General features: G+C 31.4%; 4 protein-coding genes across 10 annotated transcripts in view; 2 read left to right on the top strand and 2 right to left on the bottom strand.

The window, feature by feature from the left end:
• Positions 1-2,912: 2,912 nt before the first annotated feature.
• Positions 2,913-18,971, top strand: LOC134721397 (ras-related protein Rab-35-like). Of its 4 annotated transcripts, none has more exons than XM_063584370.1 (3): positions 2,913-3,256; positions 9,865-10,048; positions 15,831-18,971. In XM_063584370.1, exons 1-3 carry the CDS (start codon positions 3,198-3,200, stop codon positions 16,284-16,286), a joined length of 699 nt encoding a protein of 232 aa, XP_063440440.1. In that variant the 5' UTR covers positions 2,913-3,197; the 3' UTR covers positions 16,287-18,971. The 4 variants fall into 4 exon arrangements, with proteins under 4 accessions (XP_063440440.1, XP_063440443.1, XP_063440444.1 ...); XM_063584373.1 differs by lacking the exon at positions 2,913-3,256 and adding an exon at positions 5,970-6,136; XM_063584374.1 differs by lacking the exon at positions 2,913-3,256 and adding an exon at positions 6,434-6,555.
• A 14,501-nt stretch (positions 18,972-33,472) lies between these two features.
• LOC134721398 (cytoplasmic dynein 1 light intermediate chain 2-like) lies at positions 33,473-62,636 on the bottom strand. 3 transcript variants are annotated; one of them, XM_063584375.1, is made up of 13 exons: positions 62,540-62,636; positions 60,550-60,623; positions 58,754-58,870; positions 57,963-58,193; positions 54,213-54,400; positions 52,570-52,663; positions 51,708-51,843; positions 51,019-51,130; positions 50,090-50,191; positions 49,517-49,609; positions 44,879-44,999; positions 44,033-44,104; positions 33,473-35,223 (listed from the first exon to the last, which is right to left on the bottom strand). In XM_063584375.1, exons 1-13 carry the CDS (start codon positions 62,617-62,619, stop codon positions 35,114-35,116), a joined length of 1,530 nt encoding a protein of 509 aa, XP_063440445.1. In that variant the 5' UTR covers positions 62,620-62,636; the 3' UTR covers positions 33,473-35,113. The 3 variants fall into 3 exon arrangements, with proteins under 3 accessions (XP_063440445.1, XP_063440446.1, XP_063440447.1); XM_063584376.1 differs by lacking the exon at positions 44,033-44,104 and adding an exon at positions 44,381-44,401; XM_063584377.1 differs by lacking the exon at positions 44,033-44,104.
• A 37-nt stretch (positions 62,637-62,673) lies between these two features.
• On the top strand, positions 62,674-76,925 carry LOC134721399 (ankyrin repeat and SOCS box protein 13-like). Of its 2 annotated transcripts, XM_063584378.1 has the most exons (9): positions 62,674-62,834; positions 67,167-67,237; positions 69,213-69,464; positions 69,966-70,391; positions 70,810-70,888; positions 71,699-71,830; positions 72,511-72,649; positions 74,340-74,456; positions 74,850-76,925. In XM_063584378.1, exons 2-9 carry the CDS (start codon positions 67,202-67,204, stop codon positions 75,118-75,120), a joined length of 1,452 nt encoding a protein of 483 aa, XP_063440448.1. In that variant the 5' UTR covers positions 62,674-62,834; positions 67,167-67,201; the 3' UTR covers positions 75,121-76,925. The 2 variants fall into 2 exon arrangements, with proteins under 2 accessions (XP_063440448.1, XP_063440449.1); XM_063584379.1 differs by lacking the exon at positions 67,167-67,237.
• Positions 76,926-97,776: 20,851 nt separating this feature from the next.
• LOC134721400 (TPR repeat-containing protein DDB_G0287407-like) overlaps positions 97,777-144,179 on the bottom strand; it is a 58,191-nt gene continuing 11,788 nt past the window's right edge. The window contains exons 11-27 of the mRNA XM_063584380.1: positions 142,611-142,695; positions 140,545-140,684; positions 139,833-139,895; positions 138,428-138,476; positions 137,418-137,560; positions 135,870-136,029; positions 135,470-135,568; positions 131,984-132,129; positions 131,008-131,107; positions 124,635-124,793; positions 118,918-119,036; positions 118,024-118,168; positions 115,007-115,121; positions 106,181-106,424; positions 101,896-102,121; positions 100,424-100,642; positions 97,777-98,504 (exon numbers count right to left, since the gene is read on the bottom strand). Coding sequence (XP_063440450.1) covers positions 98,310-98,504; positions 100,424-100,642; positions 101,896-102,121; positions 106,181-106,424; positions 115,007-115,121; positions 118,024-118,168; positions 118,918-119,036; positions 124,635-124,793; positions 131,008-131,107; positions 131,984-132,129; positions 135,470-135,568; positions 135,870-136,029; positions 137,418-137,560; positions 138,428-138,476; positions 139,833-139,895; positions 140,545-140,684; positions 142,611-142,695 — 2,407 coding nt within the window. The 3' untranslated portion in view covers positions 97,777-98,309. The remainder of the gene's footprint in view (positions 98,505-100,423; positions 100,643-101,895; positions 102,122-106,180; positions 106,425-115,006; positions 115,122-118,023; positions 118,169-118,917; positions 119,037-124,634; positions 124,794-131,007; positions 131,108-131,983; positions 132,130-135,469; positions 135,569-135,869; positions 136,030-137,417; positions 137,561-138,427; positions 138,477-139,832; positions 139,896-140,544; positions 140,685-142,610; positions 142,696-144,179) is intronic.

The following is a 144,179-nucleotide window of genomic DNA, read 5'->3' on the forward strand; positions in this document are numbered from 1 at the left end:
CGAAAGGCATATTGTTATAATAAAAGGATTTTATCCTTTCCTCTTTCGAATGTTATATGAGTGTTAATCAGATAAATTAAATTAAAAAAAAATGCCTTCAGTCACCGCGCTATAAATCATTTATAATTTTAAAACTGTGTTTATAATTTATTCAGATTGAGTTATTTCCCTTTGAACGGAAAATAATATGGATAAAATTAACTGTGTTTCATTTCAACATAATAATTTAATTAATATGTGTAAGGTTCTTTCAAATATGCTATATGTATAAACCTGCATTTTTCAAAAGATTAGATTGTTGGACCCAGTTTTCAATTTTTATTTCAACAAAAATTGAATTTAATATGGGGTTCTACCATATATTCATATAGAGATTTTGGATTGTTCACTCCTTCATCAAATTGATCCACATTTAGGTCCAAAGGGTCCTAAATTTAACTTTGTTTGATTTCATTAAATATTAATTCTTGGAGTTCCTTGATATGCTGATTCTTACAATAAATGTCATTTTTTTTCTCTCAAATTCTTTGACTTATGCTGTGTCAAATACAAAAATGTTTTCATTCACAATCAAAATTGAGAGCTGTTTTAATCTAAAATGTAGTGTCTATACTTGTTTAACTGTTCATGGTTCGACCTCTGCAGGAAATCCGGTTTGCTGTCACTCTGATAGCAGACGCAACGTCAGAAATTGCTACCATTTATTGTAACAGAAAAATAACGTTAAATTAGAAACGCGCACTATCAAGTTTTTCCTGCTTTCCGTGTTGGGTAAATGCAAAGTATAACACACAAGTAGAAATGCCGAGAGATTCCAATCCAATATGATTTTACAATTTACCTAGGATATTTAATTTTACTCCTAGTAACTATGTGTTTTTTTAGGGGGAATTTTGCTGCATTATATAAACAACCCGAATATGATTTTATTCAAGCAATGGAACAAGAGAAAAAACTAAATGGCTTATAGTTATGTATAATGACACTGAAGTTGTTAACTGTTTGATCGTCTTATAGGTGTGTATTTTTGTAGTAGGTGCATCATTTCGTTTTGTTGAAAGTAGGACATTTACATTAGGTGAAGGAAGGAACCCATGGCGTCCCTATCGTATTACGCTTGTTTTATACCAGTTTATCCTTCTGAGGGATGAGATAAGATATTTTTATTCCAATTAAAGGGCCCATGAAGAGCAAAGTAATTTATTTCAATGATTTTTATAATTTTTACAATAATGTCGACATAAATCATTAATATGAATTTAACTATTTCAATTCTTAGATGTTAAACCACAACCAGATCAGAGCCATACACATAAAAAAGGCATAACAACATATCTATTAACAGGCAACTATTCTCAACGTCTTAAATAAAACAATATCTATACTATATTGATAGTTTTCTCATTTCCAAACAATTATTGATATAAATAGCAATATTTTTCAATACCTCTAGGTTTTCTTAAATACAAAGCCAATTTAATTTGTCATTTGTGCTTAGATTTTCAAAATTTTTACAACCTATTAAAATATTATCATAAAGTTCTTTTTTTTTAAAGTTATAAAGGGGACACTGACACGTAAAATGTTCTTCGTCTTCGACTTTATCTAAGGTGCATTTGTTTTACATGTATGTATATATACAGGATACATACACTTTTTTACCAGGTATGTCTGTTGTGATGAATCACAATACTAAGTCAACTGTGTACTTTATTTGGTCTATAAAACTTTCGAGATTCGAGCGTCACATTTGAAGATGGACGCGGTTCTGTCGTACAAAAAATCCGAATGGTTTCTAAGATGAGAATATTCAAATCACAGCGATCAGAATTAGAAAGTCGAACACAGATACTTGGTTCAGGGAAAGTACCTTATGATAGTTTTAGAGGATATGAAAGTTGTCTGTCTATGACAAAACTACTGCCTCTATCCAACATGTCCCAAATGTCTTTAAATAAGTTTGGTTGTTTCACCCCTAATCTTTCACCCCGAATAACCCGCTTGCAAGAAACCACATATTAGAGTTATTGCCATTTTTAACTCTTCTTGCATATGATTGAAATATTTGCCACTGGACGTTTAGCAACCTACAATGAACAAGTCAGTCAACGTAGAAAATTTACTTTACTCTCTTAATTCCCATACGCTATTATCTATATATCAATTATAAAATAGTAGATCGTGTTGTGTGCGTTATGCATATCTCTGAAGGTAGAAATGTTTCAGCTGTCTTTTTTTTTTTGTGTAGAAGAGAACTGTTTTAGCTAGAAATATTTCTATAGTAAAAATTAATACGAGTTCTAGAGATCTATGCAGATGTTATAAAAAGCACATATTGACAACATATAAACAGAAACATGCACTGAAGGCCGCGTACGGTGACCTATAGCTCATTTCTGTGTCATTTAGTCTCTTGTGGAGAGTTGTCTCATTGGCAATCATACCACGTCTTCTTTTTTATATTATGGTTATGCAATATACTTTTTTCATTTTAATTCTTATCAAAGCAATAAATGGAAAGTATATGAAAGATTCAGCTTTTTATCCTGTACTGTTCTATTTCTTTGTCTAGACCAATGATGTAAAATTATTAGGAAAGAATCAGTTTACGCATATTTTTTTTTATTGATTTTAAAGACAAAAAGGCTGACAAAATATCTAATAAAATTAATGAAGTTTTTTTCCCCTGGCATCTGTCGAACAAAGGCACACGTGCACTAAGGAGTAATGGTTACAAAATTATTGAGAAAAAAAACCGAACTCGCTCAGAGCATAATTTGTGATTACACAACTGAGGAAACGGCCTGTGTGAAAATACATTAAACTTTTCACAGTGAAAGTAATTAGACATGCATTTGTTTATTTGCGTTTAGGCTTGGGAAATCTTTATATTACATAATTTCTTACCAGTTTAACCGGTGTAAAATTTCAAGTACAAGTGATTAATATTTCCTGATTCTCAAAAGCCAAACAGCTTTTACTTTAAGATGGCAACAACATAAGTATCCAATTAATACAGATCTTTGTTTTACCGCGGTTAACCCAACTGAGAGGGGTCAAATTTCAAATCACTTTCAATCCGGCTTCTGTGTATAGATCACAAATACACACATTTTACAATTAGAGAAATTGTAACATTTCAAAAGTTGTGTCTTTGTTTATAGATTTCATGTTAGAAGTGCTGTATTTGTTAAACAATGGCTGGACGTGCTTTAATGGCATATGGATTAAATTTTATGGATAACAATAACACAATGTAAGTATATTTTGAGATGATATATAGATGTGATTAATTGGAGATAATCTGCTTAATCATGGACATATCTGAGACATATATATCCTTTGTTTTATATATATTATTTGTTGTTTACGTCAGTTTGGATATTGTTATTTACTTCATAATTTAAACTGAAAGTTGTGTTGTAATGTTTTAAGTTAAGTTTCATTGTTCGATTAGTAATTTATTTGAGTCTGAATCATTACTGACTTTTGACACTTGCTTTAGGAAAACTGTTATCAACTTTTGAGACACAAGGCAAATCGTTACAAGCTAAAATATCATCGTTGTTAATAACACTGTTTGGTCATATGTGTATTGTTTTGTTTGCTTGTTTTTTTTGTTTTTTTTTTTTTATCGAAAACAACCAAACTTCTTAATGTTATATTTTTTTGTTTCGACTGTTCCTTGCGAAATTCGCGAAGGCTAGACAGAGAAACTCTAAATAATGTTTAGACTGAGGTTAAGTATATACTGTTTTTGTTAATGAGACAGAAGCACATGGTTTTTTTTTGAAGCGCTTTTAACGTTTTGTTTTTGTTATGACTGTAAAAAGAGAATGTGGAAAAATCTACACAAAAAGACATCATCACCGGATTTTATTTCAGTAGCTGCATGGGAATAAATATTTGCCAACTAAGAAAAACAAAACAGGCTACTGTTACACTGACTCCGACATTAATCATGTTAATCTCAGATAATTTAGGAGGCTATTCCCAGACTTTGGTTGTAAATAAATTCAATTCTAAACTGACAACGTTATCGTTTTAACAGTAATGGATACAGATGTTTATCGAGAAATGATTTAACAGATGGTGCACTTCCCTTGTTTGATCTATTAAAACAAGTGTAAGTTCTGGTGTAAGCTCTGGGGGAATCTGCTGAATTCAGGTGTTTCATTTTTATGTTGGACTTGGCGCTGTGATATTTTGTGGTTGATTCGCCATTTGTTTCGTATGTCTTCTATTTATACCATTGATCGAGATGTTGGCTGTTGCATTTTTCATTCAAGTTAAACTTGAATTATTTTTTAGACTGATAAATTTATCTAATACGGTCACTTTTAAGGAGTTTATTGATGTATAATTTTAGCGAGTCAGTGACAAACTGCTAATGTTTTTCGACAATGCTAATCACCAGATAATACAGATTGAATTTTGATGGTGTCATTTTTACTGTTCAAGAGTAATGCCCCTTTACAAATAAAACAAAATGCTGAATTTTTCGTTTCCATTCTCTTACCTTTTGGTTTCTTAACCATATGTAAAGAAATTTAAACACAATGCTTATTACAAAATAAAACAGATTAAGTTGGAAGTTTGGACGGTGGCATCAATTCAAACTTTCTATTAATTGAAAAATTGCTGAAGTTATGTTTCCGTTCTCTCAACCAAATGTTTTGAAACTATGTATACACAGTGCTTACTAGTATTACAACAAAACTCAAATCAGGAACACACTTGGGTAGCGTCACTTTAACTTTCCTTGATTTGTGTTCCTTAATCAGTAACATTTCATGTAAGCGGGGGCATCATCTGTGTCCCAAAGACACGTTCCCAATAAAACTATTTTGTCATTGTATGATTTCAGGCAGGGAATTTCCATCTAAGATGGAAAACAGAAGAGGTCAAATCTCTCCTCCCTCAACCCACAACCCTATAAAAAACCAAACTCCCTAAAAAACACACAAAACACAACTCAGAAACTGAATAGCTCCTTGATTGTTTGCTAATATCAATTATTAAAAAAAAAACTAAAAAAAACCCCAACATCTTAGTAATCAACTAGTGTCATTCAAAATTCACTCTAAATATACCACAAAAAATGGTTTATTTTTTTTACCAATGAAAATCGTTTTCATCGGTTTGTAATGCTTCGTGTTTCGGTAATGACTATTGTCATAATTAACACAGATGTATGTTATCTGTTTAATTATCTGTATAATTGGCAAGTGTGGCATGTCAGTCAGCAGATGCTTTAAAGACAATGATTCCTGTACTCAATCATCGCAACAGGTTCTCTTCATTTACAATCGCTTTAGAACTTTTTCGTCTTGTTTTAAACAAATAATATAATCGAGTTGAGAAAAAGCACATGTATACGCTAATACAGAATATTGAAAGAAAAGGAAATATGTGGAGATAAATGCAGAATACAATAGATATACAGAAGCAATTGAGGGATTCAGGTGTCCTTTGTATGTTCTAAAAGGCACAATTAACCACGACTTTAAATATATATGTATGAATTTTTTTTAATTTTGTTTGTGTCCAGTTAGTGTTGCAGGAAACATATATGTCATGTATGTTGTGCATGTTTACCATAGAAAGATTAGTATATTCTGTTGAGACCTTTTTGATTTGATGCTCTCACATTTTATATCTCCAGTCTCTTTCTGACATTTGGTCATGAACACACATGATAAAGTTTATACCAGAAACATCAGTTTGTATTCACAGAAGTCAACATTAACATACTTTTCTTTTTTCGTTCTCAGTATTAAATTCGATTTAAATTTATGCTTGCCTTCTACTGATAATTCTACTTTTCACAATTGTAGGTAAAACTTGTTTTATCTTGTATTTTTTTAGTTGTTGTTCGTACGAAATCAGAACTCAATTTGTGTCCTTTTTGTCCTTTTTCTATACTTAATCTATTTTTCACAAATCGTCCATTCGACCACTCCATAATTTACAGTATGCCTTTAAGGATAAATACACACAAAGGCCTAGATATTGACATTGCGTCGTAACGTAAATAAAAACTAAAAATATGGAATGATTCATGCAACTGAAAGTGAAAATATGATAATATTTAGTGATTCTATGTAGTAAAGATTGGTGTAAATTATGTCTAAAGGTAAGTTTGTTATACTATCTGTTTTACTCGTTAATTATTAAATTATGTAATATAGTCGAGTGTTTCATAGCAGCTTTTAGACAGGACATTAATAGGGAATTTGTTGGAATAACCGTAAATAGACATGACATCTTTGAAAATACATCCAAATCTTGCTTCATTCGTCTTATTATTATGCAGTTGTACCCAGTTGTACGTTAATTTATACTGTAGTGGATACACACACACGTACATATACATAATTTACTCTACACTCACTACAGTAAACACCTTTTATTGATTTCAGTGATTTCAAGCTGTTACTGTCTTTGTCAATATACATTTTAAAAGAAGGAGGACAAATTAGTATCATTTCTTCTAAGGTCTAAATTTTATCCTACATGTACACTCTGCTATTACAACAAAAACTAGGCCTACAGGTAAATAAATCCAAACACTATAACAGATTTAAATAAAAACTAAATAAGTAGGTTAGAATAAAAGTCCTTTCAGTTTTATCCACCTTAAACTTAACAATGCACATCGAATATTTCCCTATTCGAGTAATATTTACAACATTTGGATACTTTGTATTTGAGTTTAAATTTGGTTCAATTAAGAAGATTAGACAAGTGCAAATATTACTGAAATAAAAGTTAGGATTTTTTTTGTGCAAGTTGCGTGATTGGGATGGAGAAGAGAGAAATAGAAGAAAAATGCACTTTTGCATTAACATCAGGGACAGATCCAGCCATTTTTAAAAGTGTTGTGTTTCAACCCAGGTTAAAAAGGGATGCATATTTCTCTATTCAAACGCATTGCTGGCTAAAAGAGGGGTTCCAACTTCAGACCCCCTCCTGGATCCGCCACTCGGAACATAATTATGTTTTGTATATAAACCCTTTTAAGGAGATCCATATAGACACATTTGCAAGGAGCAACCAATAAAATTGTTAGAAAGAAATCGAGAATTTTACTATTATAATTTTGATATTACTTTATAGAACTTTCCTATTATTCCAGTCTGTTTGCATGTCTGTTGTTGTGTTTAGTTGAGTTGCTGTCTCATTGACAACGCAATGCATTAACCACCTTAAATTAATGATTTATTCGAATGATTGTTATACATTCGTTTGATGTGTTTGAGCTTTTAGTTTTGTCTTTTGATTACGGACTCTCCGTATTATACTCGGATTTCATTATTCAGTTTGGAATTAAACTTTTCACATGTCAGTCAAGACAGGTCTGGTCCTATATATGGTAATAAACTTATGTATGAACCTTAATTTTCTCTTACAATATTACCTAACTAGACGTTAAGCAACCAATAATCAATCAATCAATATAACCCTTGCCTTGACCTTGTCCATTCCATATACTTGAAACTAAACCGTACAAGAACTTTCCTCAATTCTAACGGTACAAGAAAGCCATACCCTTGTTTATTTTAACAGCATTCAAAACACATAATGAATGATTGAAATACCGGTATTTAACCGTCGACCACATTTGTGAGTAATCATGCAATGGATTGTAGGTTTTGCTGGTTTGCCATGCACTATTTTATATAATTACCCGCAATTTCTAGTAATAAAATCCATATGACATTTGTTAAACGTTCAACATATCCTTTCAGAAGAATGTTAATTGCAGCGAATGCACACGTTTATTTCTTGTCGTGTACTTTTTGTGATATTAAATTTCATAAAAAAAAAGTGTTACGCTGTTGAAAAGTTTTAAGTCAACGTTTAAAAAAGTCTACTGTTTACCAGTGGCGGATCCAGGACCTTTCCTAAGGGGGCCCGCTCCAGTCACGCTTCAATGATTCCCTATATAATCAACCAAATTTTCCCCACGAAAAGGGGGGGGGGCGGCCCTGCAGGCCCCGCAGGCCCCTTAGATCCGCCTATGTTTACGCATGTATACCATTTCTCGATTTTCATATCCTGAACATGCTGAATATATATATGTTTAAACAGCTGTTTGAAATTTGAAAATTGAGTTGTGATTTTATAAACATAGAAAAGGCTATCTCCCTTTTTGATAAATCTTCTAACGTTCAAAATGTTGTTGCAAATCAATCGATGTACACTATGACCTTTTTATTCCAAAAAGATAGTTGTACACTGTACCGACCGTGAGAGGACTGTTTAGCCATCCAAGGTCGTTATAAACGTCCATCATCCATCATACACTAAACGTTTATTTGTTTTCTTTAAAATTTGTACTATACATAATATTAAGCTCTAGGTATCCTTCTGGAAAATTAATCCATGCATTAAGAAATGAATTTTCGATTACTTCTCCTCTAAAGATGAACGAATTCAATTATTCCAGAGTTAGAAAACAAAATGAATATGAATGACGACACTCATATGTAATGATGTATATCAGAACTGGCGATGACTGTTAAAAGTACTTCTTGTGTGGGGGCTGCTGAAATATTAAAACATGCATCATTCTGTTGTCACTTCTGAGTTCAGCATACAGTCACACCCGATCGCGCGCGAGTAAAGGATAATCCTTTCGCTGAGTACTGTACATGAATTATAAGTTCACTGTACACCCAATTACCAAAATTCCTCGTTAAGATTAACCTGTATCACGCAAAGAATTTTACCTTCATTAAATGTAACAATTTTGACCTACAAATGACACGGATTTCTTTTTATTATAGATATATAAGTATGTATACTTTAACAATAAAGGCCAGGGACATACCTTTCATTTAATAAGAAAAATATGTAGGTTTACCCATCCTTTTAAATGCAATTGTGTTATGGATATTTAATACCATTTATAAATTTAGACATTCATATCTTGTGTACAAATAACCTTATTTGAAATCAACAAACGTGCAAATATTTATGGTTATGGTAAAGTGAACTTACAATTTCTACAAAATGGAAGACTATAACTACCCATTTCTTTCGGAAAACAGGTAGGATTTTTAACATTTCAAAGCAAGGCTATATAGGCAGTGTTAGTAATACTATTTAAAGAAATTTCAGGGTATATTGGTGAACTACAAGAATTTGGATATGAAGGTAATATTTATTACTTCCATGGTTTAATGTAAACTTCTTGGATATTTTGTTGCTAGTATATGTATTTGTAATTGTTATTTTGCCTTTGTTCTCGAGGTGCTTTTAATAAAGTATGATATATTGTTAGGGTACATCAAGTGAGATAAAATCTTCTAACTTGTTCCCAACATTTTCAACTACCCATGGAACAAGGGCTGGAATTCTAAGCCGTATTTAAATCCTCGTTGTTTGCCTATCTTCGTTTGAAATTTAGCCCGACAGTGTTAGATCTGCAAACTATTTTGCCTCAGCAGGATGTGAACCCATGCTTCTGTTATATCGTTGCAACACCTTCTGCGTTGCAACCAGCGTTTAAAACAATCGGTCAACTAGGCTATGAAAACATAGCTTTCGTTATCTAATATTGTTGTTGCCTTTTCGAGATTGTTTCGTGTTGATTTAAAGTATTTCAGGCACGTGGTAAAAGAATTTCAAAAGGGGACATCAAAATATGACATCGGTTATATTTTTTTTATAGAAACCATCTGAAAAAATATGTAATAGCAATATATGTTCAATATTTGAAACCCTTATATAATTGTAGATTGTCAGTTATTTAGTAATTATAATACTGTCGTCAATGTTGTAAAATTTATACTGATCACTTTTTAAGTATATATGAATCTCGACATCTCACGCTCTCATGATATAATTTATTTACAGAGACACAATGGCAACAGGCACGCCGACGTATAAGATAATTCTGTTAGGAGAATACGGTGTTGGGAAAAGTTCTATATTTAGAAGATTTCTCAATGGGACTTTTATTGAAGAACCGGGCAAGAAATCGACCATTGGATTGGACCAATGTTCACAGACTTTTGGTGTCCATGGAATGGACGTAAAAGTAAGTGTAATCAGCGACTAAATTTCAATAGTACTATTGATGTCTGGAAATAAGGTATGTGAACTGAAAACATAAAGTGAAAGGAACAAAATAAGTTGTGAAGAAGTGTAGAGTTGCTGTAACGTCCAACATTTACACACCACACTGTGACATCCTTGCAAATTTACTACACTCAACATGGGTCTAATTAAGGAATAACAGTACTGTAGTTGAAGAGTTGCCACCGTCAATTGTAGATTTGACGGTCGCAAATGCAGTTTTAATGGCGACGCGGAGCGGAGACAGTAAAACGGAGATTTGCGACCGTCAAATCAAAATTGACGGTGGCAACTCTTCAACTACAGTACTGTTATTCCGATTCTAATGCATTACAAAAAAAAAAAAATACGATAAAACTTGAAAAAATGTCTAAATTTGTCAAATAAAAAAAAATCCGCGAAACTTTATGAATAATTTTGACACAAAGACGTCATGCTAAACGTGACGTCATACAAACGAAAACTTACAAACTGAAGGTTATTTCGTTACCTGTACGCTTCAAATTTGGATAAAATTACATTAAAACGGCAAATTCGAGGTAGGTGTTGTTTTATTTTTGATTATATAGTAGTAATCGAACATTTGTTGATTCATCAATTCAAAATGGCTGGTCTCTCCTTAGTTACGCCTGGTCAACTGTGGATTTGACGGCAACTGTTAGCCAATGAAAAAAATTGTTACATCCAAATTGCATTAGAATTGCCGTTCTATATATATGGGAGTCAGAGACATCATTTTATGGGTACACAATCAATGATAACCGTCATATTTATATTAGGAAGAGATCAAGATTACGTAGCATTTTGAATGTGAGTCAAATATAGGTGACTGGAAAAAGGGATAGTCTTTAGATAATATTGATTGCTACTTAGAAAAGAAAAAAAATTTGTTACGAATGTATTCCGCTGAATACTGTGTTGTTCATGTAAAGAATGTCTTAATCCCTGTAAAATAATTGAAACATGACATATATCCAATTGGTTCTCTCCGAAACCAGCTGCAAGGCTGACCTTGACCTTTGTCCTTTTGACCTGACAATCAATATGATTCTCCCCCTTCTTTATTTCTTTACCAAGGGTAAGGGCCGATTTTGGCCTCAAATTCCAGGTTGATCTAACAAACGATTTTGGAAATTTTTTAAACACTTAAGTGTCTATTTCAATTGATTCAATTAGTTTATGTGAAATATTTTAACTGATTTAGTAATTAGAAATGCTCCGATTCAAGCTTAAATATGAAAAATTTATTAAAAATGCCAAAAAACGTAATTTTTCAGATAGGTTTTGTCAAAATCGAAAGTGGCCGCATTCGTGTTCATCCTCAACCTTTATATAATATGTTATGTAATATCATCAAATACAACTTTCATTTCAATATTATGAATCAACACGCATTTAAGACGAAAACAGTCTAAAATTTAACAAAAATGCTAAAATTGTGAAGATTTCAGTAATTAAGCATGACTCAAAAACAGCCCATACTTATGTAGCAGAAGCATTCTACTATCCAGTAAATAGCTAAAAGATTACATTTTCACAATTTTGTAAAACTGCTGTATTTTGGGGCCAAAAAGGGGTCTTTCTGAACCTACTCCTTTCATAATAAGAAAAAGGGGGAAACTAAATTTACAATTCCGAAACCAACGTTAGTTTTTGAAATTAAATTTTGTGAAAGTGATCTTGACCGTAGACATTGACCCAAAATCATTCGGATATATTCCGTCTGTGTAAGTTTCAATCTTATCAAGTAAGTTATCATCTGGAAACCATGTGTTTCGAACAAAGACTCAACATACGGACGGACGAAAAAAGCCTGCAATTATATTATATGCATCTGAAATGATTTGGAGACACATATTACGGAATCACAGGTCAAAGCACTAAAATCTAGTAATAGTATGAGCATTAGGGTCAAAATTTTGACAAATGTCGATTTAACTTCACAATTAGCATTCCCGATCATATTTTTTAAAATTTTAAACTCTTCTTTTGAATTAGAAATTTCTGTCATTATGTTACATATTCAAACTTTGAGACTTTTAAAAAGTTATGAAGGAAATTTTAAGTAAATAGATTACGGAAATGTAGAGTGAATCCTAGTTAAAAACGGAAATGCAGATTATGTATGATGTTTATTTAAAGTGTTTACTCAAGATGCTCGTAGATAATGTAGATAATCTACTCCTTATCTGTACATTATATATATATATAGACTTATATCTGATTACTGACAACACGAATCAGATTAAATGTGGCGGCTTTAGAAATGTTCGTAAGTAGGGGCCCACTGACTGCCTAAGAAAGGCCCGATCCGGTCATGCTTCAGTGATTCCCTATATAATCAACCATTTTTTTTATCAGGAAAGGGGGGCCCGGAATTGGACCCCTTGTTCTACCTTTAAATCCGCCTGTGATATCTAAAGTTATGATCAGAATAAGTGATAAAAGCGCAAAAATGCAAGGCTTAAACTTTATGCATGTTCATAACCAACTACGAGATATGCATAACTACTTTAGTTTGATTGCAGTAAACAATTCAATTCAATTCTTTATTTACATTTAGACACTCAATATGTGTTACATGAGGACAAATTACAAATCAAATGCAATAAATGACAAAATAGACAGGAAACTAATAACAAAAGTGTACTTTCTAAAGATCATAAAACTTGTAAGATACATGCATCTTTCTAAATGAAGGTAAATAGTTTCTTGATTATGAAATAACTGACAGTGACACAAACAATTTCAATATTTAGTGTGTGCTAAGATGAGGTATTGTCATTTTTAAGAGGAAAATAGAATAATTATCTTAATTTCCGTATATAAATTTAACTTGAATAACATCAAAGGCTGAGTAAATAATATCATTTAAATGGTGCATGGTATTAAATGTTATAAACTATTTGTGTTTGATATTAAGGTCAAGTACTGTCAAAGTATTTTAAAGTTAATATAGTACTTATTAAGTTGTGTTGTTCCATGTGGACGACATAATTGTTGGTTTTGTTATTGAACGACCGCATTTTTCTATCCGGACTTGGGACAGGCACATACATACAGAATGTGGCGGGGTTAAACATGTAAGAGGGATCCCGAACCCTCTCTCTAACATCAGGCAGTGGTGCAACAGTACAACATTAAAACGAACTATAAAAATCAGTTGAAAAAGGTTTAACTCATGAGATGAATACAAATAGAAGTACATCTATCAAAAACACAGAGTGGACGTGGCTGGGTACTTGTACATCCCAACAACAAAAGTGTTTGGGCATAAACACCTTCAACTAATATAATATTATTTCAAATCTTTAGTATGTACAAAAAATATATTTCATACCGTTGAGACATGGTTTAGAAGCCAAACAGTCTGTATTGAAGATAAGCGCGTTATGATATCGGGAGATATAATTTACTATCGAACAATGTTACCCGTGTAATAATTCAGCCTAATATTATTCAATAAATCATCAATTATAGGATAAGAAGTAGAAATATGAATATGATAAACATTGATAAAGTATCTGTACTCTGGAGAGTACCGTAAGGCCTAACGGTAATTGTGGAGCGTATTTCAGCATTTTGCTATAATTGCTGCTTCATTTTACAGAAATTCGTTTTGATTGTTATTGATTCGTAATTGACATGTGTTGATAACTATCCTTCTGAAGCAACGAGTGACATGGCTTGATTGCGCATTTTAGCTGCTGCCATTTAGAAGTAGACATCTTTAAGTCAGAAGTGACAAAACACAGCATAAAAATAACCTATCTCAGAGATCTTTTAGCATATTTACAACACAATTTAACTTCTTATGTGCAAGTAAAAAATGAAAATCTGGCTTCAAATACATTATCATTTTGCCAGGTGTCCATATTGCATGATCAATCTTGTTTTAATCCGGAGTGCTGCTACATTAATATCAGGCGGTGCTCATGACGGTTATTCCGGAACCGGTTATTCCGGAGACAAGTTTTGTGGCTCTGCAATCTTAAGGATAAGTTTATTTTCTCCATAGCTGATATGTATTTGTCAGCTCTTTTTATTTTTGAAAAGTATATATTAAACACATTATCATATATAGTCGTTATGCAACTTATGATATAACGGTTTGCAAAGTGAGAACTGCTATATAACATCCGTCTCGCGTCTATTTCCATAAAATTCAAATAGGAAATACAAGCTGTTAATTTTGTGATGGATGCTTTGAAATGGTTTGCAATATCAGAACAATATCTAGTGCACTGTGAAAATGTGATTGCCGAACTGCATTCTGTATACGTTTTATACCCAATGAAAAGACCACGATTGTTATTTTTGTTGTCAGTAGTTGTTGTAGTTTGGTGTTTTGAACATGTTTCTTTGTAAATGCTATTCTTAAACTAATCGTAACTATTATTCAAGTTCTCTGCCTAGGCATCAACTATCCAACTGTCGTATGGGCATGGCATGCATATGCCTACACTATAAAGTCTAGATTTAGATAAGTCTTATGTCTCTGTAATTATGCACATAATTCGAATTGTTGTTTTAGTAATTTTCCTGCTAGTTTACTCATTGTTTAATACATATTCAAAACCAGTGAAATTGTTAACTGTCATAATGAATAAACAATTTTAAAAGACAAAGACAGGGCTTTTATAAAATACTAAATATGGATCTGGGTTTTTTATTTACACATTTCAACACACACTTTTACACAACTGCTGACCAAAAGAGTACAAGTATTATATCAGAAATGATAGATCTACACATCATACATTATTCTGTAAATTATACCTAAAAGATGAATGATTACGCATTAATAAGGGTTTTTTTTCTTTCAAAGAAACCGACATGAATTAATCTTGTCCTATACGTACACCTTTTTTCAACAGTACACGTAAAGCAACGATCAAGTCAAGTTGCTTACCGCGAGTGAATGTATAATTGATGCTTTGATATCCAGTATTTGTGACTTGAAGCAAATAGTATTTCCAAGACGTGCAACTTTTATTAATTGTTTTTACAGCATACGTGTGAAACAAGCCCCAAATAAATGAAACAAAAAGGTAATGCATATAAGCACCCTAGTATGGGGGTCCGTTATTTACGTATCCAATCCTTTCAATTGTTAAAGATATTGACCCTGTGGTGTGGTTCAAGTAGGTTTTTTTTTGTCTCTGCCGTGGGTTGGTGGACATTAAATTTTACCCTTGTCCGTCCTTCCGTACGTTTGCTCGTCCCCAAAATTAGTTTCCGTACTCTAACTTTAGTTTGCTTTAACCAAATGTTATGAAACTTATACACAATACTTATTTCCGTCAAACACAAATCAAGTGTGAAATTGGTTGACGTCACTTACAACATCTTTAAGTTATGCCTCTTTATAATTGAAAAATTGCTAAATTTGCCATCTATGCATTCTGAACTTAAGTTTGCCTCACACTAAAGGTATAAAATGTAGACAAAATGCTCATCACCACCAAACACAGATCAAGTGTGAATTTGGGTGTCGCCACTTTCACCGTTCTCGAGTTATGTCCCTTTATAAATTGCTTGAATGCTCGCAAATGCTTACATGACATCACTTATGAACAACAACATATGATTCTTCTAAACATGCTTTCATAACGGAATTATTTGATACATGAATAGCTTTATTAACTGACTTAAGTCTTGACAATGACAGAAAGGCATGAAAGTAATCAACCACCAATTACTGTAGTCATGGATCATAATCGAATGTACCTTCTTTTTTTCAGGTAACGTTATGGGATACCGGTGGAATGGAGAGAATGAGTTTCATTGGTTCCAGCTTTTACAGAGGTGCACATGCTGCATTGTTGTGTTATAGTGTGAAAAACAAAGAAACATTCACAGTTCTGTCTCAATATATCCTTGACATTGTGATAAACGCTGAAGGCGCGAAAATATTTTTGTGTGGCAATATGGCGGACGGTGAAGGAGAGGACCAAGTCGATAAAGCAGACATTGAAAATTTTGAGAGAGAATGTGGGAACGTTTTATCAGGTGTTTATCAAATTTCATGTAAAGACAATATGGGCATTTATGAAATGTTCAAAGACATTGCCCGTGTGCTTCACCAAGAATCAGTGGGAAGAATGACACTAAGGCGGGAAATAGGAAATGTTATACGACCAGGTATTTCACCGGAAGGTGAAGAACCATCTAAAAAACGGTGCTGCAGTAGTAGTTAGTCATTTTCATTTTCATTTTTGAAAATCCTATACTTTAAAATGTACAATCTTAGACTGCATGTTCGTTCATTCATGCTTATCGTGATTACACACCTTAAGACTTTATCATTGTAGAAATAGAATGACTGAGTTTTCTTGACGAGACTTATAATCAATCTAAATACATATATTTAAATGTTTTAATTTACATATTTTTGAAATGCTTTCACCAAATATTGCACGAACCAAGAACACAGTATACCGTTGCTTTAAATTTTCATCTGGCTTTAAGTTTAATATGTTAAATTATGTGGCAGCGTTCTGTCAAACAAACGATCTTTTTACTCTCCCAGGCATCACATACTGAGAGAAACGTGCAAATTATGATTATCATGAAAATGATAACAATTGTTATACAACTGTATTGTATATTTTACGAATGATGTTATTGAATTTTTAGAAAGTTCTGATTTAAATGCTTTTAATTCCAAAGAAGTTATTTTTAACAAATTGGTCTAAAGGACATCGTAGAATTTTTTAAGGAATTCACAGATGATACACTCATATATGTCATCGGTATACTGTTGTTTAGCCTTTTTTTTCCTTCTCTCTCTCCATTATATATTCAGACGTAGCATTTTTTATATTGAATTTACATTCAGATATAAAATAAAATACATGTTGCATATTTCAGTGCACATGGCAGTATTTATGAATTCCCACTTATCAGGTGCGATAAAAACCGTAACAAAAACGAAAACATATAAAGTAAAGATGTATCAAATCTTTAAGAGAACAAACTGAACAGCCTATACTACCTCTATTCAATTTGCCTGAGGAAGTTGCAAACTTAGTTTTAGAACACTATGATATAGACGATTAATGCAATATGATTATCAGATTGATATAGTTGATGCTAACGTGACGGTACCTTAATTGCACCTATTTTGACAGTTTTTTCACCTACGTTTTTTTATGATCAGGACAGAAATAACCATTCTGTGTTTATTTTGTAGCCGTATTCTTTTCTTTTTATTATATAGGTACACCAATTTGATTTTTAATCAATATTGCCGAGTCATAGAAAAATGGGTTTGAATCAACTTCCAAACTATCCATGATTCCGTAATGAGGTGTTCCCAACTTGCATCCATGCTTAAATCCACATCATTAAAAATCGAATAAAAGATGTTTGTTTTAGATTTACAAATGTTAAGAACAATCTGACATTAGTTCACGCTCACTTTTATTTTTTTTTAATTGGATTTTTGTAACATTTTTTTGTGTTCATCTTTAAAAGATGACTTTTTGTGAACGTCGCATGGCGGCGTTTTCGTACATTTTTCTTTCCAGTGAAGGCTTCATCTGTTGATTATTGTGAACATTTAGTGTATATTTGAATATATTAATTCACCTATTTTGTAAGAGTGTACAATGTCAAATAATCCAAATACGAATTGTATAGTCTCAAAGAAAACTTTTAAGAATTTCTCAGCTGTTTATGTTGAATAGGTGCAATTTGGGTGGGTACTCGATGCAATTTGGGTACCGTGAGACTTAAGATCTTAAAAAAGTTATGATGTCTACAAAAAACAATAGAGAAAAAAACAACAACATGAAAAATTTTAAAAAAAGATGATCATTTGCAAAAGGCCAGAAAACTTTACTCTGAAAACATACGATGTTGTGATCTTAGCTCGGTCCTAACTTAGTAGCGCTAAATCGGCAAATAGACCAGTTTCAGTGGTGGCAAATACATAAATCGTGGTTACGACATGTTTTTCTCGATGTGTATCTGTATCCTATGTGAAGTCGAAATATATATCTTTATTAAAGAAAATGGAGGATTTTTCATGGAGTGTAATATGCTAGCGAGTAGTTGCTCCTCTTTGATTGCATTGTTTTGGTGTATTACTGTCTTACCTATATTTGCCTTTAAATCTTGTTATTGATATGTTTACCTCGTAATGAAAGTTTCTAGATCATTATATACCTATATGGAGTTTTTTCTTTCAGAACCGTACGTCGTTCTTTCTTAAAATCAACCCGGAAGATACCATGTTTCAATAAACTATGCTCCAAAGTCCAAGGCATACATAATGACCTGTGTAAGGTCATTATTTTCCTTGATGGAAATGCATAAATCTATATATAATTTACTTCAAAGTCATATTCGTCTGAATACGGTCGGTCTTTCATTTGATCAATCCTGACACCCCTCGGTGTATTCTACGACAAGAAAAACCTTAAAATATGCATTATCTATAACACCATTCTATTAATTATTTTAGTGTCACCGACGAGTTATATTTAATTGATAGCCTTGTATATTTGGTGACTTTTTAGTGTAAATACATTTATCTGTTATTTTTTTATTTTATTAAGACTTTAATTAATAAAACATGTCTTCCGTCATCCTATTTCTTTTTTATTTTGAAATGTGTATACTAGTGTGACAGTATTTTTGAAACAGTTTTACTTGTATATTATTAATTATTGTACCATTGATACGTAGTTCAATGCATTTCACATTCATTTTAAATCATGTATGCACATGTGTTATGCATCACTTTTACAATCATATGACAATAGTGAGTTAAGCTATCATATTACATGTTTTAAACGTTGGTATAATCTGTTTATTTACATTTTACAAATATTGAAATTTATATTATGAAAACAAATAAATTGTATTTGTAAACTTAATTATGTTTTTGTTGTATTGTTTGCTCCATCAGTTTGTGATATAACTTTTAATTGTAAGCATGCTTCATATCTGTCTTTATCTAGAAAATGACCATGAGGGTCGATTGAAAACGACACAAGAGATGATTTCAGTTTCCCAATTGTGAACTGTCCATTTCTATGTAGCAACATTCCAACTGCGCCTGAATACTGAGTATATATTTCCCAATTGATATGAGATAACCAGGCTTGTATTTCTTATCATGATTTCCTTGATAGAGGGCTGTTGCTCTAAAATAAAGCTCAAGTTTTCTGTTAGTTGTTGGGAAGGTACTCAATTCTTTCCAATATCTTTAAAAAAAATGTATTGAGTCGAGAGAGAATATCTGATTCGATTTATATACTCAAATCTAATTAAAATAGGTCTTTGTTGGATTTCAAGGCCTCTGTAATTAACCATATTTTGTATTCTTTAATCCACCGAAAAAAAAAATATCTAGGAAAGAAATCAACTCAAAGCGTTTCTTAGTGTCATCTTGAACCTAAAACGAGGCAAATGCTATACTTCGTGTTCAGAAGACGGCTACCCTGTCGACACACTCGGTTTTGCTCCTCTTGGAGTTCAAGCGATTCATGTAGTTTTGTTTGTAACTTTGATTGTTCTAATCGATTAACGAGACTTGAACAGTTTTAAACCACTGTCGTCATTATTCAAGAAGTCATTACACATACCCATGCATTGTATAACGAATTGATAAGGCATATATTTTTTACTATCACAATAGCATTCCCCCGCAGAACCCAGTTGATTCGATTCTCCAGAGCTTGAATATTTTATTATGATTTCCTTGATAGATGATTGCTGCTCACAAGGAAGCTATTATTAACTAGATTTCCAAGTGATGAAGTTGAAATCATCCCTTCGTAAATTTTATGGATGCCATCACTAGTTGGTTGACAAGTTATTGAATACCAGCTCGCAGTTGGAATCGAATATGTTTCTTATTTCATAACTACTGAATGTGACCTACCATCTAAGACTTATCAGATTTGCGCTAACATTAGAAACACAATGGGTGCCACATGTGGAGCAGGATCTGATCTAGCACCTGAGATTACCCCTTTTTTGGTGGGATTCGTGTTGTTCATTCTTCAGTTTTTAATGTTGTGTTTTGTTAACTGTTGTTTGTCGTTTTCTTTTTCGGCCATGACGTTATCAGTTTATTTTCGCCCTATGTGTTTCCATGTCTCTTTGTTACCTTTCTTTTGTAATTTATGTCCATTAAATTTAGGGGCATAAGTGCAATGCATATAACATACGTCAGTTATACATTTCTAAATCTAAATTTACTGTTGATGAATTAAGAAATGCCTAAGGAATTAACTCTTTCCTCCGTGGATTTATTTTTTACATACTTGATTTGCATAGGATTTTTTTAATATAAAAAAAATCCTCAAGATTAAAGTTTTAATGCATTGCGAAAACGAATATTTCATCAATGAAATTGCGGTCAGATATTCTCATGAATATCCTTTTTATAAGAAATACAAATTTTATTAAGTCTGAAACAGATTTTTCGTAGGCAAGCCTGTTCAACTGAGGCACTACATAGGCGCCAAAAGGCGTCATTATGGAGTAAAGGGGGTGGCGTCAAAGGGCGACATTATGGAGGAAAGGGTTAAGGACCCAACCCTCTCGGATAAGGTTAACCATAGACGAATTTGGCTATTTAATTTCGGTCAATTTCAGACATATAGCTCCACAATGTTTTTACGTATTAATTTATCCCCGTCTTTCAAATGTTTGGGTTTGAGCGATGTACTGTAATACAAGAATGCACTTTGATCGTACGAAATATATATTAAAAAATAATCAACAGTAACTAATGTATAATAACTTGCATTTTTATACAAAAACAAATTTTACTTGCAGCTGACATTTTAGATTAGATATGCTAACAATATTTCTGTTTTAAACAAAACATTTTGTAGAACATGCATTTACACGCCCCTTTAGACCCCTTTGTGCTTAACGAATATCGTATCTAAACAATACCAAATACTAGTAATCGGCCCCTATCTAATACGTTTCCAGCAATATCAAATGCTTCCCCAGTGCTAGTTGTAGTAGTTATTAATATCCACTCACTTCCCTCCTTTGTCATCACTTGTCCATTAGCTGTCGCTGATAACACTAACGATGATCTAAATCTACATGTTTCGCTAGAATTAGCAGGAAGAATACCATCTAAAGGCTCTAGGAGAACACAATTCTACTCTTGTGTTGCTTCAAAAGTTGTTGGGAACGGTAGACATGGATTAGCGGACTCAGTTCAGTCTATGTGAAATGTTCCTGTCTTCTGCTGCTTGGAATCTGTTTCGGAGAATATCGTTAGTTTATGATATCCTGTAAAAGGCAATCTCAAAGTTACATTGAGTGAGTGATTATCACTGTCAGCAAGTATGCATTTCGCTCCGTCTGGCATACTATCTTCAGAAGTTAATTTCACGGACCGCTTATGAATTTGGTATGTTGGGAAGCAAAGTGTTACTTCACCCTTTACTTTATACATTACCGGAACCAAATCAGCACCATTGTTTTTAAATCCATAATTGTTGGCGTCGAAAACAAATCCCAATAAACCATCGTTTTTTTGGAAATGGTTTAATATCGCCGATGCAATCTGACTTTATAGTGTACTGCAGTAAAAAAGGGAGATCTTTTGCCTTGATATTGGCATGTCCGTATATCTTCAAGTGGTAGAGACCTGAAGGAGGTGGACTAATTGTAACTATTATTTCTTCTGTCTTTTTTTTTTTGCGAATACAAATATATTCGAATCCATTATCTGTTCTATTTGAAAGCCTGTTCAGTGTAGCTTTACAGCTGACAATAAAATTCTTCATGTTTGAAATCTTGATATCAATAAATTAATGCACGATGACACCTCTTCTTTATGGGATAGAGGCTGTATCCCTAGTTGTTTTGCAATTTCTGTTATCGGGACCTCGATTTGTTGATAATTGCACACTAAATCCCATTCTTTGCTTTCCTGGATGATATTTGAAATATATCACATCAATCCGTTTGCCGCTTTCAGCTACAATTTCGCATTGGTATACAGCCCAATATTTGTCATCATCCTCTGTTTTTTTATTATACGAAATTCTCCACCTGGACATGGTGTAGTTACAATAGCAATGTATTCACCGTTCATTCTCTCCATCTTTTCACCAGCCAGTTGAAATGTTTTCACACTGGATGATTTAATTTTAAAAGTTATAGTTGATTGTGCTGGTAAAAATCTCGAAGTAGGCTCAGTTAAGCTTCATGGCAATGTTTGAGTGGATTCAACTGTCATAGGAAGTGGCATGCATGGTTCTTGGTTCACGACAGTCTGTTAGAAAACTAGCTATTTTGGTATACCGACTATCACCAGTTTCCTTCGTATGGCTTTTAAACCACAAATAGATATAGGAAGATGTGGTGTGAGTGCCAATGAGACAACTCTCCATCCAAATAACAATTTAAAAATTAAACCATTATAGGTTAAAGTACGGCCTTCAACACGGAGCCTTGGCTCACACCGAACAACAAGCTATAAAGGGCCCAAAAATTACTAGTGTAAAACCATTCAAACGGGAAAACCAACGGTCTAATCTATATAAACAAAACGAGAAACGAGAAACAGTATGTTTGTAGAAGTCTTCAAAGGGAAATTTTATTTTCACTTTCAAATAGTCTTCTGTGCTTTCAAAAATAGTATAGTCTTGTTCAAGAGTAAATGCTTCAGGCAGTATACCCCATAATCCATTGTGAGAGGGATATGGATTTACCACAAGTCCCCCTTTCATTGAAGATACAATGGTGTAATCTAGTAAAAGTTCGTGTGTTTTACTCTGTTTGTCAATTTGCCCAAATAGTTGCATTATATATCTTCCAGTTGACGGTGGACGAATTATTACTTTAACTTCATTAGGATGTTCTTTTCGTAGAAAGATATATTCGTTCATTTTAATAAATTCACTTGATTCAAGAAAAAACCGAAAGTGTTAACTAAACTCTCCTTACTTTCAACTGCTACGATTTCAACTTGGTCCTCTATCCTTGTCTTTAAACATGTGTGTGATTTTGGTAATAAGCCCCATTTTCTAGCTTATTTTGTACTTGGATTATTACATTTGGTGTTTCTGTTGTAAATTCACTTCTCTCTAATAAATGGTTATTGTTTAAATTATTTAAATCTTCCGTTTGTTCGATGAATTGCTCAATCGAATTTTTCATGTTTTCATCAGGTATAATGAAAAGACCTAGCATACTTTTCATTATTTCATTCGAGCTTTCCACGGTTTCATATTCAAACAAGCGCCACCAATTTTCGTCTTGAGAATCATTTCCATTGATTTTTACCGCTTCACCTGCAACAGGAAAGGTTATGTCTACAATCCATTCATCGCCTTCTTTTTTCATCCTTTATCCAGAAACATTGGCAATTTGCAGTAAGTTAGATTTTATCCTAAATCTGATTTTTGTACAAGTGGGTATTTGTCTGTACATAGGTTCGATTAGGGTACAGTTAGATTCATTAATATTCGAAAATGTCGTTGGAAAAGGAATGCACGGTACTGCAGGTTCGGTGCAATCTAGCATAAAAATAGCAATGGACTGTTACTTATCATTTGCATTCACTGCTGGCTTCAGATATAGTGTAAGTTAGTAATAGTCATTAAAGGGAAAGCGAACCTTAATAATCAAAACACCTCCTTCGTTTTCTGAAAATACATAGCCTTCGTCGCAATTTAAATTACTTTGAGCAGAATGGAGTTGCACTAATGCGGGATATCTTTTTGTAGTCTGTAAACGAATTTCCGTTTCCCTTTTAACACTTTGCATAACTGGAACATTATTATCCTTACATAATACGCAGTCATAGGCCTCTGGTTTAATACCTCATAACCCAATTTCTTGTGGAAATGGTCTTAGGTCAAGAATATACAAGCACTTTATTATATATTCATCAACATAATAACCGTGTTTGAATTTTTATCAGTTTGGCCATACAGCTGTAGTAAATATTTCCCGTACGACTTGGGTAGTACATTGATTTTTAATTCTGATGTGGTTTCTTTGCGAACGAAAACGCATCCGTTTTCTTCATGGTTTCTGTCATTCATATTTAGAAGAACATTTTTTTTTCTGTATCCAGCAATATTATATCCAGTGGGTCTTTCATGTCAATAACTCCAAGTGTATGAGATTTCGGTTATATTTTCCATTTAATTGCTTTATCTGTTAGTTTTATATTCTTACTAAAATCATCTACAGATACAGTTGTTGAGAGCAGTTGTAGTTAACTGCTCTTTTCTAGATTATCATTCATATATGGAAAGTGTGTGTTTATCAGATGGTGCGGGTCTGTAAGGTAATAAAAATCGTTTTGCCTTTCTTGGCCATGCATCATTCCTTTAGCTCCCCATGTACAGTCAATAAGAAACCATTTTTCATTTATTTTTACGACACGCGTGATGTATTTTCTTGTCCAATGTTAATGGTATCTCGGCTGAATATTTGTGATTTTTTGAAAATCCGTGTAAATATTTTACTTTCTACACGTGCATAATTGAGAGTGGAAGATACATTTTAAGTTATATTTGAACAAACTTACATATTATATGTGTTATGGAGTGAATTGTCATTTTTTTATCTAATCAATTTGTTCATTCTTATTAATTAGTTATCAAAGGTACCAGGATTATAATTAAATACGCCAGACGCGCGCTTCGTCTACATAAGACTCATCAGTGACGCTAAGATCAAAATAGTGATAAAGCCATATAACAAAGTTGAAGAGCTGTGAGGACCGAATATTTCTAAAGGTTGTGTGAAGATGTCTGATTACCTAAGCATACAGTCTCGAACCTTTTTACTTTTAGTATAATTTTGTAAGAAATGATTTTCGTTATGCTTTCAATGAAATATCATTTCAAGCAATATACTTCCACAGCTATTATTGAATATAAGTTTATAGTCGTATCGAAATTTAGAATATATTTACGATTTAACGTAGGAAAACTAGGTGTGTTCAAAATAGTAAAATATATATTATTTTCTTATTTGAACTAGACGTGTCCGTTTCGAGTTATAAATTCGGTTGATGATTTGTTCCTAATATTATATTATTTCCAATAGACTTAATGGAAGCTAGTAGTCAACATGTTTTTATTTTGCAATTTTCCAACTAAGCAAATGCCTTTTTTCGTGTGCCTTCTTACATACCTGCATATTGCTTTAAACAGCTTGGCATATCCTGCACACACAAACACAAGTTCTGATCTTAAGAACTACTTGTGGATCCGAAGTTCCTTTATTGTCATCTTCTAATTCATCATTACCAGACCTATTTAGTACACCTGATCCGTATTTCAACAATTCATGTCACTTCAGTGATGTAAGGGATCGAAACAGTATATGGAAGGCTATATAATTTACTTCAATTTATGATAGACTCTTGAAATTTGAAAAATAGAAATATGATGAACGGGTCATAAAAACCCAAAGGCAAATTTAATACAAGCACAAACGAAAAAAAAGAGACTTCTCTCTGTTACCTTTCTATTTCTTTTCATATTTTACAGCATCTTTATCAATGCTTGAATTTTTTTCCTGATTCATAGTAAACGGTTCTCCATTAGAATGCAATCTTGTACTCTACGGGATGACAGTTGAACTGTCGGTCGATGCTTTTCCATTTTCCTCTCGTGCGTTGGATTTTCTTCAAAATTGCCCATCTACACATAACTATTTCTGTGTCTTGATTCTCCGCTAATTCCTTTTTTCTGTTCTTTTCATTAGCTCTGTATTCTTTTACGCATTGTTTGAAAGACTCACCATCATCCATTATGTCTTTACACGACTTCGGAACTACAACAGGCTCCACACGTCCACTAAATAAACATCCGATGTTTTTTTTATTCTACTAGAAAGATTGAACTAAGAACATAATTATATATTTCCTTTTCCTTTTATTTAATTACTGTCTGCATTAACAGTATATCAGAGTTATACACCAAATGTTAGATCAACATAAATTTATATACTCATTTCAATTTGAAAATCTAAAAAAGGAAGAAACTTTTTCCATAGAATTATCAGTTAACCATCTACTATCAAATTAAAATAAAGATGCATATATATATATATATATATAACAAAGCTTTAATTAAATTTTAGGCCTCTGACCATCTTTTCAGTTTAACATGTGTTCACTTTAATTATTCATTTCTACGCAGAAACATTTTTAGTCTTCAGGAATTGTACCCAAAGTATATCTGAAATGATGTCCACGGATGATGGCGGTTTGGATCAATATTTTTGGACTCCGACATTTGCATTGTTTCGCAATGATTTATCATGATTTTGCCATATTTATGTTACTGAAGTCACAGAAGAGATATAAGCGCTGAAGGTTTTCGTCGGATATAAATTGCCGATTTTATTTTAATTTGCAGCGTTTTGGAATGAAGCTGGATATGCTTGGCAAAGACATAGGAGGGGATTTGAGGTGGTACAGGTGTGTCCCCTAAAATTAGAAAATTTTAAGGGTATTGCCAAGAGACCTAGCAATGGATGTGGTTGTTGAATTTGATCGATACTTTTTGTGCTTCTTTGTTTAAATATTGTTTTTTGTTTGTTTTTTGTTTTGTTTTAGATGACTGCTGTGCCCCTTTTTGGCAATTTTACCTATTATTTTTGTTTTGTACACCCATCGTTGTAAATATAATAGAATTTGATGCGACTGTCATACAAGTGAGAGGGTTAGTGCTATTAAACAAGGTTTAATTCACCACTTTCTACATTTGAAAATACCTGTACTAAATCAGGAATATGGCAGTTGTTGTCCATTCGTTTGATGTGATTTATCATTTTATTTTGCCATTTGATTAGGGACTTTCAGTTTGGAATTTTCCTCAGAGTTCAGTAATTATGTGATTTTTTTTTTAATGAAGGGTCAATTCTTTTAATCTTAAAATACCAGGAAATCTAACTTCGGTAACTGAAATATAAATATTTTAAGATTTTTTTGTTAAGCGATAAATTGATGAAAATATAACTTTAATAAGCACTGACGTACTACAGCAGAGATTATAACATAATTTCACAGGTATACTTGAGGATAGGACCATTTTTTCCCCTATTTATTCCTTGAAGTCCCGTATTTTTGTGTGTTCTTTTGACATCAAGTTTTATAGTGTTTATGCGTTAAGACTTACATGTATATATATAGATTCTTACATTGATACCAATATCCGAGCCGACTCTGCGAGGACTTTAAAATTGATAATTTAACTATCGAAATTGGATTACTCCGATAATTCACGAGCAACTATGTAAGAATCTGTTTCTCTAATGATTAAAAGACATTTTCTTTTTTTTTACCGAAAATCCCCTTCGAGTGCCTTTGACATTGCACGAAGTTGTCAATTTCATTAACATCTGTTATCAAATTTTGATTCATCAAGTTAGCTAAAAAAGTCATGACCCTTAAAATCATCCAATGATCTTTTGAGATCACCAGCAACCACACGTTGATTAAAAATTTTTATACAATGGGTTCGAAAAGGGATAAATTTCCATAAAATTAGAGAAATATCTATATTGAAAAAAAATGAGATTTTTTTACTATTTACTATCAATTACTAGTTTTAAACTTATCCCCGGAGTCACTGATACTATCTCTTTATATAAATGTATATATAATCATTGACTGCTTTGGATAGTTTGAAGCTAATAATTGATAGTAAATATTCAACGAATGTTTTTTTCTTTTTTTAAATTTATGCAAGATTAACACCGAATTACATGAAAATAAGTAATAACAAAAAAAGTGTAATGTTTGGGGGTTATAAGGAGGGAAACAAACACTGTCCCTTTCCCCACGTACTTGTGCATAACTTTCAACGATGAAACTGAATTTTTTAAACTTATTTTCTACTAAATGTTTACATTTCATATTTTTCAGAAGACTTTGCATTGGCCATCATGTGTATCTGACCCGCAGCATCGTTTTGTAATGATGATATTTTGGTCGGAGGATGTGGCAACAGTTTTAAGAAGGTTTTAATCCTTTTAAATTGCAGTTAAAGACGGAAAAATGTACTGGTAAAATATCATTCCTTCAGAAGTTGTAAAACTTGTTGAGACAAACTGTAGACGGAAAAACGAAGAAAATATGCAGATATAAGATAGCAAATTATGGTTATAGGTCGATGCCACTGCTGGTGGACGTTTCGTCCCCGAGGGTATCACCAGCCCAGTAGTCAGCACTTCGGTGTTGACATGAATATCAATTATATGGTCATTTTTATAAATTTTCTGTTTACAAAACTATGAATTATTCGAAAAACTAAGGATTTTCTTACCCCAGGAGTAGATTACCTTAGCCGTATTTGGCACAAATTTTTGGAATTTTGGGTCCTCAATGCTCTTCAACTTTGTATTTGTTTTGCTTTTTAACTATTTTGATCTGAGCTTCACTGATGAGTCTTATGTAGACGAAACGCGCGTCTGGCGTATAAAATTATAATCCTGGTACTTTTGATAACTAATTATAGATATGATATAACGAAGTCCGATTTTGGGGCATAATTAAATGTCAGGTTCAATTTATCATTTTTTACATTTGAAAACGCTTGTACCAAATCAGGAATATGAGTTGTTGTCCATTCGTTTGATGTGTTATATCATTTTTTGGTTTTGTCATTTGATAAGGGATTTTCCGTTTTGAATTTTCCTAGGAATTCAGTATTTTTGTGATTTTACTTTTTGCAACAGGTCACCTGAAGACTTATCAAATAATTGTTCATGAATTCCGTATCACTGCATCAACATTTGTCTTCTGGGACATTGGGAGCTCAGTTACTTTAACTTCCATATTCAATATGCAGAAATTATTGTCTGCTGGCCACTTGTGTGTAAAAGTCTGTAGGCATAATTAATAAGAAGGCTTAGATCAAAAGTTATGATTTTGACATGGAAATATGTATCCTTTGTTCTGTGGTCATATGTTTACCTTTACAGTAACATACCAATTTTAGATCCTCAAATACAACAAAATAGCGTATAATAGTATACACTAATTATTCATATGATATTTCATACATATCGAATCCTGATGAAATTGGCATTTCAGAAAATGGATGATTATAAAATAAACTTAGCAAAGATAGGTAGGCAACATCATACAAATATTTCTTTGTGGGTGGCCTTATATTTCATTTAAGTGTCATCATGAATTCATATTGCGCCACATTTTGAAATATTCCAAAACTTTACCTTGAGAACCAGAATAATGCTGAAGCTACATATCATCACAAGAAACTGAATCACCAGCTTTTTTTTATGAACAACGAGATCAAGCTGACATCACATTTACTTTTACATCAAAATACCACATTAACAATGACCACTGAACAAAGAAATTTGCGGACTACATGTACATCCTATGGAAATATAATTTACTTGTATGGAGCACTACTTACTGCAAACTTAACCTAGAATGCTGAATGGAGAAAATCAGACAAAAGCTACAGGAGAGACAAAAGATATCAAAGGAATATTCAAATGCATAAGTCAAACACAAACTTACAATGCCTCGCCAAAAAAAACAAAAAACAATACACAAAACACTACATAATAAACTAAAATATTGGGCAACACAAACTCCTACAAAAACCAGGGGTAAACTCTAGTGCTCCAGAAGAGTGAGCAGATCCTGCTCTACATGTGGCACCTGTTGTTGTGCTTATATTAAAATTAAAATATGCCAGTGACAAGTCTGATAAGGTACGTCACATTTGAGGAAAAGAGGACAGGATTAAGGTTACGAAAATAGGAATATGACTGTTTAATATCAGAAAAAAATGTATTTCATAACAGTCAACAAATTTGTGATGGCTTTTGTAAAATATTTGAGAGGATAAATTCAACTTTACGACATGGAACTCTTGGTTCAATAGCTTCCTTGTAAGATGCAACCCATTATCAAGAATATCATGATAGGAAATACAAGTTCTGAAATGAGAGATATATACTCCACACTTATTACTGCTGCTTGATCAAGAACCGTTAAAAATATCTAGATGAAAAACAAATACAAAACAAAACACATTTAATGGTCTTTGAAACATTTATTCTTTAAAGTAACATTTACAATGTCCTTGACCCAATTATCTGCACCTATAGAAACATAAGCAATTATTTGATTCATAGACTATAATAGGCACATTTTAGAAAGGAGTATTTCAATCATAGTGAGATTTCTTCTCAAGCTGTGCAATATCTGTTTCCTATATCACAATGATACATAAGAAGTTATAAGATTTTATTATAGTTTGTTCATTTACAACCAGTTACAGTTTTTTACCATATATAAAGCACTAAGCACTTAACAACAGTTCATACAACCATATCCTATTATAGAATTCCTTTTTTATATAGAAATATATTTAATAAGAATTACTTCTATTTAATCTTCTTATGCACTGAATTTCCTGGTGTAAATAATTTATTCATTAGATCATATTTTTCCTTAGTATATAAAAAATATCTGATCAAACTTCTGAATAACATGATTTAAAAAATCTGAAAAAAATTCAAGAATATCTTTCGAAAGATTGCTTGCAGGAAGCAAATTAAATTTACTGCTTAGGATATTTTCCTTCTTTGCCTATACCTTTAAAAGAAGATTTTCAATCTATGTAACAGAATACCTTCCATATATCACAGAAAATATCACCATAGTCGAAGAAATCGTTTTTCATTTTAGGTATTAGACACGAAATGTTCTAGAAGACTTTTGACAGCTGCTACAGTAGAGTCATACAATTTGTCTCTTAAACTTCAAACCAAGCTGGAAATGTAAATGCTATTCATAAATAGAGTACAAACATCCTTTTTCAATGCTTTGAATTATACAATAATAAATTCCTAAGCAAGACAAAAACAGATATGAGTCAACAATGAAAAATAAAAATTTGAATAGTATATGAATACATCTATTGCTCACTATCAAGCAGATGAAAAAATAAAGGGTTTCAGGCAGGAAGGGGAATTGAAGGAAGATATTTGCACTAAATTAATACTGGCAAGATATAACAGTTTAATAAGGTTGTTAGACATACAATAAAATCAGGGGCAATTCTGGTAATGTCCTTGCTCAGTGCACTACCCTCTGTTTAATTTATCTTTTTAGAAGTCAATACCTTGGTTATGAAGAAATTATTAATTGCGCTGACAGTAAAAAGTAATGAATTCATATGCTGCAATTTTGTGAATCAGAATGATGAAAAAAATAGGCATATAATTTGACATTGCTGCAAATATACAACTAAGCAGAATGTGTACAACATGTGTACCTTATTTGAAGGAAAGCCATGGATCACAACCAAATATATTATTGTTAAAAAAATGAATTTTATTAACTTTACCTACAGTGGTTGAAACTTTAATTTCAAAAACTATATTTTGTACTAATTAATTGTTTTTTCACCAAGGTGAGTACTCAGTTATACTGTAGAGCAATTATCTGACCAAATTAACAGAAGTGACCCTGATCTTACAGTAAATGTAACAACATTCAATAAAACATTCCTGTATTAGATGATAATGACATGGTGATGCTTCGGTATATAGTATTGAAAAAAATATAAAAATTTGACAAAAACCTCTTACCATAGTACAAAATAATAAATTATGCTGTGAAAATACACTAATCTACAAACATCATTTTATCTTATGTGAATTAATAGACTTACTTTCCAAACTTTCTCTTATCTAAGGCCTTTCATATATACATATCTTTTTCATTTATTGTTTATTTGTAATTTTATCTTTTGAAAGATTTTTTTAATAAATTTATAAATTTTGTAGTAGGTTTTTTTCCATTTTAGTCTATACATATATATTCCTTGATATTCATTTTGTGGAAGATATACGTAGATTCATAAATCTTAATAATTCTGTCTTAAAATGAACAACTCTTTTCATATAATTAGTTATTCTGCAATAAAAATTTAATATATAATATATATATATTGGTTTTGTGGGTGAACCTGGGTGTCATTTTGTTTTCAATGACATGAACGTTATTATCTTAATGGTGTTTGAGTGATGTTTTGAAAAAATTGAATATACTGCCCAGTGGAAATTTTGTAAGACCTTCATGTTATATCATTCTGTGATGTTAGTATAAATATCAATATTGCTTTGTGTATTGGTTAAACGTTTGCTTTAAACAAAACTCAGTTTTCAACAATAAATTCATTATCATACATAAATGCACTCTCTGGAATTCAGCCAGCACCATACAAACATTTTTTCTGCCGTTCAATATTTCACATAAACCTTAAAATCCAAACCCTGTAACCAACTTCTAAATTCTACAAGATTAAACCCTTACATAAAACATCTGTATAAATCTTTCATTTTAGCAGTTCCATAACAGCATTAACAATCTGTTTCAATCTATCAAATTAATTGTTCAGTAACAACATGAAGAATTTGTATAATCTGTCCTATTACCTGTTTACTGACCACAGTAATGAGATATTAAATTTTGAACTCTTTTGACAATGATCTTACTGTGAAATATGAAAAAAGAATGCCAGTGGTGTATCCAGAAATTTTCATAAGGGTGTGGGTGTGGCACACTGATCGCCTAAAGGAGGCTTGTTCCAGTGATTCCCTAAATAATCAACCAAATTTTTCCATATAAAATGTTGGAGGGAGGACTTTCCTCCTGGGACACCTAAATCTGACTCTGAATGCCTTAAGCATATTTAGTCATGGGAGTTACCTTAAGGGTATTGCGTAATAGCACAAATTTAATGCAAACTTTAAGGACTAAGTTAAATGCTATGACAATCATAACAAAGCACTAATTTAGGGACTAAACATACATCTTTTTTTAAATACAGACTGTTGAGTTTATACTTAGAAATCATAAACAGTCTAAATCTATAATACTTTCAATTTTAAAGCATCATGGCAACTTATGGTTAGTTACTTGCCAAGTTATTTACAATGGCACTCTTCATATAGTCTCACAAAAAATACACTTTATAAGCAAGGAAAACAAATTGCATATACTAGTACTTTAAACACACCCTCTTACTTATAATGATAAAGTTTAGCTTTCATGATTTACATAAAATTTTTACATAAAATAAATAACAATCATTTACAAATTGGTTTTTATGTACAAATACTAAACAAAATTTTGAATAAACATCAAAAGAATGATTCAATTGTATTTTTGCTCTACATAACAAAATGCACCAAATAATTTAAAAAAAAAAGTTACCAGTAAGCTTTAACAAAATCAAAGAATTAAAATCCAAAGATATATGAATAATTGGGAAGCAGATTTCAAATTTTGCAAAAATGCAATACGTTCTTCCTTTAAACAGAATGACTATTGACATATTTTTAAAGTAAGTTTTAAAATAACAATCTTGCAAGAATAATAAAATAATAAAAGGCAAATTCTGTCATCCTATTAAACAAAATTACCGTAAGCTCATTCCAAAGTGATACTCGTTCAAGATTTTGAATAATTTTTATTCTATCACACCAAACCAATAGTTTGGTATTGATTAATGACCTACAATAACGTCAAGCAGCCTCTACAAGTACTTTGTACAGGAACTATTCACAGCAACTTATACATATAATATACAATAACATACATAAACAATTTAAAAATATTTCCTTGTAACTGGAATATTTCATCAGGGTTGGATAGGAATTTCATGATTAAGAGTGGACATTCAATAAGAAAATGCCTCTTATTCATAATAAAACTTTCCCATTGTATCTTTGTTAAAGAATATTTAAATAAATGGAGGTACAAAATAACATAAATTCTAAGACTTGCACATCCTATATTTCAGCTTATATTTTGAATTTGATCACAAGATGATTTCTTTCTGTTGCATAAAAGCATATAGTTGGAACAATTTGACAATTAAGAATTTTACAGGGGTTTTTTTCATTTGAAATTTTACTACATGTACCTAAAAATGCCATTAAATTTCTATTAAAAAATAAGCCAAAAAGTTACCTCACAGAGGTAAAAAACAAATACAATTCTTAAAAAAGCAATTACAACTTTAAAGAAGTTCTTTGAAAATTGCAAAAATCTTAAAATGAAATTTATTCAATTGCTTGTCTTTCAACTTGAGTGATAGTACAGATTAACAAATAGATACAATGGGAAAGTTTTAATTCAGCACTAAACTCTATTGCACAATTATTTTATGTGAGCAAACTAACATTTCAGTGGTCAATGCCCAAGAAGGTGCATATGAAAGTATAATTCTACAGGAGGTTTAACTTTACACATTGTGTAGAATCTAATATATAATCTGAACCTCTGTTTTTTTTTCTATAAATATTATATGAATTTCTAAATGCAAAAATATGATTTGTACCATTTATACATTTTTTTATTTGGTCTATACAAATTTTTTCACAAATAATAAAAAATGTACATCCTTACAAAGTAATTGAATCAGATAGTCCTTAATTTTTTTTTTTGATATGAGATGCTTTTTTTATAATGAAAAATTGTTTGAATTTCAATTGGTTATATTATAAAAGGTGCACTTTAAACTAATGATGGAATGTGAACACACAAACAGTAAAATTTATGAGACTTAAAAAAGGTAATTGCCCAGGAAATTTGTGTAAAGAAATTTAGTACAAAGCGTAACTTGTAAACATATTATGACAATGTGTAATGCCAAGCAGACTGACTAGATTCTACGTCCATGAAAACAAAAGATGTAACAAGAATATAACTTTGCACTTAAGCCTTTGACCTCTGAAGCATGTTCCCCAATGGCTACCCTGATGTCAAAGGGACATAACTCTCCTTGCCACTCACACAACCATGTTAATTTTTTTCAGGCTCATGAAATTTACATTTTCCCAGCTGTTATTTGTTTTCTTTGGGCATGATAGGAAATGGTAAACTTCATCAATGATCCCTTTGGCATTTTAACAACCGCTGGACCAGGCTACTGACCATCACAGATATATGTTTTTTAAGGGCCAGTGCTGTAGATTTTTATAATTGTCAAGAGTAACTAGAATTAAAGTGAGATCATGTGGCCGTGCTGTCAGGTCCATTAGGTTTGACTTCAGGTATAGCCTTCTTTGTTCTCCTCATTCTCTCTAATTCAGCAGCAGCATCTTGAGAAACGGCAGCTTTATCTGTCAAAACATAATATAATGGTATCAAAATCAAGATAAAATTACAGATAAAATTTTACAGCAGTTTCAAGTCATTTATTTCATTTCAAGGTTTTATTGATTGCAAACAAGGAGATTTCTTATATTTATTTCAATCATTTTTTTTCTAAATGTTTACACATTATGTATTGAAATATTGTCAAATGAAAAAATAGAAAAGCTCCTTATCCTAAGACAACTCACCTGATGCTTTACAAAAATAAAAGAAGGATTTAACACTCAATTATAGCAGAGGTTTGAGAAAGAATTGACAATAGAGAACACAAAATACAAAAAATATCTTGATTATGAAAATACTGCACTATTGTGGAACACTTGATTTCATGGTTCACTTTTAACCACAAAATCCATAAAAATTAGTACACCACAAATAATTATGAATCCCTGCAATTAAATTTTCTAGGCAATATTTCCATTGAAGCTACACCTGAAACTAGCTAAAAAGTCTAAAATAATGTCAGCCTGAACAAAAAGAATGGTAAAGAAAACAGAATCCCAACCACCTAAAAATAACTTGATTGGTAAATCAAACCATTTAGAAAATGGAAAATATCTAAAAATAGACTACAAAATTCAATTGAAGTTGTAGGGAAACAATCATTGTGGTAAAAATCAATCAAAGGATAGAACAGAAGCTGGTAATTTTCTAAATTATCAAGGGAAATAAGTAGTAATAAGCAAAAAATGCTATAAGGAACCTGCATTCAATATATCCTAACACTTGTTTGAATTTTAAATCTGAAACAACAAAATTGACTTTATTAAGAGATTTCACCAATGATAAAGGGAGAGAACACAGGAACTTTGAAGGTCAATTTCAATGATCTGGAAAAGGCTGACATGAGATATTGAAGGAAATTTAACATTTGGTTACCCCTAATTGACTGGACAAGAACACTGAATATGTAAAGATAAAAAATAAGTATCTGTATTTTTACAATAATTAGGAAAAGACTAACTAACAACATTGAAGAGATGTGAAAACAAGACTGGCAGAAGAAGACAAACAAGATCACAACTTATTGCCCTGTTGCTTTTTGACAAGGGGTGGAGAGTGGGGGTGGGGGCATAAAAACTTCAAAGGTGTCTACATTTAAAGCACACAAATACACACCTGCTACTCAAACATAGAAGTCAAAACCCTATTGTTTTCTAATAAGAGCATATTTAAACGAATGTCTGTCCTTATGACACCATTGGTCACTCACACAATCACATTTTGGCGTTCAGTAAACTGTGAAATCTATATTAAAATCCTATATTGGTATAAGTTTTAAAAATTTCACATGTGGAAAAGATTGTGTACTAGGTTTTAAATAGGTATGACTCAACTATGTGGTAAACTATTTAAAGTGAAACTTTATCTGGATATATATGGTATAGGCCACCAGACAATGGCACAGATCAGAAAACATATTATTCCTTAATCTTTTTCTCCATAATGACATCTTTTGACGCCTGTGTATTGCCTCAGTTGAAACGCCTTGCATACGAAAATCTATTTTAGACTTTATAAAATTTGTATCCAAAATAAAAAGGATATTCATGAGAATATCTTACTAAAATATCATTGATGAAATATTTGCTTTGGCAATGCATTAAATATAAAATACCTTAAACCTAACGTTTTTTTTAATGAAAAAAACCTATTTGAATCAAGTATGGATAAATTCCATGGAGGAAAGGGTCATAATAAGCGGTCCAACGATTTACAGAAAAGAGCGACGAATTACAGAAAAGAACCGAAAAGAACCGAAAAGGACCAAAAAGAACCGAAAAGGACCGAAAAGAACCGAAAAGAGGATACATATATATTTATTGAATAAAGTTAAAACAATGTATTATATTTTTTTTATATTGTTAACAATGCTTCGTAATAATAAAATTAAATGCATAATTAAAAATTTAGATTGTGCATTTATAAGAATATGTGAATTTACAAAAAAGAAACAATTTAACATGTTTTTCTAGTTAAATTTTGTTTATTACATGTATGCTTAATTATTTATTTTTTCATCAAGGATTTTAATCACATCAACAAACGACAACAATGCACTGAACATCAGGTTCATAAATTAGGACAGCATTTTAAATGTTTATACTAATACGCAGTAAAAATAAATGAAAAGCAAATATTATCGTACTATAAATGTTTATCCTTACATTTAATAAAAAATATTTCGTTTGTTTATATTAAGATGTCAACATATTGCCCGGTGGCATTGGGTATGGTAATATAAAAAATATACATGTCAGCATCACCATTTCCTCTCGGATGTTAGATGTCAAATATATTTGTTGCACGTGATTTAAACACGATAATCGTCACTTTAAAAAAAAATAAAAAGGCTTGTTTCCTCACTTTTTTTCAAAATTACAAAAAATGGTGAGAGCACGTAGTTGTAAATCTCGATATCGAAAACAGTACCCTTGCTGTATCTGTAGTAAGGATTGTGAATGCACAGAATCCGTCCTCTGCTTTGGGTGTGGAAAATGGGTGCACAGTGGCTGTGTCGGCAAAGGAATGTCATCAGAATTAACAAAACAATGGGCAACGAGAGGACTAAAATTTTACTGCAAATTTTGCTGTTTTGATCAGGAAAGTTTTGACTGCCAGCAGTCCTTGTTAAGGTAAATATTTAGAAAATAGAATTATAAAAATATTGGACGAAAATTTCAAGTCCTGCTACATGTTAAACTTGCCAAACTTTACGAGATTCTTGTTTAGTTTCAATTTCTTAATTCGTAAAAACAAAGGGTTACATGGGAATAAAAGAAGATTTTTTGATAAAAAAAAAATGACATCATTATTAGATCGGATTATGATACTAAATTAGTATAGAAGTCCCAATTATTAGTATTTTATAGTCTGTTCGTTTCGTCTTTCATAGGAAATATAGATAAATGAAAAGCGCACCCGCTCTCGGTATAATTAATAATTGTTTACCTTATAATTAGCGTATAGATAAAGGGTGTGAAAAAATTAATGGCCTGTTGATTTCTATTTATTTTATCTAATAAACCACTTATATATGTAGATTAGCGAAACGATGTCCGATGGTGATAAATATTTGCCTGCGCTACATGTATCTATTATAGATAAGCTTGTTCATGGAGATAACGGGACTTTTTTTAACGATTTCAAACCATAGACAAGGTTAACGTGTCAAAGTCATAATTAATGTGTATTAATTTAACATGTAACACACTCACACACACACAACACAAACAAAGGCAAACAAATAGAACAAAGTACTCAAACTTATTAGTATTTATTCAATAATTCCTGTTAAATTTCCTTCATGTTTTATATGATATTTTCTATTTTACGTGATATGCATATAATATATATACTCATTCGAAAAACTTTATAAGGAATTGTTGAAATGTTCCAACTAATTAAATTAGCGACCGAGATTGAACAAAACAGTGCATGTATTATAATTTATAAAATTTAATTCATGTAGAACAATTGTTTGACAGTCATAAATTAATATTTCTTATTCACTTGTATATCGACAATGACAATTTTATCTTGCTATATTATAAGGTAATACATGTACATTTAACAGAACCATATAATATGTCACTGATGAAGGTATGTCTTTTTGATAAAAAAAAAAAAAAAAGAGAACAAAATGAATGATATTACCGCATTTCGTTCTACATGAATTATATATGAATAAATTATAAAACAAGTATAAAATGTCCTGAATTTGCAAAAAATATTTGCCACTGGACGTTAAGCAACCAACAATCAATCATATTACCGCATTTCGAGACCGTTAATTATCTCACTTTTCAAGTTCAAGTATATATAAAAAGGACGAGAAAATTGATACTAATTTGTGCTGATGTTAATTTTTTTGCATATTTCAGGTTAGAATCTACATTGAAAGATGGAAACACCTCACAAATAACCAATACTGCTACATCTGAATCACTTTTATTGAAGACGTACGATATCAAACTACCGGAACAATCCAATCAAATTTGTCTGGAAAATGTCGATGAAGTCTCTGCAAATATTTTACGCGGTTTTGCGCCAGCGGTATTGGAAACCAGAACACCAATAGAAACTATAGGCGACGGCAACTGTCTTTATCGCTCTGTATCAACTGGACTTTTTGGAACGCAAATTTACCATCATCACCTCAGACTCCTGACTGCATTGGAAATCATAAACAATAAACAGCAATACGATACCTCATCTAAAGGGTACACCGACAGGATTAGGGATAACCGTGTAGTAACCAGTCCATATGAACAGCTTGTCAGGAATGCCATAGTCATAGGAGCATATTCCGACATGCAACATATGTATGGGTTGAGTGCTGTTATAAACAAGCCACTTCAATCATATTATCCACCTTTGGTATCTTCAAACTACCATACAGAGCCATATCACAGAAAAATAGTTGGGAGAACTGTTAATGAATGTGAAGAGGCTGCAGTAACAATAATGTGGACTATGAAAGTAAGACCACAACCATTCGCAGTGTTTGATCCAAACCACTTTGTACCTCTTTTGAGATTACATACTCCGACTTCACAGTTCGTGGATCTGGACGACAGTAGTGATCAGGACCATACAAGCAACCAAAGGAATGCCAAAAACAACAAATGCAACAAAGAAGGCACTAACCAAGACTACGAGACAAGCATAGACCCCCACAACAGAGACAACAGCAGCCAACAGCACAACAAAGACAGTGATACTGTCGACAGTACTGATGCTACATACAACAATGAAAGGTATGATATAAATACTTATTCAATGTGACAAATGACATTGCAATATCAAAGGGTATCACTCAGTAAAATTCAACATTCATTACATCACATGATCTTGTTTCTCACGACAACGTCACACACTGCATGCACATAGTAAAACGATTTAATTTGTGATAACTAGTAATTTCAAGGTTGCATTATAAAAAATAAATAATTATAAGATTCGTTTGTATGGCTCTCCGTAGCGAAAGGGCCATTAAATTTTTACCCTTGTCGGTTTGTACGTCCGTGTTATGAAATTTATGTATTCAATACTCATTACCACATAAAACAGCCTTTGATTTATGTGGCGTTACCTTTACCGTTTAAGGGTGATGCCGCTTTTACACCATAATAAAATACAATTTCTAGCTATTTAGTTGTTCATCAAGTGAATATATTGTTCAATTTTAAATACTAGTAGTATACTTGTTCGTGATGTGTCATCTGTGTTTTATGATACCATATGGCGCGTTGGTTCATTCTTATTCTATTAAGACATGTATTGTTTTTTACAGCATAAAACCAAAGACTGAAGACGAAACTGGTGAATCTGCAGAAAGAACTGTTACGGATATATTTGGTGAAAGTGATCCAGATGAAAGCAGTAGCAATACGCACAACAGTTCCCTTGATCAATCAGTTTTGTCAGACAATTTTAGTTTCTTTCATAACCAAAGGAGCAATGGGTCAGATGAGGCAAAAGAAAACCTGGAGAATGAAGACAATGACAGTTCAGATGACGCCGAAAAAGACGATTCTCTCGATGAAGTATCAAATTCTTGTATGTTTCAAACAGAAGAACAATTAAGATACGGAGAGTTTTTAAATTTAGAGGAACTTTTAAATAAACTGAAATCAAAAGATGTTAGACATGGTATCCCAGAAGGAAAGAAAGACAACGTATGTTTTACAATTGACAACTCCAGAAACATTGCAAGACGAGTTAATAACTTACGTAGTGAATTTTCCGATGACTGTGGGGTCTGGATTAGTTCATCTGGGTCAACACCTAAGACATATTATGTTGTTCAAGATGATGGTAAGCTAAAAGCTGTTGTATGTAGACAGGGTATATTTTGTACTGAAAAGCAAATAAACAAGAAGAAAGAATTCATTCCAGTGGATCCTCAGCCCGCCGATGAAAAAATCGTGGAAATCAGTCGTAGCTACTCCACTCTTAAGCAACAGTCATACAAGAAAAGAGTAACATGGGTCGGAAAAGCACCTCCTTCATTTGATATCAACTTCAATGCGGCTGTCGTGGAATATAAAGGCAAACACCCTGGTTTTTCTGCTCATGGCAATTCAAAGAAAGGAAGTGAATTCGTTCGAACTCCAGCACTGTTATTTGAAGAAATGGGAGAACTTGTGAAGACCATGCGTCCAAAAAATGCATATAATAAATTGTTAATCAACTGTAGTGATGAAGCAACCGGGCCTTCGGCACCAAGACAGATTCGTGACAAAAAATACCGCGATAAGAAGAAAGAAATTCGGAATATAACTGGCGTAACAGGAAACCGTGGAAATATGGCAGATAACATACAAACTATAGAAAATATGATGCAGAAAGGACACAGTTTAATTAAGCATGTGGCTCATTCTCCAGGTAAAACACCGTGCGTTATCCTGTATACGGAAGAAATGATGAAGGACGTTGTGAACTTGTGCTGCAGTGGACAAACTCTTTTGGGTTTCGACAAAACATTTAACATTTGTGACATTCATGTGACACCATCTGTTTTCAAACAACTTTCTGTCACAAAGATTGAAACAGGAGAACCGCCTTTATTTGTCGGACCCATGTTTTTACACGACTGTTCGCATTTTGATACGTATAGTATATTTTTCTCGCATCTTAAGACCAAACTCGCGGATGTGGACACCTCGGAATTGGTCATTGGTTCCGATCAAGAAGGATCTTTAGTTAAAGCCATTGTCAAAAGTTTTCCAGAAGCAACTCATGTATTATGTACACGGCATTTGAAACTAAACCTTTCAGAAAAGATGAAAAATGGAGTTGGGATGCACAGAAAGGACAGATTAGATATCGAGCAACGCATTTTTGGAAGAAATGGCATATCTAATGCAGACGATAGTGCCGTTTTTGAAGAAAAGTGTGAAGAAGTCGAAGAATTCTGTAAGGAGAAATTTCCATCATTGAAAGGCTACTTTTCAACGGTTTTGAAGCCAGTCCTTAAAGGGAAAATATATGAGCCACAAAATGCGGGAAGAATTGAAAGAGAGTGGACTAACAATAATAGTGAATCGTACAATCATGTTCTGAAGATAGCTGTTGATTGGAAGCCTCAGTCATTAGTTGACTTTGTGATAAAGATGACAGACATGGTAGAGGCAAACTATAAAGATTTACGGAGAGCAGTGATAGGAAGAGGACCTTATACGCTTGCGAGCACACACGAACATTTTAAGATTGACAGGCATGTTTGGGCAAACAAAACTTTAATGGAAAGGTACAAATACTTTGCCAGGTTCCGCCGATACCGTATGAAGACCAAATTGGTTAAGTCAACAGATGGCAGACGAGTGGTTAATGAAGCTAGGTCGAAAGGAAAGAAGAAAGGTCAGAGGAAAAGGAAACTGGCTGATAGGACAACTACGCTAAAACGGCAACGCGTGCAGTAAATTTATTAAAAAAAAAAACTGTGTGTAATTTAATGTATTTATATGTGTATATATATTTCTCAGCACTACCTACTTATACTTCTTGTTTTTCTTTTTATAGGTAAAATACACTAATAAACCTGCAGCACATAAGTCAATGTCAACACTGGTATTAATTGAATTATAATAGTACTAGTATATTGCTATTATTTTGTTTCGTGTTTCCTGTAGTATTTTTTTATTACTCATATTAAATATCTATTGTCTGTGTATTGCATATGTTATTGTTTGTATGCTATATGCCCTCCTAGGGGCCCTTATTTGGTGAATAAAAAAATATTTTCTATTTTTCTATTCTATAAGTTAGGCATCCTACCCTACCAGTAATTTCCACATACATGTGAGTTAAAATTATTCTGTCACAGTATAAGGTTTCAATGATTAAATGCAATTTGCTTATTTCCTTCTATTACAAAAAAATCGATATCCTTTTCGGTTCTTTTCGGTCCTTTTCGGTTCTTTTTGGTCCTTTTCGGTCCTTTTCGGTTCTTTTCTGTAAATCGTCGCTCTTTTCTGTAAGTCGTCGAACCCATAATAAGGGCGTAAAAATTTCAAAAAATGTCTGAACTGTTATATTTTCAAAATAAAAACTATTCATAAATCAACGCTTCAAACTGCTTTCATGTCTTAATGTGTTATTGTGACTAAGCTACATTTTCCCCAAATTACTAAGAAATGATTGGATAGAATAGTGAGTCCAATTATGAAACAAGTTTTCAAATGTTTTGTTTTTCCATTAGATAGTTAAGTATTAGTGTTAAATAACACAGCACCTATTAACAGTAGAATTGTTAAAAATAAATTAATAAAAAAGATATTAACAGTAGAATTGTTAAAAATAAATTAATAAAAAAGATATCTATGCATTTGTATTGTACATTTGCCTGTCTCAAGTCAGGAGGAACCTAGTATTAGTTATTTTTTCGTGATATTTAAATTTTTGTGAGAATTTTACAGATTATAAAGTGTTTGTGTGTGATCTTAGAAAGTCTTTGTAAAAGGTGTTTATGTACCTTTTCTAAACACTTTGCAAAATTTTTGACAAATTGTATAGAGACTATTTTTCAAGACTGTATGTTAACCTCAAGAGTTTTTTTCCCCAGGTCATTCATCAAAATGCAGTCTGGTTGATATATACTCCCCATTTTCTCTTATTTATACATTTTTATTCAAATCACACACATAAAAATGGTTATTCAGTACAAGAACTATCACACAGAAAGAAATTCATCATCTATCTAAGTAGCCTAGTTCCATGCTGATTAAGCAGAACACAAGCACATACTTAAAGCCTACACTTCTATTTTACCTCGGGTCCGTAATTTTACGTCCCCATCCAAGGCTGCATGCAGACTAATTCTGGTAGGATTTCCACCTAAACCTAAAACCATGCCAAGCACACATGAAACAAAGCCAAACTGCTTGAGTATTTGCTCTGTAGATTTCTAGTCATTGTTTGAAATAAATATATCTCTGTTTGGACCGGAGGAGCTACAAGCAAAAGCTTTTTTTATTCACCGTTCTGTTTTGCTTAAAAGATAGTTTGAAATGTCAGCAGAATTTAAAAAAAAATCTTTCACCACCAAAAACATTCAAAAAACCCAAATAAATCAAAAGAAAAAAAATCTGGGATTTAATTTAAAATTTTAAATGTTACCTGGAGTTGGAGGTGAATTTGCTAGTATATAAGAAAACAGATTTATAACTTAAGACCAGCATAAATGTTTTGATTAACAAAACATATGACAACAATTAAACATGCATATAAGAACTATTCAACATTCATGAAGAAGTTGACCCACTTTATCTTATTAACCTATAGTACTATAAATTAAGGTACACATGAACTTAATGATAGACATAAGTAGCAGAATATCAGATGGGAATTCTCTGAGAAAACACACTGATGGTGATTTTTGTGAATTCTGCATTTAGAACAGCAATCCTTTATATTATTCTTAGTCTTTTCTAACAATGAGGTGACATAAGGAGATTAAATTGTAACAAGATCTATGGTGTCAACTGGGATTAGAAAGAAAACTAAGACTGTTCTAAAATGTAATGAGTTGTATTCAATCTTAATGCACCTTGAGATCACAAATTCAGCTTTATATATTCTAGATTTCTAAATCACCTATCCTATCCTTTAACTTACCTGCTTTATTTCCAGCTACTGGTGTGCCGCCTCCTTTAGGATTTTTATTGAGTAGACTGTTGAAGAAATTAGCCAGCATTCCTTCACTTCCAGGTGCTGTACCAGGTTTGGCTCCCTCCATCTGAAAATACAATTCATTATCAAAAAGTACAGAGAATAAAAACCATTGAAAAAAATAGTTTAGTGTAAACATATTTTATTGTTCAAAATGACAAATGGTTTCGCCACAAGTTTTACAATTATGTAACGTCTTCTCCAATAGTTTGATTTTTTTAGAAAACACACCATTACATATATATTCATTCTGAAACAAAAGTGTGATCATAATTAAAGGATTCCGAAGGATCGGCATATATTTTCTAAATCATAAAACTATCATTTCTTGGAAGCCTTTTTTTAAATACCAATACCTGTCAGAGAAAAACTACTGTAAATGCAGAAATGGATAAATTTATCTATTAACTAGAGGCTCTCAAGAGCCTGTGTCGCTCACCTGTTACTGTATTTACTGATGTCGGTCATCTTGGTTGGTAGGTGGGGTCATTAGACACTTTTTTTAAATAGATACCATAGTGATGATTGTGGTCACGTTTAGTTTAATATGGCCCATAGTTTTAGAAAAGAAGATTGTTGTACAAGTTACAAAAATGACGAAAATTTGTTCAAAATTGACTATAAAGGGCAATAACTCCTTAAGGGGTACTCTTACAATTTTTATCATGTTGACTTATTTGTAGATCCTACTTAGCTGAACAAAATTGCTGTTTACAGTTTATCTCTATCTATAATAGTATTCAAGATAATAACCAAAAACTGCAAAATTTCCTTAAAATTACCAATTTTAGGACAGCAACCCAATCACCAGTTGTCAGATTCATTTGAAAATTTGCGAGGGGATAGATATTATTCTGATGGACATTTAAATCTTGAAAGATTTGCCCTAAATGTCTTACTTTTAAAGATATAAATCAAAAACTGCATTTTACCACTATGTTCTAATTTTAGCCATGTCGGCCATTTTGTTTGATAGGCGGTGTCATCGGACACATTTTTCAAACTATATACCACAAAGATAATTATCGCCAAGTTTGGTTTAATTTGGCCATGTAGTTTCAGAGAAGAAGATTTTTATACAAGTTACAAAAACTGACGAAAATTTGTTAAAAATTGACTATAAAGGGCAATAACTCCTAAAGGGGTTGACTGACAAATTTGAGCATGTTGACTTATTTGTAGGTTTTACTTTGCTGAACATTATTGCTGTTTACAGTTTATCTCTATCTATAATAGTATTCAAGATAATAACCAAAAACTGCAAAATTTCCTTAAAATAACCAATTCAGGGGCAGCAACCTAACAACGGATTGTCCGATTCATCTGAAAATTCTAGGGCAGATAGATCTTGACCTGATTAACAATTTTACCCCATGTCAGATTTGCTCTAAATGTTTTGGTTTCAAAGATATAAGCCAAAATATACATTTTACCCCTGTGTTCTATTTTTAGCCATGGCGGCCATCTTGGTTGGATGGCCAGGTCACCGGACACATTTTTTAAACTAGATACCCCAAGGATGATTGTGGCCAAGTTTGGTAAAATTTGGCCCAGTAGTTTCAGAGGAGAAGATTTTTGTAAAAGTTTACGGACGACGGACGCCAAGTGATGAGAAAAGCTCACTTGACCTTTCAGGTCAGGTGAGCTAAAAATGGAACAGGATTACTACAAGAAATAGAATTCTTTTTTTCCCTGTAATATTCTCTTCCAATATGTATAGGAATCACTTTAAATCGTCTGGCAAAATTGATAATTGTAATTAAAAAAATGTATTCATAGCATTATTATTTTTAATAGTTATTTAAAAGTATTCATAAGTTTTTATAACTGCAAATGAAATGATAAAGTTTAATATCCAATAAAATGTAACTGTCCTATTGGTCTTTCATATTCGAGTTCTGAACCTTTGAAACATGAGAAACCAAAGATATTGACTTCTAATAAATTTTATCCAGGTAATAATAAAATACTATATTATTTTCTATTTTAGACTCACTAATTATTTACAAATCAGGCAGATAAGTTCTTGCAAAATCAAACTAGCCACTGCAATATTATATTTTACTACAATAATACAACAAACCATGGCAAAAAAACCAAACCTGACTAGATTTTATTTTCAAATCGTATTTCATTCATTTTGCAATAGGGTTCTATATATATGATATGGTTAACATTATAGTAATTAAATGCTGGTTTAAATCTATTAAAAGTTTTAAAAACTTGTTATAGTACACCAAATTCCAAATATAAACCATACAAAACCTAATAAGTTTTAGTGTTATATTGTATTAAAATTAATACTTTTAAAATCCACATTTTCACCAATAATAAACACAACTCTGTAGTTTTGTTAATTGAATCTCTGTTTTATACAGGATTTATGAACAACTCCACATTTATACAAAACACACATTTTAATAGTAACATCTTTTAAGCACACATTTAAACTAACCTTTCTCTATATAAAATACAAAATGAAAATTTGGTAGGAAGACTTCTTCTCTGATGTGTATGATTTTTTCATACAAATAAATGCAGAATAGTTTTTTGTCAAAAAAAACAACCAAAAGACGCTCTGTATATGCCTGTCCCAAGTCAGGAGCATTGTTATCTGTTGCAGTACATCATATTTGTGTTTCATTCATTGTCAATAATATCACCTCTTCTTATTTTCATATGTAAGTTTGGAACTTTTGAATACCTAATGTCACTGATAGTCTAAACTAAGTAATAACAGAAAAAAACATTGATTATAAATTTCACAGTAACTATGCAGTGATGCAAAAATGTGTATTATCTTTTATACGTATCAATGGCTGAATTCTACAGACTATACTGTAGATACATAATGTAGTAGCATTCTACAATTTCTACCTAAAAAGAATATACAAAGTTAACAGCAAGAGGAGAGTTCTATGCTTGTACATTCTAAGATGGAGATGCAGTGGCAAACCATTCAAATAATCAGACTATAAATCTTTTTCTAATTTAAAGTTAGTTTTTCACCATTAACACTATTTGTTTTGTAAATAAATGGACAGATATTACTTAATTTCTTCAGGATGTAACATAGTCAATACAATTGAAAAGAGAAGTATGATAAGAAAGAGTGAAATTTTATTTGTACAATTAAAGGCTTTTCTTAGTGGTATGGTATACATAAAAGATAAGTTATAAGTTGAAGATATAAAATATAAAAGGCAGAAGAAATATGTTTGTTCTCTTGTGCCAGCCATAATATAAAATATTCAATATTTTTTTATGTGGCAGGAAATTCATCTTAGGTCAGATGCAAGATGTGTTATTTAAAGATTTAACTTAAAGTTAAACAGAGGTGGTATTTCAAATATTTTCTTGTAACTTAATTGAAACATAGTACATTTTAAATACTTTTTTTGGTGTTAATTCATGCATGTTGAAAGTTGAACAGTTGTGATAAGGAAATATACAAAAAGTTCAAGTACCTGACTGTTAAAAAGGTTAATAGTTTGACATTATACATTATAAAATACTGAACGTCTTTGGAAAGTGTTTAAAAATTCAACTTCTATCCAGACGGGGAGGGCAAATTATTTATGTAGGCTAAGAAGTGGAACAGTTATCACAAGATAACATGCCAGCGGTGATATACATGCTGTATATATATATACAGGCTACAGAATTAGTAGAGACACACTATGTTGTTTAGTACACAGACTTACCAGGCGCTACAGGAAATAAACATAAAATACTAATGTCAACAAAAATATACGAAAAACAAATCATAACAAAGTAAACAAAACAATACAAACAATTACTCTTGACTAAGATACCATCATTTTCTGCTTAATTTTGGTGTTTCAAATTACTGTTGAAAAATTTATCAAAACATTTGTTTAGAAAATTCCAAATTCTAAAGATTTTGCATACTTATGATGATAACTTAGAGTAAAGTTTTATTCACAGGTATTAATACAAAAAACAAATACAATGCATGTAAGATACAAATAAATAAAATACTGGTTTTACAAAAAAATAAAGATTATTTTTCTTTTTTTTTGAGTGAAAGAAAATATCACTTCTTAATCATGGTTGAAATTTATTGTCAAAATTATGATTACAAAAGTAAACCAGTCATTTTCCAACATGAATATCTTTCATTTAATTGCAAATAAAAAGTGCTTCCAGTGAATTACAAAATGCTGATGATAGCCAATGCATGCTCTCATTTTTAAATGGTCCTTTTAAGACTATTTTACTGAGGTTTAATGACTATCTTGATGTAAACTGACTTTAATACAGAACTTAACGAAATTTATTTGAACTTCTCATTTCATTCTGGTCTAACAATTATAAAGGTGAATTGTTTCACAGCATTCAATTTATTATGGAACTTTGGAACAATGGCTCAACTTTACAAATAAAAAAATGCTAGAAAAAACCCAGTAATAATTAGAAGATTTCACTCTTAAATATTCACTTTTATTAGAAGTCTTAAGCTAAAACTGAAAACTTATCTACCATCTGCATTTGTAATATACTGATACATTCAAATAAACACATGTGATTTGTGCCTGACCATGATATAACTATAATACTAACCTTTTTAGGTGATGCTGTAGACTGTGGTGTCGTCTGTTGTTGTCTTGGCGGAGTGGTTGTAGACGTACCTGCTGGGGGCCGCTGAGGAGATTCCTGTAATTTTTTGTTATTGTTAGTTTTACTACCTATTGAGCCTATTACAAAAGCTTCTATTTAAAAAGAGCCAGTTTTCATTGATTTTAAAATATTAAAAATTAAACTCCATAACAGTACAACTGAATTATTTTAATCCAAAAATTTAGGCAACTCTCAGGCAAGCCATCTTATCAAAGATAGAGTGCTAAATTGAAGCTAGAATGTAGCAGTTTTCAAATAGAAGCATATTGGTAACCGAATATGATTTTCTTAATTCCTCTATCTTGATTAAAATATAGTATTCTGAATAAATGCAATTTTAAGTAACTGGTTAAAAAGTATGAATATTTTGCAGTCTGATTATTTTACAGAACCTGCGTCCAGACATTTCATACAGATGTAAGCCAAGCTCAGACAAATAAATCTGTTTTTTAATCGGATTGAAAACTTTGATTCTTTTATGCAGTTCAAGCAAAATGTGTTCTTAAGAGTACCCACCCCTCCTGGGCCTGGTGCTGGTGTTTTATTTAATGTTGTTTGTTGTTTCAGTAAGAATACTTGTTCATCTTCTACTGCTACTTCTGCATCTCTCTGGATTTGCTGTAAAAAAAAAAGAATTTTTCATGTTTTTACTTTTTAAATTTTATCTAAAAGGACAATCAATTTCATATCAAGGAAAATAGTCCTTTCCAGTTTTCAACATTATGCAACTCCCGACACATTTTCCTTAAGAGCAGGAACCATAATACAAGAATATTGACAAATTCCATATTGTTTATGACTTTTGTTATTAACCATTAAATCTATATTTAAAGTAAAACATAGTACTTGAATTTCCAGATGAATATTATAACCATTTCCAACTCTGTTCAAATCTCATTATTTGTATAAAAATATTGCTTGTGCGATTACTCCTAGTGTGTAGAATGAGGTTTCACTTAAATATACTGGGAATGAGTTTTCTTTCAATGAAACTTTTTGACAGAAATGGATTTTTGTGTGCGAAAAATGAAAAAAAAATTTATATATGTTTGTCACTATTTGTAAAATATGCATTTGTTTTTTCGTTCATTTTTTGTACATAAATTAGACCATTAATTTTCACATTTGAATTGTTTTACATTGTTATTTCAGTGTTTTATAGCTGACTATGGAGTATGGGCTTTGCTCATTGTTGAAGGCTGTTCAGTGACCTATAGTTGTTAATTTCTGTGTCATTTGGTCTCTTGTGGAGAGTCGTCTCATTGGTAATCATACCATATCTTCTTTTTTTATACATAGCACTCAATTTCTTTCTTAATTTTCAATACTTGACCTGTTTAGTTTGCCTGCTGAATGTGGGATCATACAGAACACTATCAAACAAGTTACTAACCACAACAACAATATTGTATATGATAATTCCCTGTATAAACTGACTGACATACCTTTCCTACTTTTGGTTTGGCTATTTTATCTTCATATGCATCATCTGGTTTCATATTGTGTAAATTTTCAAATAATATACTAATTTTTTTCTCATTGTCCCAGCCTGCTGGACTGTAAAAGATAAGCATCATTTAAGTATAATTGCAGATTATGAAAATTAGTTGGCAAACAAAGTTGGCTAATCACACATTAAGACTTACTAAAACTGAATGCTTTTTAATTTTATGTATATCTTATGTTTATTTAGAGAGCACTTGAAAAATGTAAGCAAACAAAATCTAAAAATGTTCAAAAGGCTTTAAACTCAGCTTTTATCACAAGGCAACATCCTGACTTGAAAGCATTTATGTATCATGCATTAATTGGTTATAAAAATACATTTCATTTCAAAGAACACACAAATCATATCCAAAATCAGATAAAGATAAGATCACATTTGTTTTTCTTTTATTGTTTTGTACATAAATCAGTCTTTGGTTTCCTCATTCAAATTGTTTTACATTTCTTCATGACAGGGTCTTTTACACTTGACTATTAGTATTGGGTTTAGCTCATTTGCTTAATTCTACATCTTTGATTTTATTGTGGATTTTTGTCTCATTTGGTAATCATACCACATCTTTTTGCCTCTATATTTCTAAAGTAAGACAAGTTTATTATATATAGAGCCAAATTAAAACTAACTTACACAAATACACTATCTTTTTCTACAACATACGCAGGCATATCAAATGGGAAACCATAAATTCTATGTACTAAATATCTATATAATAAATCACAATTCTTTTCTTCTTTCACTGATGTGTACACCAAAGAAGCACCATCTAAGTTACTGGTCAAGGAAAATTGAAATATATTAAATTCAAATGAAATTTAGAGTAAACTTCTATAATTTTACAGATATAATATAGAAACAATCCAAAAACTTTAAACACACACCTGCACAAACAATGACAGGTTTCAAGGCCATACATTACATATCAGAGAACCTTTTACTCCTCAAAACTATCCCTGTAAACTTAATTGATGTACATGAAGTGACTCAACCCATTTCTATGCAGTATGGATTTTCTCATTGTTGAAGGCCATACGATTTCCAATAAATAATTAGAACTATGATGGATAGTTGTCTCATTGGCAACCATACCCCAATTCCTTATTATTATAAGGAATACAATGTTAAAATGTGTTGCCTATTATGAAGGATCCCACAGTTGCCTAACTATGAAGAATTGAAGCTTTTTGAAAGTATTCATGTGTTACAAATAGCAAATCATAAAAAAGTTTAATCGTGCATGACACCATCAATCAAAACTTCAAGATTAATTATTTTATGAGTAACTCTATTTTTCTCAGGCAAGCATTAAAAAAAAAATCTGTTAGGTGGAAACTCCTTAAATTAGAAACTATAGATTTTATACATAGGAATTATTTAAAAAAAAAAAGACAATCAAGTAATAAGTCACTTTTTCTTTTGACCCCATTTATACCATATTTGAAGGTATTATGAATGAGTAAAATGCCACAATGAACAAATAATAAAAGGATACATTTTAAACAAAATTTCCTAACATGCTGTTGAATAAAATCAAAATGCTCTTCTCTGTAGTCATGCTCTTTTTCTAACTTTGAGATTGCATCACTCTGAAAAATAACACACAAAATTAACAAAATTTGTAAGGGTTCCGCGGAACCCAGTGTCTCGCCTATTGTTACTAAGTCCATTTAAAAGTAAATTACAGAAAAAAACGGAGTAATCTTTTTACAAACTTTACTTCTGGATACAATCTTATGATCATAAATAAGCTTCTGTCCAAGTTTGGTACAAACCCAGGATAGTTTAAGAAAGTTATTGAAATTTTAAAAACTTTAACCACAGAGTGAATGTAATGGTTCCCCGCAGAAAAACTAAGTCCATTTATAAGTAAAATACAGAAAAATGGAATTTTATTTTTATAAAATTTACTTCTGGATATTATCTTATGATCATAAACAAGCTTCTGTCCAAGTTTGGTACAAACCCAGGATAGTTTGAGAAAGTTATTAAAATTCTAAAAACTTTAACCACAGAGTGAATGATTTGTTTCCCCGCAGAAAAAACTAAGTCCATTTATAGTAAAATACAGAAAAAATGGAATTTTATTTTTACAAAATTTACTTCTGGATACTATCTTATGATCATAAACAAGCTTCTGTCCAAGTTTGGTACAAACCCAGGATAGTTGGAGAAAGTTATTAAAATTCTAAAAACTTTAACCACAGAGTGAATGTTTTGTTTCCCTGCAGAAAAAACTAAGTCCATTTATAGTAAAATACGGAAAAAATGGAATTTTATTTTTACAAAATTTACTTCTGGATACTATCTTATGATCATAAACAAGCTTCTGTCAAAGTTTGGTAGAAATCCAGTATAGTTTAAGAAAGTTATTAAAATTTCAAAAACTTTAACCACAGAGTGAATATTTGTTGACGCCGCCGACGAAGACGGAATGTAGGATCGCTTAGTCTCGCTTTTTCGACTAAAGTCGAAGGCTCGACAAAAATGATTATTTTATATAAGATTTTGCGGAACAATTATATAAAATACCATAATCAAATGAGTGCATGAATGTCTGCAGCTCTAAATTAACAATATCAAATTCCTTCCCTTTAGTTTCTTCTGATGTTTTGTTTCAATCAACCAAAAAATTGTGATCTCTTTTTCATGTCAACATTTTAATAAAAAAAAAATCATAAGACAATAAAATAATTAAAGTATGTACAAACAAAAAATATTTCCATTAATAAAGGGACATAACTCAACAGTGAAAGAAATGCCACCCGAATTCCAACTTGATCAGTGTTTGGAGGTAATAAGCCTAGTGCATAAGTTTCATAACATTTGGTTTAGGCAAGATCAAGTAGAGTTAGCAAGCTGCAAATTTCAATGATCTGACATGAGAATGGTAAAAGTGACACTTCAATTTGATCTGTGTTTTCTGGTATTAAGCATTGAGTAAAAGTTTCCTAACATTTAGGAGAGGCAAACTAGAGTTAAGAGAACAGAATCAATTTCCAAACATGAAAACAAAAGTAAACTGAAATGCCACTTCCTCTAGCTACAGGGCATAACAATATTAAATAATCCAACTGCTATGGAAAGTTTGCCCAGAGCCCGAAAACAGATTTGAATCCACTTTAAACTTTAACTTACCTGTGTTAAAACTACTACAATTGGAATACCTAGGTTGTGTGTTAGTGAATTTTCACCAAGTGGTAACTGTACTTTGTCACTATCGCTATGTACTGCTGGTGGATGTAGAGGATTGTGATCTCTACGTGGAGCAGACTGTGTTGTCTGTCCCTCCACGGGTTCTACATATTCTTGGAAGTATCGTACCACTACAAAATAGAATTTACAAAATTCATGTTTGAAACTGGTATTTTATTGTGCCTACTTTTTTAATATAGAGGTTAAGTTTGAAAAAAATGTTTGGTAAATTGTTCACAGTTCAAATGTTCATGTAGTTAGAATGTATGTTTTTATGTATGCTAGTCAACAAGAAAATTAATGAAAAAGAGAGACAGACTTTATAAAAAGATGAAAAAGTCTGGAAATGACAACATGAGAAACAAGTATAAGCAAATTAAACATCAGGTACAAAAACAACTCAGACAATCATACTGGCAATACATTGAAAATATTGTAACACCAAAACCAGATGAAAACAAATTTTCCAACATGAAAAAATGTTGGTCCTATATTAAAAGCAAAAAAAACTGACTACAGTGGCATAACATCACTTAAGCAGGCAGTTTCAATCAGTTTTCTCAGAACCAAACAAAATCACTGCTACTGAATTTGAAAACAATGAATACATGCAACAGAAAACAGCGTACCCTACATGCTTGACATAAATATCACCATCCAAGGTATCTCAAAATTACTTCTAAATTTAAATCCATCCAAGGCAAGTGGACCAGACGAACTTAGGCCACGTCTCCTTAGGGAGTTAGCACATGAAATTTCACCAATACTATGCCTTATATACCAAAAATCATTAGACACTGGCGAAGTCCCTACTGACTGGCGTACTGCACATGTTTCACCCATCTATAAGAAAGGTTCCAAATATAATCCAGAGAATTATAGACCTATTTCTTTGACATGTATATGTTGTAAACTTATGGAACATGTTAACGTTGTAGTTAGCGCAATCATGACACACGCAGACAAACATAACATCCTGTATCCCCTACAACACGGCTTTCGAAAAAACAGATCTTGTGAAACTCAACTTTTGGAATTTGTAGATGATGTCACTAAAAATATGGAAAACTCAAAACAAACAGATGTACTTATAATGGATTTCTCCAAAGCTTTTGAAAAAGTCAGTCATAACTTGTTAACACACAAATTAAATTATTATGGGATACAGGGGAAAACAAATGCATGGATACAGGGCTTCTTATCATGTCGTGCCCAAGCAGTCATTCTAGAGGGTGAGACTTCAGGCTATGTCCCTGTAAAGTCCGGAGTGCCTCAAGGATCTGTTCTGGGCCCAAGTCTTTTTATTTTATATTAACGACATACCAGTTGGGCTAAATTCCACCATACACCTATTTGCAGATGACACCATTGCATATCTGGTAATAAAATCAAACAGTGATTGCGAAACCCTTCAAAAAGACCTCAACACACTAGGCATTTGGGAAAATACATGGAAAATTGCTTTTCATCCTGACAAGTGTAATGTCATGTCCATCAGCCGAAACAAAAATCCATTCGTTTATAATTACACTTTACATGGCCACATTCTTGAACATGTCGATAAGGCGAAATACCTAGGTGTGACAATTCAATCAGACCTCAAATGGCAAAGTCACATCAACAACATCTGCAATAAAGCCAACAGCACACTAGGTTTTCTTCGAAGGAATCTTAACATCAGTTCCACCTCAGTAAAGGAACAGGCATATAAATCTTTAGTCAGACCATCACTAGAATATGCCTGTTCAGTTTGGGACCCTTACTTTACTGAGGATATTAACAAAATAGAAAAGGTACAAAGAAGGGCTGCTAGATGTCACTAACCGACACAGAAACACCTCAAGCGTTAGTGACATGCTAGATCATTTGAAATGGAGAGACCTTGCTAACAGAAGAACAGATGCACGCCTGGTCATGTTCTATAAAATCACATATCATCTCATTGCAATCACAAAAACAGACAGATTAATTCAACCGCTCAGACAGTCCAGGAACGTGCACACTCTCATACCAAATTCCATCCTGCAGAACACAAATAAGACAACAATCATTTTTCCCACGCACAATTAAAATCTGGAACAGCCCTCTCCTGAGTATTGTTATGAGCGACTCTATAGAGTCGTTCAAAGTAGCCGTCTCAAACTACACCTACAGCCCATAAATTCATCATGTGTAAATAGTTTTATCTTAATATTTTAAAAATAATAAATTAAAAATATGCACTTCCACTATGTAAAAAAATTTTGTTTTGTTAATTATCACAAATTTGTATATTTCACTGTATATATGTCTTCACAAAGCAATGCGCAGTACAAGTGACGTAAACTTCAATGTGTTGAAGGCGGTCATTACTTAGTAGAAGTAGAAGAAGTAGAAGTCAAACATTTGTCAAATACAATGATTCATAAAAGTTTCGATAACTCTTTTTTTTTCTGTACTAAAGGACACATCCATGTAACTGTTCCATAACAATCAAACAAATACTTTAACTCTATGTCACACAAAAGAATGCTCAGCTGGATATTAAAGATTTTTTTCCCTCACCAGCTGTTTCATCGCTAGAGACATTTTATCTGCAATTCACATTTGAAAGCGTGAAGGTTACTTTTTCAAATCAAAATATAAGGGGCAAAACAATCTGTTTAAGCTTGTAATTGAACTATCAGGAATTTACCAATTCAAGAAACAGATTTTAACACAAAATACAACAAACATGTTGACAAAACTTACTGACCTAAATTAATTTCTAAATATAGCATAAGAATATTTTCCAGTTAAGACCATAACAAATATGTAATCAATTTGAAGGCTACAGATGGTACATACCATTGATTCCAGGTCCCACATAGTTATACAGTGTGTAATAATGAACTGTGTAAACTTATCTTACCTACTATTGACTTTAACTAAATGATATTGTACTTTTGAATAGATACAAAGCAGGTGCTGTGAGTCATCAATTTTTATTAAATTCATAAATTAAAGATTTTTGTCAGTTTCTTTTATTTGTAGTATGATATACATTGTATTTTGTAACATATTTTAGAGGAGTTTTTAAAACTTGTTCAAATAGAAAATTTACACATGATTTAGATTGTATACTATGGATTTTTTAATGCAATTAATTTTGATGTATTAAATAATTGCAAGTTTTCCCAATAATATTTTTTTTGTATAAATTTATAAGATACAAATGTGCACAACTTGATAATCTTGATTACTAGTTTAACTTTACCAAGTTTTTCATGATATTACACTGACACACATGTCTTTGAATCAACAATAGAACTTTTTTCACATGAAGAATTTTTATTTGAAAAAAAATCAATATGTTGGATACAAAATTTTTGGATTGTATGGGTACAGGGGAACCACAAATTTTAATATTTTATGGGTACAGGGGAACCACAAATTTTAATATTTTATGGGTACAGGGGAACCACAAATTCAAATATTTCATGGGTACAGGGAAACCACAAATTAAATTGTTAAACAAATTGAAAATTGTCTTTGTGAATGTATGAATACTTAGGCAACACTACAAAATTGAAAAATTCAAGAAATTGGTACCCATGAAAATAAATGAATCCACAGTTATACATCCAGAATCAACAGCATTCAAAGTGAATATCATCATCATGAGTAATCTGTACTGATGAAGAGGTCAGAGTACAAGGGAAACAAAGAACTTACAACTTTCTTCATATTCCCTCCTATCTTCTGGTGGAAGTTTCATCCTATCTATATGGTGTTGTAAGACATTTGCCCATTTATCTAAAGATTCTAATATTGACCAAGGTTGTGACATGGATGCCATTAATAGGACTAGACTATGTTCAAAGTTCTCTTCTGTTATACAATATTTAAGTAAACTAGTGTGTGTTGTATCTCCATCTAATACCCATACTCCTAATCTAGTTTGATCTGAAACATAGCAAAATAATTGTTATATAACTTTTACTTCACCTGACAACAGTTATGTTCCAATAGCCAAATACTTAGTGTTATATCTGTGCAACGATTTATGTATCATTGCTTGGTCTCAATTTTATGTCAGGAGGAATGCAGTTTAAAAAAAATAACCATTTTTTATTTTTATTTTTTAACTGCATATGCTATAAACTGTTGATTCCAATGGGTTTTAGCGCTCTGAGGTGGAGAATCAGAAATCCCCTTTTTTACTCCTAAGGACTTCGATGACTTTGAAAGACATGTGGTGAATGTTGTGCCCTGTCTGGTTGAAATGTTTACCAGTGGGTTCCGTTCCATTCTCTATGACAATGACACTTTCTTTTTCTTGTTTCTCTCACCAGTTAAATTTAAATTATTTAAAAACTCGACAAGCCTCACGCTTTAAATATTCAAATTTAACTGCCTTGAGTGGAAAAATATCGTAATACACTTGTTGCAGTGATGGAATCTTTATTTCAACAACAGACAGTGCATTAAAATGTTTCTTGCAAAGCTACGATGAAAATACCTACCATCTCTATATTCATCTTTGACATCTATATAATAATATTCTAAACCGGTGCCTTTCTTTGGCTCCTCAGTAGCCTGTAGTTTGGCTATTAATGTGGTCTTACCACATTCTGTGTCTCCTAAAACAAATATATATACTCCACTTAACAAATTGTCAACAAACAAGTAACAATTATGTTTTCTCTATCAAACAGATATCATATTAAAAAACAAGAATGTGTCCATAGAATATGGATAACAAACTCAAACTATAAGTTTTTATGTTCAGTGGACCATCAAATTGGGGTCAAAACGTTAATTTGATTCTAAAATTAGACAGTTTATAACACGGGTAACATGTGTATTAATTTCAAGCTTAGTGGACTTCCAACTACATCAAAAACTTTAAACTGAAGCTGGATAGATGGACTTTCTGACGCAGACTGAAAAACATAATGCAAATAAGTTTAATAACATTTGGTTGAGGGGCAGGGACATCATACAGTAAAAAATTGTAAATTGATGACAATGGCAGTCTAGTTTGGTCTTTTTAATTTCTGTTGAGAGACATTTTGATATTTTTATTTTTTTCTTCTTCTGCCAAACCTTTTTCTTGCAGAATAAGGTTGTTTCACATGATGTCGCTTAGATATTTGGATATCATATCCAACGGTTATTGCATTTTGAAAACTCATCTTGTTAAGCTGAAGACTTTTTTTGTGAGAGTTATCTTCCCAAACTCTATTTTTACTTGTTGGTATCTCCTCCTTATCCAATAAAGATAATAACAAAATTTTTATTTCCTTACATCCTCAGGAATTTTTGGCTGATTTAGATCTAAGTGATTTGGTGAAATCTTATAGCAGTTATCTACCTTTATCAAAAAAATTTTGTCCCACAATTTATCTAATTTTTTTAAGAAATTGGTGAAACTGTGCAAAATAGTTTTTGGACCTTCATTGTAAATACACTATTAAATATGACGTATGGCAATACTGAAAACACTAGCCACTCAATCTATATTTGTGCATTTTTTGTATGCAAAAATGCAGATTATCTGTTGACACAAAACATGTCTTGCTTTTATGTAACTTTTAAACAGACCTAAACTCAAGCCTTTAAACTATGCAAAGTTCTAAGTCAATAAGCCATCATGAGGGGGCATGTTATATAATCTCCATTAAAATTAGATGTGAAAATGCTAATACATTTCTTTGTATATCATCACTTTACATGAGTTGTTCCCTTTTAACTGACCTTATCAAAAACTTTAACATGGAAACTATGCAAATTTTAAAGGTATATGTAATAGACAATGATTTAGTGGGTTGGGACAAGTAATGTGCAAATGCAAATACAACTGCAAACCAAACATTATTAAATTTGTCATGGCAAATTAAACTTAAAGTTCATGTACATGTATTAAACCTGAAGGCATACCAAATATTTATTAGGTACCAATTAACTAAAATATGAGGCCACAGATCCGTAGTAATTTCTTATTCTTAAATCTCCTGGCTTACATATATATGCATGTTTTAATAAATATATGTACATGTAGAATTAAATAGTCTTTTTTATGATCCTAAAAACCAGTATAAAGTATAAAGCTAGAAATGATCATATGTTTGAATTTTTCATTAACTTCTCAACTAGTTTTTTAATGCAGGAAACCAGTGCTGGTTCCCTTGGACTGCAGAAAGTTGATGTCACAATAGAACTTGTGAGTCTGGGTTTTCAACACAGGTTTTGTTCATGTTTAATGTACAGCAATTGAAGTAAGATCTTTACAATACAAAAGAAACATGATAAAACTTACCTAGAGCTAAAATAGATTTTGATGTAGGTAAATTTGTTGAAGAGCTAGACTGCACTTCTCCCAAGATAGTTGACCTAAAATATAACAAAGTTAAACGTTCAATCATTACTGTTATTACAAGATATGTTATTTTTTTTATTGCAGGTAGGAAATTCTTCTAATGGTGTTAAAAATATCTTAAACAGTAGAGCTAAATGCAAGATTATAACATATTAAAATGTAGCAACTAAAATTTGCCTATTTATTGTCCTCTCTGATCATCTTTATTGCTGGTATTGCTTGGTAATCATTGATAATAATGCAAACAAAATTAAAACATGTGTTTCCTCTAACCCTACCTACCCTAACCCTTTTTCTGTCATTTTGGAACAAGCATGGTTATATAGGGTTATTTTGGCCTATAGGGTTTAACAAGAATTCAGTGCACTATGATGATCTGGCTATCTAACTGAAGCAAAATTTCCCAATTTAGAAAGGAGCATGATGTTAAATAAATGAACGAAACATTGGCGAAAGCAAATTTTCATCATGTTCTAATGACATGAATGAAGTAACAAATTTATTTAGCCAAAAATCTAATGTTTTTGATGTTTTCTATTAAAAAAAAAAACAAACGCAGGAAGAGAAAAAAAACTTGATAAAAAAGTTGTTTCTTTGAAATTAACCATGATTACAAACTGCAATTTTACCAATCTTCAAAGCTTTTATCCAGCTTCTAAAGACAATTTTTTTCTTATATGAAAGTAAGAAGTTAAGGTAAGATTGCCAATGAGACAACTATCCACCAAAGTTCAAATAAAGTGGATGAAATGTCGACTCATGATTTTAGAAAAATTCTCAATCCGAATGCAAATGAATATTCGATGAAATGAACATGTTATCTCCTTATTAGGAATTAAATCGTTATAGATAATTGAAACTCTCATCATTTATATGCAACTTTAATTTTAAAGTTCAATATTGACTAATAATTATCCCTATGATCATGATAAGTCTGCAGTATGGCAACAAATTAATAGTAATTATGAAGTGTGGTGACTCCTGTGATGAGAGTGACTGTTGTGGCACATTGGAGACTGGATACTGCTGTAGACTGTTTGTTGCAGGTGTTGGTAAAAGTGACATCTTCCCAAAGTCATGTAACTCTAGGGTAAACTGGACCCCCGTTATCGCAATACTAACAAGGTACAGCCTAAATCCAGCAGTCAGCTTTCTGTCTACGTGATTACATAATTAATGCTCTTCAAATTCGTACTTTATTTTGTCTTTTTCACTTTTGGGATTCGAGCATCACTGATGAGTCTTTTGTAGATGAAACACGGGTCTGGCTTAAATAGAAGATTTAATCCTAGTATCTATGATGAGTTTATTTAGACCAGAATAGTGCATCATGTGATGTGTTAATTTTGTACATGTATTGGTAGTAAGCTTTGTCTAAATAAAGCCAATGGAACAATGGCTCCAACCTGTTACTTCAGTGTGAAGCTTTAGATGGAATGGCAAACCTCTTTAACCTCTGGGCGGACTAGAAAAAATGTTGGCGCCAAGAAAATCGAAATGACACTTTTTTCAAAGTTAGGACTGTAAGTTCCACCTCCACAATGATAATGTGAATCTTGTATGATGTCAATAGATTACAGTTTTTAAAATAGCGACAAGGCATAATATGAAAATGCTTCCCTATCACTGTATCATGAATCATAACAAGATTCATTATTTATGAGTCAGTTTTCTATAAATGCATAAATTGTGAATTTAAATTGTTTTATTCAAACAGGTCTGTGGATGTCAATTTGTTATCATATGGAAACTGTAATCAAACTAAACACAGACAGCATATATATGTTTTATGAATGGGAAATGGTCTTGATAAATTATGCTGAATGATGCGAATGGAATGACAAAAATCATGGCACCGCCCAAAAAGCATGAATTAAGATAAGCATGTGGTATGTTAGCCGTCGTGTTAGCAACATTCTCAATTAACTACCAAAGATTTTGGCCTTCATTTTCATCATCATCAGGCGTTGATGAACCCAATCTGTCATTTCTCTCGCCAACGGGCGCCATCTTGGATCGAAAGTTACCCGGATAACGGAAATGTGCGCAAGCGTAAACATCACAAGAAATTTCGTGGCAGAGGATGAATCACAATGATGTAATTTACGACCTTGACCTTCTGTAAAAATGTAAACATTAGATTAGAATGAATGAAGTTTTAAACTGGTTATGCTGTTTGTAACACTGCCCCAGTAAAGACCACCATTTATGTTTGAACTGCTGTTGTAAGTTTTTATTTTCTGATATGTTGATACTTTCACAGAAATTGTTACTCAGCTTGAATCTCTTTTTTTCCTTTTAAAATACCTTTAAAGTTTTGCATCCTTGACCTTGTTCAGATACAAATTTTTGTTATCAGATTCATTCCTCCAATAACACATTGACACTCTGCATGTTCATGTTTTTTTTTAAATGTTTCGTTGTGTCATATGTTTTCGTATGTCATGTTTTCATATCAACCATATTTCATTGTTTTCGACTGCACGCATACATTGTGGAATGTTATTCAGTTTCTATATTTGGAACAACAACTACACTACAACCTGACATATGTTTAACTTTTTCAAAGTTGCTTTTAAAGACGTAAGAACTAATTAAATCAAAATTACTGCATTAAGCCGTTTACGGGAGGTATTATGGTTGATTGTTGACCGTCCGACCATCTGTCATCAACATGTCAGACAAAACTGCTGTAACCAATAAGCATGAAACTTTGGTGATTTGTTTATATCTATTGATGTGAGCTCCCTTTTGTTTTTTTTATAAATTTCATATTTACCCTTTTTGAGTATTAGGGTTTTATTCTTTAAAAAGGGGGAATTTCCAGTTTTCAGAAAATAACTCAAAAACAATTTCACCAATTCGCAAGAAACTTTGGTGAATTGTTTATTGCTATTGACATGAGCTCCCTTTTTGTAATTTACAAATGTCGAAGTATTTTGGTATATTTGTTATATATGTGTTCAAATTGTTGTAATTTGTAAAGTAAAATGCAAGTTTTATGATAGCTATAGGAGTAAAACAATGAAGATTAAAATTAGACAAGTGAAAAATAGTTAACAGCTTGTGACGAGTTTGATAGTCATTTCAATTGGAATTTTCTGTCTCTCATAAATTAAAAGTCTTGGATACAAATGACTAAGTCTTTGATCATCATGACAATATCCATTATTTATTTCATCAATTTAAAACAATTCACCAAAAGAAATCTCTTTACCTTTTCAGATAATGTAACTTTACTTGAATACAATATTTTTGATAAAAAAATAATTTATTTACTTTTTATAGCAATACACTATTTAGACATGATAAAAAATTGGTTAGAACTATTCCAAGATGTGAACATATGGGGTGCTTACGTGAGAAGGGGGTTGATGTATTCAATGAAGCTAATCCTATTGAACCAAGGGTTCTAAGTGGTGAAGTTCATATTTGTAAATTTTACAGATGTCATCACAGTCATGACAGTTGTCGCTTGTTAACCATTATAGATTGTCTGTTTCATAGCAATGGAGACAAATAAATTGACAGTTTATTTTGACATTTCTTTTTACCAATGTGAAGTAAATACATTATTGTAAAAATCAGTTGGTTTACAATATTCCTACACCAACATATTTTGTTTTTTGAAGTAATTGTAAGTGCTAACAGGTAAGGGGGAGCATTTGCCTTCAAAGATGATTAACTTTGCCACGTTTTTTAAGTTCCTATTCAAAGTTAGAAGCCTGTCTTTTTTATGTCATTTCTCATATAATGTTTGTCAGACTGTCATATTGGTTTTTTTCGTAAATTGTTTTGTTTTTGTTATAAATTATGCTGTTAGTTATCTCAATTGAATTGCTTTACATTTTTCTAGCTGACCATATATGAGGTATGGGTTTTTGTCATTGTTGAAGGTTTCCTTTAAATACTTACAACACACATCTGAATGATAATACATCCACTTTATTTGAAATTTGGTGTGTAGTTGTTTCATTGACAATCATACCACATCTTCTTATTTGTAAATATTGTCTTTACCTGGCTACATCATAGGAATTTTAAAGCAGGAACCAAAAGGGACCATAGATAAACCATGCCTGATGTCATATGTGAATTTATCATTTTATAGACATTATGGTCAAATTTTGATGTTTGTTTCATTTTGTCTAATTGAAATACACCCACCATTTCCATTTATTTATACATAAAAAAGGAGTTGTGGTATGAATGGGGGATTATGCCAATGAGACAACTCACAAGAGACCAAATGACAATTAAAGAAATAAGCAACTATAGGTTACAGTATGGCCTTCAACAATGAACAAAGCCCATACCACATAGTCAGCTATTTAAAGCCCCAAAATGACAAATGTAAAACAATATATATTCAAAAGAGAAAACAAACTACAAAATAATAAACAAAAAACAAATGTGTTACACAGCAACAAATGACAACCACTGAAAATATGCATATATCATTAATACAATATTGCTTATAGTCCAAGCTGAGAAAAAAACACTATTCTAAAAATGAATTTCAATGGAAAGAAAAGGAAAACAGTCATCTAAATTAAAGTTACATAAATTGTACTGTTTATTGTTATAATAATTGGGTGTGTCTGAAACACAAACTACATGTATGTTATTTTGATTTAAATAAACAAGTTTGTTGTATATTTATGTACATTTAACCAAATAAAAGCATTTCACCTTTGAGTTCTCAATTAAAATTGTGTTTACAAGCTCTATTGATAGGCATATACATTGTACATGCATGATGTTTAACAATTAATGGTTAAGTTTTACTTGTCGCTTGAAATACATTAAGCAAATCATGAAACGTAACTAGCCAAATGGAATGTAGGCAATTTTAGACTCTCAGCCAGACTGTTTTTTTTTGTTGTTGGTGAAATTGACCTTTTCAATGAAAGGAATTACATAATATTCCTAGATTCTTCTTCAAGAATGAAAATTGTTTTCATGAATGGAAGTAAAAAAAAAGCATTAAAAAATAATGTAAAGGATTGTTATTTTACATGTACTTTCCATGTCATGTTTGTGTGTAAATAGCAGGATGCTTACAATGGTATCTGGTTTTACTTTAGTTCAGGACATGATTTAAGTCTAAGAATGGGTTTGTTTTTTACTAAAGTAAGTACAAAATGTAATATAATATTATTAAAAAAAAGGATTCAATACAGTTGGACTGGAGACAATTGTCTCCCCTTCATATGGTCTTTGGTAATATGAAAAACACCAAAATTAATTAATTCTGCAATTAATTGTAAAAATACTGTAAATTTCAATTAACTTATTTTTAAGATATCTTTATTTTTTTTCTTCAGACATGTGTGTAAGTTACAGGTTGCATTTCTGTAAATATTGACAATGCAATTTCCCATAGGAACTCCTTTTACGGCTAAAACTGTACCACTTTTACTATGAAGTTTTGAAAAAAAATCTTATCCTAGAAATGAAAGTTCATATGCACCACAATTTTTTTCAAAGGTCAAAATATAGGGCTGTGCGACACATTTTCAACGTATATATGCCCTGAACTTCTCAGAGTTTAAACTAATACTAATTTTCTTAACTACCCCTACCTCAAATGAAAGGTTACCACAGATTTCAATGTAAACAATATGCACATGTTTATTTACTGGTAACATTCCCAAGTTATGTCTCTGTGAGATGGAACACGGAGAGCATAACTGGGAGCCTGAATAAGTATGTAAACAAAATCAATTTTCTATGAATATTCAAGATCTCCCCAAAAGATGCGTGTTTTGAGAAACAGCTGTATTGACAAAGTGCAACCTACATGTATCTGTTTTAATGCAGTTTATGAGTGGTCGAAGTAGTTACTACTGTAATCACTAGCCACTCAACACTGAGGTTGTGAGTTCAAACCCCACTCGTGCCTGTGCACTCAACTCCAATCTTAATTGACTAGGATTGTTAGTTTTCCTATCGAAAGTCAAGGTTTTCTCCGGGGACTCAACCAATAAATACTAGCCCCCACTAATTAGCCTAAATGCAGTGCTTCAAAGTGGCATTAAAACATCAAAAATCAAATCAAATCATTAATGCTGTAAAATTTCCTTCTTTTAGTCTTTGCCAGGGCAAGTAAGGGTAACTAGTACTAATAATACACAGAACAATAGCTATTGTATTTATTCAATGGGACAATAGAACTGATAAAACGTTAAATCATAATATTAAACATTTGGAGATGAATCTGTGGAAAAGCTTCATTTGTTCACAATAGATGTTATTTGGAGACTTTTCCTGAATTCAAGTCTAAAATAACAAATGAAGTAATAATTCTAGCTTATATAATACAAAAGTTCTATTTATATGTCATGATGTGAAAAATCCATTACTATGGTAGACCATGGTAATAGCTAGGCTATTGAAGTTATACAGATATTAATATTTAAATGGATATGTTGATTCCATGATTTTTTTTAGGATATTTCTATTACACCCAACTTGTTTAGACTTTAGAAACACATAAAGTATAAAGATTAGATGATAGGATTTTTCTGATATATATTTCTATTGTAAATTTTCAGTCTTTACCAAAATCAAACAATAAGCCATAAATTACATGATACCAAACCAGTTACAAGACAATGATACATTTGTAAGTTTTCTATACTTGTGAAGGACATTCTCTAATGATTTATTAGAATTTTTATCATAAATTAACTTATTTCTGTACTTGAAATTATCCATTTGTGCATGTTATCTCATTTATAAAGTGAACAGACATACATTAAGAAAGTTCTACATTTATAATTATTATACATTTTTGAAATTTGATATTGAGGGAAATTATGTGTGATTATTCATTTATAGTGAGTACAATAAAATGACATTTATATCAATAAGGATAAAGCTACCTGTAACATATTCTTTGTTTGATGTTGCCTCCCCATGTCTTGTAGCTAGGTAAGATGGGATTTATTTTTTGGTTAACAGGTCATTGGCTTTGCTCATTGTTGAAGGCCATACAGTGACCTATAGTTGGCAATCATACCACAATTTATTTCCTTACATGTTAAGGCTATAAGATGCAACGTTTCGAGTACCAAAAAATGAAATGATTTGTGTCATTTGGTGGGCTGCTTTTTATTTGGGTAAGCTGTATTTGGCAAATCCTTTCAGAATTTTGGTTCCTCATCAATACTCTTCAACTTGGTATCTTATTTGGCCTTTAACTTTTTTTTTATTTGAACGTCACTGGTCATGATCAGTTGTAAGTCTTTCGTAGATGAAACACTCATTTGGCATATTTAATCATAAGCCCTGACTCTATCTCTTATAAAAAAAAATTACTCATTGACTATTAGCCTCAAAATCATTTTACAGAGAAGAAAGTATATTCAAGTAATGAAGACATCATTTTTTTTAATTTTATAGATATTTTTGTTTATTAATCATCTAGTTAGTTTTGGAGGGTTTTCTGTGGTTGCTTTTTCATTCTTCTTTCAAAAATCACAATTTCTTTTCATTCAATTGCAAAGTGCTTCCTTCCCTATTCTAACTATTGTTAACTCTATTTCTGTTTGTAACAAAATGAACCTGATTTGACATTTTCAGTATCCTTGATGACACTGGAAAAATCAGTACTGGTATTTCTTTTGAATTTAATTCGTGTAGAAACTTTTTTCTTTCTGTTCAAAATGTTCGTATTCTTTTTGAAGTTAATAACTTTTAAATTCCTTAGAAACTGTTTTAACATGAAAAGAGGGTGCGTTTTATACACAACTACGTATCATACATGACCAGTAGTTTTTACTGTTTGCTTGAATAAAAAGCCATCTTGAGGGCAGCTTTGTTCTTTGGGGGGATACTCTAGTATATGGTCCATATTTAACTCCATTCTATGATGTAGATCTATGAACTGTTCAAAGATAATGTGATTGTAAGCCTGATCTCATATTGACTTATTTAAGCAAAATGTTTGCAAATACTAGTAAGCAAAAACAATCAAAAAAAGAAATAATTCCTTCAAGTCATGCTCTATGCTCATTTTAACATGGGTATAGGCATTATATTTGTCGATATTTTACACTGAGCATTAGCGAGGTGTAAAATGTGGTCAAATACAATGCCTACCCATGTTAAAATGAGCATAGAGCATTGCGTAAAGGAATTAATTCGATTCTAATAGGACAAATACAGTATTTTTATAGGTTGAAGCGTACGAAATTACCGTAAAAATGTTTGGCTGCTCCCGTTTCCTCCTGAAGGAGTCTGTGTATTGCATTTCATATTTGATAAGTTTAAAAGCTACGAGCAGGGTAAATATATGTTGTTTCATAAAAAAAATATAATAAAAGTTTATTTTAGCTGCTTAAATGTATATATTTTAAAGGATAACGATGGAAATAACGTTAATATAAACAGTACGTTTGTGCGCATGTGTCAAACATATATTGTGCTCATTAGAACATGACTTTGTTTACAAAGCGTAATAAGGACGTCATATTAGAATAAATCATTGCATGTAAAATAAACTGTTTTGGAAATGTCTGGTTTTTGATTGAACAGTTTTTAAATAGTCACTTCAACAGTGTTTTTCTCATTTTCCATATTTTTTTTTTCTTTTTCAGATGTCCTTGGAGATTATGGACTTTATTTTAGCTGATAATAGGAAACTGAAAAAGACTGTGATAACACCAAATACAGCAGAACAAAACTTGTTTACAGCCATTGGCAGGGGAGACATTGATCAAGTTAAAACATTGGTTCAATCTGGTGTTAACCCACAATGTCTAATCGAAGGATGGAATCCATTAACTGTAGCTTGTGAACTGAACAAAGAACACATTTTAGAATTTCTAATTGATCTACTCCAGAAAGAGGTACAAAATTCATAATTAAATGTTTTTTTATTACTCCTCATAATGGTCTTCAAACAGCTATCAACTTAGTAAGGAAATTTATACACTTAAAAATAAAAAGATGTGGTATGATTGCCAATGAGAAAACTTTCCGACATAATCCAAATGAGATAAATTTAGTAGATTAAGGGTACTGTATGGCTTTCAACAATAAGCAAAATCCATACCACATAGCAAGCTACATGTATAAAAGATCCAGAAATGACAAATGTAAAACAATTCAACAAGAAAAAACTAATGGCCTGATACATGTATATTTGTAACCATCACAGAAGAAATAAGTTCATCAAATGTATTCAGACAATTCAGAAATTTGAAGAATTTTGAAAATTTGAGTAAATTAAGTGTAAATTTTAGAAATTCAGTACAACATTTACAATTGCATTGCTAATGTGTTACATGTACTAGTTATCAGCAAAATAATGAAAAAGTAACCATGGCAATTATTTTTTTAATTTGCAGGAGGAAGAAACCAGACATTTAAAAGAGGAAAAACACATATGTCACACCCCTTTTATAGATGATCATAATGGACATGGTGACACACCATTGACATGTGCTGCTAGGAGGGGCCATATAAACATTTGTGAAGCTCTACTAGATGCAAATGCATTCATTAATGAAACCACAAGTAGTGTACAACAAACACCTCTACTACTAGCTATAGAAAATGACCATACTGAGCTTGTAGAATTTTTACTGTTGAATGGTGCTGATGTGCAGATAGCTGATAATGTTAACATTACACCACTGTATGCAGCTATCAAAGGACAAAATGTGTACATGGTTGATAAACTGATTCGGGCAGGGTGTGATATAAACATAGGGAGTCAGGATCATGCTCCTATCTTCTTAGCAGCAAGACTTGGAAGATTGGATATTGTAAAGGTACATCTATTAAATTGAAAGTTTGTCAGGTCTATTTAAAAAAATAAAGAAATGATACTTAAGTTTCTGTATTATACATATCTTATAAGAAATGTTTTCAAGTTCTTGCATGAGCTTGTTGTTTCTCAGTTATATTTATTTGAGTTACAACAATTGATTTTTTTTAATTTTTTTTTAAGAAAGGCTCATGTTTCTTCTTACTGCCTTAAATCTCAGTAAGTATTTGAAATATTCGAAAAAGAACTTCATATTCTACAAGCATTACAATACAAAATTGATATGATCTTGTTGTGCAAGTTTTATTATCTGAAGAATGCCCTTAAACATGTCAAAGAACACACTTCAAAAAACAATTATATTGGATTAAATACTTTAACAGTGCAATGTTTCATATGATTTTATAATTTTTATTCTTCAGATTCTGTCGCAAGCAGGATGTGATATAAACATTTCAAACAAGTATGGAGTTACTCCCCTTTATGAATCTGTCCACAAAGGTGAGGTTAATTTGTTAGTTTATCGTTATGAATACATGTATCATATGATTGAATAATTTAATTTCTAACTTTGCTATGATCCATTTATAGCTTAACCCATTTTGATTACACTAACTTTCATTAATATTTAATTAATTTTTCAATTTGCTGTTTGTTTCAGGTTCAATGAAATATATATCTAGCATATTCAGGAAGATATAACTTTTCTGTTCAACTGCATTTTTACAGTCAGTCTCACTTTGAATTATCTTCATTTTGTGCTTGAACGACTTTTGATACATTCCAATTTTGCAATAAGGTGAATTGGAATTTCTCAATAAATTCATGTGATAATAAATTAATTCAGTGACTACGTTTTCCAGTATGCTGTAGCAGTAGATCAGCAACATTTGGGTCACTGTATCCTACTTTTATTTTAGAGGAAATGGTTAAATAATATCAACAAAAATTGTATCATTAAAAGTAATATGTAACAATTTGAAATATAAATACAGCGAGATCTTCCATCAAGGAATTTGGTGACCTTACTTTTGAAAGAAGTTTTGGTGATTGTTTATTGCTTCAAATGTATTTTCAGTATTTTAGAAATTTTGTCAGCAGTTTGGTAACGATATGCCATTTTCACCATTTCACTTTTCTAAATCTGAAATATACATACAATTGAAAAAAGGAGATGTGGGAAACACATGTACATCAAATAGCCTCCACCCAAAAAGAAAATAACAGACTTCTTGCAGTACAATTACTATGACAATTTTTTTGACATTTAACAATAACATGAGATAACTTAAAAATTTCGATATATTTCAGGCCATTTCTCTGTTAGTGAGTACCTTGTACATAAAGGTTGTAACAAAGACAAGACAGATATATATGGTGTTTGTCCTTTACATATAGCCTCAATGGCTGGAGATCTAGAGACCGTCAAACTCTTATTTACAGGTAATTGCTTGTGATACTTAATTTTGCTTGTAATAATAGACAAAATTGAGAGATGAATATCTGTATATTCATTTATTTTTGTGATCATCTTATGTTCCTGGAAAATTGTACTTTGTGGATAAATGTTTTCCTGGTTTTTCCAAAGTCTGCATACAAGCGTATAGAAAATTTGAACTTTTAAAAAAAAAAATTATTCACCTTTTCTTACGAAATCTATGGATATTGGTGTCCTACAAATAATGATGAATCCACAGTATAGCAGTTGCATGAAATGCTGCATACAAGGGATATCAAAATTTATAACTCAAGTTTTTATTTTGGTGAAACCTATCATGTCACAAATTTTGGAAAAATGAAAACACTGAAATTTTCTTTATTTACAGTTTTTCTGTTTTTAGCTGCCCTAACCTTGCTCATGTGATACATTTTTTACATATATTTAAACATATATTTTTAATTAATATTATTTGCATTTTCATTGACAATAAGTGGGATCAAAGTATTCTTGCAAAAAAGTTGTAAATAAACACTGTATATCATAATATGATGACAAAATAAAAGACACAGCAAATCAAATTTAAAATATTGATCAATATTTTTGAAACCTTTTTTTTTTTCTAAATTGAGAGACTTATTTTTCTTAACTAATATTCAATAATATATCACTTTTGTATATTTAGCTGGTGCTGATCTGAGACTGAGAACACAGCAAGGTTTGACAGCATTACATCTTGCCATGGAGATGAACAGATACCAGGTAGTAGAATACTTCCTTACTAAAGGTGCTAATATACTGAGGAAGCCACATAGTGATAATAGGTATGTACATTATTATATGACAACTCATCCTAATAAACATGTAATATTTGCCACTGGATGTTACACCAATGAATCTATCTTTTTTTAGCTCACCTGGTCCGAAGGGCCAAGTGAGCTCTTCTCATCACTTTGCGTCTGGTGTCCGTCGTCATCTTCTTTTGTCGTCTGGCATTGTTTACTTTTACAAAAATCTTCTTCTCTGAAACTACTGGGCCAAATTGAACCAAACTTGGCCACAATCATTATTGGGGTATTTAGTTTAAAAATGTGTGGCGTGACCCGGCCAACCAACCAAGATGGCCGCCATGGCTAAAAATAGAACATAGGGGGCAAATGTAGATTTTGGCTTATAACTTTGAAACCAAAGCATTTAGAGCAAATCTGACAAGGTGTTAAATTGTTTATCAAGTCTATATCTATCTGCCCTGAAATTTTCAAATGAATTTGACAACTGGTTGTTGTAATGCTGCCCCCCAATTGTAATTTTATGGAAATTTTTACGTTTTTTGTTATTATTTTGAATACTATTATAGATAGAGATAAACTGAAAACTGCAGTAATGTTCAGTTAACTAAGATCTACAATTAAGTGAACATGACCAAAATGGTCAGTTGATCTCTTAAGGAGTTATTGCCCTTTATAGTAAATTTTTTAACAATTTTCATTAGTTTTTACAAAATATTTTCCTCTGGAACTAAAGGGCCAAGTTCATTATAGATAGACAAAATTGTAAGTAGCAAGAATGTTCAGTAAAGCAAGATCTTGAAACACATCACCATCACCAAAACACAATTTTGTCATGAACGATCTGTTTTCTTTGTTTGATATGCATATATACCAAGGTGAGCGACACAGGCTCTTACGAGCCTCTAGTTAATGATGAAAAGAATTTTGGGGACCTTTATAGCTTGTTCAGTGTGAGCCAAGGCTACGTGTTGAAGGCCATACTTTAACCTATAATGGTTTACTTTTAGATTGTTATTTGGATGGAGAGTTGTCTCATTGGCACTCACACCACATCTTCCTATATCTCTTTAATAAAAAATCCAAAATTATTGGTGGCAATTCTTCAAACTCTTTAAACTCTTCAAACACAGTACTGTCTATTTAAATGCAATTGTAAAAGTTCAAAATAAACATTTGAAATATCCTGGAAAGCTGTGATTGGGTATAGTTGTTGCACATGACTCCATTTATCAAGCATACAATTAGAGGCAGATGTCAATCAATCAAAAGTGTCTTTACAAAGCATGTTGCATAAGCATTAAAAATAATGGCATTTATAATAAAAAAAACAATTGAAAGGTAGTATACAAAAACAGAGATTGCAATAATAAATCACAATAAAAATGATTAGGAAAAACATGGTGTACTTATATTACTTACCTCTTAATTTTGATCAGTAGAATAACAAAATCTACCTAGCTAGTACAGGTGGAATGTACTACCATTCATGAAAGAGATGACAAGAACTAACAAAGTATTCAGACAGTAAAAAATATTGAAGGTTACTTAACTGTATGACAATGCTGTTGTGTGTATGTCTGTACATTTAAACTTTGACAGGAATATTTATAAGTTATGATATTTGGCATTTGCAGATGATCCTATGATCTGATATCTATATAAGCAGAACCTTAGATATAACAAAATGTATGCTTAATATTTAAAAAGTATTTTTACTTTATAGTCTTAAAAGCATAGCATCTGTGTTTGAAAGAAAGAATATAGAAACAGTAGAAGTATTGTTGAGATATTGTCCAAATCTTCCTCTACATCACTATCCTGGCCTGTCTGATATTTTTAGGTAACTTTCTTTAAATTAATATTTTTATATCTTAAATTGTTACAATAAATACCTTGTTTAATCAGATCAGACATCATTTTGTGGCTTAACCTACAAACTTCTTGGATAAAGACCAAAAAAAAAAAAAACATTTACAAAAAATCAAACTTGCATAGTAATTTTTGCTTGTTGCAATATGTAATGATAATTTGCAGGAATTGAATTAATTATATTAAATTAAAGCCAATTGCCATGATTTGACACATTAAATGCTAGCCACAAAAATTATATCTCACATGAATACGGTTTTACCCACCTACTTTGACCTATAATTGTCAACTTTTTATGCATTGGGTTTTCTTTTGTCAAAAATATATCACAAAGTTAAAATGTGTGAATTATTATCTATTTCAGTGAGAATGGTAAACTACTTAAACTGTTGTTCCTGTCTGGAATTAAAACAATGCCTGGTGTTCTGACTATTCCCAGACTACATCCATTTTATGTACAAGACAAAGACTTATCACAGTGGCTCAAAGATTACCAGAAAAATCCGTCCTCACTCAAATCTTTATGTAGAACAAGTATTAGAAGAAGTCTTGGCAATACTCTTTTGCATAAAATTAATTCTATTATACTACCAAATAGTATTAAGGACTACATTTGTTTAAGAGAAATTTGTTAGGCATATCATAAACACATTTTCTACATGTATCATGGTGTTATTACTTACAATTTTCTGTTTTGTAATAACTTCACGTTTCAAGACAAATCTTTCAAAAAGCAGATCTAAGGTCATTTGGAGACAAAATTCAGCTAAATACTTAAAGTGGAAATACTTTTTATTGTAAATGGATGTGAATTGACTTTATTTATAAAAAGACTGAGGATTTTTTTAACCAATTTACTCTGCTCTTCAGATGGAACTACAGTCACATTTATCCAACTTTTCCTAGTACATTTTATAGTGGTTTTAAAATGCAATATAATCTAATGTTTTCCTAAAAGCTACTTATACCAAATTCTGTGTTTGTGATTCAACTTATTAAGTATATTGCTAATTGTGATTACAAGAACACAATTCTATGGGGAGCGGCAAGATTGCAAAATAGTAAAACTTCAACGGAAAGTTTTAGTGCCATTTGATATTCGAAAATGAGCTTCTTGTACAACAGACATATTAACACAAGCACTTGTTGCTTTTGATTTCACAAGACATTTTAAAATTTTTATTTTTAGAATATTAGGACTTTTAAAAAGGTACATAGCATTAGATGAACTGACTTTCAAATATTGAGCAATATTACCAAGTAGCATCATGAATTTTTTTCATCAAAATATTATTGCTGTTTTCCTATTTTTATATCAATATACCCGTAAGTAGTTTTTGATATTTTGTATTTATTTTTTGTATCACATTGGATGTATCATTAACTTTTTGCAAGTTACATATCTGAAATATTTTTTCAAGTAACTAAAATGTACTTATAGTACTGTGGATTCATTAATTTTTGTGGGTACCAATTTTCGTGGTTTGAGGAAAACTTACATATTCGTGGATATTTTATTTCGTGGTTTTGGCAAAGTCTACACTCATACCTTTACAAAATTTGTATTTCGTGGAACATTTGAATTCGTGGTTCTCCTGTACCCACGAAATCCATGAAAATTGGTATCCAACAAATATTAATGAATCCACAGTATTTGATATCGATTCAATTTGACGACACAGTAGACTATTTTCATATTGCAGAATTTTGACTTTTGATTATTCAACAGGTTACCTACTCTAAGATAGCACATCATCGTACTTACTTAGCTTGGAGTAACCAAATGAAGTTAAATCTAACATATAATTAGTGCCTACAATGACATGTGTACTTTAGTTTCAATGTTTAGACTTCAACTTCATCAAAAACAAACCTTGACCAAAAATGGACCAATGTATGTACACATAGACTGAAAAATAAGGTCCTTAGGTTAAATTTCCCCCAAAAATTGAACCGATGGGAAACCTGATTTTACTTCTTGATCATACTTGACTGTGTAACAGGATGTCCTACCAAACAGTATGTAACCTGTTGAACTCTGGAGTCAAAAGACAGCAAAATGAAAATAGCCTAATTAGTTTTTAGTCTTTCTTTTCATAATGGCAGGACAATCTATTTAGCCATATCAAATTAATGTGCAATCATATTTCTATTAGTTCAAAATATTTCTTTTTATGCTGTATGTAAGGTTTTATTTTGTTATTATTTATTGGTGTAGTTATGTTAAATATTGTGTAAATCTGTTACATATTAGTTATCAAAGTTTCTAAAATGTACTTGCTTAAGATGTTTCAGTACACAATGTATGTGATAAATTTATATTTTACTTAAAGAACGTGTCTTCGTGAGTTTGTTAGTGTATTTTGGTTATGAATGTTACATGTAATTTTCTGGTTAAACTTTTATTCTGCTGGTTTGGAATAAATTTGGAATATTTTAATATCTTATCACTTTTAATGTACAATACCATCTTTTAATTATGGTTTACAAAATTTCATTCAAAGTTCAGGTTTGGTTCCAAACAAACTTGGTTTAAACATATACATTTGTATCTTTTTTTTCAAAATACCTGTAAATATGAATAATTCTGACTTATTTGCATATTTAGAACTCCTTTACTATGATTGATTACAAATGCTTCTGGTAGTGATGTTTTGTATTATCTGTCCTCCTAGAAACAACTTCAAAATTGAGTTGATAAAAAAGATTTGGTCAAACCAACTTAAAATTTAGAGCCCATGTTTATAATGCGAACCTATCAAATATTATAGCTGACTATGCGGTATGGGCTTTGCTCATTGTTGAAGGCCATACGGTGACCTATAGTTGTTAATGTTTGTGTCATTTTGGTCTTTTGTGGATAGTTGTCTCATTGGCAATCATATCCCATCTTCTTTTTTATATTATCAAAATCTGTGCTTAATTAGGTTTTTGACCAGGAATTTCCATATTAATGAAAATATTTTTTTTGATATTGCAAGCAAGTCACCGTGTCTTATAGACAGACAGACTTCAGCACCATACATTACATAGCCAAAAGAATTTGTAATCATTAAAAACCAGGAACTATCAATGACTTACAATTAACTTATACAATTGACAGAAAATTACAAAAAATATTGAAATACCAACCCCACAAAAACAATATGGTGAGGTGAACTTAACAAGATCTAATAGTTTTTACAGTCATTGCTACACACATTCTACTTAAACAGCACCATGGCTAAAGAAAAACTTAGAAAAATCAAAACAACAGGCTACAAAATACTTTACACAAAAATAAGGATTGAACACTATCAAAACCTTAGAGTGAACACATTTGCTGCAGATAAGAAGCAGTTCCTGCTCCAGAAATGACCCTTCATGTGTCTTGTCACATATATTAATTTTATGACCAGTAACAATTGAGGAAAAGAAGATTGGGTTGTGGCTACAACAAGTGGAGGATATCAGTGGTCATCTATGCCGATTCTGTTTTTAAATAGATTAGACTGCTGGTTTCCCGTTTGAACGGTTTTACACTAGTTTTTTTGGGGCCCTTTATAGGTTGCTGTTCGGTGTGAGCCAAAGCTCTTTGTTGAAGGCCTTACCTTAATCTATACTGGTTTACTTTTATAAATTTTTGGATTTTCAAATATTTTGGCCTCGAGCATCACTGAAGAGACATTAATTTTCAAAATGTGCATCTGGTGCAGAAAAAGTGGTACAGTTTATGTTGTTACTGTAAACAAATGATGATGATGTCCTATAAATTTTAAGAGGGATGTATCCTTGTAAGCAACAATGCTCTTTCAAGGAAACCATGATAGAAAACTCAAGCCCCTGGAAATCTTATCCAGAAGAAGTTATTTACACAGTAACACTATAAGAAAGCTCTTCTGGAATATTGCTGCACAGAAAAGAATTGTTCTAAATGACAAAATTTAAATACAACTTACTACTAAAAAGCTCATGGTCAAATACAAAGAAATTAAATTAAGTTGTAATGGAAAAAAGTTTGACAAACAAATTAAATGGACGGCAATATAAATAGAAAAGGAGATTGTGATTGCAATTGCAATTTACTCCTACAAATGATATAATGATATTGTGAGGTCTAAATGGAATATTTATCCTGTTTCATACTTCAAATAAATAAATAAACATGGCTAATGTGTCAAGTTTTTTCTTGGACTGTTTTTACACTAAATCCATTGGATGATGGATGTGTACTGATTGATATTTTAGTGTTAGATGCATGATATTTTTATTAGTTGATATTAGCTTTGAACTAGCTGTCAGTAACCGATGTACTCTCAGATCTGTACTTAGTGATTTTTTTGGTGTGTGGATGTTAAAATATTGTTCGATGTTTTTCTGCTTGGTGTGGATTGATGCGTTAAACCCTTTGAACTGATTTTCCTACTTTCTTCTTGTGTTGTATTTTTACACCTCTGTGCCAGGTAAGGGTAGGGTTTGGAGCTAACAAACTAGTTGTCCCTGCAATATTCTGTATGTGCCTGTCCCAAGTCAGGGGTCTGTAATTCAGTGGTTGTCATTTGTTGATGAATATCATATTTTTTTTCATTCAATGTTTTCTACATAAATCAGGCCATTAGTTTACAAGTTTGAAATGTTTAATATTTACCATTTTATCGTTTTTGATAGATGACAATGAGGTATGTGTTTTGCTCATTGTTGACAGTCGTAAGCTAGGTGACCTATAGTTGTAAACTTCTATGTCATGGTTGTCTTATTGGCATTCATTACACATTTTCTTATTTTAATATTTCATCAGACATCACATTAATAAATGATTACAAAAAAAAATCTAAACTAGTTTATTCAGATAAACATGAAATATAAAACATAAGTAAATTAGTATAAAAAAAGATACAGTGTTAAAAAGACTATCACATTAAAAAATAGATGCAACAGTAAAAACTGTAGTGCATTAAATCACAGAATTATTCTATCACATCAATATAAAACCATACATTGCACATTTAACATTGTACAATGGCACCTTTGTTGAATTTTTGGTATTAAAAGTTTATGTCAAACTAAATCTACCTAATTCAATGATATTTATGCAACCATATTTTTTTTAGCTCACCTGGCCCGAAGGGCCTGATGATTGTGGCCAAGTTTGGTTAAATTTGGCCCAGTAGTTTTAAAGGAGAAGATTTTTGTAAAAGTTAATGAAGATGGAGCACAACGGATCACGCCATACGCCAAGTGATGAGAAAAGCTCACTTGACCCTTTGGGCCAGGTGAGCTAAAAATGATATTTCTAGTTTTAAATAATATCTTTAACCAAATTTATTACTTTTATTTAAAATTATCAGGATTTTTTTGTCTTTGAAGAAACACATAATAAAAACATGAAAATATCTTAAAACACATTCGCCTCTAATCAAGAGCCATTGAATGCCTATATTAGTTATGCAATCTTGCTGATGGTAAATAATTTAATATTTGTAAAATATAAGATAAAAAGTAAAGATATATATAAGATTCTTGTACATTTGCAATATCAAAAAAGTTTATAGGATATGCATTATTCATATCAATAGCCTAGTTCTTATAAGTTTCAACTAATCATTAAGTGCTTATGTTTGCATATAAATAAGAAATCACAGATTTCAAAAATGGAAATTTATACTATTCAACTAAATTTGAGTCAAAAAATAAACCTAGAGGCTCTAAAGAGTCTGTGGCTTTTACCTTGGTCTATGAACATATTAACAAAATTACTAATTTAGGGGCAGCAACCCAATGACAGGTTGTCCAATTCATCTGAAAATCTCAGTGCAGATAGATCTTCACCTGATGAACAATTTAATCTGAACTCAAAGTTATAAGCCAAAATCAACATTTTACCCCATTGTTCTAATTTTAGCCATGGCAGCCATCTTGGCCGGGTCATCAGACACATTTTTTAATCTTGATTCCCCAATGATGATTGTGGCCAAAAGTGGTTACATTTGGCCAAATAGTTTCAGAGGAGAAGATTTTTGTAAAAGTTAACAACTACAGACGACAACGACGGATGGGCCAGGTGAGCTAAAAAGTAAACCACATACAGGTTGCATTTCTGTACATATTGACAATGCAATTTCCCATAGGAACTCCGTTTATGTCTTAAACTGTACCACTTTTACTATGAACTTTTATAAAAAATCTTGTCCTTGAATTGAAAGTTCATATGCATCACAATTTTTTTCAAAGGTCAAAATATAGGGCTGTGCAGCATATTTTCAACGTTTATATGCCCTGAACTTCTCAGAGATTAAACTACACATTAAACATGTATAAACTATGGATTTTAAACAAGTAAATTATAAAATGAAATATCAAAATTGTAGGCTGAAAAAATACATCATTAAAAACAAATACAAAGTTGTCATAAATAATATATAACCAATATATAACCTTGTTGCTATTTGTGTAGTGGTATCTGCAACACTTGACCAAGGAATGTACAACTATTGATCCACACAACAATCACTTTTCCTTGCCCAGCTTTGGCTTCACTTTTTGTTTCTTTTAGAATTGACCCATCCAATTTTTGAATAAGATTTGACTTTCCAAATATTTTTGCCTATAGCATGAATTCTCAGAATGCACATTTGGTGCAGTAAAATCTTATTTCCTTTGAGACGTCAGAAAATTTCTAATATGAGGTCATAATTCTACAGGAACATCTTAGTGTATATGGTGGACAAATAGAAATAAGGTGTATTTCAATATTTTTATTTTTAAAGTAAAGTTTATAAAAATAGAAATAGTGTGACAACTCACTATCAAATAGTTTTACATAAATTCATATCAATAAATAATTATACAAACTTAATTATGCTGTCACTAACAAAACAGTCATTATCAGTATCTATATAATATAATAAATTAAAAAAATCAAATTTAAGTCAAATTTGTTGTCAAACTAATATATAATGATTATATAATATATGCATCTTAATACAAAATATCACTGATCTATCATAAGTAGTTCATATCAATCTAACTTAAGCAAATAACTTATCAAAATGGCTTATTAATTCAAAGTCATTGGCCTAGGAGGCAAGGCCTCATAATTGTCATCAAACTGATATGTACTGATAGTATTGCGTCGTTATATAAAATATCAATGGTCTTAAGCTCTATGACAAGAAGTTTCAATTAAACTTAACAATTATTGACCCTGTCACCAGAAAAGAATTTCTAGGTCTAAACACACAATATCACACACCTATACACCCCCTCCAAAAAAAAAAAAAAATTTGACCCCCAAAAAATTACCCTCATTTCAAGTAAAAGAGCCCTAAATTTTTATAAAAAAGCAAAAAAACACCCCAAAAAACACCAAATTTTCTTACTCCCAAAAAATTTTTTTTTTTACTTTGGAAAAAAACGTTATTAAAAACACCCAAAAAACAACAAAAAAATTCAAAAAAAAATAAATAAAAAAACCGGGAGAACAGGCGAAGAAAGAATTCTGTGGGATTTAAGAGTGCACACTCCTAAAATAAAAAATACTATCAATGAAGTGTTTATTGTCTCCAAGTGAGTATTTACTGCATCTAAGGAGTTGTTTACTTTTCTAGGAAAGCTATGTGAATCTAAGCAAGTGTTTACTGTATCCAAGTAAGTGTTTTGGTTAGCTAAGCAGCTGTTTATTGAAACTAAGCATACAAATCAATAGCATTACATTAAACCGATGATCAAAGGATCTTTTCACAACTTTCTATAGTTAATTCAATAGCAACGATCGATTCTGTATGAAACATTATTGACAAATGAATAGATAGGACATGACTTTTAAATAAACTAAATCGATCATTAGAAATATTTACATGGTTGTCAAGAGTATGTTTACATGTTGCCTAGACAATGTTGTCATCACATGTAAACATATAGCAGACTGGTGCGGTCTTTCGTTTCAAATTAACAGTGGTGAGAAGACGTGTGTGCTTTTTAGTGTGTTGTGGTTTTTCATGTCGGACAGTATATCTTCCTCTCAAGAAGAAGAATTGTTAGGTAGTCCTACTGCACTAGAATTAGAACAGGAAATTAGTGAATCACAAGCAGTACATCAAAACCTGTTGGATTATTCAGAGCAGGCTGTTAGTTTAATTCTTTCTGAAGATATGGAATCAGAACAACAATGGACTGATACCCAAAAACAATTTATTAATGATTATAGAATTTACTATCACAATATGGGATTATTGGTTGACGAAATTGATTTAAATGGACCAACCGGAAAGATGCCGAAGCTTCCTAAAAAACCTAAACAACGGCTTAGTGACCTTTATGGAAAAGTGAATAAGAAAAAAATGACCCCCCAAGAACTGCACAAATATCTAGCAGACAACATTGCTGATGTTAACCGCACAATTTCTAGAGAAATATTCACCGACGTTTATTTGCTTTTAGGCAATGAGAGTGAGACGATCATTGTGGAAAAATTAAATAAAGGGATACGAAATCTAAAACGGCAGGATGCTCAAACACTTTTAATTCATATTAATTTTGGACAGTTTTTAAATCTTGCCAAAGCCTGGCTGGAAAATGAAAGGAAAGAAGGAAGAATTCAACAATTTTGGTCTGTATGGTTAAAAGAGAAGACAGGGTATTCCGATGACCACGCGAGGAAGCTACGTGCTCTCGCAAAGGTTCTTCACGGATACCCGCAATTTTTTTATGTGGGATTACCTCTAAATTTCATTTTGGGAAAACTAAAAGAAATTGAAATCATGCTGCAAATTCCAGATTTCAATGCATTCTGGAGAGTACCTGTGGATCTACCAACCACCAATGCTCTTCAATCATCGCAAGACGATACACTTACACTGACTGCTTCCGAGTGACTTTTTTAAATGCTATATTTAGAAACTTAGAACTTTCTCAATCTGTAATTGTGTTTTTTAATATAGAATATGTGATATTGATTTTCTTATTCCATATAAGGAGTAATCATACATGATCAGTGGCTGGGACAACTTTGTATATATTCCGTATAAGGAATGACTATTTCTCAATGCTATATTTAGAAACGGTTATGCATAACCGGGTAACTTTCAGTGAATGTGACAGTTCTAACTTTGAACAGTGATATTATGTTTATAGTGTTTGATTTGTATGTATTCATTGCACTTTTGTTTTCAAATTAAAATTTTGAAACTGATTATTGTTTTGGTAATAAATTAACCGTAAGTAAAGGAGGAGCAAAAAACCAAAGGGACGTTATATCTCATAAGTAAAAAGTAAATCGACAAAGCCATGGCTAAAAAAGAAACAGACAAACAGACAAACAACAGAACACAAAATACAACACAAAAAAAAACCCTAAAGACTGAGAAACACGAACCCCACCAAAAACCGGGGGTGATCTCAGGTGCTCTGGAAGGGTAAGCGGACCCTGTTCCACATGTGGTACCTTTCATTTAGAAAGATCTAAAACTTAGTCATCATTAATTCTTGTTCATAGAAAGAACCTGTTATTTCTTCGCCTTTTAAATCAATTATTTTATAAGTAAAAGGAATTGTATTTAAAACTTTTTCAATTACAAATATTTCTTTAGTCCAACGAGTAGTATAACCCTTTTCAAATTTACCCTTTTTTTTTGTTATTCTTACTCTATCTCCGACTTTGAATTTAGCTTTTTTAATTTTCTCTTCTTTTTCTGGATATAAATTTTTATACACTGTTAATTCATTTTTTAATTTACTTGCTTCAACAGGTGTCATTTTAATTGAAGAATGTACTGTATTATTATAATTTTTAACTAATTTATCTAATATATCATAATATTTTAAAGTTTCATTAGCAGTAAAGTATTTATACATATGTTGTTTCATTGTTCCTATCCATCGTTCCACTACACTGGATTTTTCTTCATTCTCAGTTGAATATAACTTTATGTTATTATCTTTTAACAATTCTTTTACTTGTCGATTATAAAATTCGGATCCTTTATCTGACCAAATATATATTGGTTTTCTTTCTTTAAATAATGTTTTAAATGCTTCACTCACTGCTACTCCTGTTTTATTTTTCAAAGGGCTTAACCAACCATATTTACTAAAAACATCTATAACTGCTAATAAATATTTATAGTGTTTATTTTGTTTTGAATATGGTTGCATATCTATTAAATCAACTGCCCATGTTTGATCTATTGAATGAACATAAACACGTCTTTTAGGAAAAGATTTTATAACTCTATGATGTAATTCATCTGCTAATTTATTTGTTAGATTTGTTTTAGACATTTTTAAGTAACTAAAATGTTTTCTTAAAAAATGGAGGCAAAAAAGGATAAAATTTTATCCAAGCGAGGAGATTCATATAAACTTGTTTTGACAAAAGAATATAAACATAAAGCAAGTATTTATGTATTTAATTATAAAATTAGTCTAAAGGATGAAAAACAAGAAACATTTACAAATGCTTTTGATCACATGGTAGACTATTCCATAAAAGATTACCCTAATGGAAGAATTAAAATAGTACCTATTCATGAAATCATAATTACTAAACATAAAAGCTGGCCTATAAGAACATATAATACAGTTAAAAAGTTATTCATGGATCAAATGGAAAGATTATTAAATAGTGCTGAAGAATTAAATTTAGAAGAAGTTATTTTTGAAGTTACTATTATACCCAATAAAAGAGGAAAAGGTAAAGCTTTAAAAATATTAGATGTCATAAATAAAAGAAGTATTATCAAAATAAAAAATGATGATACAATATGTTTATCAAGGGCAATTGTAACTTCTTTAGCTTCAAATAAGTTATTAAAAGATTTTACAGATTCTCAATTAAAACACATTAAAGAGGGTAGACCATTACAAAAAAGAGTTGCTGAAGATTTGCATGAACAATCAGGAGTAGAAATAAAAGAAGAAGGAAATGATTTGGAAGATTTAAAAGCTTTTGAAAATTATCTTAATATTAGGATAATTGTTTTTACATCAAATAGTACAGAATATATTGTATATGATGGTAATGAAGAATATAATGACCAAATATATTTATATTATCATGATGAACACTTTGACACTATAACAAATATAACAGGATTTTTAGCTAAACGTAGGTTTTGTAAAGTATGTTTAATTGGTTATACTGAACAACATACATGCAAAGATAACACAGTAACAACTATCAGAAAACAACATATTTGTGATAAATGTAACAAAACATATACAGGTAAAAATCACAAATGTGGTGAAAAAATATGTTTAATATGTTATGAAAAATACACGGAAAGTAATGAAGAACACTTATGTTATATGAAACCATCAGTACCAAAACAAGTAAAAAATAATAAATATATATATTTTGATTTTGAAGCAAATCAAGAAACAGGAATACATATAATGAATTTTTGTATAGCTTACGATTTAGAAAATATTTATTGTTTTAAAAATAACTATGTAAAAGTATTTAAATGTGATTTCAATATTGATAATTTAAACTTGTTAAAATTGGACATAGATGATTGTTTTAGTGATGTAGAAAAAATTAAATATGAAACAAATTCTGTAATAGACAACTTTTGTAAATATTTCATAAGAGATAAATTTAAAGACTACACTTTTATTTCACATTATGGAAAAGGTTATGATATGCAACCGATTTTAGGATACATTGTAAAAAATAAAATTGAACATAACATAATTTCTTCTGGACTAAAATTAACAGCTATATTTATTAAAGGAATAAATTTAATATTCATAGATTCTATAAATTTTACATTATGTGGATTAGCTGCTTTCCCAAAAACATTTGGATTTGTGGGTAACAAAGGTTATTTTCCACATTATTTTAATACAACAGAGAATCAAAAATATGAGGGAATTTATCCTGATAAAGAATATTTTGGTTATAATACTATGACAATTAAAAATAAAGAATTATTTGATGAATGGTATAATAAAGTTAAAGAAAAAGAATTTAAATTCTATAAAGAAATATTTTATTATTGTCTATTGGATGTTTTAATTCTTGCCAAAGGTTGTACCTTATATAGAAAATTATTTTTAAATATAACCAATAATTGTATCGATCCATTTCAATATATTACAATTGCTCAATGTTGTACAAAAATATTTAAAACATTAATGTTGACAAATGAAACAATTGGAATTCACAAAAAGATGACAATTAAAGAAGTACATTCACAAAAATCAATACAATGGTTAGAGTATATTTCTTTAGAATATAATATAATGATTCAACATGCTAAAAGGGGAGGTGAAAAGAAATTATTCATTAATAATAAATGTTATAAAGTCGATGGTTATTATTATGATAGAGAAAATAAAATGCGTAATGTTTATGAATTTTTTGGATGTTATTGGCATGGATGTACAAAATGTTATAGTCCTGAAGAAATATGTAAAAAAGATAGAAATAAAAAAACTATGAAAGAGTTATATGACCAAACTAAAGAAAGACTTAAAACTATTGAAGATTATCTAAAACCAAATGTAAAAATTCATACAATATGGGAATGTGAGTTTGATCAACAAAAATATCCTGAAGTTGATCCACATTTAAAACCTATTGATAAAAGAGATGCATTTTATGGAGGAAGAACAGAAACTATTCAATTATACAATAATCTTTCTGATTTAAAAGGTAGATATGTAGATTTTTGTTCTCTGTATCCATCAGTAAATAAATATTGTAAATATCCTATAGGACATCCTATTACATCTACAGAAATATCTGTAGATGATTATATAAAAAATAATTATTTCGGAATAATGAAATGTAAAATATTACCACCTAAAGGATTGTATCACCCTGTTTTACCTTATAAACAATTAACTAGTGATAATACACATAAATTACTTTTTGGATTATGTAGAACATGTATGAATAAAATATCTTTTAAATGTAAACACATAGATGATCCTACTTTAAATAAACATGATAAAATACATGAAATAAAAAGATGTAAAGAATGTAAAAATATTAAAAATGAAAAATGTATACATTCTGATGAGGAAAGAGTTATAGTAGGTACATGGTCTACAATAGAAATAGATAAAGCAATAGAAAAAGGTTATGAATTACAAAAAATATATGAACTAGAACATTTTGAAAAAACATCTACAGATATATTTAAACTTTATGTAGATACGTTTATGAAATATAAACAAGAAGCTTCAGGATGTAAATGTGATCCTAAATATTGTAAAAATGATTGTAAAAACGATAAAGAATGTAAAACAAAAATACAATACATTATAGATAATACTGCTTATGATCTAGATATTGACAAAGTTAAGTACAATTCAGGATTAAGATTTATAGCTAAAATATGTTTAAATAATTTATGGGGACATTTTGGTATGAGAGATAATTTTACACAAAAAGAATATTGTTTTACTTTAGAACATATAACTAAAATAGTATTTAATGAAAAATATAAAGATATAAGTACTATGATATTAGATGAAGATATTGTTTTAACAGAATATAAAAATAAAGAAGAATACTCTAAACCTAATCCAAGTGTAAATGTTTATATAGCTTTGTTTACAACAGCACATGCTAGATTAAAATTATACGAACTATTGGATATTCTTCAAGAAAGAGTTTTATACATGGATACAGATTCTTGTATTTATAATGATGATGGTTCTGAAGCTTGTAAAAAAATAGAAAGTATGATGGGAAATAAATTAGGAGATTTAACAGATGAAATTGTTTCAAAACATAACGCTAATCATATAAAACAATTTATATCTGCTGGTCCAAAAGATTATTCTATGAAACTAGATACAGAAAAACTAGTTAGCTGTTGTAAAGGTTTTAGATTAAATGCTGAAGTAGAAAAAAAGATTACATTAGATAAAAAAATAAAAATAGTTACTGATGAAAATGAAAAATATGAAACTGTTAAATATAATAATATAAAAATAGGAAAAGATCATCAACTTAAAACAGTTAAACAAGTTAAAGCTTATGATTATATGTTTGATAAAAGAATGGTATATTGTAAAAATGAAAATTTAATTAGAAGTTTTCCTTATGGATATTAAAAAATATATAATTTAAATTTTTATTTTAAAAAATAAAAGACTAAAAAATGATTGAAGCTTATACTGAGAAAGATGATCCTGACGCTAAAGTTATATTAGGAAGAATAATGTTATCAGATTATCAGATATGTTGTTTAAGAGATGATGGAGAATGTCCTTTGACTCCAAAACAAATGGAAGTAATGGAAAAGTTTGATGGTAAAAAGTTATCTAAGTTTCCTCCTGGTTGGGATGCTTTTATTAGACCAGATAAAGTTTATGAATATGTTTTTGAAAAACCATGTCCTGAAATTTCTTTTTAAGAATTTTTTATTTTATTTTATTATTTCTCTATACCCTTAAAAACAGAAAAATTGCAGGAATTAGGGACTCTAATTTTTATCAATTTTTTCTTATTTTTCCAATTTTTCATACAAACGTAAATTGTATTTATTTTTTTATTTTAATTTCCAAACAATAAAACCAGTTAATGTCATACCACCAACAACAAATGCAATCTCTCTATTTTTCTGGTCTTCTGATGGAGTATAAAAATCACTTAATGTAGGTTTAGGTGATAATGAAGTTAATTTTTTATTCGTGACACGATAGTATAGTTTCATTGCCTGGTCAACATCATCAAAAGTCTGAACCGCATGATGTTCCTTTTGTAATTGTTCATTTATAAAATCTAATCTTTGTATTCTTTTTTTATTCCATTCTGATTGTGCTTTTTCTAATTTTTCTATAGCTTTATCATGTCTTATTTTCTCTTCATTTGCATTACTACCCATATGTGAAAATAAATAATTACTCCCTGAAAATGCAAAAGCATTTGTTATTGCCCCACCAAGCATCATTGTTAAAGCACTTGCCATTTTATAAAAACAAAAATTACTTCATAATATCAGCAGGTATAATACCTTGCTTAATCAACATATCTTTTGTTGCCATCGCAAGTAATATATCAATGGATAACATTACAACATCATTCATATTAAAATCCACTTTTGGTGCTGGCCTCCTTAATACCTTTTTACCTATTTCTGCATATCCAACTGTTAACAATGTTTCCACTCCAGCATGATATAACATATTTGCTATTTGTTTTCCGTCTTTTTGAGTTGTCATTTTAATGTACTAAATTTAATTAAATTCAAAAGGATCAATGTCTTTCTTTTGTTTTTCTGGTTTTGTTATTTCTTTAATCATTCTTTCTGGTTTCTTACTTTGGTTGTAAAAAAACAATCCCAATCCAACAATACTTATAGGAAAAAGTACAAATTTGTAATCAACTAGGGAACTGGAGTGTTTTTTGACAGAAGGGATATGTTCGTTTGATTCATAATCTGTTTCTGTATCAGAATCTTTTGTTATTTGTTTGATTTTTGAATTTTCTTTTTTTAATTTTTCCACTTCTTTTTTTCTCAATTCTGCATTTCTTATTCTTACTTCTGCACCTTTCTTACCAGCAGCTACTCTTTTTGGGTCTTTTGGTTTGGGTTTTTTAAATACTTCTTTTTTTTCTTCTTTGTTTTCTTTTTGTTCAGGATTTTCATTCATCATTTTTTATGTCATTTTTTTCATCTTTTTTTTGGAAATCGAGCGAAGCGAGTGGTTCGATATGTCTTGCTGTTGTTAATATTGCAGTAAAAGGAGCAAGATACATTCCATATCTATAGTACAGTTCACAACATGTATTAGTTAAAGCATTATTGATAAAAGGATCTTCCTCTAAGTCTTGTATTAAAATTGGTGGATTAACAACTTTGAAAAACTTTGATACACCCATGACATATAAATTTATAAAAGAGTTTCCTAATGTCTTGGTCATACTAGCTCCCAATTTTGCTTCATATTTACAGTATAGTTTGTTTATTTGTTCTGTTGTCATTTTATCAATATCTGACAGTTGTAATTCTTTACCCAGATATTGTTTACTACTCCCACCAGCAACAACAGCTGATAATCTTTCGCGTTTTTTTTCTTGAAGGGAACCGTTCACTTCGCTCGCTTCATCATCAATATTTATGTTTTCCACAATTTGCTCGCTTAATAATTCTTCAGCATTCATTTTATACGTTTCAAAAAACGGATATAATTTATTTTTAACTTTAAAAAAAATAAATACAACATATCCAACCAATGATAAGACTGCAGTGTTTGTTGCAATTGTTAGTATTTCCAACAGCATTGCTTTTTTTTATTGCTTATTTTGGTTAAATTACTTAAGCATTATTTTGCTTATTTTGGTTAAATTACTTAAGAATTACTTATTTTGGTTAAATTACTTAAGAATTACTTAAGCATTACTTAAGCATTACTTAAGTATTACTTAAGCATTACTTGAGAATTGCTAAAAAAATCAATTAAGTAACCAATAATCAGTAGGTTGATCTGTCTTTAATATTAATTTACGATGTTTCTTTTTTTTAAGTTCTTCCTTTATTCTTTGTCTTTCTTCCAAAGTAGGAATAACATCATTTTCTCTTAGACAATTATCAAAACTATCTCTATCTTTTGTGTAGAACATGCATAACCATTTTGTTTGTTCTCTTAAATCTTTTAAAACAGAGTTGTATCTCTGTGAAATGACCCACACTGATTGTTCCGCATGTCTTCCTGAAAATGCAAGCTCGGACAGCATATCTTTTTTCTTTGTTAGTTCTTTTGTTGCACTGCAGTCATCAATGATATATAATGTTGAATGACCAGCATATTTTTTAAAGAACATTCTTAGTAGTTCTTGTAGCTTCTCTTCTTCATTAAGGGAACCGTTCGCTTCTCTCACTTCAACAATAGGATTAACAATTATTAGATTTTTTGTTTTTGGTTTTCTAACATCACCAATCCATTCACGATTTTTGTATGCTTTGTTCCATTGGATGGTTGGACAAAGTATGACTATATATTTGAAAACTCCACTATATTCTCCTTCTAATAAATCAAGAACAAACTCTGTTTTTCCACATCCTGTTTGTCCACATATAATAGCACAATGGGGATATTTTGGTAATTCATAAAGGGAATCGGAGTGTATCTCGCTCCGCTCGTTTGTTTCCATTTTTTAAGGGGAACCGCTAGTAATTAACTTCTTTAAATCTTCCATCTTCAAAATTAATTTGTGCATCTTGTATAACAAACAGATAAACATTTATTAATTTATTTGCTCCTGCTGTTTTAGTTATTTGGATAGTAATACCTTCAGAAGCATTTTCAATTCTTCTACCTGAACCGTGTAATGAGTTGTCATCTGTTGAACGTAAATCTAACCATAATGCATAATTAGTTGTAAGATATTTTTCTAATGTTGTATAGGATAAATTTAAATCCTTTAAAACTTCTTCTGTTGTTTTATTTCTTTTTGAATTTAAAGCAAAGAATTTATTTATTTCATCCCATTGTTGATATGCTTTCATTCCTTGACTGTATAGTTGATTTGGAACACCTTCTATTGTCATTTCTACTTTTGTTATGTTAGGATTATAATAAGTTTCGGTACTTGTTCTTTCAGGATCTTCGAACAACATTAGAATTCCTTTCATACTTCTAGCTGGAACATTTAAATTTATATTCCACAATGTATCAGATTTGTTTTTGGTTATTTTTCTATGTCTTAGTATTCTATCGTACAAAATAACCATCTTACCATTAACTTGTTGTCTTATCTGTCTTGCTAATTCTGCATCAGTAACCATATCAAATTCTAAACAAATGTTTTTGATTGTATAACTTGCAGATGTATCTGTTGATTTAATAACATTGCTATAATTATTAAATGTAAGTTCATATTCAAGTCTATCACCAAGACCTGCTTGATAAAAAGGCATATGAGTTTCTAATAGTTCAAAATCAAGTGGGATACAAAATCTTGCACCATATGCAGTTGCAATTGCTTCATCCCCTATGTTTGATGCTTTATCATCCGCACCAACTCTGTGTTTTAACATGTTTGTTTCACCAATTCCTTGGTATGCCATATTTAAACGTTCAGATGTAGATTTCCATAAATCAACATAACAATGATAAATATCACTATCATCAATTGACATAATTTCATTTCCACTTATACGAATTGTTGTTTTTTTAACTATTGTTCTTCCTATGTTTTGATATATAGTTGCATTGTCGTCTGTAGATGTGAGTTCTATTTCAAATGCCAATCTGGTTGTTCCAGGAACAATAACATCATTATTGCTTAGATTGGGGAATCTCACTAATAGCTGTTGATTTTGATCAATAGTTGAAGGATTATTTGTTATTGATACACTTTGACGAATACCTTTCACACCACGGGGTTCTCTTATTTTTCTGTAAGGATTTAATTTGTTTCCGTATGCCGACATTTTTAAGGATTAAATTTGTTATAAAAATAATTCAATTATCACTGATACTAGAGTATTGATACATGTAGAATTATCACTCTCACTAACAAACCCTATAATATCTCCAGCCTTAACTTCAAAAGGTATATCAAAGTTATGATAACTGTGTGTGTCACCATTACTTAAACTTATTCCGTAACTATATGTCTTATAATTATTAACAGTTATCATAACATCTATATTATCTGAGTTTGTTCTTAAACTTACTAAACTAATACCCAATATTTGTCCTGGAAAGTTCATTACATAATAACCACCACCACCATCACCAAAATTAAACTTTTGTCTTGCATGTATTGAACCATCAATTCCAGCATTTATACTTATTAATTTTTTGTCTGGTTTATTTTTAATATTACTAACTATATTTTCAACATTTAAAACTCTGATGGTTAGGGCAGCGACACTCCGGCGTAAATCTCTATCCTTAGTATCCCTTGTTCGAAGTTCACTCTTCATATTTAATATTTCCTTTTTTATTTCCGATGTATCTACGTTTTTTTTTTTGACACCAAGTATGCTCATTTTATTAAATAAATTATATAACTTCTAAAACACAATTAATTGGTAAATGATTAATTATCTTGTTATTATTTTCATCTCTTATTTCTAATTTCAATTCTGTTATAACATCATTTACTAAACACTTATATTCCGGATGCTCAAATCTCGCTGTTATAACTTCACCAAACTCTTTATTCTCGACTGGAATAACAGCCAATAATGTACTTGGCTTACCATCAAGATAATTATGAGAAGTGCTAACTTGTTCCAAATGGATATATAATGATTTATGGATAGCAAAATCCACAAATTTGTTTCCATAATGTAATTCATTAGGTTCGAATTTACGTTTATTATTAAATCCTAACATATTTCCCAAACCCTTACTTATCTTTAACTCAGTAGTAGTGTTTAATGAAGCGATACCATTTGCTTCATTTACGGATAATACAATATTTTCTTTTTGAAATTCATCCACTATTTGTTGAAAACTATAATAACCATTCATAATCCTTTGTTGTTCCTCTCCGGTTTTTGTTATAAACCCATGATAAACATTATACCAACCTATACTGTATCTTATAAATTTCAAACCAATACGTTTATTTCCATTTCTGTTATTTATGTATTGTTCTAAGTTTATTGTATTATCAATATTTGAAATAGTATGAAACATTTTTAATATAAAAAAATGATAACAAAAGAATTTAAATATAATCCTAATGTTTCATATAATCCAGGTATTAAATATTCTGAAAAAGATCATCAATTAAAAACAAATCTTGTAAATCAAACAATATTTGTAAATCAAAAAGAGAACTTTAAAACATCTTTTCCTGATTTATTTCAAAACTATCAAAACCCATCAATACACACTAACGAACCATGGAATGCCTGGATTCATTCTTCATTTGATTGGTGGCAATGTCAGTTAAATTTTGCAGTTTGGTGTGCAAGTACAGGATGTGGTGTTTCTTATAATGATCATATACAAAATACTTCAAATCTTACAAAGTCTTTTTATATGTTTCATTTATATTATTGTATTGCCAGAATTTTAAAAGAACTTAAATCACCTTTACCAACAGATTCTTCTTTTTGTTATTACAAGAACCCATATGACAAAGCTGTATATCAAAAAATATGTGATGAATTTAATATTTCTCCAAATACAGATTGGAGACAAAAACTAGAATCATCATGTCAAGGATTAGGAAGTTTTGAGCAATATTATAAACCAAGTGGTGAATATAGACAAAATCATAAAAAGGATGGTCCATTCTTTAATATTCATGATACAATTTATCATGAAAAAGATATAAGTATGGCTTGGACTACTTTTATTTTAGATAATGGGAATGGATTTACACAATCTGGTGTTGAACGTATTAATGAAAGTATTAAAATTTATGTATGGGCTTTGTTAGGTGCACAATCACAAACAAAAACAGAAATTTTAAAAGTAGGAACAGGATTTGATGCACAAAAACAATTCTTAGCAAATGTACAAGATGTAATAAATAGTCCTATCGATTTACCCACCCAGATATCGAATTATGAAAATGTTTTAAAATATGCAAGAAGTAAAGTTGATTATGCTTATGGACTTGGTTTATATATGTCTCCCAGTGATATGGTTTTACAAATTGGAAGTATTGTTGGTTATAATAATAAAATTATAATTGCAACAGAAAATCAAACACTTGGGTTAAATGATGATTTAAATAATAAAAATTTTGATCATGTTGATTTTAAACCAAAAGAACCTGTAAAACCACAAGAACCTATAAAACCTGAAAAGCCTGAAGAACCAAAAATAGATCCAATAAAAAAAATTGAACATGAAGATCATGAAGATAATAAACAAGCAATAATATTTGTAAGTATTGTAATAGGATTTACAGCACTTTATTTTTTCAAATAATCTCTAGCAGCAGTAAACAATAAACTAACAACTAAAATAAGCAATGCCCATAAGTTGTTTGCAAACCAATTTACTACGTCTTTTGTAGCAGACAATAACCAAGAAACAATAGAACCTATAATACCTGGTAATGCAGCTGCTAATTTTCCTGCAAGAAAAGATAATAATTTTCCAAGATTTTTTAATTGTTTTTTTATCCAGTCTTGTACACCACCACCTTTTGATGGAGGAAAAGGAGAAGGAGAAGGAGAACCAGTAAATGCCTCAACAATAACACCAATAATCATTCCAAAAGCAGTTAAAACACTAACTATTGTTATTCCTTGTTCTCTGAATAATGTTCTTATTCTTTCACCTAATGTTCTGTCTTCGTTTAACATTTTATGTATTGTTTGTTTAAATCTATCTAATTGACTACGTAGTTTTTCTCTATTAATATTAATTACTTCTATTCTTGCACTTCTCTCAGATTCCAACTCTCTCATTCGACTACTTATTCTTTTTATTTGAAATTTTAAATTGTCTTCTTTAGCTTGTTTTAATTTGGCATTTTCTTTTGCTAAGTTTTTATTTGTTTCATTCAGTTTTGCTAATTCATTTGCAATCTCTTCCTTTACTGATGTCATTGCACTGATTATTCCATCCATCTCTCTTTTTGTCATTTCTGTTTGTGTTTCATTATCTACTAAAGATGTTCCTTGTTCAATAAATGAAGTTTCTATTTCTTTCACATATGTTTCTGCATTACTTGCTGTTTCTAATAATTCTTGTCCTTCTTCTTGTGTAGATATTTCTTGTAATGGAATTTCTATATTATCGAGTTCACGAATTGGTGCTTTTATCTTTTTTTGAAAATCTTGAAACACTGATCTACCTTTTTTTAAATAATCAGATATTTTATAATCATCTACACCTAAAACATCCCTGACAAAATTAACACTGTATTCTCTTTGAAGAGTGCTAAATTTATAAAACTTTAATACTCCTTTTTGGTAATATGTTAATGCAATATCATTACCTTTTTCATCTTTTACATATAAGATTTGTCTTTCATTATGATCTTCCCTAACAAAAAAACCTACTTCATTACGTGTAGTTTCACCATTTTTTTTATAAAATTGTTTAATCATTTTTTTTGTAGTTTCTTTTTTACGAATTTTAGCTTCATTTTCTGATAAATCTCTTGATTTTTCAAATTCCTTATTTATATTATTTTGAAACTCTTCATCATCTTGAAAAGACGTTTCTTCTTCTTCATAATCATCATCATAATCATTATTTTTAAACTCAGGATTATCAAACTCATAACCTCCTTCAGCCATTTTATTCATCTAAAATATTAGATAATAAACAATAAAAAGAACCTGTTAAAAACAACTTAAGATAAAAATAATTAAATTTTTTATTTAACATTATTTTTACATTTTCTACTAATTTTTCTTTTGTTTCTTCATCCATTTATTTAATTAAAAATTGATTCATAGTTTGGTGGATTTCCCACGTTCACATAGTGGTGATTTTCAACTAAAGTTATTTTGTTTATAAAAATTATAGATTTTCCATTTTTTTTTTTATTTCATTTCTTACTCTATTTTCTGTTTCTTCTATAATTTTTCTTCTTTCATCTTCTGGTAAACTTTTTGAAGTTTTTAAATTTGCCATTTTTAAATTTTTTTTCATCTCATTAAATTTTTCTAGTTCTTCTAAAATAAGTTTAAATTCTTCTTCACTTATTTTATTGTCAGTTAAAGATCTAGAAATTAAATCTTTAATACTATTTAATTTACACTCTGCTAAAGTTTTTATTTCATAATGTTTTTTAGCTTTTAAAGTAAGCTTTCTTCTTATTAATTTTATTACACCCCCAACACTACCGCATGCGACTGCTGTAATCTGTAATGGTAATAAAATAGGAATAGCAATACCTATACCTGCAGAAATAACTGATGCTGAAATTAAAGTTGTATCTATTCCATCTGTAAAGTTTACTCCTCTTTTATATTTTTTATATAAAGAATTTCTTTTGTCTCTTTCATTTTTTAAAGAATTTTCTATTTCTGAAATTTTTTGTAATCTATAGTTTTGTCCATCTTCTATAGGTAATTCTGGATATAAATTAGGAGCTGTAGGTTGTTTCATTTTTTAAAGTAAAAATTGATTTTTTTATTTTTCTCTTAAATCCCACAGAATTCTTTCTCTGTCAGTTCTCCCGGTTTTTTTATTTATTTTTTTTTGAATTTTTTTGTTGTTTTTTGGGTGTTTTTAATAACGTTTTTTTCCAAAGTAAAAAAAAAAATTTTTTGGGAGTAAGAAAATTTGGTGTTTTTTGGGGTGTTTTTTTGCTTTTTTATAAAAATTTAGGGCTCTTTTACTTGAAATGAGGGTAATTTTTTGGGGGTCAAATTTTTTTTTTTTTTTGGAGGGGGTGTATAGGTGTGTGATATTGTGTCTAAACAGTCTTGCTTTTTTAGACTTTCTTCACAGACAAGACAAAAATCACATTAACAATCATTAATATTTATAATATATTGGGAATATGCTTACATCTGAGACAACTGAAATCTGCAAGTATAAGGCTATTCAAATATAGATTTATACCATAGAAATGGGCTAATGAATACCCTTTACCGGTATGTAAAAATCAAACTAGAATGTAGGAAAATGAGATAATTATGGCACACATACAGATCAATTTCGAGCTGAGAGTCTTTGGTCTCTATGGAATTTGGTTTGCATTCAGTTAATATTATATAAATTTTCTTCTATGGTAGAATTCATAGGATCAGGTCATTCTCTATTCAGCACTTGCTACAAACAACACAACAAATGTACTGCCAAATAACCCATTGACCATGAACTAAGTAAATAAGTGCTTTAAACTGTTTTTAAAATGTTATAGGACTTCAAATTTGTATGATTGAATTCGTATTATAATAAAAAAAATTCTACTTGATCATCTAAACAAAACCTACATAGCAGAGGACTTCTACTTTAATTCAGGCTGATCATTTTTGTCTTTCTCTTTAGGATCAGGCTGATTTTTTTTGTCTTCCTCTCTAAGAGTTTCTTCTGTTTCATTTTTGTCCTCCTCTGTACCATTTTTGTCTTCCTCTTGATGATTTTCATCTGTATCTACTGATCCATTTTCTGCTTGGTTTATGGCATCTAATATCATGTTCACCTAAACAAAATTATTGTAAGTCAAAAAGAAACATCTAAAGTAATTTATCCATACTTTTGTTCTGGAAAATTATTGATTCTATTTCTTTTATCATTATTAAAGCGGTGCTTTGCTTTTGCGCCAATTGGCATTTCCTTTGCGCCAAAAAAATCTTTCATTTGCGCCACAAACCATATTTCATTTGCGCCAAAAACTAAATCTTTCTTTTGCGCCAATATTACAGGTAAATACAGGTAAATACATGTAGATACAGGTAATAATAGTCTAAAACATTAAATTTTTAAAAAGTCTTTTAATAATAAAGAAAGTTTTAAACATTTTCCTCAGAAATCAGTTATCATAAAATCATACAAGTTATGCTAAAACCTCGATAAAATCATACAAGTTATGCTAAAACCTCGATAAAATCATACAAGTTATGCTAAAACCTCGATAAAATCATACAAGTAATGCTAAAAATTGTTTTGCTGTCCGTATCAGTCGTAATCCTGGCTTTACAGATTTTTTTGTACACCTGAAGGATTTGTCTCCATTTTTTAAAACATTTGATAACCTATATATGTGGTCATCAAATATCACAGAATTATTTCCTCTGTTTGTCTCAGATTTGACTATGTCCATCTTGACACCTCACACTGGACTGGTCATATGAGCACTATATATATAATTATAACCTTGGTGACTCTCAGTTTTGTATTAGAAATGAGTATGAACTCACACATGTATCCAGGGGGAGTAATGTACAAACCAAAAACAAAATAAATCGTAAATAATCTTTTAACTTTTCTGTTATATTACCTGTCATACCTGTAAAATGGCGCAAATGAAGGTGTTTTTTTTGGCGCAAATGATATATAACCTTGTGGCGCAAATGAAAGGTTTGACTTTTTAGAAATTGGCGCAAATGAAATGCGCCCAGTATTAAAGCTCAGGCAAAAAATCCTAGATTGCTCAAGTTGAAACCAGGTTAACCTAATTTCTGTGTCATTTGGTCTCTCATGGCTAGTTGTCTCATTGGCAATCATACCACATCTTGTTATTTTTATGTCTACAGAAAAATCACCAGATTTAATTTTTTATTACCAATCAATATTGATTTGATACCTACCATCATCCAGATGGATGATACATAAAATTAAAATTTAAAAATTTTTAGTCAAAGAAAAGTTGTTTTCACAATGACAGTTTCAGTTGTAAAAGCAATTATCCCAACTGTTTGTGAAAGGCTAACCTACAACCTTTGGAAATATAGAGAGAGATATCTTTCCAATCAAATAATATTTTTTTTATAACAAATATATTGACAGCTTCATATAACTGACAAATCTAAGGAAAAATTAATCTAGTTTGAAAGTTACATGGAAACTTAAAATGTATCTTCTAATTTTTGCTTGACAAATATACCAGATATTAGCACTTGCATTGGAGTAGGAGCAAAACAATATTAGCTGAAGAGAAATGGGTTAGACAAATGCATGGATGGACAAAACAATAAATCCCCTTCCCTACTTTGTTGGACGAGTTATAATCAAACAAGATTTCTGATTTTGGTCAGGCTCTCTTTTATTTACTACTGTGGATTCATTATTGTTCATTGGATACCAATTTTTATGTATTTCATTGGGACAAGCAAACCACAAATATGTTGTATAATTATATGCAGACTTTTTGGAAACCAAAAACTCAAAAATCCATGAAAATGCAAATTTTCCTCCATCCACAAAATTGTACCCACGAAAATAGATGAATCCACAGTATTTATTACGGACTTAACTTTTCCCTTTTTTTTGTATCAGAAGAATAACAAATGGGACAAAACCAACCAGTGAAAATCTGTTCAGAAAAAATAACTCACTTTATAATTAAAGTTAAATATGACACAAATATAAGTAAAACAATACTGATGATAAATTATTTACCTGAGGTATTAAGACTGAATCATCAGGAAACTTCTCTTTTATCATTTCACAATGTTTCTTTGATAATTCAAAGTCTCCCAACAGACAGCTACACTTTGCTATCCAGAACATGTTTTGTGGATCATCAGGCTCTAGCTCCAGTATCTTGATAAAATGTGGTAGAGCTTTCTCATTGTCCTTCACTATTTGGTAATGAACAGCCACATTTTTATGAAAAGGCTGAAATAAATACAATTTGTCATAATAATTATAAGATATTTTGGTCAATTTGGGAGGATTGATGATGTTTTTAAAAAACAACATGAAGCAACAGATAAAATTGGCAAACTTGTCATTGTTCTTTGAAATGCTACAAAAACTAAGGTCTGCCGTGTTAGAGTCAAATAAAACTTTCTTAAAATTTAATGCTGTTATCTATCAGATAACAAAACCTAAATATACATTGAAGGATCAAATCAAATATAAACTTAATTCAAATTCAATTTCAGAGTTTATCAAAAATTACAATAAGTTATTGCTGTTCACTATTGTGATTGTAAAGGGTTATTTTCTTGCAACTTTTTCAGCTTTTTTATTTCACATGTTTTTGTGTTTTGACGTTTTATTTCTCGTGTTCGGTTCAATGTGGGTGCTTCATTTTTCCCACATTCAAATTCAGTTTTTGTGTCAGGACTCTTTATTTTTCATAATTGTCTTGCATTTAATTCGAAAGGTAAACCAGACTAAATCAAAGTCGGACTGGATATTGCACATGTATGTGTATGGTATGCAATAAAGTCTATGAGATTACTATAAATGATATTTTTTCAAATCAGATGCCACTTTCGGATGCTAAGGGGTCTTCAGCATTTTTGGCCTGCCCCAAGACATGAGCCTCTGGCCTTTGTTAGTCTTGTATGTTTTTTAATTTTAGTTCATTTATATGTTTTGGAGTTTAGTTTGATGTCCATTTTCACTGAACTATTTTATTTAGGGGCCAGCTGAGGACCACCTATGGGTGTGGAATTTTTCTCGCTACGTTGAAGGCTCATTGGTGGCCTTCAGCTGTTGTCTGCTCTTTGGTTGTGTTGTTGGCTCTTTGACATATTCCCTATTTTCATTCTCAATTTTATTCATTTCTATTAACAATTACTGCATGATATCCTAGAACGGCCAAGTAATAACTTCTACAACTTTTTTCATTAATATTTAGGATTTGATTTCTCGTGCTTTGTTTTTCCCAAATTTATTTTTTATAATGCAACATTTTTGCCCTTTTTATTTCAAGTATTTCCAGTTTCAGAACCCCCTTTACCACACTTTTATATAATAAAATCAATGGATATTAAATATTTTTGACCGAAAAAATCTCCCACTTTGGAAATTTGAAAGTTGAAATGTATTTTTCTAGAAACAAGTATTTCATGCAATTTCAGTTTAATATTCAAATGTATTTTTGCATAACTCCAAAGGTTATCTATTGCAAAACTTACAGCGTTTTCAGGCATATATTTCAATGCTGATAAATTAATCTGAATTAGCATCGCAATTGTTCCTTTTCCACAAACATTAAACCACTGATTAGCAGTGTCGTACAGTCCTAAAACATTGAAATGGCTTGTGTTGGACTCCAAAAGTGCTACACACTTGTCAATTTCATTTTGTGGTATATATACATCTCTTATCAAGTATTCAAGGATAAAAAAATCGTGTGGAAACCTTTAAAAGAAAAAATGCATGTCAATGAAATTTCTAAATTAAATAAACTGTTATCACAGAGATATGTATTGCCTTTTTGTAATTTTGATTATGCAAATGTTGAAATCAAAATAGCAATACTTTAACATCTTACACTAGTTATGCAAATATTCAAAGTCAATGAACCATGACTGAGTAACATGGCTAAACAATCTCCATGTAAATGAGATGTGCCAATGCTAATACAAATGCATACTTAATACCATTGACTTATTAAAAGTCGTTCCTAAACCTATATATACAAAAATTAACTTGTAAACTATGTAAAAGTTTCAAAGTCAATGAAGCATGAAGAGGGGGTGGGGCTTTATACTCTTCATGGAAACAATACAGTAACTTCCAAATGTAAATAAATTTGCATACTAAATATCATTGATTTAACATTAGCAGTTCATCTTAAACTGATCTAATCACAAACTGAAACCGAGGGGCAAGGCCAAATTATCTCCATGTAGATGAGATGTGCCAATGCTTATACAACTGAATCCCAATTAATATTGGCCTACCACTAATGGTTCCCCTTGAACTGACCTAATCACAAACTAATACATGATAACTTACAAAAAATTTCGAAGTCAATAGACCATGACTAAGGGGCAGAGCCAAATTATCTCCATGGAAATGAGATATGCCAATGCTTATACAACTGCATACCAAATATCATTAACCTACCACTTGTGGTTCCCCATAAACTGACCTAATCACAAACTAAAACATGTAAAACAAGTGAAACTGCGAGCTACTGCTCACTGATGATACCCCCGCCGCAAGTGGATAATATTAATAGTGTAAAAATATGCAAGTGTTCGGTAAACAGGAAGTTGTCGAGTGATGAATCTGAAAACGCATCACACGGTATAGCTGACTTATATAAATCCTGAAACCAAATTTCAGAAATCCTTGTATTGTAGTTCCTGAGAAAAATGTGACGAAAATTTTCAACTTGGCTATCATGTGTAAAATCATACAAGTGTTCGGTAAACAGGAAGTTGTCGAGTGATCAATCTGAAAACGCATCACACGGTATAGCTGACTTAGATAAACCCTCAAACCAAATTTCAGAAATCCTTGTATTGACGTTCCAGAGAAAAATGTGACGAAAGTTTCATGGGACGGACTGACTGACGAACGGACTGATGGACGGACTGATGGACGGTACGACTGACGGACGGACTGACGGACAGACAGAGGTAAAACAGTATACCCCCCTTTTTTAAAGCGGGGGTATAATAACTAATAAGCAAACGTTTCCAAGTCAATAAACCATGACTGAGGGGGACAGGGCCAAATAATCTCCATGGAAATGAGATGTGCCAATGCTTATACAACTGCATACCAAATATGATTGACCTACCACTTGTGGTTCATAAACTAGACCTAATCACAAACTAATACATTGTTGACACCATCGCTGCCGCCGGACACAGCATACCTAGGTCTCGCATTTTTACTCTGTCAAGGCGAGACAAAAATCATACATAAAAGGTTTACCGTTAACAGGAATTATATGTTTTCATATGTCATAAGAATTCCTACTTTGAATGCTTTTTCAATGGAAATTGTCATGTCACAATGCATTCTTAAATAGCACAAAACACCATGAGACGATGATACCTAACATAGTAAACAATACATCAGACCACACCTGAAACCACCAACATCAGAAAGTCTTATCTGAATAAAAAACATCATTAATGGCATCAAACAAAGCAGTTTGAACTGATCATGGAACTTTTCATTTTTAAGGTCAAGGCCCAATGAAACCTTCCACTGGGGAATATATACATATAACTATAATTCCATAAACCAAACACAATTATACTGCAGTATTAGTTAATAGTATCTGAGATATAGAATTGACCCTATAAAAATTATCTTTGAACTTGCTACTTATGCAATTTACTTGTTAAAACATTTGTCATTCTAATATAACCATTGTCATAATTTATCAAAGTTTTGTATACTGTAAATTCAGAAATTATTGCGATGTTTTTATTATTGCTAAAAATGTGACAAGGTTATAATCACAAAAATTTAAACTTGCATTTCAAATTATTTTATACGACTTAAACAGGATTTTCCCTAATATTGCAAAAAATGAAATTGCGTTTTAGTTTAAAATGATAAAATTACAATAATAAATGTACGCAAAATTTCTGAATTTACAGTATAACTATATTTTCTAGTGTTCAAATGTTGAAATCATGTAACCAATATGTATTGTCTTGGTATCAATCCTGTAATTTTGGATTTCAAACCAATAAAAATTACTTACTTACTTAGTTACTTACTGTAAATTAAATATTTAAAAAAATTTGTAAGGGTTCCGCGGAACCCAGTGTCTCGCCTACTTTTGCTGTTAATCACAGGCTCAACAAAAATGAGGAAAAAAATCAATAAAATTATTCCTGTTGATACTATCTTTTGATCGTAAAAAGCTTCTGTCCAGGATTGGTAAAAATCCAAGATAGTTTATGAATCTAATAAATGTTTTAAAACTTTAACTGCAGACTGTATGTAATGTTAAATGGAAGAAAAACTAAGTCCATTTATAAGTAAAATACAGATACACAGGTTCAAAATTTTAACAAAATTTCCTTCTCGATACTAGCTTTTGATCATAAAAAAGCTTCTGTCCAAGTTTGGTACAAATCCAAAATGGTATAGGAAAGAAGAAAGTTATTAAAAAAATTCAAACTTTAACTACAAAGTGCATGTGTTGTTTCCTGGCAGAAAATCTAAGTCCATTTAAAAGTAAAATACTGAAAAAAATGAAATTTATTTTTAAAAAATTTACTTCTGGATACTATCTTATGATCATAGACAAGCTTCTGTCCAAGTTTGGTAGAAATCAAGTATAGTTTAAGAAAGTTATTAAAATTTCAAAAACTTTAACCACAGAGTGAATGTAATGTTTCCCGGCAGAAAAACTAAGTCCATTTATAAGTAAAATACGGAAAAAATGGAAATTTATTTTTTTAAAATTTACTTCTGGATACTATCTTATGATCATAAACAAGCTTCTGTCCAAGTTTGGTACAAACCCAGGATAATTTATGAAAGTTATTCAAATTTTAAAAACTTTAACCACAGAGTGAATGTAATGTTTCCCGGCAGAAAAACTAAGTCCATTTATAAGTAAAATACTGAAAAAATGGAATTTTATTTTTACAAAATTCACTTCTGGATACTATCTTATGATCATAAACAAGCTTCTGTCCAAGTTTGGTAGAAGTCCAGTATAGTTTAAGAAAGTTATTAAAATTTTAAAAACTTTAACCACAGAGTGAATATTTGTGGACGCCGCCGACGCCGCCGCCGACGCCGACGGAAAGTAGGATCGCTATGTCTCGCTTTTTCGACTAAAGTGGAAGGCTCGACAAAAATGCATGTACAAGTATAAAACATGAAATTAAAGTACTTAACTTTCTTCAAACTAATGATGGACGTTGGTTTTCCCGTTTGAATGGTTTTACACTAGTAATTTTGGGGCCCTTTATAGCTTGTTGTCGGTGTGAGCCAAGATTCTGTGTTGAAGGCCGTACATTGACCTATAATGGTCTACTTTTTTTTAAATTGTTATTTGGATGGAGAGTTGTCTCATTGGCACTCACACCACATCTTCTTATATCTATTTATCAAAAAACAAGAATGTGTCCCCAGTACACGGATGCCCCATCTGCACTATCATTTTCTATGTTCAGTGGACTGTGAAAATGGGAGAAAATCTCTAATTTAGCATTGAAATTAGAAAGATCACATCACAAGGAACATGTGTACTAAGGTTCAAGTTGATTGGACCTCAACTTCTTCAAAAACTACCTGGACCAAAAACTTTAACCCAGACGAACGGATAAACGGACATACGGAATAATGGACGAACGGAATAACAGGCGAACAGACGAACAAATGGACACACAGACCAGAAAACATAATGCCCATAAATGGGGCATAAAAATCAAACAATAAAAGCCATGCTAGAGCACTTGTTTCAATCTCTTCACAATTAATTAAACTTACAACTCCAATCCATATTCCATTGTATATCTATGTTCCCTTTCTGTTGCCTGGCTTTTACCTCTAGCAACATCAATTTTGTGTAAGTTAATGAAATATTTAGCATCTTGTTTTTCTGTATTCATCATTTTCAAAAGGATGTCCTCAGCTTCATCATACAATTCTTTCTTTATTAAGTACTCGGCCATAAAGTTATGTGTACGTGGAAATGTAACATACAACAGCTCATGGTCAACCGCTATCTTAACTGTAAAATATATTTAAGGAATGTTTGCTAATGGATGTTCAAATTGAATTTGTACACTGTAAATTGAGAAAAAACCAAAATGTGAGAAATATTGTTGTAATATTGCAATTACAGGAAAAAATTGCATACAAGTTTAAGTGTCAGATTTCATAATGCAAGTTTTTATTATTACGATACTACCTAGTTGCATTCGCAATAATAAAAACTTTCAAATAATTTCTGAATTTACAGCAGATAATTCTTCTTTGAAATGTTTTTGCGTTTATACTTTGAACCTATTACGTACAGACGACATACATGTCTTATAAATTCTGATATAGACAACAGCATGTAAGCAAGGGTAAAACAGTAAAAGTCCTCCAAAAAAAAATTAATATTGAGGTTTATCTTATATTCATAAAAATATAAATTCTTTAAGGCAAAAATCGATGCAATCTCAATTTCTTCAAAAACAAAAAAATAACAAGAGGCTCTCAAGAGCCTGAACTGCTCACCTGTTTTTCAGAGGAGAAGATTTTTAAATGGATGAACAAATTGTGAAAAATTGTCTTTAAAGGGCAATAAATCCTTAAGGGGTCAATTGACAATTTTGGTCATATTAACTTTTTTGTAGATCTTACTTTGCTGAACATTATTGCAGTTTACAGTTTATATTTATCTATATGTAATAATATTCAAAATAATAAAAAAAAAAATGCAAAATTTCATTAAAACTACCAATTCAGTGGCAGCAACCCAACAATGGGTTGTTCTATTTGTCTGAAAATTCTAGGGCTGTTAGATCTTGACCAATTGAACAATTTTACCCCCGTGTAAGATTTGCTGTTAAAGCTTTAGTTTTTGAGATATAAGCCAAAACCTGAATTTAACCTCTATGTTCTATTTTTAGCCATGGCAGCCATGTTTGTTGATGGATCAAAACTTCGGATACAATTTATAAACTGGATACCCAAGGAACATTTAGTTTAAGTTTGAAGGTGTTTGGCCCAGAAGTTTCAGGAGAAGATTTTTCAAAGAGCTTACGAAGACAGACGACCACGAACGCCAAGTGATGGCATAAGCTCACATGGGAATTAGGAATTTTAGCACAAGATTTGAACAACAGAATAAAATTGTTGTAAAATATAAACTTTATTTGTTCTGACTAGAAAAGAGGAGTAAAGCTTGACAAATCATTCATATTTTCTAGGGATGGCAACAAGTACTCAAGTCCTCGGGTACTCGATCGGAAGGCCGAGTACTCGAGTATAGTTTTAGTACTCGGATACTCGTTTGCCTGTTATACATCTTGAGATATTTCTCTTCACATTTTCACCCTTTTAATAATAAATAAAATACTAGCAACGTCCTTTCCTTCCGAGGGGAATGTTTTCATTTGCAGTACTTGTAACAAAAAATAGAAAGTCAAACAGTCTTTCATCTGAAATTGTTGACCAGATCATATTTCTAAACAAGAATAAAATCAATGTGACCTGCGGTGAACCCTACGCAACTGATATGAGACATTTTTAACGGTGTTTGGACACAGATCAACACCTTCATGGGTTAATAATTATCTCATCACAAGCTGTAAAACTTTGTTTGTTAATCAGACTTCTATGTAAACGTGATTGGTATGATATGTACATTTGAATTAATTTAATTACTCTGTATTTGAAACTTCACTATTGTTGTTTATTTTTTACAATTTAGATAGGAGAAAGTACAAGAGCGACAAAACAGTCGTATTATGAAAAATACCCGACTCATCTGAGGCACAGATGACACATAAATTGTCTACTTTGTCGGACTATATGCAAATATTTTTGAGTTTATTGGAATTAAGTTCATGAACAAGTACACAAACAATAAATGCTATTATGATAGGTTATTTATAGAAACAGCGGTCGGTTATTCATTGTTACATTGACACAACAAACAGAGGATAAAGCTGTGTTTTCGTATGTTTGTCTTTCGTTAGATTTATGAAAGGTAATGACAAAAATACTGCATCTTGCCTAAAATCTAATCTTTTCAATAGACGTATAAGAATCATCGGAGTACTCGCGAGTACTCAAATATCATGACCGAGTATCCAAGTATTAAATTTCAGATCTTTTGACATCCCTAATATTTTCACATTTTCAAAAATCACACAAAGTGATGTTTTCGCTAAAGTACAGCTTTTTGGTCTTATTCATGCATCAAAATTGTAAAAATTAATTGCACTCACCTAATAGACAATCAAAGAGCAGAATGCTCTGAGGGATACGATTGCCATAGTTTTCATTGACACATGTATAGCAGTTCTGCCAAATTTTCATTAAACAAATGCATGAGATTTGGCCAAAATTCAAAAGATCAAAGAGGAAAGAAATAGATCCAAGAATACTGTTGCAAAAAAAGCATGAACATGCGCGAGTCTCAAGCATTTTTGGCCGGTAACCCTGGTACAGCTGGATAGTATAATTCTCTAAACTAATTCAACTGCACATGCAAAATGTAACAATCTGAATAGTCACTCAACTTAAAGAATAGCCAATCCCCGTTACAAGTGTATGAGCCATGTACTTATTGTGTTTTATCGAATTATAGTTATCCTGTACCATTGTAAACTCGTACCATTAAAAAAAAAACCAACTAGAACCATTGCTAACTCGTACCAACTTATTTAAATGCATTCAAATGGTGTTAAATGATGAATATACATGATATACGTTACTTTCACCCAATACCTCTTAAGTCTGTAAAATGTATATAATTTGAAAGTACAATGACCAATTTGTAGCTTATGTTCCTTGTATATTGGATAGAAAATACTGTGGCAGATGTAGATAATTAAGGTATATACAGTTTCACCCGAAGAAAATTTTTCATGAATAATAAAATCTTAGCAGTTAGTCAAAATAATTCCCAAAATTATTTTTACTGTCTATAAATAAATGTAACAATGAAATTTAACTGATTCCTGTTAAGGGGGTCCACATTTTCCCCGCAAAAAAAGCACATGGCTTTCAACAATTGTAAACATAGCATTCAATTTGTGATCATGGATTACAGCTTTAATTAACTTAAATTGGATATATACATATTCAACATGTTCAATTTTAATAAGGTACAGTTAAAGCAATGTTTTAACTTTCCTCTGGATTAAGTTCTACAGTGGCGGATCCAGAACTTTTCCTAAAGGGGAGTCCGCTGACTGACCTAAGAGGTGGCCCGCTCCAGTCATGCTTCAATGATTCCCTTTATTATCAACCAATTTTTTTCCACAAAAAAAGGGGGGGGGGGCTGGATCCGCCTATGTTCTAGTTTGAAAGATCAGTTAAAACATTAATGCTTTTAAACATTCTTTATTTTTGTCTATGTTTTCATTTAACTCCTGTGTAAAATTCAAGTAATTCAACTTTATTTCTATTAAGTTTACAAACAGAAACCCATAAAACATCATATTTTTTATATATTTTTCTGAATGTTCACTTATCGCTACACTGACCTTCGGTGCGAAGCTATATATAGAACGGCGGACCAGTTTAGGAGGAACCCCATTTCTTACTCTTTAATTATTGAAGTTCCTTTGGGTCAGAGGGCATGACTCCTTTCCGTACACACTCCTCCGTTTACATTGAGATCGTTCTTAATATAATACGACGTTTACCGGCATTAACGAGTTAATTCTTCTTGACGAATACTTCGAAACGGGAGACAACTCGAAACGATAACATGGAAGATTTCATTTCTGCTGAAGGGGTGTTATAGGTAATTTTTACGATGAAACATTTATTTTAATTTAAATTATGCATGCGATTTAAAATTATGCAACAACAATAGCCCTCCATATGCAGACAGACATAGAAAGAATCCCATGAGTTTCAAATTAATCAATGAAGCGGGGAATCACTCAATCTGATACCCCTTGAAATCAGGAAAACTACACGCATGTGGGGTCTCACTAATTAGCGACAAAAAGTGTCAAGAAGCGACAAGAAGAAAAATAATAAGTGACAACAAGAAGCTATTTAGCGACAAGAATACATTTTGTTATCACATACATTAAAATATTTTTTAGGATTATATTGAAAGATGAAGAAATGAAAACAAATTCGATGAAGAGATTGTGTACTTTTTATTTTCATATTGATAGATGTAGAAATTAAACATGTGTAAGAGCAAAGGAAATGTAAACGCTATAAAATGAAAATAAAAACAGATTTGTCACCTTCCTTTTGAAGGATTTAATAAAACAAAAACATGAAATATTATTTCCTTCCTAACTGTACAATTATTTTTTCCTGATAGGACCAACAATAGCTGTGGCTTCACTCTAAGGTAATACACAATTAAGAGCAACAAATGAGATTAACTAGGTGCGTGTCCTTTGTTTTATTGCAACCATAACATCCATTAACACCTTCATCAATTACACGCACCAGAATATAAAATTATTGTACCGAATAGTGAACACCTGTTGAAAACTCAAGATTGTCATCAGTTTCCTTTAATCTTCAATCTATATGCATAAACATGATAAATATCGTTAAATGAGACAATTAATACACTAAATAAAATGATGAAAAATATTCACATTTTAATTATGTTTTCCTCTTGTTTGATTTCAGTTCTTAATTTGTATTTCACAATTTGTGTATGAATTTTCTGGACAATTATGCACAAATAATGCATTTTGCAAGTTAATTATATATTGTACAAAAATGGTTTTAAAAACAAATAAAAAGACAAAATATACTTCCTGTGATATCTTATAAAATATCATGTAAATAAATGTAGCAACTGAATTAGATTTACATGTTTCATTTTTCCCCCTATCAAAATTAACTTTCCTGTCGTTGAAATTGTTTTCTTTTGCATATTTTTTTAATATTTATTTCGAATAAGTAATATAAATAAAACCAGATGCTCCGCAGGGCGTAGCTTTATACGACCGCAGAGGTTGAACCCTGAACAGTTGGGGCAAGTATGGACACAACATTCAAGCTGGATTCCGCTCTAAATTTGGATTGTGATTAAATAGTTGACACAGCATAGGTTTCTGACACAGAATGAATGTATTCAAATGAACTTAAAATTTTTGTTCTCTCTTAGAGCAATTCACTATGCTGTTGAATATTAATCATCTCAAAAAAATGTTTGAAGAAATTTTCTTTTTATTTATGAAATTTCAAATGAGAAAAATTGAACCCAATTTTTTAATAACATCCCCCTTTCCCTTATTCCAAAACTAATTTCAATTAAAATATTCTAATGGAGTTTGCAACAATTACTACTCATTTAAATACATCATAAAATATTAAGATGTAAAAAAACTGCTTGTTATCACTGAATGGTAAAGATTATTTAAATTTATCAGTTGGTAGTAAAAAGTGAATATACATTGTATATTGTATATAACAAAGATTTAAGTTGATTCTGGACAAAGAAAGATAACTCCAATTAAAAAAAATTCTTGCAGATATTTCTTGCTTACTTTACTGGACAAAGAAAGATAACTCTTAATTAAAAAAAAATTAGCTATTTCAAAATATTGTGAAATTAGATATTTCTTGCCATTGCACAATACTGTGCAATTGAAAAGACTTGCTATTGCACAATACTTAATATAATAATTTTAGATCCTGATTTGGACCAACTTGAAAACTGGGCCCATAATCAAAAATCTAAGTACATGTTTAGATTCAGCATATCAAAAAGGCCCAAGAATTTGATTTTTGTTAAAATCAAACTTAGTTTAATTTTGGACCCTTTGCACTTTAATTTAGACCAATTTTAAAACTGGACCAAAAATTAAGAATCTACATACACAGTTAGATTTGGCATATCAAAGAACCCCAATTATTCAATTTTTGATGAAATCAAACAATGTTTAATTTTGGACCTCGATTTGGGCCAACTTGAAAACTGGGCCAATAATCAAAAATCTAAGTACATTTTTAGATTCAGCATATCAAAGAACCCCAAGGTTTTAATTTTTGTTAAAATCAAACTAAGTTTAATTTTGGACCCTTTGGACCTTAATGTAGACCAATTTGAAAACGGGACCAAAAATTAAGAATCTACATACACAGTTAGATTCGGCATATCAAAGAACCCCAATTCTAATGCAATTATTTTGTAACAATTGTTCTGATTGGATGACAGCAAGCGTAAAATTCTCTATCTCCTCGTCTGTAACTAGGGAAGCCGACATTTTGAATTTCGGAATGTATTGACATGCTATTTCTACAATAATAAACAAAAAAACTCACTTGTTGCGCCTAAAAATCTTCTTTTTATCAAATTTTATTACATTTTGAAGCGGCACAGAAGCCATAAAACGCCCGGTGTTTATGTTTGACGCCGGAAGCATAACTATGACGTCACCTAGTGTAGGGACCAAAGAAGATAACATTTTTTCGCGGAATTTTCTTTAATGAAGATTTTACACTGAAATAATGATTGAAATTTAATAATGAACTTGTTTTGCATTAGAATAGAGATAACTGTATTGTATTTGAAGCTTTGCGGACGTCCATCGGTAGTTTTACTGTCGCAAATACCCGTTTACCTGTCTCCGCTCCGCGTCGCCAGGTAAACTAAATTTGCGACAGTAAAACTACCGATGGACGTCCTTAAAGCTTCAAATACAATACAGTTATCTCTTAATTATTCAATTTTGATGAAATCAAACAAAGTTTAATTTTGGACCCTTTGGGCCCCTTTTTCCTTAACTGTTGGGACCCAAACTCCCAAAATCAATACCAACCTTCCTTTTATAGTCATAAACCTTGTGTTTAAATTTCATAGATTTCTATTTACTTATACTAACGCTATGGTGGGAAAACCAAGAAAAATGCTTATTTGGGTCCCTTTTTGGCCCCTAATTCCTAAACAGTTGGGACCGAACCTCCCAAAATCAATACCAACCTTCCTTTTGTGGTCATAAACATTGTGTTTAAATTTCATTGATTTCTATTTACTTTAACTAAAGTTATTGTGCGAAAACCAAGAATAATGCTTATTTGGGCCCTTTTTTGGCCCCTAATTCCTAAACTGTTGAAACCAAAACTCCCAAAATCAATCCCAACCTTTCTTTTGTGGTCATAAACCTTGTGTCAAAATTTCATAGATTTCTATTAACTTAAACTAAAGTTAAAGTGCGAAAACCAAGAAAATGCTTATTTGGGCCCTTTTTGGCCCCTTATTCCTAAAATATTGGGACCAAAACTCCTAAAATCAATACCAGCCTTCCTTTATGGTCATAAACCTTGTGTTAAAATTTCATAGATTTCTATTCACTTTTACTAAAGTTAGAGTGCGAAAACTAAAAGTATTCGGACGACGACGACGACGACGACGACGCCAACGTGATAGCAATATACGACGAAAATTTTTTCAAAATTTGCTTGCGGTCGTATAAAAATGTTTTCTTGTCGCTAAATAGTTTCTTGTTGCTAATATTATTCTTCTTGTCGCTTCTTGACGCTTTTTGTCTCTACAATTCTTTTTGTCTCTAATTAGTGAGACCACGCATGGACATTAATACATAAACAAACCGCGACTTGCGATTTGGAACAAGAACGTTTATTAAATGATATGATGAATGGTTCTCCATTTCTTTATGAGAGTACAGTATCAAATATCAGTTTCATAACGGTAAAATATAGAAATACTCCACTTCAGTTCTTGTGACAGAAATAGAATTATCGATCGGCTTTCAGAGAACTCTCGCAAGTTATCAAAATTTGGGAATTCCCTCTGACGTGTTTCTAAATTTATAAAAACACTAAATATAAATACTGTTTAATGCTGATTTTCCGTATTGTTAAAAACACGCATACAAGTCAAGGAAAATATCATACATGAAGATTATGAGTAAAACATTACAGGAAAGTTGTTTATGTTCAATTGTTTTGCTTGTTTTTACCTTTTAAAGCAAGACAATCATAAGAATCTGAGATGTTGCCGAATGTTTAGAATAAAACGAATGACGTGAGGGAGTGTGTCATAGGGTCAATGGTAAAAGTCTACAGATTGCTTGACAGCAATCGTATCCCAAAAATGAACCCCTGCTTCACAATTTATTTCTTATATATTATATGAGTTCCTGGGGGCCTTGTCGGCTGAGTGGTCTAATTAGTTACTACTGTAATCACTAGCCAGTCAACACAGAGGTTGTGAGTTTGAACCCCTCTCGTGCTAGTGCACTCGACTCCAATCTTAATTGACTACCATTGTCAATTTCCTATCCAAGGTCACTGATTTTCTCTGGGCACTCCAGTTTCCTCTATCAACCAATTAAAACTGGCTGACATGAAATAGCCTCACAGTGGTGTTAAAAACACAAAAAACCAAATTAAATCACCATGAGTTCCAAACTGTTTTTCTCATCTAGTTTTATTTTAAAATTTAAGTCAATCAAAAATGTATTTTTTTCACCAATGGCAGCCATAAGACTGATATTTTATACATTACTCCAAAAGAACATGCAATATTGATATAAATTAGTTAAAAAGACAGCTACTGTTCAAATGAATGTATGCTTTGATACAAGATATCAATTAAGCTTTAATAATTATTAACTGTACTGAAAAAGGAGTTACACTTACAAAATGGCCTGTATGTTGTTAGAGCCTCCTCCATCCGATCTAAGGTATTCAATGCAAGAACCATGTTCTCTCTGCACATCATATATTCCATACCTGACTCAGGAAGTCCAATATTCTACAAAATTACAAAAGGCTGATTAACGTCTCCGTATTGCTACCTGAGCCTTTTTTCAAACCAACAATTTGAACTGTGTATATGACAGTTGTGTTTCATTTTTTTTATGTGTTTGAGCGTCTGATTTTGCCAATTGTTACATTAAGGGATTTTCCATCTTGAATTTTCTTTGGAGTTCAGTATTTTTGTTTTACATTTTGCTACCTTAGCCTTGAATAAGAGCAACATCCTTTAACTATGTATTGCCTCCTTAGCCTTTTGTTAAAAGAAACAATTTTAACTGTGTATTGCTACTTTAGCCTTTAAATGTAATAACTCTAACTGTGTATCTCTACCTGAGCCTTTTCTTAACAATCTCAACTGTGTATTGCTACCGTAGCCTTTTTTTTTTAAAGCCAACAATCCTAACTGTGTATTGCTACAGTAGCCTTTTTTAAAGCCAACAATCCTAGCTGTGTATTGCTACCATGGCCTTTTTTGAAAGCCACAGTTAGGATTGTTGGTTTTAAAAACTGTGTATAAATGCTACTGTAGCCTTTTTTTAAAACCAACAATCCTAGCTATGTATTGCTACCTTAGCCTTTTTTAAAAGCCAACAATCCTTGCTGTGTATTGCTACCGTAGCCTTTTTTTTAAAGCCAACAATCCTAGCTATGTATTGCTACCTTAGCCTTTTTTAAAAGCGAACAATCCTAGCTGTGTATTGCTACCGTAGCCTTTTTTTAAAGCCAACAATCCTTGCTGTGTATTGCTACATTAGCCTTTTTTTAAAGTCAACAATCCTAACTATGTATTGCTACCTTAGCCTTTTTTAAAAGCCAACAATCCTTGCTGTGTATTGCTACCGTAGCCCTTTTTTTTAAAGCCAACAATCCTAGCTATGTATTGCTACCTTAGCCTTTTTTAAAAGCCAACAATCCTAGCTGTGTATTGCTACCGTAGCCTTTTTTTAAAGCCAACAATCCTTGCTGTGTATTGTTACCTTAGCCTTTTTTTAAAGCCAACAATCCTTGCTGTGTATTGCTACCATAGCCTTTTGAAAGTCAACAATCCTAGCTATGTATTGCTACCTTAGCCTTTTTTTAAAAACCAACAATCCTTGCTGTGTATTGCTACATTAGCCTTTTTTGAAAGCCAACAATCCTTGCTGTGTATTGCTACCTTAGCCTTTTTTTAAAGCCAACAATCCTAGCTGTGTATTGCTACCTTTGCTTTTTTTAAAAGCCAACAATCCTAGCTATGTATTGCTACCTTAACCTTTTTTTAAAACCAACAATCCTAAATGTGTAAATATTGCTACCTTAGCCTTTTTTTAAAGCCAACAATCCTAGCTATGTTTTGCTACTTTAGCCTTTAAATGTAATAACTCTAACTGTGTATCTCTACCTGAGCCTTTTCTTAACAATCTCAACTGTGTATTGCTACCGTAGCCTTTTTTTTTAAAGCCAACAATCCTAACTGTGTATTGCTACAGTAGCCTTTTTTAAAGCCAACAATCCTAGCTGTGTATTGCTACCATGGCCTTTTTTGAAAGCCACAGTTAGGATTGTTGGTTTTAAAAACTGTGTATAAATGCTACTGTAGCCTTTTCTTAAAACCAACAATCCTAGCTATGTATTGCTACCTTAGCCTTTTTTAAAAGCCAACATTCCTTGCTGTGTATTGCTACATTAGCCTTTTTTTAAAGCCAACAATCCTAGCTATGTATTGCTACCTTAGCCTTTTTTAAAAAGCCAACAATCCTAGCTGTGTATTGCTACCGTAGCCTTTTTTAAAGCCAACAATCCTTGCTGTGTATTGCTACCTTAGCCTTTTTTTAAAGCCAACAATCCTTGCTGTGTATTGCTACCATAGCCTTTTGAAAGTCAACAATCCTAGCTATGTATTGCTACCTCAGCCTTTTTTAAAAACCAACAATCCTTGCTGTGTATTGCTACATTAGCCTTTTTTGAAAGCCAACAATCCTTGCTGTGTATTGCTACCTTAGCCTTTTTTTAAAGCCAACAATCCTAGCTGTGTATTGCTACCTTTGCTTTTTTTAAAAGCCAACAATCCTAGCTATGTATTGCTACCTTAACCTTTTTTTAAAACCAACAATCCTAAATGTGTAAATATTGATACCTTAGCCTTTTTTTAAAGCCAACATTCCTAGCTGTGTATTGCTACTTTAGCCTTTTTTTAAAACCAACAATCCTAGCTGTGTATTGCTACCTTAGCCTTTTTTTAAAGCCAACAATCCTAGCTATGTATTGCTACCTTAGCCTTTTTTTAAAGCCAACAATCCTAGCTATGTATTGCTACCATAGCCTTTTTTAAAGCCAACAATCCTAGCTGTGTATTGCTACCATAGCCTTTTTTTAAAGCCAACAATCCTAACTGTGTATTGCAATGGCAATCATGTCTAGAAAGGAACGTCAGTCTTGCATTGACTTTTTGTAAAATATCTGTCTATGTATAGGCCCAAGAATTTTACACAACTTTAAGCTGAAATAATATGGTTAAAATTGTCTACCTTTGCAAGTTGACCTTTTGAACCAAGCAAAATACATTCAGTTTCGCCGAAATGAAGGGATAATTTGTTATCAATTAACCATTGACTGCAAGACCAAGTTCCTTTCCATGTTTTTCAGATATTACCTCAATGTTTCTATTCTTTCAGCTTTCTCTCTGTCAAATAAGATTTAAACCATTCTATGGATTTTACAACCATTGTTTGTAGTTTGTTAGAATAGAATGGTCAGCTGTATTAAAAGCTTTTGGTCAACTTGGAAGATAATGATTTCCTATTTTTAGCTACCATGAATATCAACCAGTGTTCTCCCAAGTATTTTTAAATAGCACCATGGGATGTCTACAACTTTGGCTACTGTTTTCTCGAAGTCAAAGTTAAATACAGATATACCTCATAAATTTCAAGCGCTGTCTTACAATACTCGTAAGATCCTGCTGGATTTTCCCTCACAGTTTCTAAAACTCCCAAGTTCATGAATGTCATAGCAACATCAAGTGTGTAGTAACCTATAGCATTGACCTTCACCTCTATTGACCTGTAATTTATTTATAACCTTTAGCATTGTCCTTTACCTTTAGTGACCTACAATTGCCTGTTTGCAAAACAAGATGCTCCAACTTAAAATAAAAACATTTGCCATTAGTGTAAATATACAATGTCTTAACTACTTCATGAAATAACCTAAGAGTTTTTAAGTCCTACTCCAAAACAACAAATTATAAAATTATTCCTATCAAAACAGCAGTTAATTTAAAGGATGTGATGTTATTGTGAATGAGTTTTGAGTAAAAAAAAGGCAGGATGAGACACCCCTAAAAATCAAATGGTAGCTCCCTTAGTGAGCATGCTGCAGTAAAAAGTATATTTTGACTCTGATTTCCAAATTATGCACTGTTTTTTTTTATTATTTCCTTGTTAAATTTAGTGGTCATCCTGTAAGTAGCTGCACTGTGGGTTAAAATGTGTTTTAGTTTTACAAAATATGATCTAGACAGGCAAATGGCGGGTTTGTGTGCATGACGACTGCATGTTACACTGGTTTAGCCAACTCATATTGTGTGCCTGTATCAAGTTATGCTATCTGGACCATGTATGTTGTGTTTTTCAGAGAAGTCTAGTGATGGTAGTCGTTGTGGTCTGTTGAAAGAAATTGGGCAATTGTGTATGAGTATTTATCAATGAGTCATCTCTGATTGAATGAATATGGCCAATATTGTTGAAAATAGTTCTTATATTTGTCAATGCATAGTTAGATACAAGAATTAAACTAAAATTAATACATACTTTTTATACATCTTCTCAGCTTCATCCAAATTGTTAAGCTTACGATAACACAGTCCAAGGTTTGTCAGATGTTGGCCTACAGCTTCAGGTAAATGCCCAAAATATATTTCCTCGTATAGCTGAAATTTTAATCACATAGGTTTTATCATAATAGATGATATTAGAACAAAAAAGACCCAGTTCTCTATAGTTGTTCATTTTGGATTTTTAATGTCATTTGGTTTCTGGTGGAGAGTTGTCTCATTGGCAATCAAACCATGTCTTCTAATTTTTATATAAATGATTACTTTTATGAATCTCTGTTTCTGATGGCTTCTAATTCTTCATTCTGGTATTTCTTCTTTAGTAAACTAAAGTCCAGGATTTGAAGTACCCCAAACATGTTATAACTTTTGATAAAAAGTTTATACACATTAATTAGATATAATCATTAAGCATTAATAAAGGTAATTTCACAGCGAGACTTTAAAATTTATAATTTAACTATCCAGATTGGATGAATCCGATAATCAACGAGTAACTATGTACAAATCTGTTTCTCTAAGGCCAACTAAAATTAATTAGCAGATTTTCATCCAAATTTTTGAAAAAAATGGGGTGTTGGAGGATTTTATTTTTTAAATTTTATTTCATAAGAAACCCTCTTGTGACCAGTTCTTTATACCGCAGGGGTATACATGTAAACAAGTGTACAATAAGCTTGTATCATGTATATACATATATAAGGTATCATTCATAATTTTTCAAACTCTTAAATAAATATCTCTGATAGGCAACCACAATTGACTGTTATACATGTAATTGCCACTTTACAAACCTATTTATAGTAAACATCAAAAACTTGGAGAAAATTAATGCTCTCTTCAGTTGGACTATACCTACACCAAATTTATTTTCCTTTGTAAGCAACGGTTTGTAGCCCCCATAAAATTAAGCAAATTGGAACAAATGTATGCAACACAAGTATTATGAGTACAGAATTAAATGAAAACTCAAACAATGTTGACAGTAATAGGGTTTGTGCTAAAGCAAGATGCAAATATAATGATGTAAAACATGAACTTAACCAAAAAGAAGTTGTTGTTTAATGACTATATTGAGACAAAGGGTGTTTGCTGTTTGTCAACAAAAACGACAGTCATGGGTATTAAAATCTAAGGGATTGCTATAATATTAATGTTGTCGACCTTTTTTTTAGCTCAATATACGGTCATCAATCTAACAAGTTCGTGTTTGTGTCAATTTCCATAAACCAGACATGTTCTTTTGTACCAATGTGTTCCACAATTCTTGCGCTTTCGATATCATTGAATTCAGTCTAAATTTCCTCACACAAAGTCATTGTATAAATTAATTTACAAAAAAAAAAAATGTGTCCACAGTACACGGATGCCCCACTCGCACTATCATTTTCTATGTTTAGTGGACCGTGAAATTGGAATAAATTCTCTAATTTGGCATTAAAATTAGAATGGTGTTATCAAAGGGAACATGTACACTAAATTTCAAGTTGATTGGACTTCTACTTTATCAAAAACTACCTTGACCAAAAACTTTAACCTGAAATTTGCACTATAATTTTCTAGGTTCAGTGAACCGTAAAATTGGGGTCAAAACTCTAATTTGGCATTTCAATTAGAAAGATCATATCATAGGGCACATGTATACTAAGTTTCAAGTTGATTGGACTTCAACTTCATCAAAAACTACCTTGACCAAAAACTTTAACCTGAAGCGGGACAGACGGACGGACGCACAGATGGAAGGACGAACGGAGGCACAGACCAGAAAACATAATGCCCCTCTACAATCTTAGGTGGGGCATAAAAAGGGTTTTCTAATTATTTGTGACATACTGCAATTTGCGTTCTTGAACACAGCTTTTAACTCGTAACCCGAATATTTCATGCCCTTCTCGTAATCTATCTCTATTCTCGGTACATGATGTTGTCATCATAGAGCAGCAGAATATGTCGACTTAAACATTTTTTTTTAGATTACTCGAAGAAATACAAAACCGAAATTTGAAACAGGAAGTTTTGAATGAAACGATGTTTACCTGTCGGACATGAACAAAATCCAGAAATCATATTTTTTTCAAAATAAAAAAATTTGGGGCGGGACGATTTCAGAGGGCGGGCGGGGATGAAAATCTATCAATTAATTTTAATTGGCCTAATGATGAAATGATGAAAAAAAGAAAATTTTCATTTTTTGTTAAACTAAAATTCCTCTTTAAGTGCCTTCCACTTTCCAAACCAGATGCTCCGCAGGGCTCAGCTTTATACGACCGCAGAGGTCGAACCCTGAACGGTTGGGGCTAGTATGGACACAACATTCAAACTGGATGTACAGCTCTGAATTTGGATTGTGATTAAATAGTTGACACAGCATAGGTTTCTGACACAGAATGAATGTGGTCTAATGAACTTAAAATGTTTTTTTTTTGCTTTTGCTTAAATACATCATAAAATATAAAATGTCATACAGTCATGATTTAAGTTGATTTAACTACTATTCTGGACAAAGAAAGATAACTCCAATGCAACATTTTATATTGGCAAATTTCCAATGAAGTTCATTAATAATTAAATTTTTGGCAAATTTCCAATATACATAACTTAAGAGCAGTTAAGGTGTAATACCACCAAATCATGGTACGTCACATCCGGTTGCATACGAATGTAGGTCTAAAAAAATATTCCCTTGAATTTGACCGTTGTAGGTAATTAATCCTACATTTTATTGAAGTAAAACTATTTCTGTGTCATAAACATATGTCTTGGGTATTTCAAAACACCATTATTTTTTATTTGTGATTTCTATAGAAAATTTTGTAATCTTGAGGTTACATGGTTACTAAATCTTGTACACAGATAGAATAAGGGGAGAAATTTGATTGGTTAACTTCCAATGATGGTTATTTTCTTATATGCAATGAAATGTTATGTGAAACTTTTTCTATAGAACTCTACAGGATAAAACTTTACTCATGCCAAGTATTTCTTTATTTGAAACAAAGATAAATTCTGCACAATTTTTTGAAAAGTGCAAATTTAACAAAGACTAATAGGGGAAAATCAATGGTGGTATTACACCTAATATGGAAAGCTGTACATGCACCTATGGCCTTGTGAGTAATCTCATGTGTTAAAATTTCTTGCTATTTAAGTGAAATAATACAAAAAATGAAATATTCTGAGTGGATTGAGTCTCCAAAACACATTTTATGAGAAAATTATCTTGAAATAGGACTGTACCATGAATATTCAGTTGACAGAACAAGCTATACTAAGTGCATATATTTATATTTTTGGAGGGGGGTGGGCTTTTTCTTCTTATTTCTTATATTTTGCTATGATATAACATCTTCTTAGGTAATACTTAAATAGATATATAGTTATAAGTTGATGAAATTATTTTTAATGTTGTAACGACAAGTTATTCACTAAAAGAGAAGCCTTTTATGTCCCTCTTTGGAACGCGGCGTAAATTTAATTTTTACGTCAGGACTTATTGAAACCTCCTTGGAGACAGTAAACTTTTATATGAATTGTTCATTCTGCTAAAATGCTTCAATTACTCATTTCTTATAACATTTCTACCATAAATGAGTGAAAGTTACCCCAATATTTTTATTTATTGGCCTGAAAAGAAGAAATTTTGAGGAAATGAGAGGTATAAATTGACCCAAAGAGACCTTATAAAGAAGACAAAGAGGTTTATTAGTGGCATTTTATCTTCCTAAAATCATCTTGTGTATCATTTTCAACTGTTTGTAGGCAGATAAGATAGATATTTGATCATTTATTGGTCCACACTCTATTCTATCTTGATGCGGCTTGGTTTGGATTTGTCGAAGAAATTTTGCTCGAATCGCTGTAGATGTCGTCTTTCAATATACTAGATTTTTCTCAAACTATTGAACTGATTATGACAAAACTTGACAGAAATGCTTGAAATAACCAGTATTACAAAGGGAAAAAATCACATTCAGTTTATTGAACAAAAAGGTCTTCTTTAATTAAGGTGAGATATTAAAATGAGTTTCAATTACCAACCTTACACTGCTTTTAAATTATGTTTTGTACTTAAGTAATTGTCCATTAACCTGGAAACCCTTTTCCCCCCTTTTTTGCACCTTATTCCTTAACTGTTTGAGCCATAACTCCCAAAGACAATTCTTACCATCCCTTTGTGGTATTCCAATATCCAAAATCTAAATACATGGTTTAAGATTCATCATATCAAAGAACCCCAAGAATTCAATTTTTGATGAAATCAAATAAAGTTCAATTTTGGACCCTTTAGACCTCAATGTGAACCATTTTGATAACCGGTCCTAAATATTAAAAATATAAATACATGGTTAGATTCAGTATATTGAAGAACCCCATATATTGAATTTTTGTTGAAATCAAACAAAGTTTAATTTTGGACCCCGATTTGGACCAACTTGAAAACTGGGCCCATAATAAAAAAACTAAGTACATGTTTAGATTCAGCATATCAAAGAACCCCAAGAATTCAATTTTTGTTAAAATCATACTAAGCTTAATTTTGGACCCTTTGGACCTTAATGTAGACCAATTTGAAAACAGGACCAAAAATGAAGAATCTAAAAACACGGTTAGATTTGGTATATCAGAGAACCCCATTAGTTCAATTTTTGATAAAATCAAACAAAGTTTTATTTTGGCCCCTTTTGGCCCCTAATTCGTTGGGACCAAAACTCCCGAAATCAATCCCAACCTTCCTTTTATGGTCATAAACCTTGTGTTTAAATTTCATAGATTTCTATTTACTTATACTAATGTTATGGTGCGAAAACCAAGAAAAATGCTTATTTGGGCCCTTTTTGGCCCCTAATTCCTAAACTTTTTGGACCTTAACTCCCAAAATCAATCACAACCTTCCTTTTGAGGTCATAAACCTTCTGTTTAAATTTCATTGATTTCTATTTACTTATACTAAAGTTATTGTGCTAAAAACCAAGAATAATGCTTATTTGGGCCCTTTTATGGCCCCTAATTCCTAAACTGTTGGGACCAAAACTCCCAAAATCAATACCAACCTTTCTTTTGTGGTCATAAACCTTGTGTCAAAATTTCATAGATTTCTATTTACTTATTAAAACTAATGTTATTGTGCGAAAACCAAGAAAAATGCTTATTTGGGCCCTTTTTGGCCCTTAATTCCTAAACTGTTGGGACCAAAACTCCCAAAATCAATCCAAACCTTCCTTTTGTGGTCATAAACCTTGTGTTTAAATTTCATAGATTTCTATTGACTGATACTAAAGTTATAGTTTGAAAACCAAAAGTATTCTGACGACGACAACGACGACGACGCCAACGTGATACCAATATACGACCAAAATTTTTTTAAAGTTTTGCGGTCGTATAAAAAGCATGAGTTGTCAATTTCAATAACACCTGTTAGCATATTTTGATTCATCCAATGAGCTGAAAAAAAGTTATGATCCTCTAACTCATCCCATCAGTTTCTGAGATCATTGGCAACCACAAGTTGTGTAAATTTTTTATACAACTGGTTTGGATAGGTATAAATTTCAATAGAATTAGAAAATTTATACATGTACTGGGAAATCATTAGAAGAGTTGTGTCCCCTAGTCCTCGGCATTAATAATTAAGTATTTTCAGCAGCTATACTACCTTAAACATTAATAATTAAGTATTTCCAGCAGCTATACTACCTTTAAACATTGAAGGTTGTAGTCCAAAGCATCTTCATATTTGTTCGATTCTAGACAAAGGACACCAAGATTCATCAACAAGACTGCCCTGTCATTTTTAGTAAAGGGTCCAGGATTTTCATCCATTATATCCTTACACTTTTTCAAATATTCGTCAGCCTACAAAAACAATTTTGAATAATTACAAACAGGCGCGGATTCAGAGGGGGGGTTCCGGGGGTTGCAACCCCCTCTTTTTTTTGGACGATCAATGCATTTGAATGGGGACATGTAATTGGAACCCCCCTTTGTCCTGGGTTAGGAACCCCCCCCTTTTTAATTTGGCTGGATCCGCCCCTGACAAAAATAGAGGCTAAAAGAATTAATATAGCTCACCATTATTGTACCTTAATTTCTATTTATAATATTTGCCTTAGTAGCTAGACAAGAGTTATCTAGCATAATAAAAATAAAATAAGACCATTCCATTAAAATTTTGAGTTGGATTTCAGTATTGTTGCTAATACTATTTAATGAATACGAGCCTGTACATTATTTTGTCCCTGAAGCTGGAACATTCATTGAGTCCTAGAACTTTTCATGACTTCAATATCATGTATATGACAAATTGTGTTGAAGTAACTTTTATAAACTTTGAAGACATTTTTGGAAAAATTGTATCCATGTTTGAAAATTGTTTGAGTCATAAAGAATTAAGAGAGGATCATAAATATCATTAAACCTAACAGTCCTTCACATTTATAGTCCGGCGGCTACAAGCATATTTCAGACGAATTGTGCAAATCCTGTTACAAGCATGAAATTTGGCATAGACCTTCCTCAGCTAATACTCTTTTATTTCAGAAAGGGAGGCATTTGAAAAAAATGTCTCACTTCCGGTAAAATCCAAAATGGCGGACGTCATACTTAAATCAGCCCAATATCGCAGGCTAGCGTGTAAAAATGTGTTATTATCATGCTACTATCATAATATTTGGTACAGACCTTTGTTTTTTACTACTTTTTGATAGATTAAATAGATAAGATGTCTTCAGAAACCCCACTTCCGGTTTAAATCCAATATGGCTGACGTTGTACTTAAATAAGCTTATTTTTTAGGGAGGGTAACTGCAATGTGTTTTAACGTATTGCTACTATCATTGATTTGTGTATGAACCTTTCTTTGGTGTTTCTGATGGATACAATGCAAAAGACATATGTCTTAAAAACCCTTTTTTCCGGTAATATCCAAAATGGCGGACATAGAAATATCAATTTTTTACTCAAATTTTCATTTTTTTCAAAATGTAAAGAAAATGATTTTATTTTGTGCTAGTCATTAAACTTTTGGATTAGAGTTATCCTCAAAACCACTTATTCTAGCATGTTGTAAATATTTGGATATAAAGTTGACACTTCCGGTAAAAAATATGACGTAAATTTCAAAGATGAGTCCTCAATCTATTCCTTCGATGTAGAGTTTTGGATAGTTTGATTTAAACAAAATAAAATTACTATAGTAATTAACATTATTTAAAATTATTACTATTTGACCAAGAATACATGTTAATGCACAGTCACCATGACATGCACACATCGCAGTGCACGGGATAATTGTCCACACTAAAAATGACCACGTATCCTTTTACATTCACAATGTATAAGCTTTTGACAAAATGAGCAAAAGTTATCCTCTTTGTCCCCGCCTGGAGTGGGCAGCATAAGAGCCAATCCCAAGCTCGCCATCCTAAACACCTACCTAAGTATATTGCATGATTTACATGCTGGAAAAGACTAAAGCAAGTTGAGGTAAGCCTCAAAAAGCCGTCCCTGTTGCGCAAATAGTTATTTTCTTGCTTCATTAACCATGTTATACCCATCTGTTAAGTTTGTGCGATCTTACAGTAAAACCCCGGTGATTTAGTCTAATTAATCATCATTCTTTTTGTCAAAGTCACATCTTCAAATGCAATCAATGTCTCCCACATAGTCTTTTCCCCCTTTCAAGCAAAGAGAGAACCATATCACAACAGGTAAAGACATGGATAACAATAAGTGTTTCAGATCACTCATTGCCTAGTGCATTTGAAAGGCCATTGATAGATATTAATCCAAAGTCTTTTGCCCTCCCAAAAACAATCCATACTTCGTCTACCCTTATGTGACGGAATAGCGAAACAGTAGTGACAGCATCATCATTAACGACTGTTCGAATCATGACTCGTTTAAGTGCGTGTTTCACTGCATCAGACACATGCACCATGATTTTAGTGTCTGCCTCTAAATGTGAACTTGGTGCCGAACTTGAAATACATTACGTGGTGGATAAGATAGAAATATCCTGACCATTTGTTGCTATAACTACCATACGCATCCAAGACTTCATCCACTCGTATTTCAGTTTCAAGGTATTTTATTTATGTAAGGACATAATACCCAATCAGCATACTCAGTAGGCCGCAATTCACAATCGGAGAGCTGTTTTCCAACATTTACAAAGACTGTGGTATTGTTTCTCACATCCATAAATTGTGCAAAAAAACATATTTTCTTGCCTTGTTAACCTAATCTGTTTCTTTTTTTTTCGATCTTCCAACAAAACCACGTATCGTTTTCAATGACATTAAACATCAAATCCAAATGGTGATGTTGGCTGGTCAATCATCATTCTAAATGCTATAGGCAAACTCCATTTATGTCACCAACGCAGTTCCTTTTCCAGCAAACGTGTTATCTTTTAATGCCTAGTGCATTTGAAAGGTCAGTGATTGATATATATCTTATACTTTTCCCCTTCCAAATGCAAACCAAAGTTTGTCTGCCCCTATGTCACGGAATAGCGAAACAGCAATGACATCAGTATCGACTGTTTGAGTCATGACTCAGTTAAGTCTATGTTTTACTGCATCAGACACATCTATTTTGATTCTAGTGTCAGTCTCTTCGTGTAAACATGCTGCTAAACTTGAAACATCGTCAAGTGGTGGATAACACTGAACATCCTGAGCATTTGTTGCTTCAACTACCTTGTACTCAAAATTGTATTGAGTAAGCTCCTGTGAATGAAAACTTAAAAGTTCTTTCTTACTGTCGTCATCTCTCAGAAAACTTTCCCAATTTTAAGAATGTTTTTAATCCTGGGTTCGTCTGTGTATTCCCTTTCCCCTAAATGTTGCCCTTGCTTCTTTTAGCAGCTTTCAAACTATCAATGCTCAGGATATTCTATCTTTTTTCACCATGTGATGTATTTTAAGTGTAGCACCATGTTAACATAAAGAGACTGACACTTACATCATGGTGCATGTGTCTGATGCAGTGAAACACGCACTTAAACGAGTCATGATTAACAGTCACTGATGATGCTGTCAATAATATTTCGCTATTCCATGACATAAGGGCAGACGAACTATGGATTGTATTTGGGGAGGCAAAAAAAATCTCTATCAATGGCCTTTCAAATGCACTAGGCAATGAGTGATCACACACTTTTATTTCTGACCCATACCTTATGACGGGTTGTAATACTGTTCTCTCTTTGCTTGAAAAGGAAAAAAAAGACTGCGTGGGAGACATTGATGGTATTTGAAGATGTGACTTTAACATAAGGAATGATGATTGATCAGCCTAAATCACCGGGGTTGTACTGTACAAACTTATCAGATCTAACATGATTAACGCAGCAAGAAAGTCAATTTTTGCACAAAAGGGAAAACTCATTTTGAGTGAGGCTATTTCCACGACTTGTGCTAGTCTTTTCAAGCATGTAAAACGTGTAATATACTAATGCAGGTGTTTAGTGAGACGAGCTTTATATTGACTCTTATGCTACCTAGTCTTGTCACTAATGGATTGCGAAGGGGCAAATAGGGTCCTTTTAAAAAAAAGCTCTTTCTGAGACCTCACCATTTTTTCAGAAGCTTGTACAATATGGATGTAAGAAAGGATGTCGCGGTTATTTTTAATGTGTAAAATCGGGTCTCCCGTGCACTGCCTTGTGTGTATATGGTGGTAACTGTGAATAAGCATGTATTCTTGGCCAAATAGTAGTGACTTTAAATATTTTTTAGTACTATAGTGATTTTGTTTGGTTTAAATCAATCTATCCAAAACTCTACCATGTCTACATCGAAGAAATACTAGTAGATTGAGGACTCATCTTTGAAATTTACGTCATATTTTTACCGGAAGTGTCAACTTTATATCTAAGCATTTACTACATGCTAGAATAAGTGGTTTTGTGGATAACTTAAAGCCAAAAGTTTAATGATCAGCTCAAAATAAAACCATTTTCTTTACATTTTGAAAAAAAGTTGAAAATTTGAATAAAAAAATGATATTTCTCTGTCCGCCATTTTGGATACTTCCGGAAGTAAGGGTTTCTAAGACATATGTCTTATACATTGTCTCCATCAGAAGCACCAAAGAAAGGTTCATACACAATGTAATTATAGTAGCAATACGTTAAAACACATTTCAAGTACCCTCCCTAAAAAATAAGCTTATTAAAGTACAATGTCCGCCATACTGGATTTTAACCGGAAGTGGGGTTTCTGAAGACATCTTATCTATTTAATTTATCAAAAAGTAGTAAAACACAAAGGTCTGTACCAAATATTATGACAGTAGCATGATAATAGGACATTTTACACGCTAGCCTTCGATATTGGGCTGAATTAAGTATGATGTCCGCCATTTTGGATTTTACCGGAAGTTAGACATTTTTTTTCAAATGCCTCCCTATCTGAAATAAAAGAGTAATAGTTGAGGAAGGTCTATGCCAAATTTCATGCTTGTAACAGGATGTGCACAATTTTTCACAAAGCCGCCGGACTATTAGGAATTTGGTGACTATCAACAGCAGTCCTCCTACATCTTTGAAGGAGAATGCCCTGTAAGACCCCTTAACGGACCCAAAATATATTAAAAATGTAATTTTTTGCTTTTTATTGGAAAGTAGAAAACTTCTGTGGTTGTCGTTTGTTTATGTGTTACATATTTGTTTTTCGTTCATTTTTTCTACATAAATAAGGCCCTAAGTTTTCTCATTTGAATTGTTTTACATTGTTATTTCTGGGTCTTTTATAGCTGACTAAGTGGTATGGGCTTTGCTCATTGTTGAAAAACGTACGATGACCTATAGTTGTTAAATTCTGTGTCATTTTAGTCTCTTGTGGAGAGTTGCTTCATAGGCAATCATACCACATCTTCATTTTTTTTATATTCTGTTGCATAAATATGGGCTGTTTTTGACAATAGTGCACATGCATCATCAACACTCCTGCAAAGGGGTATATATCTCCTAGTTGATATGGTATTCCAGGGCTTGTATTTCCTACCATGATTTTCTTTATAGAGGGTTGATGCGCACAAAGAAGCTATTAAAGCAAGAGTTCGAACTGTTGAAGTAGAAATCATCCTTTCGTAATTATTACGGATACCTTCACAAGTTGGTTGAACATATGGAATAATTATTTCACAGTAGACAACAGATATGTTTCTTATGTTGATACTCCAGTCCTCTTTTCCTGAATGTGACTTACTAACGTCAACTTAAAATCTGGTTTGTTTTAGAAAAGAGCAACACAACGGGTGCCACATATTGAGCAGGATCTGATAACCCATCTGGAGCACCTGAGATCATCCCCCAAGATTTTGATAGGGTTTGGGTTACTCAGTCTTTAGTTTTCTATGTTGTGTTTTGTAAGTTATTATTTGTTTGTGGGTCTTTTTCTTTTTAATACAGTTTATTTTGATTTAAGAGTTTGAATGTCCTTCTAATATCTTTCGCCACTCTTTTTCATGCAAAACTGCAGAAATCTTCATAATTTTGCAATTTGTGCTAATTTTAAAACAGATGTGGCCACACTTGTATTCAGTCTTGATATTTGAATAAATATTGTATTTGATGATACTTTGTAACATATATAAAGATTTCAGACTGAACATGAATGGTCCACTTTTTACACCAAAATATTCTGAAAAGTTTAGTTTTCTGGCATATTTGATAGATTTTCCAAGCTTGAATTTGAGGGTCTCTATTGACCAGATTAGTTCAAATTGTTTACAAAAACTAATTGAACAGACTGAAGTAGATGCTGAAGTGTTTAAAAAAATATCTAAAATCTTTCATCAGATGTACTTCCAATTTTAGGCCAATATTATTCCTTACTGGGGCTTCTCCTTTATTCACCTCTTGTCTTCTTGAATATATTTATAGCTTAACTTTAGCTATATGGACATAAATCTAAAATTGAAGACAAAACTTTGAGATTTTTTCAACATTTTGTTATTGGTTAGATGTCTCATGAATGTTTACATCCTTATGATTTTATCTTTTTTTTTTTTATCTCTATCTTATTTGTCTAAGCTACATTAACACAAACAATATATATACCTGTTCATATTTATGCATCTTTAGATGTGCAGTCCCTAATCCATGGTATGATCTTTCTAAGTTATCAATATTTTCTTCAGATGGATCATCTTCATATTTCCTATCAGATAATATATATATATATGAATTTGAAAAAGCAACAAATGATAATTGACAACCTAATCTGTATCCATCTGATGAGTTAAGCTTTTTTCAACTGATATTTATATTTTGTTCTTAAGTGGTTCTGTTACATCACTGTCCCAGTAAAGGGGGACAGTGATTGTTCAAAAACCCTGCCACATTCTTTATGTGCGTCTCAAGTCAGGAGCCTGTAGTTCAGTGGTTGTTGTTGGTTCATGTCTGTCTTACTTGTTTTGTTATAAATTAGGCACTTCCAGATACTGTAAATTTAGAAATTATTGTGAGCATTTATTATTGTGATTTTGTCATTTTAGACTAAAATACAATTTTAATCTTCACGATATTGAGAAAAATCCTGTTTAATTCATTAAAAAAATGTCAAAATGCCAGTTATAATTATTGCGATTATAACCCTGTTGCATTTTTCGCAATAATTTCTGAATTTACAGTACTGTAAACCAACTTATTTCCATGAATACTTTATTTAAGGCCTTTCTAACCAATTTTGGGGCAATTTATATTCACTATTTTCAAATGTTCTTGATGTGTTTAAATATAGAAAGATCCAAGTTTTCATATATACAATTTATATTCGTGTTATGTTTCTACTCCTAAAAGTCACAAAAATAAATCGCTCGAGAAAATCAGGATACCAATAACTTTGCTAAGAATTCCTTTTAGTAAAATCTGAAATTGATGATAGTTCCAGCAAACCTTAAATATGATTGGATAAACATCCATTATGCTAATGTAATAATACAATAATGTTTAAATCTATCAACAGCATATCCAACCAAATATGGGAAGGCACTGGTTATGTCATTCAATATGTACCATGTACATTTCAACTTACTTTTTTCTAACTTCTAAGACTTTCAGATGCAATTCAACAGCTTCTTTGAACTTGCCTGCATCAGCATACTGGTTTGCCAAACTATTCATAATTATATCTTTGTCATGTTTTTTGAACCTATGCGGATAAGTCTCTATGCTGTGAATCTGAAAATAAGGATACTATAAACTAAGCAATACACTACTCTTGTGCATGTTAAAATTGTTGCCAGAATCAAAAAGAAAATATTTAGAAAATTTAGTAAAATGACACATGGCACAAGAAAAACATGCACAAAAGTGAATATTGTATTAAATATGACTGCAAAACTTCCATAACTCTGGTACAACAAACGAGAACATTTTCTACACAAAAAGCAAGCCTGCATGTATACACAGGGCCTAATCCAGGATACCAATCAGATGGCAATATGACTTTGCTATGAAGTCAATCAGCTGGAGATTGTCAACATTTTTAGTGACTTTCCTTATTTCTTCTGTAAGATTATGCCTTGCATCAACATGGTCAAGTTTGTAGCAAATTTATCAAAGCAGAATAGAGCAGATGTGTGATGTGTAAAAAATAGGCTTAAATCTGATGGTTAAAAATAAAAATGATATTTAGAGAGAATTGTAAGAAAGCATATAACAAGAATGTGTCCATAGTACACAGATGCCCCACTCACACTATCATTTTCTATGTTGAGTTGACCATGAAATTGGGGTTAAAATAAACTTGAGAATGGAATTGGAGAATGTGTGAAAGAGACAACCCGACCATAGAGCAGACAACAGCTGAAGGTCACCAATGGGTCTTCAATGCAGCGAGAAACTCCCGCACCAAGAGGAGTCCTTCACCTGGCCCCTAAACAAACGTTACTAGTACAGTGATAATGGACGTCTTACTAAAATCTAAATTATACACAAGAAACTAAAATTAAAAATCATACAAGACTAACAAAGGCCAGAGACTTGGGACAGGAGCAAAAATGCAGCAGGGTTAAATATGTTTTTTGAGATCTCAAACCTCCCCCTAGTTCTGTAGCCATTGTAGAAAAACAAACGCACAACAATACGCATAGTAAAGCTCAGTTAGAAGTACAAGTCCGATGTCAGAATAGGTAACAAAATTGGTGAATTTGTTATTTCCTTTTGCAGAACCTTGAAGTAAAATTTACGTCAAACAATAATGATATCATTAGCAGCTTTATCAGCCGGAACAAAAACAAATTCCTTGGCTAGTTCTTTTAGTTTATATTTGCATCTCATCACATCACATATGTACTTTATTCTAAATTAATGTGACCAATTCATTTTTGTAAAACCCATAAGACCAGAAACTTAACCTGATATGGGACAGAAGAACAATATAATTTACAGACCTTAAAACAACCAGATGCTTCGCAGGGCGTAGCTTTATAGGACCGCAGAGGTTGAACCCTGAACGGTTTGGGCAAGTATGGACACAGCATTCAAGCTGGATTCAGCTCTAAATTTGGATTGTGATTAAATAGTTGACACAGCATAGGTTTCTGACACAGAATGAATGTGTTCTAATGAACTTAAATTTTTTGTTTTCTCTTAGAGCAATTCACTATGCTGTTCAATAATTATCCTCTAAAAAAAATGTTTGAAGAAATTTTCTTTTTATTTATGAAATTTCAAATGAGAAAAATTGAACCCAATTTTTTAATCACATCCCCCTTTCCCTTATTCCAAAACTAATCTCAATTAAAATATTCTAATGGAGTTTGCAACAATAACTACTCATTTTAATACATCATAAAATATTAAGATGTAAAAAAACTGCTTGTTATCACTGAATGGTAAAGATTATTTAAATTTATCAGTTGGTAGTAAAAAGTGAATATACATTGTATATTGTATATAACAAAGATTTAAGTTGATTCTGGACAAAGAAAGATAACTCCAATTAAAAAAAATTCTTGCAATAAGATATTTCTTGCTTACTATTTTGGACAAAGAAAGATAACTCTAATTAAAAAAAAAATTTGCTATTTCACAATATTGTGAAATTAGATATTTCTTGCCATTGCACAATACTGTGCAATTGAAAAGACTTGCTATTCCACAATACTTAATATAATAATTTTAGATCCTGATTTGGACCAACTTGAAAATTGGGCCCATAATCAAAAATCTAAGTACATGTTTAGATTCAGCAAATCAAAGAGGCCCAAAGATTTAATTTTTGTTAAAATCAAACTTAGTTTAATTTTGGACTCTTTTGACCTTAATGTAGGCCAATTTGAAAACGGGACCAAAATTGAAGAATCTACATACACAGTTAGATTTGGCATATCAAAGAACCCCATTTATTCAATTTTTGATGAAATCAAAAAAGTTTAATTTTGGACCCCGATTTGGGCCAACTTGAAAACTGGGCCAATAATCAAAAATCTAAGTTCATTTTTAGATTCAGCATATCAATGAACCCCAAGGATTCAATTTTTGTTAAAATCAAACTAAGTTTAATTTTGGACCCTTTAGGCCTTAATGTAGACCAATTTGAAAACGGGACCAAAAGTTAAGAATCTACATACACAATTAGATTGGGCATATCAAAGAACCCCAATTATTCAATTTTGATGAAATCAAACAAAGTTTAATTTTGGACCCTTTGGGCCCCTTTTTCCTAAACTGTTGGGACCAAAACTCCCAAAATCAATACCAACTTTCCTTTTATGGTCATTAACCTTGTGTTTAAATTTCATAGATTTCTATTTACTTATACTAATGTTATGGTGCGAAAACCAAGAAAAATGCTTATTTGGGTCCCTTTTTGGCCCCTAATTCATAAACTGTTGGGACCTAAACTCCCAAAATCAATACCAATCTTCCTTTTGTGGTCATAAACATTATGTTTAAATTTCATTGATTTCTATTTACTTAAACTAAAGTTATTGTGCGAAAACCCAGAATAATGCTTATTTGGGCCCTTTTTTGGACCCTAATTCCTAAACTGTTGAAACCAAAACTCCCAAAATCAATCCCAACCTTTCTTTTGTGGTCATCAACCTTGTGTCAAAATTTCATAGATTTCTATTAACTTAAACTAAAATTATAGTGCGAAAACCAAGAAAATGCTTATTTGGGCCCTTTTTGGCCCCTAATTCCTAAAATGTTGGGACCAAAACTCCCAAAATCAATACCAACCTTCCTTTACGGTCATAAACCTTGTGTTAAAATTTCATAGATTTCTATTCACTTTTACTAAAGTTAGAGTGCGAAAACTAAAAGTATTCGGACGACGACGACGACAACGACGACGACTACGATGCAGATGACGACGCCAACGTGATAGCAATATACGACGAAAATTTTTTCAAAATTTGCGGTCGTATAAAAAGGACTCAAAAACACAAGCAGGGCTTAAAATGTAAATGTATATTCTACTTGTCTGTCTTCAATTGTAATGCTAATTCAATGAAAACAAGCTAGGAAGACATAAATATTTCCATTTGTTTTTGCACTCATAGATACATACAGTAATCTTTGCATTTCTTTCAGTAAATTTCAAGGCTGCTTCTTCTGATCTGTTCTTTATCATACTGGCTAAATTATCCAGAACTCCCGTATTCATTACCTGAAAAACAACAAACATGTTTTTAATTTAATTAAGAACATTTTCTTTGACTTGTTACATATAAAGTTTAGACCTATGAATATCAAAACCATGGAACATAATGGTGAAGAGCATGATGTAAAATAGATATTTAGCCATGTCAAAATTCCCAATCCTAAAGATAATGGACATTATATACCTATGAAGGCCTCAGCGATGATTTTTTGCAAGCAATTTGTTTATTTTTTAAAACAAAGACATAAAATCCACATGCATTACTTTAATTATAATTATCCCTTTTTATATCTTATTGATAAAGTACCATGATGCCAGGCGTCTCTGCATTTGGCTCCATGTTATCTTCAATCCACAGATAAAAATCCACCAATAGCATATCAATCTGTTTCATGTACATTTCACTAATTAGTGACCATTTATTTTCTGTTTTATCCCAAAGTTCTATCATGTCTGACATACAGTCTCTGGAACATAAAGTATTTATATGATAGTTTACTTCATTGACATACATGTCTCCTTCATTCATATTATATTTTCTCTTCGTTTTCATTGGTTGATTGAAAAATAAAACAGTTTAACTCAAACACATATGTCTTTCCTCAAGTAATTCATTGTCATTTGATAAACACCATACATATCTTGTTAATTTTTAATGATATGCTTGTCACAGTTTTTTAATAAACTGACAACTCTATATGTAGTCATGAAACAGTTTTGTAACAATTTGTATTTAAACTTATGTCAGAGGCATCCTTTTTTTCTCAATACAATTTATCATTGGCAATTATGAAAACAGATGATAGATGTAACAATATTTGACACAGTGAACATTGTGTAGTAATTACAATCATATTACATGTGCACATTCCTTAAACTAAGTTTTTTACCCCTCCCCCTCTGAAACTTAGTGAATAATTTATTTGAATTATAAAACTATCAAACTAAATGCATTCATTAATTGTGATCTAGATCTCATGGATATTTTAATGTGACCTCTAAAAAAATAAGGAAAACATTTATTCTCCTTGACAAAACTCAGGCTATAAATAAGTAATGAAACAACGCTACAAGATTGAATAATGTTTGTGATAATTCGATTATTGTAAAAGTAGAAACAGAATAGGTTATGCAAAATAAAAACAAATGTTTCTAATTTTGATAGCATTATTTGTAAGTACCATTTCTTGATATCATAATGAATAATCTCACTTGTTTGTCCATTGATAAAGGATCAGAATAATAAATGCCAAAAAAATATTGAATTAAGGTTGATCAAGACTATTCGACTGTGCATAATTTCACGCATGAATTATGATGCACACGAAAAGTATTTGTCGTAACTTAGATATTTTTTTAAAAAAATATTTTGATTGTTTAGGAAGGATTCATCATTGTAGTTATGTCACTAAAAGAATATTTTCGTTATTATGTGTATCATTTAAAGGTGTAAAATGACATTTCACCCATTTTCACCATTTTCCCGCCAAAATTTGGGGCTTCAGTCAAAATATTTGTTATTCCTTATCGGTGACCTTTGTTTTTTATTTGCTCATTCTTTGAAGCTATATGTTAGCTTTTTATATTACAGTTTTGTAACATTTTTTTGATATTCCGATAAAAATATGTCAACACCTCTATTTTCCCTATCATTTCATCGAAAAATTGTCCCTTTTACATACATGTTTAAAAGTAAAACTTTGAGCTTAAATGGTCTGTGACCCCCTTTTTTTTCTCGACCAATTTGATTCACTTTCTGTAAAGAATAAAATAACAAAAAATATGGCACTTCTGATAGAAACAGCGAAAAACGCCAGAGCCACCTTAACAGTGTACTGAAATTACCCAAACTTACTTGAATAATACATTGAATATCTTAAGATCTAAAAGTGACCTCTGTAAGCCATCAATGTCCTTTAACTTCAAGTACAGCCATGGTAGCTCATGGGCCAGTTTGCTCTCTAGAAATTTATCATGATCAAAGGTAGGAGGTAGTTTCTACAAAAAGAAAAACATTTTTTACATGTTAAACAAGTGTGGACACAGATGAGTGTGGATAGTATGTTTGGATGTTTGACAGTGTCTTATGACAAAAGGAGTTCTATGTTTTTCATATATGGTGTTATTAACTGTCTTGCAGGTGACAACAGAACTAAGCATTAGGAGTGTTATTTTTTTTTTTTTTTTTATGTTCAAGACGGCATGGAGGAGACGGTAATTGCATTAGTTATACCTGTTATTTAATAAAGATCCAAACTTAGATGGTTAGATTGGTGTATAACATTGTGAGTTCTTAATCTTTAAAAAGTAAAATTTTGAAATTTGATTTTTTCAAAATGTAATTTTCTTTCCCAAAAAGTGATTCTGGTCATTTTTTCAGAAATAATGGCAACTTTGACACTGTCCTTTACCCACAAACATATAAACCTGGGCAAATTAGTGTCTACATGTTATCACCTAGCTGTCTTTTAGGTTAATTTTGTTGATTGGTTGCTGTCTTGATTAAGAATCCTTACCCAAACTACATTCCCCATTTCCATTCTCAATTTTATAGCATAAAAGATACTATTTTGAATATCAAAAAAAAAGTATTGCTGCATTCTGTGTTTATGTTTCAAGAGCAGGGGTCACTTTTTTCTAATTACTAAAAATAAGAAATTTATGCAATATTTTTATAAGTTACAAAATTGTGACAGGATATGTTAGGCAAAACTAGCTGGTAATTTTGATTGTGACAGAATCATTTTATGCAGCAATTTTAGAAATTATCAAAATAAATTTCGAAATTTTGTTCATTGATCTATTAAACTATTCAATTTTTAAATGCAGGCAAATTTCTGAATTAACATCATATTTGTGACTCACCTCTTTTTCACTTTCAAAGTATCGTATTAGATCCAAAAGGCATCTTTCCCTGGACAAATATAGATAAAAGTATACCTAGACATATACATTCAATTTTCAATGAATGAATAAAAATATTATTAAAAAGTAAGTTTGTATGCTTTGTGAAGAACAATGAAAATATCAGAGAGCAACAGGCACATAAACCAATTTACCACCCTAAAATGGTTCTCAAGAAAATTAGTAGTTTTTATGTTTCAACAAGTCCAGCATTAATTTATGAGATACATAATTTGTCTTCTTAGTGTCTGACATTATACCATGACAATAGTACAAAATTTTGTTAATATAAACGTAAACAAGAATATGTGACCAGTACACAGATGCCCCATCCGTACTATCATTTTCTATGTTCAGTGGACCGTGAAAATGGGGTATAATCTCTAATTTGGCATTAAAATTAGAAAGACCATAACATGAAGAACATGTGCATAAGTTTCAAGTTGATTGAACATCAACTTCATCAAAAACTACCTCGACCAAAAACTTTAACCTAAAGTGGGACAGACAGACGAACGGACGATCAGAGCAAAGGACGGAAGGACAGACGAAGGAAAGGACCCACAAACCAGAAAATATAATGCCCATAAATGGGGCATAAAAAACCCAAATCTACCAGTGTACAGTAAAAAAAGCTTATCATTAGTCTTCATGTTGATAATGGATTTCTTTTTTCGCTTTTACATCTTGCAAATTGAAAGCAGTCACTGCTATGGTCAGTTATATTTGTTAATAATACAGTGAAAGTAGGGAATCACAGGTTGAGGTGGATGGCTTGGTGTGATCATTTCCTCTTGGAAAACAAACCTCTGTCTTATGGCAAATTTTGTGACATACTAATATTGTGACAGGTCAAAGGTAAATTGCTGGAGAGTTATTTTTTTTTTGTGTTCTGCCCAGATAGTGGTCCTTGGGAAGAAACTTTACCCTACAAGTTGATGGAATACTATGCCTTGTTGCTGTAGTTTATTGGTGGCCGTTGTGGTATAAAAAGAGACACAAATTTACCAAAAAAAATAATGCTTGACTAAACATGATCCTAAATTCAAAACTTGAGAAGCCATCATTTGTAGCCCCTATTTTCTAGAAACACTTAGCAGTGTTGTATTTTGGCTTGTTTGGAAACTTTTTGGACTACAAAAAACTGTACATATTTCCTGGACTTGCATTTATTAGTGCAAAATGTGTGCTATTGTGGAATCATAACATGTCTGAGTCTGAATTTTTATACCTTTATTCATTGAGATACGCTGAATACCATGAAAAATGTATATAGCCCCTTTTTGAAACCATGGAACTAAAACTGAAAACGGCACCACAACCCATCTAATGACTGGACCAGCATTGTAAGGGTTAACATATTTACCTGTCCTTGCTTGTCTTTAGATATCGTTTTGAAACTGCTTCTTCTAACTCAGTGAATGCAAACCTATCAGTATATAATACATTCTATTAAAATATATAGCCACAGTTTAATTCACTTTTCAATAATAATGTGAAATTTAATTCAAAATGCAAAAAATTGAAATACATTTGTGGTAAACTTTGGAAATAATTTGTTATATGTTACACCAAAGCATGATTATGATAGGATGACAAAATTCATAATATGTATATAACAAAACCTATTATAATTATGAGAGATAAAAAACATGTGTACCCACACTTTATCACCTGAGATCCTCCCCCGTATTTGGTGGGGTTCGTGTTGCTTACTTTTTAGTTTTCTATGTTGTGTCATGTGTACTTTAATATTAATTTGTCTGTTTGTCTCTTTATTATTAAGCCATGGCATTGTCAGTTTATTTTCAATCTATGGATTGTCTGTCCCTCTGGTATCTTTTGCCCCTCTTTTATCTATTTGGCTGTCTCAAGTTATTGTAAGGCTGTTCGGTGACCTACAAGTGCTTATTTAATTTGATCATTTGAATTCTGGTGGAGATTTGTCTTATTAATAAACATACCATATTTCCTTATTTTTATGAAAAGTATGCATCAGCATCTGACGAAAGTGAAACTTTTTTTAAAAATCAAATTAAGCAAAGATCTGTGAATGCTAAGAGAAAGGAAACGCTTACCTTATTATTCCATTCTGTTCTATAATGTATGTTCGTAAAGCAAAGTATAGTGATGACCAAATATGGGCTGGTATGTTGTAGATTGCCTTTATATCTGTCTCTGACAATCCTCCGATTGACAAACAAATAGAGCATAATGCCTAAAATTATATAAAATCATAGAAATGGATTTTATCATCACGAGTCAAATGCCCTCTTTTTGCTTCTTCAGAGAAATCCTTTTTTTTTCTTTTATATTCCATTGAAATGGAGTCGAATACTTATTGTTAAAGTGATTCTAAATGAATATTTTAAATGTCATAGCATTGTCAATTCATTTTTTGCCATATGTTTGAATATCCCTATGGTATATTTCTCCCTCTTTCATTTTTAATATTCAAAAGACATACACAATTTCAATCTTATATTATATCTGTCAAATAGTTGAAAATGTGTCTGGCATAAGAAATTGTCATACTGATATTTATGATGACTTTACTAAAAACTAGAGGCTCTTAAGAGCCTGTGTCGCTCACCTTGGTCTATGTGCATATTTAACAAAGGACACAGATGGATTCATGACAAAATTGTGTTTTGGTGATGGTGATGTGTTTGTAGATCTTACTTTACTGAACATTCTTGCTACTTTACAATTTTCGTTATCTATAATAAACTTGGCCTAATAGTTACAGAGGAAAATATTTTGTAAAAATTTACAAAAATTTACTTAATTAATGAAAATTGTTAAAAATTTACTATAAAGGGCAATTACTCCTTAAGGGGTCAACTGACCATTTTGGTCGTGTTGACATATTTGTAGATCTTACTTTGCTGAACATTATTGCTGTTTACAGTTTATCTCTATCTATAATAACATTCAAGATAATTAACCAAAAATGGCAAATTTCCTTAAAATTACCAATTAAGGGGAAGCAACCCAACAACCAGTTGTCTGATTCATCTGAAAATTTCAGGACAGATAGATCTTGACCTGATAAACAATCTAACCCCATGTCAGATTTGCTCTAAATGCTTTTGTTTCAAAGTTATAAGCCAAAATCTACATTTTACCCTATGGTCTATTTTTAGCCATGTCGGCCATCTTGGTTAGTTGGCCAGGTCACCGGACACATTTGTTAAACTAGATACCCCAATGATGATTGTGGACAAGTTGGTTACATTTGGCCCAGTAATTTCAGAGGAGAATATTTTGGTAAAAGTTAGTGATGACATCGGACGCCAAGTGATATGATGAGAAAGGCTCACTTGGCCCTTGTCTTAAATGTATGCTGATGAAACGAAAAACCCTACCTACCCAACTCTACATTGCATGGGTAGGCAACATCAAACAAAGAGTTTTTTATGGGCAGCCTTTAATATGGGCAACATCCTTGTGAAGAAAATGCATCAAAATATATACTCTTTATATTTAATAAAATTGAGAATGGAAATGGGGAATGTGTCAAAGAGACAACAACCCAACTGAAGAGAAGATAACAGCCAAAAGCCACCAATGGGTCTTCAATGCAGCGAGAAACTTCCGCACATGGAGGTGTGCTTTAACTATTGATGTAGTTTATATTTTTCTTATATGCACCAATTTTGAAAGTTGACAGAAATTAAAATAATATAAATTTTGTGGCAAAATTCCTCTTTTTTGTTTTACAATCTGATAAAATTTACAATAAAGAATAATTTATTAACAAGACAATGCAATTAAAAGACTTAATAAAGGTTATAGATGTTTTAATGGGTTATATTGATACGCTCCAGTAAATATTCAAACAAAAATATGTAATCAAATTGTATAAATATGTTTATCGCTGTTTATGAAATTTTCCTTTGATCTTATTGACTGAATATTTTCCTTCTCATCGCAGTGGAGTAACATGAAAACTTATTGCTAAAAACTAAGGGAGCACATGTCGTTGTTAACAATGTCGTCATAGTTAAAATAGCGATAAAAAGATTATCATTGGCTAAATGGCTGTAAAGGATCAAGCAAGAAAATCAATCTCATTAAGATGATCAACAACTATCTATAATTATAAGTCTGCTTAATTATAAACACAATAATATTATTATACCTGTTCCACTAAATTTTGTGTGTATTCTTTCACATTATAATCATCTTCTAGTCTTTCTAAAACTTTGTCAAATAAGTCAACGACACTGAAAAAATATGTCACTAAATTAGAAGACAACAAACAACCAAGTTTTTACCTAAATTTTAACGAGGTCCTTCATAAGACTTAAAAAAAAAATATATTTACTGAACTATATCAAATGTATTCTAAAACCTATGGTGACTAATTTCATATTATATCTCTGTTATAATCAAATATTCTACAACTGCATCATGGGTGATATGACTCAATTTGTTGACACAGTGATATGATGCAACTGTATGTTATCCTTATAGTAAAATGTAGACCTTTATATTTTAATGGCAATACTTTAAAACATTTGTTTTCCAGTTTGAATGGTTTAACACTAGTAGTTTTTGGAGCACTTTATAGCTTGTTGTTTGGGTGAACCAAGGCTCAGTGTTGAATGTGGTACCTTGACCTATAATGGTTTACTTTTGTAAATTGTGACTTGGATGGAGAGTTGTCTCATTAGCACTCATACCACATCTTCTTATATCTACATATGATTCAAGTTTATGTGATTGTGATATTATAATACAAATGTTAAAATTAAAAATTCATAAACTTTAACCACAGAGTGAATGTAATGTTTAATGGCAGAAAAACTAAGTCCATTCATAAGTAAAATATGGAATAACAGGATTTTGTTTTTACAAAATTTACTTCTGGATCATAAACAAGCTTCTGTCCAAGTTGAGTAGAAATCCAGGACAGTTTAAGAAAGTTATTAAATTTTTAAAAACTTTAACCACAGAGTAAATGTTATGTTAACTGGCAGAAAAACTAAGTCCATTTATAAGTAAAATATGGAAAAACAGAATTATAATTTTTTTATGCCCCAACTACGATAGTAGAGGGGCATTATGTTTTCTGGTCTGTGCGTCTGTTCGTCTGATCGTTCGTCCGTCTGTCCCACTTCAGGTTAAAGTTTTTGGTCAAGGTAGTTTTTGATGAAGTCCAATCAACTTGACACTTAATATACATGTTCCCTTTGATAAGATCATTCTAATCTTAATGCCAAATTAGAGAATTTATTCCAATTTCACGGTCCACTAAACACAGAAAATGATAGTGTGAGTGGGGCATCCGTGTACTGTTGACACATTCTTGTTTAAAATTTACTTCTGGATACTATCTTATGATCATAAACAAGCTTCTGTCCAAGTGTGGTAGAAATCCAGGGTTGTTTTAGAAAGTTACTAAATTTCAAAAACATTAACCAGAGTGAATATATGTGGACGCCACCGACGGAATGTAGGATCGCTATGTCTCACTTTTTCAACAAAAGCTGAAGGCTCTACAAAATGATTCTGAAAATTTTGCATCGTTGACTTTTCAATGCTTATTCATCTGCATACCAGATATACCAATATCATTTGACTTATAATATATTAGTTCTTTTTAAGCAGACCTAATAACAAACTTGAACATGAATAATATGAAAAAGTTTCAAGTCTTTGAATTATGACTTAGGGGACACGACAATATCAAATACATTGCATTGAG

Source organism: Mytilus trossulus, chromosome 6, assembly GCF_036588685.1.
Source record: "Mytilus trossulus isolate FHL-02 chromosome 6, PNRI_Mtr1.1.1.hap1, whole genome shotgun sequence".
Lineage (NCBI taxonomy): Eukaryota > Metazoa > Mollusca > Bivalvia > Mytilida > Mytilidae > Mytilus > Mytilus trossulus.

Coding starts and splice junctions, on each gene's coding strand:
- LOC134721397 (XM_063584370.1), top strand. CDS start 3,198: ATGGCTGGACGTGCTTTAATGGCATATGGATTAAATTTTATGGATAAC. Junction 3,257..9,864: donor ATGGATAACAATAACACAAT/GTAAGTATATTT, acceptor ATTTATTTACAG/AGACACAATGGCAACAGGCA. Junction 10,049..15,830: donor TCCATGGAATGGACGTAAAA/GTAAGTGTAATC, acceptor TCTTTTTTTCAG/GTAACGTTATGGGATACCGG.
- LOC134721398 (XM_063584375.1), bottom strand. CDS start 62,619: ATGGCGCCCGTTGGCGAGAGAAATGACAGATTGGGTTCATCAACGCCT. Junction 52,664..54,212: donor TTGTAGTAGTTTTAACACAG/GTAAGTTAAAGT, acceptor GTTATTTTTCAG/AGTGATGCAATCTCAAAGTT. Junction 44,105..44,878: donor AGTAGCTGGAAATAAAGCAG/GTAAGTTAAAGG, acceptor GCATGGTTTTAG/GTTTAGGTGGAAATCCTACC.
- LOC134721399 (XM_063584378.1), top strand. CDS start 67,202: ATGATACCAAACCAGTTACAAGACAATGATACATTT. Junction 72,650..74,339: donor AAGCCACATAGTGATAATAG/GTATGTACATTA, acceptor TTTACTTTATAG/TCTTAAAAGCATAGCATCTG. Junction 74,457..74,849: donor GGCCTGTCTGATATTTTTAG/GTAACTTTCTTT, acceptor TATCTATTTCAG/TGAGAATGGTAAACTACTTA.